At 43.9% G+C, this 143838-nt stretch overlaps 2 protein-coding genes and 2 long non-coding RNA genes across 11 annotated transcripts; all 4 read left to right on the plus strand.

Annotated features, from left to right (window-relative positions):
* The first annotated feature begins 8782 nt into the window (after nt 1-8782).
* Gm32962 lies at nt 8783-12089 on the plus strand. Its single transcript, XR_391460.2, has 2 exons — nt 8783-9050; nt 11579-12089. It is a non-coding gene; the product is annotated as a predicted gene, 32962 (long non-coding RNA).
* A 2883-nt stretch (nt 12090-14972) lies between these two features.
* Nucleotides 14973-29928, plus strand: Htatip2 (HIV-1 Tat interactive protein 2). Of its 7 annotated transcripts, none has more exons than XM_030242770.1 (7): nt 14973-15073; nt 15470-15721; nt 17988-18095; nt 26738-26875; nt 28504-28565; nt 29229-29367; nt 29684-29928. In XM_030242770.1, the coding sequence occupies exons 2-7, from the start codon at nt 15527-15529 to the stop codon at nt 29726-29728; spliced, it is 687 nt and encodes a 228-aa protein (XP_030098630.1). In that variant the 5' UTR covers nt 14973-15073; nt 15470-15526; the 3' UTR covers nt 29729-29928. The 7 variants fall into 7 exon arrangements, with proteins under 7 accessions (XP_030098630.1, XP_006541052.1, NP_001139521.1 ...); XM_006540989.1 differs by having other exon boundaries at nt 15028-15239; nt 15526-15721; NM_001146049.1 differs by having other exon boundaries at nt 15034-15239; nt 29229-29927.
* Nucleotides 19559-26090, plus strand: Gm45986. The gene is made up of 2 exons (XR_001778126.1): nt 19559-20771; nt 24871-26090. It is a non-coding gene; the product is annotated as a predicted gene, 45986 (long non-coding RNA).
* A 4318-nt stretch (nt 29929-34246) lies between the features above and the next one.
* Nucleotides 34247-117192, plus strand: Prmt3 (protein arginine N-methyltransferase 3). Of its 2 annotated transcripts, NM_133740.2 has the most exons (16): nt 34286-34429; nt 34509-34641; nt 36237-36319; nt 37049-37098; nt 37870-37972; nt 41995-42154; nt 43161-43302; nt 47901-47966; nt 54234-54355; nt 62455-62554; nt 73960-74038; nt 82636-82823; nt 84872-84958; nt 104423-104473; nt 104665-104752; nt 113295-114193. In NM_133740.2, exons 1-16 carry the CDS (start codon nt 34405-34407, stop codon nt 113402-113404), a joined length of 1587 nt encoding a protein of 528 aa, NP_598501.1. In that variant the 5' UTR covers nt 34286-34404; the 3' UTR covers nt 113405-114193. The 2 variants fall into 2 exon arrangements, 1 of the variants encoding a protein (NP_598501.1); XR_003946565.1 differs by lacking the exon at nt 73960-74038 and having other exon boundaries at nt 34247-34429; nt 113295-117192.
* Nucleotides 117193-143838: the final 26646 nt, after the last annotated feature.

Here is a 143838-nt window from a genome sequence, read left to right on the forward strand (position 1 = left end):
CAAAGGAAGTAGAGAATGCAGATCAGTATTTGGGAAAAAGAGTGTGGGTCAGTCTTCCCCACTACCACAATTATACGCAGAACCTAAAACTATCTTTTTTCTATAGTCTATAGTGTGGGGTAAAGGACTCAGCTTTCTCAATGCAGACAAGGTATGCCCATCCCAAATTACTGATCAAAACAGAAGGGGAATCATGACAATTTCCCTTTGGGGCTGTCGTTAGCCTGCTGAGTGTAGGAGACCTCAGTAGTGGCCACCACTGTACCTATGAGAGGAGAGATGGTGGCCCTTTGATGCCTAAGCTTGCCTGGTGATGGGTAGGTAGACTCTCAAGGGTCTTGTCCTTGAGTCACTCTCCAAGCCACCACTAATCCTGATGGGAAGGGAGAGCTGCTGTGTCCATGCTCACTGTCCTTTACAGTGAACCTGCTTGATGACTCCCTGCTCAGGTCATCTGGCTACAAAGGGCAGGCCTTCCATGTACTCACCTGGAACTCTACCTTCCAGGATGCCATAGAGCCAGAACATGCGCGTGGGCATGGGAAAGTGGAAAGCTACTGCTTGCTTGTCCCTCAAGCACAGGGTATCTCGCCCAGCCAACCTCCCAGAAGCCTCTGAGAGTTGCTTTGTGTATCTCTTCCAGGGATTTTATTCAGATTGTGGAGCCAGGATTTTTCCAATACTAATCAAATCATTTCAGGCCCCCAATGAACGTGTTATCTAAATGATTTTGTTGGATAAAGCCAAGCATAAATCCTAGGTCAAATTTTCCCATTCCCATAATATTCAGTGTGTGTGTGTGTGTGTGTGTGTGTGTGTGTGTGTGTGTGTGTGCAGGCCAGACATCAATGCTGAGTGTCTTCCTCTACTGTTCTCCACCTTAAATCATTGAGCTAGATTATTACTGAACCTGTTTTGGCTAAACTGGCCTGCCAAGGTCCTCAGAACCCACCTGTGTCTATCCTAAGGTCATAAGCAAGCCCTGCCACACTCAGCTTCTTACATGGGTGATGGGGACCCAAACTCAACTCCACATACGTGTGTGGCAGGTACTTTACCCTTGGACCTATCTCCCCAGTCCCTATAACTTCTGCTTCTTAAGTGCACCTCACTGCTTGTAACAGGTCTGCAGATATCTCTGGAAGTACATCCCAGTGGATGGTCAACCCACGACTCTCAGACTAGAAGCTCAAATCTGGGTTCTAATAATTCCTAACACCCAGTCTGTGCTCAGGAAATTATTTCGATATGAATATCACTTGGGCCTTTTAATACCTCAAGAACACACACACACACATGCACATAATACTGAGTTTTCAATGCAAACTAAGGCAGGTTAACATAGTACCTTCTCTTACCTTCAGAGACTGTGGTTGGAAGTTGGCAGCAGTTTAGAAATTCCCACTTCACACTTATCATCAAGACTGCTTGCACTAACCTAACCATGACATGTTTAAAATTCCAACTTCTGGGACTCAGCAGTTATGAGCATTTGCTGCTCTTACAGAGGACCCTTGTTTGACTCTTAGCACTCATGTTGGCCACCCCACAACTGCCTGTGTCTTAGTTAGGGTTTTACTGCTGTGAACAGACACCATGACCAAGGCAACTCTTATAAGGACACCATTTAATTGGGGCTGGCTTACAGGTTCAGAGGTTCAGTCCATTATCATCAAGGAAGGAGCATGGCAGTGTCCAGGCAGGCACAGTGCAGGAGGAGTTGAGAGTTCTACATCTTGTTCTAAATGCAAACAGAAGACTGGCTCCCATGTGGTTAGGAGAATGGTCTCATTGCCCACCCCAAAAGTGACACACTTCCTCCAAGAAGGCCACACCTGGGGGCTGGTGAGCTGGCTCAGTGGTTAAGAGCTCCGACTGCTCTTCCAAAGGTCCTGAGTTCAAATCCCAGCAACCACACAGTGGCTCACAACCATCCGTAATGGGATCCAATGCCCTCTTCTCTGTGTCTGAAGATACCTACAATGTACTCATATTTATTAAATAAATAAATAAATAAATATTTAAAAAGAAGAAGGCCACACTTATTCCAAGAAGGCCACACCTCCTAATAGTACCACTCCCTGGGCCAAGCATATTCAAACCACCACAGCCTGTAACCCCAGTTGCGAGGATCCAACACCCTCTTTGCTCCACACACCTCTTCTCTGCCCCCCGGTGAATTTATCATTAGGTTTAGTTCTTCATAGTGCCTGCTTGGCTGCCAGCTGTGGTTGTTCCTGCCCGGAAAGACATGTTAGAGATTCTGTGTGTGATGGATGGAGTAACCTCACTCTATAAACACCAGATAATCCTCTTGCTCATATGGCCCACTGACTTTGTGGGTCCTGACACTAAGATGGTGAAACCCTGGGGCATCCAGGTTCTTGGAAGGTGGATTTACCCTGAAAGGCTGCAGCTTGTCAGTGTCAGGAAGAATTTGACCAATGTAGACCTTTCAGGCAGTATAGCCACTGGCTCCCCCACAGCTGTTTTCCCAGCTCTTAGTAATGTAGCCCTGATCATCCTCATCACAGCTTCATTTGTGTCTTGTCACAGTTTACAAAATGCATAAGGCAGACTTAGAGCACTAGATGGAGGGTGAAGTCTGCTAGACTCCAGGCCCTGGGTTAATAGTTAGGTGCTACAGACTGAAAAGCAACCACTGCTGACTTCCCATAGACACACTGTTTACACAAACGCCATGGTTTTCTTCCCGAGGTAGGGAGCAAACCCGGGGCCTTGAGCATGCTAGCTGAGCACTCAGCCCCTGTGCTACTGCTCCAGCCCCCAAACTCTGGGTCTTCATTACTTTTCTCTACACTTTAATGCCTCAAGGCTTAAGACGAAACCTGCAACTCTAGAATTCTGGAATACCTTTGCTCATTTGAGCCTTGTGGCTCCTTCTGAGAGTTGGAAAAATCGCTAGTTGCGAGTTACAGAGAAGGAACTAGGCCTCATAAAGCATAAGGATGTATCCAAGAGAAACTGTGAAGCGGAGGCCCATGAGTTTGCTTCTAGGGACAAAGCCTTTCCAGCACAGCATAATTCATACATTCAGACACTGGTGGGGACTACTCAAAAGTGTCAGGCTCACATTTGGTTTCAGGAAAGAACTATGGATTCTGTAGTGGCCTATGGAATCAGCTAGCAAGACGGGAACAGCATTTCCATCTTTGGGAGCATTGCCTGGGTCGGAAGAGACACTTTAACTGTAGGCGATGCTACAATTAAAGCCTCATCTATCTCTTAAGTTTTAGGATTCGGGGACACATTATTCAAAGATGGGTAATAATTCAAGGCCTTTGATTCCACTGTCAAAGTGACTTGTTCATCTGAAAATACCTGTGTGAAGCTTAGCATGGGTTCTGAGCAGTCAGGTTCCCTTGGGAACAGTGACTACAGAAGAACTGATGCGCCCTAGCCATCCACCTTGCTCCAAGAAAGAGAGCTTGTGCTCATGTTGGTTGATCAGGTGTGATCTTTTGGAGATGTGCCATCCATCCTTGAACTTGGGAATTTGATCTGCACATGAAGGCATTTCTGTGGCAACTGACTACAGCTATAGAGATGATAATTTTTCTTTTCTTTGGATTAGACTAGTTTTGATTTTAACAAGTTTGTTAGGGGAAAAAAAAAGTGAAGCTGGGCTGGGGCAAAGAAACTGGCCATGCAAGCTGCTGACCAGGTCCTTATAGCAAGAAGGGAGTTGGAGACCGGAAATCACCCAAAAGCTCTTGGGCCAGCTAATTAACCTGGAGTATAAAGGACAGCAGTGAAAACAAAAGAGACCATCCTTGAACAAGGCTGAAAGAACTGACTGCTGAAAGGTTTGTCTGTCCTCTGCATGCATATCATGTTGCTCTATCATTTGTGCACACAAACACACATACATGCATATGTGTGCACACATGTGTGTGCACATGTGCAAAAGGGACAGGGAGAGAGAACTAGATCCTAATTAAGTATTTCCATACATAGTGCATTTTCTTCTCTTCTACAGTCATTTATATTCGGTCTTTGCCTTTCATATGTTTTCACCATATATTTCACTGTAAAAAAAACCACAAATCTGGGTTGGAGAGATGGCTCAGCGGTTAAGAGCACTGACTGCTCTTCCAAATGTCCTGAGTTCAATTCCCAACAACCACGCGGTGGCTCACAGCTATCTGTAATGGGGTCCGATGCCCTCTTCTGGTGTGCCTGAAGACAGCTACAGTATATTCATATTTTTAATATTATATATATATATATGATATTTAAAAAGCACAATCTGTTTAATAACCTAATATTGATATCTATTTTTTATGGTACATTAGAAAAGCAATTATTCTGCTGTGAGGAAAGCCAACTGAAGCAGATATTTTCTAAGTTACTCTGGGCAGTAGTAAATCCTTTCCAGGTAATATGGCCAACTGTGTGTTATTTTTGTATTAGTGTAGCAAAAAAAAAAAAAAAGTTACCAAATTACATCTGTTGTATTAGAAATACAGCTCGCAAGCTGGGCATGGTGGCACATGCCTTTAATCCCAGCACTCGGGAGGCAGAAGCAGGCAGATTTCTGAGTTTGAGGCCAGTCTTGTCTACAGAGTGAGTTACAGGACAGCCAGGGCTATACAGAGAAACCATGTCCCAAAAAACAAACAAAAAAAAAAAAACAAAAAAACCAAAAAACCAAAAAACCAAAAAACCAAAAAACCAAAAAACCAAAAAACCCAAAAAACCAAAAAAAACAAACAAAAAAAAAAAACAAAAAAAAAAAGAAAGAAAAGAAAAGAAAAGAAAAGAAAAGAAAAGAAAAGAAAAGAAAAAGAAATGCAGCTCGCTTCCAGACATCAGGCCAGTGCAGTTTCACATGAGAGTGGTTTATTGTGGGGGAAAGGGGCAAAGTGGGCAATGGAGATGAAGGGGGAAAGAGAGAGGTCAGGAGGGTCTGCCTTTTATTTAGGCGGTGACATAGCCACTAGCAGGTAGAGGTAGGAGGTGGACCAGGTGGACTCTGGGAAGGTATGATGGTTGCCATGGCAACAGATGCATGGGTCCTGTCGCCTATGGGTGACATCACCATCATCGCTGGATTTGGAGATGACTTGCGACTGTAAAGCCTGTTCCTGACTGTAAATCCAGTTCTTGATGCCAACAACATCACCCTCAGAAAAAGGTTTTTGGGTGCGTCTTTCCTTAAGTGTACATAATTGATGCAGCATGGTAATTCTGTGCTCACTTTAAAAATTTAGTCATTCTCTACCAAGAAGGACCTGAGGCAGAATTCTATAACTCAGTGAAAAAGTAAGACTTTTAACATATTCAGGCATAAGACAACATTGACGGCATATACCTGTAACCCCAGCAGCGAGAAGGTGTAAAGAAGAAGGATGTGGGTCAGAAGTTCAAAGATAGCCTGGGCTACATGCCACCCCACGCCAGCAAGAAATAAACTGATAAACACACCATTTCCAGCCCACAAAGCCATCTTAAGATCCAGCTGTTTTACCCTCTTCTTTCTATTCCTATATAACTTGAAAAGAGGCTTACGGTTTTTCTACTTTCAATTTCCAAATGAACTTCCATTTCCCACTGAATCAGTCCTGGCCACAGAAGGGAAAGAGTTCTTTGAGGCTTCAGGACATTTATTGCTCTGAAATACTGGAGTCTCACACCATGGTCCCTGGTCTACCAGGGAGCTTGCAGGCTTCCAGCCTTGGGGTCTGTCTTTATAAGTATTCACCAACCCATACTTCATTGCTTCGCTTAGTGAGTGCTACAGCCACCACCCTGGGACTTACTGTAATTGCCATTTGGTAGGCCTGTTGGATGTACAAGTGAATTCTGTTCACCAGCTAAGACTTGGCAATCTTCATGGCAAAGTAAGACAATCGCTGTGATTGCCCTTTTTGTTATTGGGTGGGGGAGCAAAGATGCAGCAAGAAAAATGACACTGTGAATTCTTGTCTGGCTGGGACTCAACTCGTGCACCTTTCTTCAGCACCTTAACACATAGTAGAACATCTTCATCTTCTGTGACTCTGCAAGAACTCTAATTTCTGTCTTTATTTTTGTTACATCTATTTGTTTACTTGTGTGTGTGCACACACACACACAGGTGCCACAATACCCAGAGGAAGTCAAATGGACAGCATTCAGGAGTCTGTTCTCTCCTTCCACTATGTGGGTCCCAGGAAGTGAACTCGGGATACCAGATGTGGCAGCAATCTCCTTTACCCAATGAGCCATCTCGTTGGCCCAAGAACTCTAATTTCTGTATTCAAGTCAGCCACACTGATACCCATAAGGATGGTAGTGTCTTTCAGCATGAGAAGAAATGCAGCGAGGCTGAGCTAAAACACTTTCTACTGGTTATGATGAAGCAAGGTGCCTCCTCATCTCATCAGACCATGTGTTCTCTTGCTCGGGAATGCTAAGTATTATGAAAATTAATTTGGGTGATAAATCTAGTTTTTGGTTATGATATCATTTTTCAGTCCCAAAAGATTGCTGTACACTGTCTCATTTTATTCTCCTAATAATTCTATGTCACAAGAACTTTACAAAGAATTAACTTGGGGTCTAAACGGACAGATACCTAGGCAGGGCTTAGCTGAATGGGACTTGAACACAGTTTTCTTAGCATGTAAAGCGTGTACCCTTTAGTTGGAGAACAACAAGGTGTAAAACCAAGAGTTACAGCCCAAATGCTCTAATAATTTATTCTGAAGTATTCCATTAACAGCACAACGTTAACAACTTGGGAAGTTGAAGCAGGAAGATTGCCACAAGTCTAAACAGCAAGTTCCAGGTCCATCAGACCACAAAGTGAGGCGTCGTCATCATCACCACCACCACCATCATCATCACCACCACTGCAATAGGAAGAAGAAGTAGAGGAGGAGGAGGAGGAGGAGGAGAAGAAGAAAGAAGAGGAAGGGGAGAGAGAGAGAAAGAGAAAGAGGAAAGAATAAAAGGAAAATAGGTGATTAATTTTAAAATTTATTTATTATTTATTTAAATGTATATGAGTACACTGTAACTATCTTCAGACACACCAGAAAAGGGCATCAGATTCCATTACAGATGGTTGCAAGCCATCATGTGGTTTCTGGGAATCGAATTCAGGACCTCTGGAAGAACAGTCAATGCTCTTAACCGTCTCTCTATCTCTCTAGCCTCACTGATTCATTCTTAGAAATATAAAAAGTTATGGGCTGGAGAGAGATGGCTCTGTTGTTATAACTTTACATGTTACATTGGGAGTCAGTCCAGCCTGGCTGCTGAAATATTAGCACTGTACTGCCCTCTAGTGTTAGGCAGAGTTTACAGCAGCACGCCTTCATTAAAATTAGACTTTCTCCCACCAAGTCTAACTCCTTCAGCTTCAATGGTCCAGCTAGCTGGCTAGTTTTAAATTTAAATGGAGAATTTAAAAGGCTATTGACAGATAAGAGCGCTTCTGTCCTTGCCAGAATCCTGGTCACTTCCTCCTTTGAGGGCTGAAATTTCTCTCCTCTTCATTGCCCTCTTCAATAGTAATCTGCATAAAAGTGATTTATGAAAAAACACTCCAAAGCAGCAGATTTCTAAGAGCTCAGATGTTTGAAGGGGAACAGTACTATTTATCAAGCTTAGAAACTGACTGTGTTTTGGTAATACACTTTTATAATTACTCAGTCAGTTAGAATTACTCAGTGTTAGCAGGATGTTGTGAGAAGAATGTCTGATCAAAAGCAGGGTCTTCAGCAATTCAAAGCAGAGGTACCCTTAAACAGCAATATCAAAACCAAAGAAAATAAATTTATTTATTTATTTATTTATTTATTTATTTATTTATTTATTATTTGTTTGATTTTGCAATTCTAGGCATGGAACACAGGGTTTCACATGTGCCAAGCTGGTAATTTACCACTGAGATACATATAGCCCCAGCCCTGATTCATTACAGTGAAAAGGGCAAAAAGATTAAAAAAAAAAAAAGATTCTTCTTCCAAAGTCAAACAAATAGATTTACATAAAACCAAAGAGCAAGAAACTTGAGCTTTCTTTACTAGACTTCTAGTTGGCCAACTGGTTCTAAACTCAATTTTCATTAATCAAATTACTTTTGTTTGTTTGCTTGTTTGTTTGTTTTCTGGAGACAAACTCTCAAACTTGCTATATTATATAATCAAGGATGACCTTGACTTCTGATCTTTCTGTCTCCAAAAGTGTTGTTTTGACTGCAAGGATGTGTGCGTTCTCTATGCTGTGAAGGATTCGTTGATACATTTACTAAGTGCCAGGCACCAGTGTGGTGGTGGCAACACAGTAGTGGCCTAAGCAGATCCGGTCCTATCTTCCTGGTGAGAGGCACACCCCAACCACAGAAGCTTCTGCTCACAGTGAGCTGTGGATGCCCATCCTCTAGCCCTCCGCCACCTTCTCTAGGAAAACGATCTTATCTCAGCGTTTACAAGGACTCTTAACCTCAAGGGCCATTGCACAGCCCTTCCTCTTGGCTGTCTACCTCACAACCCCCAGATAATCCTCAATGGAAAGGACAAGCCAACTCTAGGGGGGGATTTATAGGTGTTTCCATGTCTCTTGGAGATAAACTCTGAACCCTGCTCCCCCTCGAGTGCTGCTGGCATAGACTTGGCAGTTTATTATTGATTTCATTCGATGAGAAACGTGATCGTAAAACGTGGAACTAGCTTTTCTCCAGGCTATAGTTTGCTCCAGTGAAAGTTAGTTCGACTCTGAAATGTCCCTCACAGCCTCGTGCGTGCGCCGAGCACGCATTCCCGAGCACAGCCGCTGGAACCGTATTGGGAAGCTGTGGGACTTCCGGAAGGTGTGACCCATCTGGCTGGATGAGATCACTAGGGACTGGCCTTTGAAAGTTGTAGCCCAGCAGCACTCTGGTCTGCTGCTTTGCTGCCCACTCCAGTTATCATGATCCGAGCTGCACCTTTGAACCTTCCGGGGACTGAAACCCTCAGCCGCCAGGAGCAGGTTGCTTCTGTCAGGAATTATGGCGACCACAGTGCAAAAGCAACTAAGCCATACCACATCTTGGAGAGGTGAGCACGGGCATGTGTGCTGACTTCAGGGAGCTTCATGTACATTACCTCAGTTAATATTCGCTGCAGCATGGAGGATTCATTCCCTTTTATAGGCTTTGGAAGTTAAAAGAACTTCACTGCGCTAACTCAGCCAGCAGGTGGCAGAATTCCATCTTCTTGTCTGTAAATTGGGTCAGATAGGTATGACTCCCCTTCCCGCTCTGTAGTGAATCTTGGCAGCTGGATTCTAGGCCTAGGCAGTACTGAATACAGCCTGGGCTCTTAACTATGATATAATTTCAAGCACTCTCCGTGGATTATCCATTCAATCTTCACAACATCCGCGCGGGAAGAACTAGTCACAGATTGAGGAACCCAGGACATAAGGAGGGTGAAAGAAACTAGCACAAGTGAAACTGGTGCCCAGCTGTCCCCCTCCAAGGCCTCTGTGTTGACTGTCACCTGTGCTCAGAGTCCAGCCTGGGTGTTGTCATGTTCTTGGCTTTTTTTATCCACAACTGAAAAGAAGGGCTCACAGAGACTTGCAAAAGCAGGGAGATATTTTCATTTTGGGTAAAGATCAGAAAGGGATACAACTGTCGAAATTGATAGAGGGCCAAGTGTGAGAATATACTCAGGAGCCCCAACTGTTGCTTTGGCTTCACGGGGAGGAGGTGCTGGTCCCTAAGGCTCATGGTTTGGGTGGCTTCCTATTTTGATTGATAGGTTATATAATCATTTCCTCTACTGCGCATGTTCTTCCTAATAAGGCATCTGATTTTAATCGTAAGCACCCCCAATTACACATAGGCATAAGATGGTCAATAGAGATGGCTCAGAGGTTAAGAGCACTCTTCCGAAGGCCCTGAGTTCAAATCCCAGCAACCACATGATGGCTCACAACCACCTGTAATGAGATCTGACTCCCTCTTCTGGTATGTCTGAAGATAGCTACAGTGTACATATGAATCTTAGAGAAAAAAAAAAGGTGGTCAGTAGAGATTCTCTCTAAAAGGCAACTAAAGGACACAGTTGACTTATTGTGCATGCATCCAAAGCTAGTTTATGCTGGATTGAACCTTCCACTCTTTATAGGATGAACTGGGAATACATTTGAACAGAAACTGTTTCAATCTTGGTACTAGAGGTCAATAAATGTGTATGTTGTTCATAGGTGAGAACCCCCCCCCCCCCCCGCCACACACACACCTCCTATTTGTAGGTGAGGGCGTGAGGGAGTCCTGTGGTTGCTAGGTGACTTATTTGAATGGGATGTATACATAAAGCCTATGGGTCGGGGCATAACCTACCAGTGCACTATTACAAGAAGGGGGTGGGCTGCAAAACCCGAACCAAATAGAGTCCGAGCCTAAACCTCCTGTGCTTGCCTGACTCAACCATCACATACTTCTTCTAAAGAGTCCAATAGATGAGGGTGTAAGAATTCCAGATTTAAAAAAAAAAAATTAGCAAAGTAGCACTAAGTTTAAAATCTCTGTTACACATGGGTTCAACAGAAAATGTGATTCCGCCTGTCTTTCTGTCCTTGGCGTTTAACATACCACCAGGCACACGGAAAGCAGCTGAGTGACTGCACACATGCGTTAGAGGCCATCCCTTTGCTTTCTGAACCCTCCCACACTGCTTATTTACTTATGAAATACCCGGCTCACACTGAAAGTATATTAGACACTAAATTCACACGCATAATTGTCCCATACGTTAACAACCCAGAGAACCAACTCTAAGTTTTCTTATAAATAATTAGAAGGCATTTTGGACCACCTGGGTATCCGAATGAGCGAGCATTTCGGCCTTCTCTGGCGCCCTCTGGTGCTTGATATCTGCAATTACTTCAGAGCAGCTGAGGCTGGACTGTCTGAATGTGTTTCCTGGGTACAGACAGGTGCATGGGAGCTTACACACAGAGCATGCCCTGGAGAACTGGCGTTTCCTGTCTGAACGCCAGCTATTCAGTGTCATGTCAGAGCTGTGATGGCTCCTGTAGCCATTTTTCCCTGGTCTTTTCCTCATTTGTCTAAATTTCCTTCTGCTCCTTTCTTCCTGTACAACCTGTAAAACGAATTTTGTCTACTGTGTTTCTAAAAAGATCTCTCTCTGTCCCCTCTCTCTCTCCTTCTGTTTTCTTGATCCTCTTCAAAAGCTACAAGTGTTAAATCAGTAATATATAAAGTTCTAAACAGGACTGTGTATTGTTGCATGTTTTTTACTTTTTTTTTTTTAAGTGGAAGACTTGAATCCCAGTTTTCTTCCAGTTACCATGCGCTTCCTTAAGTAGAAGGCTGTTCCTTTCTGGCTACTATGAGGAAATAGATCCCAATGCATTCCCCTCTCATAGTGAAATCCTTCTTTAACTGAGTAGCAAACTCTTTTCAGCATCTTTAAAAGCAGCTGGTCCTGGGCTGGAGAGATGGCTCAGTGGTAAAGAATACAGGATAACCTCGAAGCAGAGCATACCAGACAGCTCACAACCGCCTGTAACTCCAGCTCTGTGAAATCTAATGCCCTCTTTTGTCTTCTTTCAGGCATCCAAGGACACATAGCCTACACAGAGAGACACACAAACATGTTGGAAACAGAAGACGCATAACAACAAACGCTTACTGATCTTGAGCTAGTCAGTCAAGGGCAAGCCCAGGCAGCTTTGTTTTTTAATGTTCATCTGTCATTATTTTCCTAAAGAGATGCCCTGGAGTAGCCAGAACAGAACCCCCACCCCCACCCCCACCCCACTCCCGCTGTGTGCTTCAGCATCCAAGTGTGACGAGATCATTGCTACTGGCCGTTCTCTGATTCTGATGAACACCAGAGTGGATGCTGTATGGACCGCTCTCATGATGATCCAGTTGATCCAGCTCTGCGGCTTAGGTCATTGTCCTCATTCATCCACGGATGGGAAAACCAACGTTAGAGAGGCTATGGATCATCGCCTGGGTGAGGTCTTAGTCACATGGTCAGCTTGAAAGTGATCCTGGGAAAGGCAGACTCAAAATGGGCCTCTGCATGTGCCACAATATAGAGCTCTGACTGAAAGGATAATGGGGAGTTGCTTGGCCTCTAAAGATGAATGATGATACCAAGTGGGTGACGTCTGAAATGGTGCACCCGCCCTGGGAGAGCGATGTGAACACATCCACAGCGAGACTGCTGTGAAATGTTCAAATCCTTGTTTATAACAGGAAAAATAACTGGAAGCAAACCTAACCTGTTTACAAGCAGGATGTGGGCTAACCTAGCCTCCTGGATCAGTGGGAAACAACCATGGTATTCATTTCTCCTTTCTATTTACTCCCAAGGGACATAAAAGACAGGCAGGTATGATTTTGCTAAAGTCCAACATGGCGAGACTAGTGAGTTTATTGGGGCAGGGGTTTAGGGCTAATTGCAGGAGTGTGGGTGATGCCCCTATCACGGGAGGTGACGTCATGAAGTTAAGTCATGGAGTCCCTCTTGAGACCAACCTTTTACTCTACATGTGCTCTAGAATCTTAAGGTCTTTTGTAGCTGTGTTCAGGGAAGGGAAGAGAGGTCCTATGGCTTTTAAGACATCTGTTGGGGAGCATTCATATCGTCATTAATCTTATCTTTACCCTCGACCTGGCTACCACTGTGTTGCTGTGTCCTGGTTGCCATGGCTACCAGGGAACAGTCCAGGATGGCAGGAGGAGAGAGCACCACCATAGAGCAGCTACTCAGAAAGAAACATTCAGGGCTGTCTGACCCACATGTCACAGGACGCAGCTCCAGGGCCACGAAAATGAACTCAAATTGGACAAACATGGGTCTAAGGCACACTTTTAAATATATGCGTGAGGAACCCTCTTGACAGCCCTACATGGTTTTTGTTGGAGACCAGTTTTCTTTATGGAAGTCTGGTTGTCTTGGAGCTTGCTCTGAAGACCAGCCTGGCCTTAAACTTACAGAGATCTCCTGCCTCTGTCTTCTGTGTGCTGGGACTAAAAGCCTGTGCCACCATACTGGAATATATATATTTTTTAAAGATTTATTTATTTATTTATTTATTTATTTATTTATTTATTTAATGTATTGCTGTTTTCATGCATACCAGGAGAGGTCATCATATCCCATTACAGATGGTTGTGAGCCACCATGTGGTTGCTCAGAATTGAACTCAGAAACCCTGGAAGAGCTAAGTAGAAGAACAAAGGCATGTTCTGGGGTAACATGAATTGGGCTGTGTACCTAGCCATGGTATACACTATGGTTCTAGAATCATGACCTGAACTCTTAGAACCTGAATATTTGATTTTAAGTATACTATATCGCAATTTTGAAAAACAAAGCATAGGCTTGCTACAGTCAGTAATCTCTTTAAGAGATTCAATACGCGGGTCCCCCATGTGAGCTGACAAGATCTGAGGGTGTCTTTTCATATGGCAGTCTCTGAGAAGGTGCACGGCAGCACCTATACATCCTGACAGCCTGGCATTGTGGCAGCCCAGTGGGGAAGGACAACAGTGTTCTCCATTGCCTCCATTTTAAACTGCAAACAGCAGAGTCCATCTGACTGCAGCAAGTCGGAAAAGGACTCTAGAGGCAGAATAAACAGGAAGCGCTCAACACAGCCCCTGCAAACAGGCAGCGGTTAAGGCAGGCAAGCCAGGGCAGGGGCTCACAGGATGCTACCCATCATCCTAATCTCCCTGTCCTTGCCCAGCAGGGCTCCACCCCTAGTCTTCATTGCATCTTTGTATTGCTCCCCAGAGTGGAAAAACCTGTGTGGAAGTATTTGAATGCCACGCCTAGGCCAGATTTTCATATAATGACATTCAACCAGCAAGGCGGGGGCGAAAGTACCTTTCATTTGGCTTCTAGATGGAGCGATGGAGCATCACACTCACAGCCCATCCTTCTTAGCTCAGGATCACATCCTGGACTTGACTCTGGGAGAGGGAGTCTGGGAGAGGCTGAGTTAGATCAAGGCAAACCCACATCATGGAAGGAGAGAACTGAATCCTGCAAGGGGCCCTCTGACCTTCATACACCGGTCATAACACCTCTACACACACACACACACACACACACACACACACACACACACACACAAAATAAATGCAGTTTAGAAAGTATCTCAGAGTCATAGTATTCTAATCTCTATGCATCCAAAATCCAGGGCATGCCCAGTGTGGATAGCTGTGTTCTAACCATTGATCCTGTTGTGAATTGGATCAGGTTTGGAAACTCTTCCTACCGCAACCATCCAGAAGGGGGCCAGCACCTGGGCAGGGAGATCAACCTGAAAACTGGTCAAAGGAGCCCCCCTAGCTTCTGGCTTGAGGGAATAGGATATGTGTCTTTAAAGAGGCAAGAAAGAGTTTTGTTTTTCATAGAGCTTAAGTGGAGCTAGGCTTTTTTTTCTTCTTCTTCTTTTTATGTCTTGCTTTACTAACAATTTCATGTTTATATATTTTGATCTTACTCACCTGGTACTAGCCTCTCCTACCTCTGTTTTGAGAGCTTCCTCCCAATAAGTCCTCCTTCGCTCTTGAGACAGAAGTTCATATATTTCAGGGTGTCCTAGAACTCAGAACATTCTGTTTCCAAGGAGAATCATCCTTGCTGGTATTGCCTGCTTGTGCCACCACATCCAACTTTATCCAGGGCTCTGCGTATGCCAGGCAAGCGCTTGATTAACTGAGCTACATGCTACGTCCCCAGCCTAAGAAGAGACTAGTTTTTAACGAGGAGAATGAGATGATTTGGGGACCAAGAGTCAAGTCCGGGATGCCTTTTATCTAAAATCTGAAGGCTCTGGCCCCAGGTGGTTAGGAAGAACGCGGTTGCAACTAGGGTTATGGGGGACGGAGGGAGGAGATCTGTGCTGGGGTGAAGCACAGCCCCACGCCCCCCCCACGCCCCGCCCCGCTGCAGCTCAGCCCCGGGGAGTGTGGTTCGAGCCCTGGGTGCAGCTCCCGCGCAGGGGCGGGTCCCGCGCTCAGCTCCAGCCCTCGGTGGGGCGGGGCCGCGAGCGCGCTGTCACCCGGAAGACGTCGCGGCCGGTAGGCTCCGGCTGGACCTCTTGGGGCTCCTTGCCGGGAGGGGAGACAGCGGGGCTGCAGGCGGCGAGATGCTCGGTCCCACGGTGCTGGGCACGGTCGTAGCCGCGCTGGTGGCTTCAATGCTACTGTTGCAGAGTGGGGACGAGGGGTCCGGGGCTGCTCCCAGGTAACCCCGGGTAGGGAATGGAGCCGGGCCCTGCAGCCCTGCCCAAGCAGGCTGGGTTACCGTGGGCTGCGAGGCTTGGTGGCATAGAGACAACCTGGGCTCATCCAGCCGGGCACCTGTGAGGTGCTCGGATTGGCCACTGTCTGAGCTGTGACTCAGCACTTCCCTAGGGTTGGGACTGTGTAGAGTGAGTCTCTTCTGCCCAACAGTTAACAACCCTTGTCCCCCAGGGTAAAGAGTGTCACCTAGCACTCTGAGACAGGACCCACGGGTGTTGTTTCCCCAGCATGGCGGACAAGGAAGCACTGCCGAAGCTTCGGGAAGACTTCAAGATGCAGAATAAATCCGTCTTTATTTTGGGCGCCAGCGGGGAAACTGGCAAAGTACTTTTAAAGGAAATCCTGGGACAGAACCTGTTTTCCAAAGTAACGCTCATTGGTCGGAGGAAGCTCACCTTCGAGGAGGAAGCTTATAAAAATGTGGTGGGTATTTGAGCTGGGGCTAAAAGGGAATGTAGCTGCAACCATTTTGCTGAGGGGAAGGTGTCCATTATCCAAAGGCCAGGTGGTGGTGGAGACATAGAAATCATCAAAATTGGGCACGATGGATTTAGAAGAGCCCTTCCATTAATCCCTGGGTTGTGACTGGCTTGTAGGCCTGCCTTTTACACTCTAGCGTCCTGCAATGCAGTCCTGTGTTCAGAACTTAGATTGGAATGGGGTATGGTAGTCAGAGAAAGGCGCTGTTTATAGTTCCTAGAGCGCACTGCTTGCACATTTTGCTTACCAGTGTGTTTCACAATATCAGAATGGAAAAGTGTGACAAGGACTTTTCTCCCAAGCAGGAATCCACCCCACAGCCCCTGACTCCCCAGACTTGTGTGTTTGTAAACACATACTGGCTTCCTGAAGTTACAGCAAATGGTAATGCCAGACTTCCATCTGGAAATGATGCCCAAGTATCTTAAATTGGAGAGTCGTGGACATTCTGTTCTCCAGTAAACAAGAGTTACCTATCAACTGCAGCAAATTAAACAGCGTAGTGTGCTGCTGGGACCTCAAAGCAGTCTCCCATGGGCCCCACTTTTGCCTAGTGTGCACACTTGCAAATGCAGGTCCTTGATTTCCGTGATTTCCTGGTCGTTTTGTTTTACCAATGCCTGGTGCATCAGAACTTGCTGATTAAAATAGACATCTCTGCTTGGGCTCAGGTGGGTGCTGGGTGAACCCCACAGTCTGGTTTCCTGAACCCTCCCTGTGCAGATTCCTGGACAGTGGAGCCTAAGATTGCAATTTTCTTTGAGAGCAGAGACTTGGTGGCACTCCTCTTAACCAGGCCGTGTTTAATTTAATTTTTCTTTAGTATATAGTATGTATCATGCCAGGAAAATCCTTCAGAGGGAACTAAAGGTAGTGACAACCCAAGATAGCATCTGAACTCCTGTGTGACGGTAATGGAACACTGCACGTTTGATGGCATTCTTCTGCTCTTAGATAGAGTGGCTTAGGTTTAAGACAGTGTTTCTCTAAGGAGGATAGGCTAGCCTCAAAATTGCTTCTGTTTCTGCCAGTGGCGCCTCTCTTAGCTTGCCAATCTCAGTGGAGGCTAGAAATACCATAGAGGAGAACACAGGAGGCTGGGGATGCAGCTCAGTTGATGGAGTGCTCACTTGGCACAGTGAAGGTCCCTGGTTCAGTCTCTTGCACACTATGATTGGATGTGGTGGAGCATACCTGTAATTTTAGCACTTGGGAGGTAGAGGCAGGAGGATGAAGCTCAAGGTCAGCCTCAGTTATGTGGGTGTTGGAGGCCAGACTGGCCATGGGAGAGAGAGAGAGAGAGAAGGAGGGAGGAAGGGGGAGGGAGGGCGAGATAGAGGAATACTGAGGAGGGAGCTGTACAGCTGCAGAGGCTGACTCACAGGTAGTGGCAAGAGTCCTGAGAAAATGCCTTTGTCTCAGGTTCCTTCTGGCTCATTCTAATGAAGGTAGTTCATGAGTTGAATTGAAGATTAGCACCTAGACTTTACAGCTGAACAAAACTCAGACAGACATAGGGTCAGCAATTACCACAGGTTGGGCTAGATTTCCACCACCTACAGAGTGGCTCACAACCATCTGTTAATTTCAGTTCCAGGGAATCTAATGCCCTCTTCTAGGCCCCTCTGACAGTAGTACATGTGGTACACAGACATGGACGCAGACCAAGTGCCCGTACACGTAAAATAAATTTTAAAAAGAATGTAAACAATAAAAGCTTTGCCACAATTTCATATCTGTAAGATTCAAAGCTGGATCTTCTTTGAGATTCTAATTACCATTTTGTCTTCACATCCTACCCAAATGGTTTCCTTCCTGGTCAAGTATAGGATGGTATTTTTCTTTTCCCAAAGGTAAGGTACACATGACCTTGATATTTGAAATCTGACCCACTCTACTTACTGAAGTTAAATGTTCTGTGGACATATCTGTGAATCATTGACTATCAGTTCTCACGCAATGTTTTTCATTGCTTGGTATTCGGGGCTTCACATGTATCTTGGAAGCACTTGGCCACTGAGTGGCCATCTACACTCAACTCCAAATTAATTTTTTTTGGGGGGGGGTAGGAAAAGGGAATTTGACAAATTTAATGTTATGAACTTAAAGATTCCGATAATCATTTGTCACCTATTCTTTTCATCTCACAGTGCCTTGCCTCTTTTTTAAGTGTATGACGCTGTGTGCCATTGTGCCCTTCCTTGTCTAGAATCAAGAAGTGGTGGACTTTGAGAAGCTGGATGTCTATGCTTCTGCCTTTCAAGGTCATGATGTTGGATTCTGTTGCCTGGGCACCACCAGAAGCAAGGCTGGAGCGGTGAGCAAGAAATAAACCATTTTCTCTTACTGGCCAGGATTCAAGGATCTCTCCCTTCCTTTCTTTCCAAGATTGACTTTATTCTCTTATGAGAGTATGTGTAGGGGAGAGGGCTTGTGTCCACATGAGAATGCAGGCGCCCACAGAGTTCAGAAGAGTGCCAGGTGTTGCTGAGCTCCTCCACAGGGAGACCGGGAACCGCCTTTTGTCCTCTGCAGAAGCACTTTGAGATCCCAAGTGCTGCGCCATCTCTACCGCCTCAAGGATTCCTTTCTTGCTTACCCCTTTTCCTGGGGCATACTGCAGTGCTTAAATGTAAAAGTGAGCTTAAGAGTCCATCTGCTATCCCATCTGTATTATACCACGGGGTGTTTCAGATAGGGTCATCATCTCCACGTAATAGCTTCTGAGTTAAGGCTGAATGCCAGATACATCACAAGTATTTACGTGGTCGAGCCTCCGGCAGACGTTATAATCATCACAGCATCCTCTGACTAAGGGAAGCGGCCAGCAGTCTCTGGGCAAAAGCATTTGGCTCATGCTGTGGGCGGCAAGCTCTATATTTCTCTCCATAATAAATGTTTTCGGCTTGAAGCATTGTCTCGCTCTTACTTGCTCCAATCTGCTTTCAAGCCATCCTTTAGACTTGGGAGCTGGCTCATCAGAACCCAGAGGCACGATTCGGTCAGCCCCCGTGATGCCTTAGCCACCAGCAGTGACTCAGCACAGGCGTGACTCAGCCCTCACTGACGCAAGACTGCCTTAATACCCATTTTATTTTCTCCTTAATGGTGTGCTAAACTGAGTCAGCCCCTTATCCAGAAGCTAGAGTTTACTGCATAGTTAAAAGTCATGGTTTATAATATAGATCCTGGGCAAACATTTACACATCTTTTTCGGTTTAGATCTTGAATTATGGTTTGTTCCTCTGGCAGGATTTGCTTGCTATATCTATTAAATATGTAGGACATTGATTCTGCTGTAATGATTGTATTAGCTCGTTTTTGGTGGGTTTTTTTTGTTTGTTTGTTTTTGTTTTTTGTTTTGTTTTTTTCATCACCGTGACAAAGTACCTGGCAAAATCAACTTAAGGAAGGTAAGGTTTATTGTGGCTCACAATCTGAGGGCCCAGTCCAGGAAGACCTGGTGGCGACAGCGTGAGGCAGCAGCTCATTATAGCTTTAGTTTGGAAACAGAAAGATGATGACAGGGCCAAGTTCACTTTCTTCTTGTTGATCAGTGTAGGATCCCAGCTCATGGAATAGTGCCACCCACGTTTAGGGTGGGATTTCCACCTCTAATTAACCCAATCTAGAAATGCCCTACAGAGAAGTTTGCTTCCAGGTCAGGTCAAATCGACAGCATTAACCTTTCCAGTGACTTCCACTGTTTTTCTGTTGTTGTTGTTTTTAAGATTTTATTTTTCTCTTTCAAAGTGTATGTGTGTGTGTGTATGTGCGTGCGCGCACACACACACACACACACACACACACACACACACACGCATGTTTTACAGGTGCTCATGGAAGCCAGAGGTATGGAGCTATCTGAAATGGGAGTTGTGAGCCTCCTGGTATGGGTGTTGGGAATTGAACTCAGGCCCTCTGAAAACACAGATTAATGGCCTGTCTTAATCTCTCCTGCCCCACTTACAGTAGTTGTTATAAACCAGTAGATTGCTATGGTTGTGAACTGTGGGTTTCTACCAGCAGAATAGTAGCTCAGTTTTGTCTCTCCGGGCTTCTGGGTGATACAGAAAGCAATTCTACAAATGTTTCTAGGAGAGGTGGGCATTTGTGTCCTGTGCAGTTTTACACTTCCAATTCGGAAGCTCGGGGTGGGAGCTAGATTCCAGAGAAGTGTGCTTTCTGAAGAACGGCATTTCTTCCTCTCCGAGGGGTCATGTTCCCGCTCAGCCAGTGCAGTCCTTTCTCTCCTGGGTCCATCATAATAATAAACATGACCTCCAAAAGCACACTGCCGCTTTCAGCTTCAGGCTCAAGCCTGGCTTTGGCGATGACTCAGCAAAGTGAACTACTGCATTGAGCATAGGGTGAGGCAAGCCTCATACGGTATCTGGGGAAATGTTAAATGACGCACTGAAAATGTAGTTCTAATCAGAAGAAAATAGTTTTTTAATCAAGGTGGTTCCCACCCACCTCTTAGGCCACTCAGTGCCTTTAGTTTGTCTTTAAAATCAGCTTGGAAAGATAAAGGTAATTAATAAATACAAAAGGGCAAAGAACAGCCAGGAGAAGAGTCTCAGAAATGAGTTAGTAGTTAAAGGGTCAAGAGGATATTGGCCGGGAAGTAAGCTGTTGCTGCTTCTAGAAAGATAGGTGTGGGTGTGTGGGTGTGTGGGTGTGGATGCGTGTGCATGTGCATTCAGATTTATATGTTGGGGTGCACATGTGGGGGTCAAAGGACAGCTTTTAGGAATCTCTCCTCCCTTGTTTACCATGCTTCAGACTAGCTGGCCTCCAAGCTCCCAGGACATTCTCTCGTTCTGTCTCCTATCTTGCCTTAGTAATACACTGTATACCACCACTTAATCTGGTGTTTTTTTCTGTAGGTTCTAGATGTCAGACTCAGATTACCTGGTGTTTTAAGGCCTGGTGAGGTGGTATGTACCTGTATTCCCAGAGCTTGAAGGACCGAGGAGTCCAAGGCTACATAGTAAGTGTGAGACCAGTCAGGAGTTTGTGAGACCCTGTCTCCAAAGCAAAGAACAGAGACCTTAAAAAAAAAAAAAGCGAATTTAAGTTCAAGGTTATAATGCTGTTCAGAGGTTGCAGTAACTTAAATGGCTAGAGGGGCTTGTGGCTTTTTGAGCATATCCCTGCTTGGATTCTGGGTCACTAGTCCTCTTTGGAAAAGGACTTGCCAAGCAGTTAGTCAGCAGAACACTGCAAAGCTGCTGGCAGGCTTTATCTCTTTCAGTAGCTATTTGTTACAGAAATACTTTTTGCCTCAATAGTTAGAGTCTTTAGTAGAGAAACCTAGAGAAGTGTTGGTTTCTGTTTCAGTATTCAGATGTTCTGAGTAGCTGGCTAGTCCCCCTGCGAGCCTTTTTGAAATGGTCTCCTAAGATGGCCCTAACGAAGTAGCATTGGGTAAACAGCAGCATGTGTGTCCTCTCAGCTTTGCAGATTAGAAGTTTAAGGTCAGGGTGTTATTGGGTGGTTCAACTGATGGAAGTGTTCTCTTCTGGGCTCTCCCCCTGCCTTCTGATGGTTGTCTTTACATAAGACCTTTTCCCTGTGTGCATGCGTCTGGGTCCACATTGTCTTGTGTTATGAGGACACGAGTTGTTGATATTGCGATAGGAGCCAGTTTGCTCAGTACAGCCTCATCATTACGAACTAACTCTGCAGTGATTCTTTGTCCAAGTGAGATTATATGTGAAGACCCAGGGCTAGTACCTAGACTATTCTTTTGCCCATGGATTTCCACTAGAACTGATGCTAGGCAGAAGGCTTAGCTTTCTTCAGCTGTTTGGAAACCGGTTTCTTTCATCAGTGGCTGCTTAGATGCTACCTTCCTTCCGCACTCACAGGCCACAGCTGTGTAGCTGGTTCAGTGGCTTTCTGACTTGGCCCTAATCCAGGCGCTCTGGATGGGCATCTCTAAGGTTAGAAGCATGGAATCTGTTTTGCGGGTTCCTTGGGAGATCTGACAGAGCTAGCTGGTCTTGCTTCCCTGTTGGACTTGCCATTGGAAGGCCTGCAGCTATATTCATCCTCTGCTTTTCCAAGCGCTGTAGTTCTAACAGTCTCGCTTGGTCAGGTGAAGGCCGGGATACCCTTGGAAAGCAAACGTACCTTGAAGAGCAAAAGTCAAAGACTGCTGGGGATGATGCAGCATTATCCTTTTGTGCAGTATGAGAAGGATTTGGGTATCAGGTTTGGGCGGTTTCTCCCCCTCATGTGTCTCCCCTATTAGCAGTGGACTCTAGTAGAGTCCAGATTTGTGGGTACTGTCAAATTCTTGATCCTGTTAAAGTGATTAACATTAATGCAGCCATCACAGCATTTATTAGGCATCTGTAGAATGTCATGTCTTCTGATTCCACTAATACACTCTGATAATCCAGCCTGGGTGTTGAATGCCACGCACCATCAATTGTCGTACAGCCTGTGAGCAACAGATGTCTTTAAGTGACTGAAAATGTTATGCCACGTGAAAACACAGTAAGTTCTAATTTTAGTTCCCACAGATAAAGTCTGTTTAGAACACAGCCAAGTTCACTGACCCTCATGTCAGCCACAGCCACTTCTGCGAGGTAATGGCGGATCTGTGCAGGTGTCAGCAAGGCCCTGGTAGCCAGCGTATTTGTTCCCGTTCCTTTCTTTCCAGGATAAGATGCCCAGACCTGTTTGGAACAGCATTATTTTATTTGATGTTCAGGAGGAGGCCTGTGAAATGGTGAAGTCCTCAGATCTCAGGTCCTATGCGACAACAGGTAGCTAGGGTGTAGCCTTGAGTATGTGGGTTAGTGTCTGCTGAGCACCCCTCCTGGTCTAGCACGCAGCTCCCTTTCACCTGAAGAGTGACTGAAATGAGCGCAGTGATGGCCTCAGGAATCCTCAGCGGCTGTGTGGCTTGAGTGTCTATACCCTTTTCTCTAAGAAAGAGCGGTCTCTCATTTCTGTCCATCAGATAGGGAGATGCCATCCAGGACACAGCACAAGGCTTTGGGTAATACAGTTCTCCATCTATCAGCATCTGCTTTTCACTCTGATTTAGGGGTGAACTGAAAAGAGGTGAAGGAGCAAGAATCCTAAGCAGAATCACAGCTGAGACCACATACACAGTGATAGGCCTTCCTCCTCTGGAAGGGGCTGGAGCCTGTTGTTCCAGAATGTTCTCTGATACTATCAGTTCTTAGATATCTTGTATTAGTTACCTTTCTATTGTTGTGGCAAAACACTGTGGCTAAGACAATTTATAGAGGGGATTATTTGGGCTTATGGTTTTTAAGGGTTAGAGTCCCTGATGGCAGAGCAGAGGCAGCAAGGTGGAGCACTAAGCTGAGGGCTCAGGTTCTAAACCACAAGCAGAAAACAGAGAGCCCACTGGAGATTGTGAAAGACTTTGAAACCTCAAAGCCTGCTTCTGGTGACATGCTTTTCCCAAAAAGGTCACATCCCAAACAGTGCCACCAATTTGAGGCCAAGTATTCAAATGCTTGAGACTGTGGGAGACATTTCTCACTCAAATCATCACACTTCTTGACATGAGTTGTTCTTGGCCTGTAATCCTCACACTTGGGAGGTAGAGGCAGGAAGAGCAGGACTTCAACATCATTGTTGGCTACATAAGTGAATTTGGGGCCAGCCTGAGCTACGTGAGATCCTATCTCAAAGCAAGAAGAGAATGGCAAAGATGAGTTGTTCGAGAGCCACAGAATTGTACTGTTGTTAATTAGTTTTCAAAAAGACTAGAAGATTCATGTTTGTTTGTTTGTTTGTCCTTGTTTTTCCAAGACAAGACAGGGTTTCTCTGTGTAGCCCTGGCTGTCCTGGAACTCTCTGTAGACCAGGCTGGCCTCAAACTCACAGAGATTCACCTGTCTCTGCCTCCCAAGTGCCAGGATTAAAGGAATGCACCACCACAGCTGGTAAAGGTGCATTTTCGTATTTTGTATTTTAATAAGACTCAAGAGTATCTGGGGAATTTGTCTTTGCTCATGGTGTGGTCCTAGGTGTACGTTTTTTTTTTTTTTTGAATAGATCTTGGGAAAGAAATTTACAGTGGAAACTTAACTCCTTATTCTAGAAAGTTTCTCCATCTTTGAGTAGAACACATTGGCTGTGGGATTTGAAGACTCAACTAGCACAATGGAATTTATACTCTCTGAGGAGAGGCCTGGATTTTCTCTCTGTGTGTGGCTAAACAGTGAGGTAGTTTTTCAGAAAAACTGTCTCGAGGGTACCTAATAGCTTCTGAAGTTTGCTTTTCTACTGCTTTTAACTTGAGCAGTAGAGAGTAAGGACTAGAGTAATATTAAATAAGCGTGTATAATATGAAAGCCACATATAACCCTTCTGCGTATAACTAGAGTCTTCCTTATGCCACCCTTCCCCAAACCTAACACACGTTGGTGCCTCCAGACATTCCGAGAGACTTCACTTCAGCTTGTTTTCTGAGTCCTTGGAAGCCATTGACCCTTTTGCTTTAGCATCTCATTCAGCAGCTAAAAGGCCACGCCGCCAGTGTGAAGGAAGTGAAATTTAAAATTTAGCGTGCTTGGCAAAGTACGTATTTATAATGAGCTTGAGGGCTCAGAGGATTTGTGAAGTCGGTTGGGATTAACAGCCATTGATTGCTAATAAAACAATATTTAGCTTTGTCCGGAGAACAGCCCTGGAGAAAGGTGTAGGCACCTTGTCACCAGAGCCCATTGAGTCGGGATGATGGGCTGGGGGTGGGGGTCTGCACGTTGGCGTGGGTGCTGGTCCTTCAAGGAGCTGTTGTCAGTTGCTAGCTGGGCTGGTGAAAGGAAGGACGCCAGAGGCTGATGGCTGGGGTGGTATTGATATGCCTTCGCTGACTAATCAGCTTGAAAGAGTCCATGGTATTTATGTCACTTTAATTCCCATCAAACAATTGGGGGCGACAGCACTCTATTAAGGGGAGGTTGATCCAGAACTAAAGCCAAATAAATTAGGGTCTCAGTTTAATCAAATTATCCCTCTCCTGGCCCTGGATTAAGCGAGAGAGATAGCGTCAGTCTGGAGGCTTGTGATTGGTTGTGCCTCTCTTATTTTTAAAGGAACTGCTGGAGAAAGAAAAAGCATTGGGACACAGACAGCTATAATAATCCAAGCATTGTGCTAAGGCAAGACAAAAATGTATGTTACTAGCCAACTATGCATTGTGAGTAATAAAGCAGTTATTAAAGTTGCTTTTAATTAGAGTAAGGGGAAAGAAAGAAATATGAGAGAGACCTGGGGAGACTCTCGGTTTGTCGTTTTTCCTGTCTACTCTCTGCATAGCTAAAATGTCCATTTTGAGAGATCAAGAAATCAACTTTCTCACTCTATCTTTCCCTAAGTGTTAAAATTTGGTTTGCTTCACTTTTTTTTTTTTTTTTTTTTTGTTTATTGTGTTTGGAGACATGGTCTTGCTATTAGCCCTGGCTGGTCTGGAACCTGCTGTGAAAACCAAGCTGGCCTCAAACTTGCCGTGGTCTTCTTGCCTCTGCTTTCCAAGTGCTGTGACTGCAGGCATGCACACCTCACCTGCCTCTTTAGCTCTAACCGTAAGAAGCAGTAACACGAATCTGAGTCAGTGTATAGTTCAAGCTGGCAGGTGAGTTAACTGAGCGTCGAAGTACAAAACACCAGTGATGACGGTGACAGTTCCTTCATGAAAAGATGAGTTCCGGGGCTGGAGAGATGGCTCAGTGGTGACCTGCTTTTGCAGAGGACCTGGGTTCAGTTCACTCTGGGATATGAAAACATCCTTCAGTGAGGCTCTGGGGCAACCCTCTCCCTTTTCCCCATTACCCCGGGGTTCCATTTTTTTGTTTTCCTGTTTCAATCCTAACTGGAATTACCTTTTTATTCAGCTATTTTTGGATGACTATATTTTACATTCTGAGTTCATACCACTGACCTCCCTGGACTGAACCTAGGGCAGTGTGGAAGAGGAAGTCTCCAACCTTGTTGGTTTTTGTAACTTGGGCTGTCTTTAGACTCACAGCTCTCTCTCAATATTTAAAAGTGTGTGTGTGTGCGTGTGCGTGTGTGTGCATGTGCACGTGCGCGTGTGCGTGTGCATGTGTGTGTGTGTCGTAGTGAGCAAGCCGAGCACACTTCCTGGAGGCCTGAGGACAGTTCTGCAGAGTTGGTTCTCTCCTCCCACCTTTACACAGGGTTGAAGAGTGAGCACAGGTTCATGGTGGCAAGCATCTCTACCCACTAAGTCATTTCGGGAGGTCCCTTTCTAACAGTTTTTGATTATACACTTGCCATTTTTTTAAAAAAAAAATTGAAAATGCATTGCCATATAAAATCCAAAGTATTTTGTAAAGGCGCCACATAAACTAGATAGCAGATTTCCCATTCTCATGGTGCCTGGGCGTTCCTATGTGGTACTTTGGAGAACCCAGCACGGTGGAGCTGATGAAAAGAAAATCAGCAAAGTTGTAAAATTGTTAAGAGGTATTGCCTGTGGTTGTGGCTCCACAGCAAAGGGTTTGCTTGTGGTGGATGAGGCTGTGCGTTCAGTGATGAGCAGCACAGCCAACCAGTCAATCAATCAATAGATAATTAGTAAATAAATAATAACAGAAGAAGAGGAGCCTGTGTGAGCGAGAGCAGGCTTGCCTGCCATTGAGGCCATGCTGTTTCCTCCGCTCACAGTGGGGTTGCTTGCTGTCTGGGTTTCATTGCCATCCATCCGTGTGCTGTAGTGCCATTCGTCTCCACTGCTGAAGCTGTTGTGTCCATCTGGAGAATCACCGCCAAGCCTTTCCCAGAGTATAAGCCTGGCTTTCGACTATGGCTTAAATGCATTTCACTTAGAACCCCGTTTCCCCTAGGCCTCCCAGCCCGCCACCCATCCCTGGGAAGGGGAATCGTCTTTTAACATGAGCGTGCAACCTTTGGAAATAACTCATGTCCTTTTGCCCCCAGGAAGGGTTTGTTCGTGTTGACCGAGATTATGTGCTCAAGTCTGCAGAGCTGGCGAAAGCAGGAGGGTGCAAACATTTCAACTTGCTGTCCTCCAGGGGGGCCGATAAGTCCAGCAGTTTCTTATACCTACAAGTAAAGGTTTGTGAGTGTTCTGTTTTCCATAGTCACAGGGAAATTGACAATACTAAGTAACTAGTGTAATTTTTTTAAAGAATATTAAACACGTTATGTTGTATGTTTTTCAAAGCTATGAGGACTGTTTTGGGAGAAACATACTTAGAAGGCAGGTATGCTTTAAAAGATCACTTCTGACGTGTTCTCCATGGATTATTTAGTAAAGTGGGCGGAACAGAGGGAACCCCGGCCTTGGATGCGCGGCCTCTCAGCTATGGAGACTTCCCCTCCATTTTTCTTGTGGCCAAGAGGACAGAAAAGTTATGCCTTTTGCCAGTACAATACCTGATTATTTCTGATTTTAACTAGAAGGTTCCATTTCCTAACGTTGAAGTAGAGTTGCTGCTGCAGGAGGGCAGAGCTGGTTTTGTGCTACGTGTTTCTGGATGTGGTCATCTGCCTTCAAGGCCAGAGCAGTGCTTAGAGGTCATCAAGCCACAGAAGTGGCTTTATCCTTTCACAGAAGCACACTCGCTTTATGCTAACTACCTCCAGCAGAAGGGGCTTTCATCTGGTCACTCAGGTTGAAGGCACTTGTTTAAAAGTCCTCCCCTGGACATCAGAGTGGATGCTTTATAAACGCCCCTCATCAGTTCCACACTGTTGTTCTAGGTATCACTCAGAGATCCTCATTGCCTTAGGTACATTTTTTTTTCCCCAGGCGTGACACCCTGAATTCTCTGCTCCATATTTTATTAGCTCCTATGTCTACTGCCTCAGTCTCTTTACTGAGTGGACCTTGAAGAACAAGTCCCATTATAGCTCCCCTGGCCTCTCTGATTACGGCCCTGGTGTGAAAAGTCGTGGCTTTCTAATTGAAAACATCTTCTGTTTATAATTTCACTTGTTTCTGAGATCTGGGTGGAGGTTGCAAATGCTCAGAAGTGATTGACACGGAGGGTCATCTATGATCCACTGGGTGGAGGCTCATCTCCTGGCCGCCATGTTTTTTCTGACCCATTACAACTGCCTGTACACTAAAAAGGTGACCATAGGCCTGGAGCTCTGAGGAGGAACTGAAAGGGGTTGGACTGATGTTTCATTTACCCTCTCTGGATCAGTTTTGACATCGATAAGTGAGGGGAAGTGCCCCTGGAGCACGGCCAACTTACCAGGGGCCATACCCTGAAAGAAAATTCATTGTCACCTTCCTAGAAGGGACAATGATGTTCTAGAAGTCATCAGCTGTCCACAGCCACCTCCACACTGGGATGTTGCCTGGCTTGATCTTGTACAGGCAATTAGAGCTGCTGAGTGCTGTGTGTCCAAAAGACACTGTCGCTCAGGCCCACCCTGACCTCTGTCTCCCACAGTCTTGCTGCCTCTCTTCCCTGCCATGATCACTGAGCCTGGGGGGTTTGAGGGTGATGTCGATGTCCTGTCTGTGGTTGAGCGTTCCACTGGCAGTTATTCTCTGCACTTTGACCAATAGCAGATCACTGTCATTGTGCCAGGATTAAATGGCCTCTGCTGTGGAAGCAGATTATCCTCAAGCCCCAGCGACTCCCTGTCATGCTTTATCTGAGTGCATTGTGATTTTATTTTATTTTATTTTATTTTATTTTATTTTATTTTATTTTGAATCTTAACAGGGAGAAGTGGAAGCCAAGGTTGAAGAATTAAAGTTTGATCGACTCTCAGTGTTTCGGCCAGGGTAAGTTTTATGCTTCCAGGAGTAAGCAGAGAGGCTGACAGCTAAGAACATCTTGTTCATCCGTTTGTGAACAAGGTTAGCTTGTGGTGAATTGCTTCTTTGAAGGACCCAGCCTTCAGCTTTGAAAAAAAAAAGAGTAGCTTGGGGCTGCTTCATAATCATATGGAACTTCCTGGAAGTAGTTGCGACATGCATTTCTTTTTTTTTTTTTTTTTATTATTTACGTGATAAATTTTATTCGCTTAATGTTTTCTTGCCTTTTAAACCCCCTTTATGCACCAAATCAAACTTTACAACCACCACATGAGCCAAGTGATTTTCTTGAAGTCTGGAGGTTGGAATTCTGAGATAGAGGTATCACTGGGTTGATATCTGCTGAGGTGCCCCTCCTCCTTGGGGGCACCGCCACTTTCTTGACGTGGCCTCGCATGACCTTGCATGAACAGGAAGATATCTGGTCTCTTTTCTTCTTGGAAGGACATCAGCTCTATCACATCCTCAATATCCCTTGACTGTAATTACCCCCATGAGGGCCATTTCCGAATACAGGTACCCCTGGGGTTGGGCTTCAGTTGACAGGTTTTGGGAACAGGACTCAATCTGAAGTATCCCACAAGGTCCAAATGCACATGCCATCTCTTCCTCTACCTTTCTGTCTTCTAGAGTCCTACTGTGTGACAGGCAAGAGTCTCGTCCAGGCGAATGGCTGGCTAGGAAATTCTTCGGCTCTCTGCCAGACTCTTGGGCCAGTGGGTACGCTGTGCCTGTGGTGACGGTGGTTAGAGCGATGCTGAACAACCTGGTGAGTCCCAGCAGCGGACAAATGGAACTTCTGGAAAATAAGGCCATCCTCCACCTGGGGAAAGACAGGGATGTGCCCAAACTGTGACCATGCTGGAGGACATTCGTGAAAACCTCAGTGCCTGTCACCAAATCAGTCATTTGGGGGCTCTATAAAAAGTCTCTTTGTGGTCCTTTGTGGTGTGCTTCTCCTTAGCCAAGCGGCTCCATCAGAAAATGGCACTACTCCACGTCAGTTGTTGAGAGCCCCGTTGCTCATGTAATCATCCAGGCAGCTTTTGGAGAACAGGTTTATATCATAGACTTATACTTTGTAGGTTGCAAACAGGGATCTCTGGAGGTCCCGGTGCCTTTGGGTGTAAGGCCAGCTTTGAAGCACTCCTCCAGGGCCACCTGAGCAGAGGGGCCCTAGCACTACAGGCAGTCTCGTCTCCTGGCGGCACGGTGCTGTTGGGCTGCATGTAGCTGAGTGAACACTGTGCCTTGATTCTCTGTCAGCACAGAAGCTGTAAGACAAGCTTCTGTATTTCACCGAGGAATAAAAATAAATGGAGAAACCCTGTGTGTTGTTCTAGTTGCTAAAAATTGTGGAGGTATTAGTGGGATGGTACAGTGAAGGGCCCTGGGGATGGCATCACAGCTCCTAACACTGCAGAGGTCTATAATTTTAGGTTGTATGTTCTTGGCACTCCGATAATTCCCCAGCAATCCTATAAAGCCATACTGTTACCCTCATGTCTTTAGTTTTTCATTTAAATTTCTATTCTTTTTTTTTTTTTTTTTTGGAATAGCCCTGGCTGTCCTGGAACTCACTTTGTAGACCAGGCTGGCCTAGAACTCAGAAATCTGCCTGCCTCTGCCTTCCAAGTGCTGGGATTAAAGGTGTGTGCCACCACTGCCCAGTTAAATTTGTATTCTTATCCTTATATTGCAGATGGGGAGTCTGAGGCACACTATTGAGCCTTGCTCAGGGCTCTAGAGCTGAAAAGCTAGCGCTAGGAAGTGGCAGGGTCAGGATAAACCCCACTCAGCCTGATCCCATTGTTAGTATTTTGGGGTGTGTGTGTGTGTGTGTGTGTGTGTGTGTGTGTGTTCCCTCAGAGACCAGAAGAGGGCACTGGATCCCCTGGACCTGAGTTACAGATCTACCTATGTGTGTGCTAGGAACACGTTATTCAGGTCTTCTGTAAGGGCAGCAAATATTCTTAACCATTGAGCCATCTACCCAGCTCCCTGCAGGTGGTTTCTTTAACCACTCTGTTAAAGTACCCCTGTTTCCAGGTTTCCAGTTAACTTAGTATATTCAATTAAAACTTAAATTCTTGTGTTTCTCTCTTGATCCAGGCTCCTTTCAATTGCAAATGCTGGTTAATCTAAAATTCCTGGACACTAGACTGTGAAAGACTCAGTGTGGTGCGCTTTTCTAGTCTTTTGTTTTGGGAAAGGGTCTTAGGTAGCCCAGGCTGGCCTCAAATTCAATAAGCAATCCAAGATGACCTTGAACTTGCGATTCTTCTTCCTCTACCTCCCAAGTGTTGGGATTATAAATTTGCCCCATCATGCCTGGTTTCTGTAGTGCTGGGATTGAACCCAAGGCTTTATGCATGCTAGGTAAGAAGTCTACCAATGGAGCTATGTTTCCAGCCTTCTTTCGATGATACACATTAAACAGGCAGGAAAGGAAAACAGAGGGAAGGGGCAGTGCCCAGAGGAGCACATTGTGCCAGTTACATCATGGGACAGGTGCAGCTTCTGTGCTGGGGGATCTAAGTCACTTGACTTCAATGACTGTCTATTGTCCTGATTACATTTCAACTTTTGGTGGACACTGCTGAGTGAATACCGTTCCCTGTAGTATGGGTTTGTATTCCTGGAAGACAGCAGACATTGTCAATGTCAACTCTTCTAGAGCAGTCTGGGATCTTGGCAAGTGAGCTTCAAGGAGACAGAGCTGGATGCCTGCCTGTAATCCTAGCACCAGGGAGGCTGAGGCGCAAGGATCAAGGTCTTCCAGGACTACATAGTAAAACCCCATCTCAAAAGTAGAAGTTTTCTTCCTGCTGGTGGGTTCCCTCATGGCTGGGCTTGGAGGAGCTGGATGTGTTCCCATCATAACAGTCTTGGGCTTTGAGAAGAGAAGGGAAGCAGCCTTTGGGGATACCCATAAGAATACACTGAGCCTTGTGGGCTCTGGAGACGGCTAGACTCAGTGGCCAGTTTTAAGTTACTCTCTACTGTTTCTGCGCATCAAACATTCAGGAGCGAGTAAGTCTACAGTCAGATCTCAATAACAGAGTAGAGTGATGTTGGAAGGATCTATCTTCATGAGTAGGAGAGAAAATAGCCCATACCCAAGCCCTGTACTGTAGCGAGATGTCAGCCTCACAGAAGGTTCTGGGCCTCTAGACTGGCATTAATTACTGTCACCATCAACATTTGGGCACCACTATGGTTCAGCAGGTTCCTTCAACAGAGAAAAATGTGGCTTGCTGGAGAGAGAAGTTTATGCAGAGAGAGAGTCGGATGGGCCCAGATAAAGAAAGGCTGTACATTCATTCATTTGTTCAGCAGGTGCTCCTATCAAGGTGGTGATAAGTCATTGAGCAGTCTGCTAGCCAAGAGGGCCAGCAGATATCTGGCAATGTCCTAGGATGTCAGAGAGCTTCAGAAGGTGATGTGATGGACCCTGTCCTCTTCTGTGAGCCAGACCATGGAATGGGGTATTTGGGAAAGAGAAAAAGAGAGGAAGAGGAGGGAGAGGAGGTGGAGAAGATAATAGACAGTAATAGACAATAAGGAAGACCTGGGCTGTTCCCAGAGTAACACAACCTGTTTTTAGAAATGGTTGATGTGACTGGGAAGGGGGGCATCTTAGTTAGGGTTTTATTGTTGTGAAGAGACCACTATGACCAAGACAACTTTTATAATGGAAAACATGTAATTGGGGCTGGCTTATAGTTTCAGAGGTTTAGTCTATGATCATGGTGGGAAACATGGCATTGTGCAGGCAGACATGGTCCTGGAGGAGCTGAGAGTTCTACATTTTGATCCAAAGGCAGTAGAAGGGGACTGAGTTCCACATTGTGTGGAGTTTGAGCATAGGAGACCTCAAAGCCTGCTTCCACAATGACACACTTCCTCTAACAAGGCCACACATACTCCAACAAGGCCGTACCTCCTAATAGTGCCACTCTCCATGGGCCAAGCGTTCAAACATATGATTCTGTGGGGAGGACCATACTTATTCAAACCTTCACAAGGGGTAGGCAGGCTGTAAGAGGTTGGGAGGACTGGAGGGAAACCGTCTTCTGCACATACCAGGACCACTCGTAAAGCTAGCAGCTGGGGTTGCCTGCACGAGAGAAGCCAGTCAGCATTCTAACATGGCGTGGCTGGGGATTCTTGAGTACCCACTCCTGAGGAGCTATGACAGTGGATGTTTCTCAGAGAGGGAGTTTTCTTTAAGGCTGTGACCTCTGGTAGGTTGACCACACTCCTGTGGTTGTCCCCCAACCCAGAGTATATGGACCCCAGAAACTGGAATCCATGTTATTGTTTTTTAAAAGGATATAAAGGTGAGGGGTAGGGCCATGGGAGTGGATGGATCTGAGAGGAATTAAGAGGAGGAGTGGGAGGCATATGATCAAGAGACACTGTGTGATATTCTCAAAAATATTTTAAAAAATTATGATGTGAGCAAAATCCTGTTGGGGGAGGGTGTTAGCACCCCCCCCCCTGTTACCTGGCTAGGTATGCCTGAGTCACTACAAAAGGGGCTGCTTGTCCCCTCTGAGTCCTCTTGCCTTCTGGCTCCTGCCCCCCTCTCTCCCCATTCCCTCCCCCCTCTCTCTCCACGTGCTCATGGCTGGCCTCTACTCCTCTAATCCGCTACTCTCTCTCTCTCTCTCTCTCTCTGCCTTTTTCTGTCTCTATTACCTTCTTAACTCCCCTCCCCATGCCCTGAATAAACTCTATTCTATACTATTACTATACCATGCCCTCAGGGGGAAGAGGTGCCTCAGCATGGGCCCGCAGAGGCACCACTCCCCCCCCCCCCCCACCTGACTACACCTCCACCAAAACATATCCCTTCTCCCTTTATCTTTTTATAAAACACAACAGAGGGGAAGAGGAACTGCCCACCAAAGAGCTTCAGTGATCAGCAGTACACTGGCTCGAGGGTGTGCATGGTGGGAAGTTGAACTGAGCTGTCTGACACTATACTATGCAGGCCTAGCTGGCCATGTCCTCAAACATGCCCCATGCAGAGTCCAGCCTCATCTGCAGCCTGGAGGCTTTACCTACCCAGAATTACTGCTTCCCACCTGCCTAAGGGAACTCCACTGTTAGATACTAGGAATATTAGAAAGGAGGCAGCCTGAGACTCGGGAACCCTGGTATCCTCCCTAACCCCACAGGCAGGGCAGAGAGCATTTGTTGGCACATATCACACAGTCCACCTGTTTCCATTGTATAGGCTCAAGTTAATGCCTAAACTTTTCACACACGTGTAAGTCTTACCATAACCATCAGGTTACTGCAGTCATGAGAGTGCTTTACCAGTCAGGAAACTGAGGCCAAGAGAAGGCAGGTTACCTGCTCATGCTTAGAATTCAAGCATTCAGAAATAGAGTTCAAACTTAGGGTGTTTGTAAAGCCCATGGTTCTCACTTTATCACTTTAACCCCTAGTAGGGGTGTGGGGCTTGAGTGCACACCCACATACATCAGCATACAGGTTAATTTAAGGGGCTTTCTTGTCTTCCCCAGAGCCTCCGAGCCTGGCCTGCATTGGCCATCTCTGCCGCCAGAGGGCGCTGCGATAAGTCGGTGCTCAACCTTGTAAGCGCCGGCGCCTCGGTTGCGCAAGCGTCCAAGCCGGAGAGCGGTGCCCCGCCCCCTACGCCCACGTGACCCGGAAGCGCTCTCCGGACGGTTCACGCTCCGCGTGTGGATCGCTTTGGGGGCTCCCGCGCACCCGCGCCGCTCGTTCCCGGCTCCGGTGCCGCGCTGTGCGGCCGCGCGCTTGGTCGGCGGCCATGTGTTCGCTAGCGGCGGGGAACGGTGGGTGCCCCCTCGCGTAGGGCGGCGGGGCGCGGGTGGGCGGGCGCGGGTCTCGGTGCTGACCGTGTGTGCTCTGCAGGCCGTGGCGCCGAGCTGGGGCCGGAGCCCCTGGAACTGTCGGACAGCGGAGACGACGCGGGCTGGGAGGACGAGGACGCGGACACTGAGCCCGCGCACGGCCGGCAGCACACACCCTGCCTGTTCTGTGACAGGTTCGTGCCGGTGTGGAAGGCGCGCCGCAGCGCCAGCGAGCACGTGGCGGGCCCGAGGCTCCGGCCCGCGCGGGACGGTTGATTGACAAGGGGCTGCTCACGTGGTCCGGGGGGGGCGGAGCCGGGGACCGCGCTCTGGGTTTGCCTCTGCAGCCCAGTCAACCCCACCCCTCACTCTAATTCCCCCCCCCCACCCCCCATACTAAGTCAGGCCTGGCATACCATCACTCTGGAGGCTGAGGCAGGAGAATGGTCAGGAATCCCAGGCCAGCCTTGAGTCACCAAGCTAGACCCTCTCGAAAACACACCCAGAAAAAATCTGAACTTCACACCTTAGTCCTAAATTAGGGATTCCATGAAGGCTGGGTGTTTTTCATTCTGTTCCTTGGATACCAGACTTTGAAAGCGCATAGACTGGAAGCGCGCTTCCATTTCTACCATCCTATAATAGGACGTTCTCTTCTCATGTAACATTCAACTGAGCCATTTAGACAGAACTAGCTCACTTCCATGATTGAGGGAGGAACTGATGCTCTTTGTACTTAGGGGAAAATGAGGCTGCAGAGCCACCAACTTGTTCAAGGTCACGAAGCTGCTGTTTATATTCCTAGGACACACCTTCTTTTCACTTAAAATCCTGCATCTTAGATGGAAGTGACTTGGCTGAAAAAGGGGTGATTGATGTTGACTAGCGCTGCTGGGTCCCGCCCCCTGTGTCGGTTCCTGGTGCTGACTGGTGGCATATTAGTGGTCCTAGGTGGCGCCTCATTGGAGAGGAGAATGACTGCACACTCGTATTTATTGTATTTATTGAGCATCTGTGGTGCAGTGCCCTGTGATAGGCTGCGAGGATGATCCAGATGACCTGTCTTGGCAGACATTGAGAGTTGCCTGTGTGCTAGGCATACAGAAGTGAAGTGCGGAGTCTCTGCTGTATATTCGTTCGTGTCCTTCAGTGTTGGAGGTTACATACAAAAGAAGTGTTATTCTTCACGCTGTAGTGCAGGTGCTGTAGGACTACCAAGGTCACTTGAAATCTGGCACTTTGGGAATGTGCCAGCTGTATAATTGTGTGCTTTGTGTCTAAAAACACTATGCTGGGTTCAGAGGGAGGGGAAAGAGGCTCAACTAGGGAACTTTTGTGACTTGAGAGAAACCAAATATATCAGAGAGAGCTTTATTACCCAGAAGCCTCTGGGTAAATTTGGGGTATTCAGTGTTGTCTAAAACGGTTGTGGTGTAACGCCAGAGGGAGGGAGCTCCTCTTGGGACTTGCTGAGGAGTCCCCCTGAGGAATCTGCCAAAGGACAGGTTTAGGGACCCTGGGGAAGGGGGTAGAGGCAGAGGGAGGGGGACAGAGAAGGACAGAAAGAGAGAGGAAGAGGAGGAAAGGCCAGCCAGGGTCACAAGGGAAGAGAGAGAGGGAGAGAGTAAATGGAGAAAGAGAGAGGGAAGGTGAGGAGAGGAATGGAGGGGAAGGGAGGGGGTAGGCTGTTGCTAGGTAACTGTTGGGTGGAGCCTGGAGGAAGTGCTAACATTCAGTATTTTGACCTCCTCTGAGACTGTTCCAGGAGACTCTATGCTTGTCTCTTCAGGTTGTTCGCCTCTGCTGAGGAAACGTTTTCACACTGTAAGTTGGAGCATCAATTTAATATTGATAGTATGGTCCATAAACATGGTGAGTATCTCTTAGCATAAAGGCAGGTTTGCTTGTGAAGTTTAGATTGACCCTTTTTCCAGACCCTTTCTTTCCTTTGTGTGTAGTTCCCCCCAGCTGATGTTAGCTGTCTTCCTCAGTTGTGCTCTACTGTGTGCATTGAGGCAGGACCTCTCACTTGAACCTGGAGCTCGCTGACCCAGCTGCTCTAGCTAGCAGCTTTCTTGAATGATCCCTGGCTTCTGCCTCTCAAGCATTAACAGTACAAAAGGCTGCCACCTCTGCCTGGTGTTTTATGTGGTGCTGAGAATCGCAATCATGGCCTTATGCCTTCTGTGTAAGTGCTCTCACCCATTTTGCCACAGTTCTGACAATCTGAGTTTGTATCCCAGAACTCACACAGAGGTGGAAGAAGACAGCCAGTATTCTTTGACCTCCACTTGTGCAGGGTAGCACACTTACATATACACATCACACTCTCCCTCCCCCATATAGCGTACCCCCCACATGCATGATAATAAATAAATTCTTTAATGAAATGCAAAACACTTCAAAACCTGTTACCTGTGGCTAATTCTCAGCTTAAATATTTAAAAGTAACAAAATTGCAGCTCCTAATTCTTAATGCAAAATTCCAAATAATAAGTGATACTTTAGAGGTCGGAAATATATCATTGGAGGAAAATTTACAGATGAGTTAAAACAAATACATTGTATTAAAATCAATGAATTGTCTTTTCTCCTATTTAGGACTTGAATTTTATGGATACATTAAACTAATAAATTTTATTAGACTTAAGGTAAGTTGGAAACCTAATAATTTTATTTAGAAATTTTTGGAGTTCATAGAGACTGTCGCTGTCCTGATTATTTAGTAAATTTTGAGCTGTTGTTTCAAATTTGGCATTTTTCATCTTGTGGGAATTGTGGGCCTGAGAAAAGAGTGCTGTGTGACGCTCCAGGTGGACATGTCCCCTCTGCTTAGTCCTGTCATGTTTAACTAAACTGATCAGTACTATGCAGAAAGCAATATTAGATAAAAGGAAAACTATCAGTAAAATCAAATCATTTCTAGTCTGATTCAGGAACTTTGAGCTTTTAAAAATGTCCACAGTTTATTCTCTTTTAAATCTCTATCTTATTTTATGTATATGAATGTTTTGCCTGAATGCCTGGTGCCTGCAGAAGCCAAAAGAGGCCGTCAGGATCCTCTGGACCTTGGGTTAAAGATGGTTGGTTGTGAGCCCCCATGTGGGTGCTAGGAATTGAACCCAGCTGTTCTGTAAGGATAGCCAATGCTCTTAGGCCCTCAGCCATTTCTCCATCCTACATTGTTTATTTTTTTCAAATGTTTTGTTCTTTGTCCTTTTGAAATGAATGTTTGAGCTGGTGTCACTCTCCTGGCATCAGAGAGTATAAGAATGCCCTGTAGCCATTTAGAATGCCGGGTAAACACAGGTGCAACCATTTTGTGCAGATTTGAGTTCTGTTTTGCTTAAGTTCCTCACTCCTTTTTTGGGAGCTTTGTCATTGCAAACAATGAATACAGTGTGCTTTATCTTCATGCCCAGAATCCTACGGTTGAATATATGAATTCCATATATAACCCTGTGCCTTGGGAAAAAGATGAGTACCTGAAGCCAGTGTTGGAAGATGACCTTTTGCTTCAGTTTGGTGAGACGAACCTTCTCTATCTGCTTTAGCTAGCCTCAGGCCATTTGTTACACCAAATGAAGCAAAGAAAATGGACCTTCGTCACTCAAGCAGTGATTTGCTTTCCGTTTTCATGTGGTTGATAAAAGAGTAGATGATTCTGAAAGTAAGCAGTTTGCAAGCTTTAAGTTGGCCGTGTTCTGGAGGAGCGAGGAAGCGTTGCGCCAGTCGTCCCTTCTGGCTGTGCTTCCTGGCTTTTCCAGTGTGTCTGCACTGTGTGCTCACCCTTTTGTTGCAGTTACAGGATTGACTATTGCAGCCCCACAGTGCCCACGCTCAAGGAGAGCAGTCTCCTTGAGCATCTCCTTCGTATACATCTTCCTCTAGCATCTTGTTAATATTTGTTGTTAACTGATAGTCTTTTTCTGTATTCGGTTTATTGATGACATTTTATGATGGATATTGATTAAACTTTATGATGGAAAACATGGTTCATAGTGGGTTCAGTTTTAGGCATCCACTGTAGATCTGTCCTCTGTGGATAAGGGCTTCATCTCTAAAGACCTCAGCAGGCTGTCAGTTTTCACAGAGATGAATCACAGGTCTGGGTATGTAGCTGAGCTGATGAGAGCTTGCCTGCCACGAACTAATTCTAGGTTTGACCCTGAAGTACTCCCAGCCTCAGCAAAACTGCATTCTTGATGTCCATCATCAGGTTATAGATTGACCCTCTGATTCCAAACAGTATACAGAGAGTAATTTATGATACCATTGTAGCTTATTGCGAAATATGGAAAGAAGCTAAATACCCTCTCAGAAGAGAGTGGTTGAGTAAATTGTGGGCATCCACACTTGGGATATGGATGTATGCTCTTCTAAAGAGAACAGGCATCCCTGTGAACTCTGTGGAATGATTGTTAGAATCCAGTGCTTTGTGCAGTAAGACCACACGTTCCAGGGGCTGCTTACTGCTTCTCTTTCCCTTGCAGTTTATAAGATTAACATCACTGAATGGTGATGCATAATAATGTTAAATTATGACTGATTTTTATTTTAGCAGAAGTAAAACCAAGCTTGCCAAATAGCTTGAATTTGAAAACAAAGTACAAAGTAAGGACTTGCATTAGTTTTGTGGTTGCTGTGGGTGGATCCCCACAGTGAAGAGAGGAAAGACTTACTCTGGCTGACCATTTGAGAGGATCACTCCATACTGGCAGGGAAGGCATTGCATAAGCAGCTGGTTACATTGGGTCTACATCAGAAAGTGTAGAGAGGGTAGGAGGTGGCACAGGTTAAGAACACACACTGCCAGTTCTGTTCCCAGCATCCAGATTGTAACTCCGGTTCCAAGGGCTGTGATGGCTCTTCCGGCCTCTGTGTGTGTATGTGGTGGACATACAGACTAGCTGACACAGACGTAAATACAAATAAGTAAAACTTAAAAGCTTATTTTCATCTCCCACTTCCTGGAGTGGGTTCTGCTTACTAAAGGTTCTACAACTTTCTGAACAGTGCACCAGCTGGGGACTGAGTGTTGAAACACATGAGATGACTGTTCTCTGGGTGTGAGTGGAGGTCAGTAACTTTGCAGTGTGTGTATTGGCTTCAGCTTGGGCTCTAGTCTCCCAGAGGAACAGTGTATATGGGGTAGCTTAGCTGTTGTGTCCCAGCCCTGGAGGGTCTCCATACATATCACTACAGAACCTGAGTGGGGTGGGTACCGTCCCCAGTGCTGCACAGAGGAGGAAGCAGGGTCAGCAGTGTTTGTTGCTTTAGGTTATCTTAAAGTTAGTGAAATCTCCTGATTCTGGGATATCTTAAGACTCACTGGTTCCAGAGTAATTTATGATACCATTGTAGCTTACTGTAAAATACCCTCTCAGAAGAGAGTGGTTGAGTAAATTGTGGGCAGCCACACTTGGAACACTATACTCCTCTAAACAGATCAGGCATCCCTGTGTTCGGTTTGCAGTTATTTCTGCGCTACAATTTAATGAGGAAAATTTAAAAATCGAGATTATTTTTTTATCCTAAGATTTTGGCTGTATCATAGGACAAGTAATAAAATATTAGTGTATTGCCTAGGATGGGAAGGCATTGGATATATAGAAATCCTTATCTGTACCCTCTCCTTTAGGAATGGCTTGTCTTCCTTATTTGATGAAGGTGTGATTGAATGTGACCTTCTGGTGTGCAGGGTTGTGATCCTGTGAACAAAGACATTTCGAAATGGCTGTTGCAGTCAAGCAAATTAGCATCCAGCAATTTACCCACCATTTTTATGTGTGATGAGAACACATCACTGCTGTGTTGGCACATTTCACATAAACACCAAGGCATTACCTGTAGTCATGTGGTTGGTGAAATGTTCTGAATGTACTGGTCTGAAGTGAAAGCTTACAGCCCTAGCCTATGGCAGCACAATTCTCTCTGTCTCTGTCAGGCCTGTGTTTTTGCTGTTGTTTGCTTGGTTTTTTGCCCCATCCCCACCCCCAAAGCATTTTTATTGATTCTCTGGGAGTTTCACATCATGTATCAGATCCCTTCCCCATCCTTCCATGTTGGTCCCACACTTGTGATCTCCCCCTCCCCAAAAAAGAAGTAAAAAAATAAAAATAAGGAACAACAACCAAACCCAAGTCCACTTTGTGTTAGCTGTATACTCATGGTCAAACTCTCTGTACCCTGATCCTTAAATTGAACTGAGTTGTTCCCCTCCCACCTCCCCAGAAGCCTTCCGTTGTGGAGAGCATCTCCATCATCCTTTTTAAGAGTTTTCTTCGGTGGCTTACTTTTTTTTTTTGCTTGTTACTTTATTTTAAATGGCTAGCTTGGAGTCAGTGGGGATGCAGGGGCGGGTAGGGGTTGTCATACAAGCCTTCCAGGTCCCTCCCTCTCAACTGGTGTTTGTAGTCATAAATATCATAGCAAAAGTAGACAGAGTAGCCTCCTGCTCTTCACAGTCAGTGGGAGAATGGATCATGGGCCTCTACATGGTTACTGGCAATAGCACAGACCATGAACACACTCTACCCCTCCCCCTCAGTAGGACCATGGTCCCAGACAAGGCCCTTGGAGGCTTCCTGAGCCCTGGACATCACCATGGAATCAGGCTCAGGCCACTGAGATCAGTGTGGCCCCAGTGGCAGCAAGGCCTGCTGACGACATCAGCATGGCTCAGGCTGCCCAACAGACTCAGACACCTGCATGGCCTCTGGAGCTAACTTGGACCGTGGACATCAGCGTAGTTCCCAGCTGCAGTAGGGCTTCAGACCCAGACATGGCCCTTTTTGGCAGCAAGGAACTGGATGTCACCATGGCCTTGGGTGGCAGCACAGCCTGCTCACATCAGTATGCCCGCAGTGGCGTCATGGCCTACGGATCTTCAGGCTGCAGCACAGACAGTAGACATCTGTGTGACCCTTAGTGGTAATATGTACCACACATATCATCATGGTGTCCTAGCAGGGCACGGCTGTGGGGTCTTAAGCCTGGCTGGTTTGCCCTGCTGCTGGATCTTCTGCCACAGGCCCACACCCTGTAAGATGTTTTATATGCACATCACATCTAAGTAAGATTTTTTTTTTACTTTTACCCTTTCACATACTGCCCTCCATGCTCATTCTTGATGCACCCAGCAGGATAACCTGTGAGTGTCACTATATGACTTTGAATTGGTCATTTAGCTTTTTTGAAATTTACTTTCCCTGTGTCTGAAATAGGAATAACTAATTGCACCTCAGGTTGTTTTGAGCATGAGATATGATGTACTGTGTGCACACTTGAAAGCTAATGTAAACTCTAGACTTCCTTCTGGTGTGGTTCAGTGTATGCATGCATACATATGTTCAATTTAGCCAGCTAAGCAAAAGCATACTCCATGAGATCAAATCAATGGACCTGGATAGCAAGCATGCAAAAAGTGCTTTTAACAAGTTCCTCACTTGACCATGGTAGGCACTTAGGCCTGTTTCTTTCCAACCTGTTTGGCCCCGCTGTGTTGCTGTGACGAGGCCTGATAATGATGTCTGTTCACCCTTTAGATGTAGAAGATCTTTATGAGCCTGTGTCTACTCCATTCTCATACCCCAATGGACTCAGTGAAAGCGCATCTGTTGTTGAGAAGTTGAAGCACATGGAAGCGCGGGCGCTGTCTGCTGAGGCTGCCTTGGCTCGGGCGCGTGAGGATCTGCAGAAGATGAAGTGAGTCCTTTTTCCAACCAATCCCTGTTGTATGTAGGTGGCTCAGGATAGATAATAGTTCCTGGTAAGGACACCGGGATGTTAGACACTCAGTGTGGATTCCTCCTCTAGGAGTATTAAAGACATGCAACATTCATGCTGTACCGTAGAATGTTTATGTACGTGTAGAAGCTTCATTATTGCTTTGCACATGTGGCTGTTCTCATGTCCTTCTAAAGGTATTTCCTGCCTTTCACTTTCCTTATTTCTAGTTGGTTTCTCCACTTTCATTGTCCTAGTTTTTCAGAAATGGAAGGGTTATTATTTTTTTAGGTTTTAGAAAAATACAACATTGAAATGTTTTTTAAAAAACCAAAATGTGACAGTAGTGTAGAATTTAACAAAGAACCAGATAGCCGGGGACAGTTTTTTTCCCCACTCACAGGTATTCTCTTGGAGTCCCTCATTTCCTGGGGGACTTGTTAGGTTAGATGTTAGTGTGCAGGTGGCCGCAGACCTACACATGTGTAGTCATAGCATGTGTTCCTCCCAGTGTCTGCCTGCTGGATGTGTAAGCTGCTTCACAGGACCCGAGTTCCTGTGTGGTGGCTGGCCGGGATGTCTGCGGCCAGGGAGAGCAGAGTCCCTCCAAGTTCCTAGTTCTTAGCTAGGCTTCCTTCCTCTTGTGTACCTTGTATCACTAGTATTCCACCACCCGGGTGTGAGCACTTGAGTGGATAGGGACTTCTTTCTCCCCATATAACCCATTTCAAGAACATTCAAAGTTGAAATGGGCTCCATTGATTTAGATGCTAAAAAGGATGTTTAGAACAGTAGGAAAAATAATTTGAATAAGTAGTGTATTGCTTCAGATCCAGCAGGGGGCGCTGTGGGGCGCTTCAGCTAGAGAGGATTTAAGAGGCTGGGCACACTGCCCTTCTCCCCCTCCCCTTCCTCCCCCTCCAGCCTTGCCTTTTCTCATGGCCCAATAAATCTGTCTCAAGAGTGTATTTCAAATTGATTACAGACAATTTGCTCAGGACTTTGTGATGAACGTAGATGTCAGAACCTGCTCCTCCACGACGACCATTGCAGACCTGCAGGAGGATGAGGATGGCGTCTACTTCAGCTCCTATGGGCATTATGGGATACATGAAGAAATGCTAAAGGTTGGACAGAGCACTTGCACATCAAATCTGCCAAAGGGAGAACCCTACAGAACAGGCTTTTTCTTAATAGTCTAGAGGGGTGTGTGTGTGTGTGTGTGTGTGTGCGCACGCACACACACATATGCTCCCACGCTCCCAAGATGAGAAGATTACAGAGGTGTCAAGGCCCTGTAAATCCTATTTACATCAGTATTAATCTGTCTTATCAAGCCACTTTTTCCTTGAAATTGAGCACTGGAAAAAACAACTGCTTGATGGCTCTGGTCTTCCCTGGAACATCTACCATGTTAAGTAGTGATTAAATGACAGGCCTAGTTTCTTTAATGGAAAAGAAACTATTTTAGTTTTTAAAATAGCAATGCTGACTTGGTTTGCACAAAGTTTACAATTACAAAATTACAAAGTTTAATTTAAAACAGTTTTCACAGGATTTGTGTCATGACTTAAAACCCACAAAATCATTGATAATATAGAAATGTTTCCAAATGTGGTCAGACCTGATACTTGAATCTGTTCAGTTTTAATAGTCATAGTGGTCATGTCCATATGAGAAGGAATTCCTAACTTTACCTACTGACTGTACATTTTATCAGATATTACAGATCACAATAGTAAGCGTTGTAAATCAGCAAAACTGACTATAACTGACTAGCGTAAGATGAAATAAATGTTGGATTATAAAATTTATTAAAATTCTTAAATGTTTATCTCTAGGATGTTAGATGCTACCTTCTCTTTCCTTAAAATTGATCAATAAAAATCCTTTCCTGACTCCTCCCTCCAAAGATTATTCTATGTAAAGGAAGTCCAAGGACTTGAAAGCAGTGTCATGCCATTATTAATGCCCTATCACAGCTGCCGTCACCTGGGTGGTGATGGCATAGCATTACAGACAATAAAGAGGGAATTTGTGTAGCAAATGGGCACACTTCCTATTTGTGGTAAAGGAGAGTTCATTTAAGCCAAGTTGGTGGTTTAAATCTCTGTCAACTTAGTGCTGCATGCTCTTTTGTGTCTTTGGTGTACATCTTGTGTAGTCTTTTACAGACAGGTCATGGGCACTGAAAGTTGCTGTGGGTAGTAATGTGATCAGGGAAGACTAGTGTGCATAACATGACTCGTTCGAATGTCAGCAACTAGAGACTGTATGTGTGTGACCAGTGTGAGAGTTTTGGATGTACATGGAGACTCCAGCTAAAGGGTTGCAGGGTCATCTTTCCCTTTAGAAAAATCACTTAGATACTGCCATTAATTATCTCTGCCTCCATTTCCCTTCCTATGGTATAGGATTGCTCTTGGAGACATTGATAGGTTTGATATTGGCTAAGTTGGGAAGTAGGCATGCCTTGGAGCAGGCTGGTTCTTGTTTTTCACCAGAGCAGCTCTTAGCACAAATAAACTGTTCAGTGGTATCTTACTACAGAAAGCCTACTTGATTCTGACAAATAATTTAAGGCTAGGAAATCCTGAGTGTAAGGCTTTTTATAGCCTGGTTGGCAGTTTTTCTTGTTTAGTTGCAAACAATTAGATAATTGTAATCTTATTTCTAGGGTTTGGATGAACGTAATTATTTAAAATTCAAAGACACAGTTGATAAGGGGTGTGGGTTCCATGGACTTTAGCTAGCCCTTGCTACTTTGGGCCTCTGAAGCAGGGTGGTTGTTGGCTGTAATGCACATCCCAGCTGTGCTCCAGCTGCCTGGGTACTGTGGCAGTCGCTGTCCCTGGAGTGCAGTAATGCTGGTCATCGTGCTGTTGGATACATGAAGTGTGGGTGTGGGTGTTGTCTCCTTGTACCTGCAACTGACTTGGCTTTTGTTCCCTTTCTTAGGCGGATGCACCTTGAGGTGTTATGTTTGGACATAAAATTGTAGTGTGTAGCTATTCTGCCCAAGACTTGTCCACAATGCTTCTGTTTTGAGGGATAGAGCAGAGAGTCTCCTCTCGGGTCCACATGCACTCCTGTGTATCAGAACTCTGATTTGTTACTTTGTGTCTGATTGATATATAAGATGTATTCCAAGGTTTATTCTGTATTTTCTTTCTTTTCTCTCTCTTTTTTTTTCTTTTTCTTGAGACAGGGTTTCTCTGTGTAGCCCTGGCTGTTCTGGAACTCACTCTGTAGACCAGGTTGGCCTCAAACTCAGAAATCCCCCTGCTTCTGCTTCCCAAGTGCTGGGATTAAAGGCGTGTGCCACCGCTGCCTGGCTTTATTCTGTATATTCATGTTAGCTTTTTGTTAGAGTAAATCTTTGAAACTTTGTTGTTTTGAGGATTTCCTTTGTTGTTTTGTTTATTTTGAGACAGGTTCTCCTGTAGCATAGGCTGACCTCACACTCTCTATGTAGCCAGGGATGACCTTGAACTCATGTCCTTTCAGCCTCCACTGCAGTGGATCATAGGATCTCAGGCATGCGCTGCCACCCTGGCTTGGAAGTGGTTTTTAAGGCAATTTCTTTAGTAGCTTTCCTGTTCATGATTTCTTGCACGCGCCCAACTGGCCAGGAAGAACGACGCTGCAACAGGATCCTTCTGCACACGTTTATTCAGTCCTGTTTCTTCTTGTTTATATCTCCCTTGTTTATATCTCCCCCGAACCCTGGGCCTCTCACTCTTATATACTCTCAGTTCCCATCCACGCACAGCAGGCCACGCCACCTCACCAGGCACGCAGCTTCAGCTAATCAGGGCAGCAGGGGCATATCTCCATCAAAATGGATTCACCGGTATCCTGGTACACCTGCGCAGCTCTCAAGATGTTTGTGGCTTATATGAGGAAGTCAGGTGCAAATCATACGACTTAGCTGCAGTCCCTGGCACCTTTGGGACTGCCTCCATACCCGCTCCTCACAATGATTGTGGGTTTTTTTCTAGCAAAGCGTCAGTTGTTCAGCCCAGTGTCTGCTAGATACAGATGTATGTGATGAGAGACCACCAGGAAGAGAGTAGCTCAGCCAGGTAGCGTTGCGTGCTCTTAGGACTGCAGTTGGAATGTGGTTGATTGAGTTGGAGGGTGGGCAGGTGGATGGTGAGAGCATCCTCAGCTGCTGCACCTATGACTCACGCCCACTCTGAGTTCTCTTGTTGCAGCAGAAAATGTACAAAATGGTGTTCACTTAAAGGGGCATTGGATGTACAATCTTTGTTTATTCCTGAGAATTTTGTATATGTATACAATGTAAACATAATCCTACCCACCACCTTTCCCCCTAATTTGCCCCATTCCCAGTGCTAATTGGAGATTGGACTTAGTGACCACCGCCATCCCCATCCCCATCCCTGGCCAAACAAAACAAAACAAAACAAAACAAAAAACAGATGAAGTGAATTTTGAAAGAGGAGACCTTAGAGGGATCTTGGAGGAATTGTTTTTGTTGGCTTAAGTTTCTTGTTTATTTTATAGGGAAATGAGAAGACAGGTCACTGTGGCATACATTATTCAGGGAAAGGTAACACGGTCACACAGGCTCAGGACAGATGCAGTTATTTGTCTGAGGTACTCTCCAGCCTCATTTGGCTGGATCCATAAAAGTGAGGCCCACAGGTAACAGGAGGACAACTATTGTATCTTTTATGTGAAACCAAAGCTAGAATGTCTCACTTGGTGGCACATGTTTTTACCATATACAGTTTTCCTTACTGGCTGCAGAGCAAGCCCTCCCCCAACCTCATCTGCAGGCTGTGCATGTCTGACTTAAGGGTGCATCTTGGTCACCAGCCAGCAGGAATGTGAGGATGCTGCGGGCCTGCATGCTCACAGTTCACGAGAGACTCCAGAGCATGGAATCTGGTAATGTGTGCTGAGGGGCTCACAGGATTTCCTTCTAGACCTGCACGCTGAGAGGCATTGTTTCCAAGTGCAGACATTTCTAGAAACAAACAATACCGTAAACGGTGTGACTTTCTTAGAAGAGCTTCCTTGGTGCGGACTCATGATCCCTCTGCGCTTCACCTTTTCTTTTATCTGTTTTATTTTTTTTCTGTTCCTTATTTTCTTGTAGCTTCAGTGCAGGGAGCCAGGCTCTGCTTAAAGGGCACCTTTACTTTGCATTTATCATCTCTTGAGTCTATTGGTGACCAGTGTGGAAAGAAAAGACACACACATTTCAGACTAATGGCTGGATCTGATTCACAGATTTTTTTTTTCTCTATAGCAATATTTTTTTCTTGGATATTTTCTTTATTTACATTTCAAATGTTTTCCCCTTTCCAGGTCTCCCTTCGGAAGCCCCCATTTCACCCCCTCCCCCTGCCTCTATGAGGGTGCTCCCCACCCACCTCCCTACTCACTCTCATCTTCCTGACCTGGCATTCCCCTACACTGGGGCATGGAACACCCTCAGGCCTGAGGGCCGCTCCTCCCACTGATGTCCAACAGGGCCATCTTTCACAGATACTTTTAAATAAAAAGTTTTTTGTGTTGTTGCTATTTATGTTCTTTATTGTTTTCTATTTGAAGGAAAAGAGTAAGTAGCTCAGATTTCCAGGCAGAGTATAGCTGTGGAAGCTAGCAGTGTGTAATGCAGTGGGATAAGTTCATAGAAGTCGTTTGCTCAAACTGTCCCTGTAAACACGGTGTTTTGATTTCTCTACCCTAGGACAAAGTACGCACAGAAAGTTACAGAGATTTCATATACCAAAATCCACACATCTTCAAAGATAAGGTGAGTGAATGGTCATTGAGTTGTCCCTGGACAATTGACTCAGGTTTTGATTTCCGGGAGCCTTAGATGAACTGCTGTGTGGTGCTTCATTCTGATAACCTAGATGCTAATGGGGTCTTTTATAAGGGGCGTCTTTTATAAAGCTGAAAGTCATTCATTACAGGAACGGAGCTGTTGCCTATCCAATTAGTCTAAACTATAGTGTTTGACTTACTATGATTATGTGTTACGAATGTATCAGACAAACACCATGGCAAAGCATACTTTTAATTATTATTCTGTGTTGAATAGTTAAAATGCATAATGTTGGCTAGAGTAAAATATAAAAGCTAGATTTTTTTTCTGTACTGTTTAGTCCCTTGTGGATGTGTCTCTTTATGGGACATCTTGTTTTCTGTTTTAATACTGTCTAATTTATTTAAAATTATATTACATTTTTACTTATTTATTCTTTTTTTCTTTTCCTTTAAATTTGTTTATTGTGTATGGTAGGGTGGGCATATGCATACCACAGAGTATCTGTGTTGGTCTAAGGATAGTTCTGTATCATATGGATTCCAGGTTGTCAGACTTGGCAGCAAGTGCCTTTGTCTACTGAGCCATGTCACCAGTCCTGTTTGTGTGTGGGTGAACACACATGTGCGTGACATGGAGCATGGGTGGAGTGCAGGGACAACTTGCGACAGTCTGTTCTCCTTCCATTGCATGGTTCCCAGGGATCAGGCCCAAGCTTGGTGGTAGGCGCCTTTGCCTACTGAACCATCTTGACAGGCATAGTCTTTATTTAGAAGATGCTCATATGCTTTGTGTGTTTGTGTGGATCTGTCTTGCTTTCTCTGTATGCTCACATGAGCTTGTGCACATCTGATTGTGTATGTTTCTTTGTGTGAGTACTTGTGCTGTGTGTTTGTGGACTAGTCCGTCCTCACTTCTCACATTTTCTTCTCCCCCTCTGTCCTTTCCCTCCCTTTCTATATTGCTGTGCTTGCTCAAAGTGTGATGTTTTTCTTTTTCTTTATTAGATATTAACCCACTAATTTAGTTATGAGTTTTGCCATCTGAATTCTTTGCCTAGAATTGTTCTTCCTTCACGACTGTGCACTGAGAGCATGTAGATGTTTCTAGTTCACTACAGCTTAATCTCTAAGATATTTCCGGGGCATTCTGTCTTGGAGGAGCAGAGAATGGAGACCTTCACTGTGAGAGACCCTTTTGTGGCTCACCTGTAGACTGAGTGTTTGGATCCTTTCTGAATGACATTGCTGATGTCTGAGCACCCATGTCTTTGAGGCATCGTCTCATTTCTTTGTTGAATGCCATAGAGACTGAAGAGGGGAGCTAGCAGTTTTTCTCTCAGTGCACTCTGGTCTACACTGTTTCTTATAGTAAGTAAGAAAATCCCAGAAAGGTTCAAATACGAGTTACCAAAGTATTTGTAACTAGGAAGGGTTCTTACTAAGTTGATGGACCTGTTTACAGCAACTTTTGCTTCTAGTTTTTTTTGTTGCAGGGCTGTGTTCTGTGTATGTGCATGGGATGGGAGATGGCTCAATGATAAAGCACTTACCACAAAAAGATGGGGGCGACTGGGGTTTACATTCCCAGGATCCACATGGCAGCCCACCTGTGATCTAGGTATATCCAGGCACAGGTGGGTTCGACAAGCTGAATCATGGGGCTCTGTGCTCAGTGGTGGAGAGTGAGAGTAAGACAACCAGCTCAATCTCTGGCCTGTGTGTACAAATGTACATAAACATAAATGCACATCTGAACACACACACACACACACACACACAAGTTCATATGCACATGAGTGCTCACCTACATACACAATCAAACATATTGTGTTTGCATTATCAACAAACCATGGCAAGCTGTGTGAAGTCAGTTTATGGCATTCTACAGCTGTCACTGAGAGAGCCTACCTAGGTAAGGGTGGCAGGCTACTGTGAGTGCTAGTGTGAGCACCTCCTTGCTGCTTACCTGAGGTGGTAGCCATTAACTTTACCAATGTGATGGGTTTTGCTTGACATTGGTGGTTTCTCAAAAGTCACTGTAATTAAAATATTCAGTGTTGTAAAACATACTCAAGGGCATACTTTTTTGTAACTGAGAATATTAGTCTGCAGGTTCTGTCTCCTTGAACTGTGGCTGTGGCTGTAGAAGATGCAGAGCCATGCACTTAAGTGCACTTGATAATGCATAGGTCATTGTGTAACACATGGAACTAGGGGCTCTCTGTCTGCTCTACCTGTGATTTGTTTTACGTTTACTTTAAACAGGGAGACTAATTGATGTCTTCAAAACACAGAACTGAAAAACGCCAGGCTTTGTGTTCTAGTCTAGTGCTTGCAAGTCTTGTTGGCCATACTGAGCAACAGTGTGGAGAGGTAGTTAGGGTGGGACTTGTTACCCATAGACATACATATGTGGTTGTTGCTCTGTGTAAATATTTATGGGTCATTGTTTTCAAAGTCCATGAGATTGTGCAATTTTTTCTGTGTTTTATGACTATTTCCTCTTTTATGTGCTAAGTAGACTACATGCTACAACACTAGTTTCTGTGCCATACTTTACAGTGCATAGTAGAGATGTGTTTTTCACAGTATTGTTATGGAATCAGGGAGTGGCCTAGTGGTTATACATGCAAGTGTGAGTGAGTTTGGATCTCCAGAACCCACATGAAGCAAGATACAGTTGCAGGTCTATAACCCAAGCCCCTCTGGCAAAAGGGAGGCAGAGCCAAGAGACTCTGAGAAGCTCACCTGAGGCACACAGTAGTGGCTAGCAAAGAGATGTTGTTCCAAATAAGGTCCACATGCATGCTGTGGCACACACACCTGCACAAACAGACAAGTAAAGTTTTTATGTTTTTTTTTTTAAAGGTGGCTGTAATTAAAAATGGTCTTTTTCCTCCTGCCCCCTCCCTATCTTGTTTCCTTTCTTAATATTGTTTCAGTTATCAAAATTCCTGTGGAGGCCATATGGTAGCTCAATTAATTTAACTTTGGGTGACACTTAATCATCCTCTCTCATGCTCATAATTAATTTGTTTGGAGTCCATTGAAGAAATTCCCAGTCAGGTGCCGCCTTTATGCTGCTGGCTTCTATCTACAGTTAAGGTTTGCTTGTTCGTTAGAAATGAGGAAATCAACTTATCTTATCATTTTATAGAATAGCATCAATTTATTTTGTTATTCTCACCATTTCTTCTGAGTCTGTCAAGTTTTGCCTGCCTGACCACTCAGTTATCAGCTAGATGTAATTAACTACTAAAGTTCAATGGAGAGTATAATGAGGCTCTGGAAGCACATTGACCTGTGTTAGAAGCCATTTGTATGATTCACCAGCTGTAGGGTCCTGGACATGTTTCTTCCACTCTTTGGAGTTTGCTGTCCTCATTTGAAAAATGAGAATTAAATAAAGAGTGTGTGTGTGTGTGTGTGTGTGAGAGAGAGAGAGAGAGAGAGAGAGAGCGAGAGAGAGAGAGAGGAGAGAGAGATCTGTGCCCTATGTCCCTGTCTGCCCAGGACTCAAGGCCAGAAGAGGGCATCAAGTATCTTCCTGTAACTTCACTCCCCAACCCCCCATTCCCCTGAGGCAGAGTCTTTCTCTGAACCTGGATCTTACATTTTATTGGCTAGGATGGAAGCCAGCAAGTGCCAGCAACCCTCCTGTCTCCTCTCGGAGCTGTGGTTGCAGGCATGCCTGCACACTGGGCTTGCTAGGATCTGAACTCCAGTCCTCATGATTCGTTGCACAGCAAGTACTCTTAAGCACTGAACTGTTTCTCTCCAGCCTGCAAACAAAATATATATTTATTTCATGAATATGGGTATATTGTTGCTGTCTTCCGACACACCAGAAGAGGGCATCAGATCTCATTACAGATGGTTGTGAGCCACCATGTGGTTGCTGGGAATTGAACTCAGGACCTCTGGAAAAGCAATCAGTGCTCTTAACCACTGAGCCATCTCTCTAGCCCCTGCAAACAGATTTTTAGTTGAACTATGGTATGTCTATCTTAATACTTTTTTGCATTTATTTTTATAGAAATTATTCCTTATTAACATTTCTCCCATTTTCCAGTGTCATTAAATAACAAATGATAAAATTTGCAGTCTTAATCATTTTAAATGTACAGTTGAGTGGTAGTCAGTACCATCACACCATTTATCTTCAGAGTTGTGTTCATTTTACAAAGCTAAAACTCTATCCCTTTGGTGACTTCCCACTTGCCCTCCCTTCAGCCTCTAAAGGTCACTCCTCTTCCTCACTGCTGTGACTGTTGTATAAATTGAATCATAAGCTGTCTCTTCACATAGCACAGTAGCTCCTTGGAACATGTCTTAGAATTCCTTCCTTTTTAAGACTGGATAAACTGATTACATTTGTATATGCCCTGTTATCCATTCATCAGTCTGTCTCCAGGCTTTTATTTTCATTTCTAATTGTGTAAATCGAATTGCGTTTTGGGAGATGCAATGGTTTAGTTGCGGCCATAAAAATGGGAGCTTTTGCCACACTTATGCTATGTGTAGCCACACTGTATATTTGTACTTTTTGTGTTTTACTGCTTTCTTTCTGTTTTGGTTTATTTTATTTGGAACTTGACAAAATTACTTTGTTTATAGTGATATTATAGATTATATATTAAAAGAAAATTCTTGGAGACTGCTGATTTTGCCTTATAGGAGGAAGGAGTGGGGAGGGTCATTGGACCCTCACTGTGATTTTAGCCACCCCTTCCTGTATCTGCCTGACATATGATGGTTATTCTGCTCTAATCACACTGACCTCGTGGTCTGGGGAGGTGCTAGAATACATAGAGTGAAGAAGCTAATTAACTGAAGGGGAAGCGGGGAGGGGGGTGTCTCCGTCTGTACAGCCATGGGGAACTTGCCATGCTCTGTAAGTAGCCCCATAACCTCACTGGCTCCCCAAGCCAGACTTTTGAACTATGGTTTGTTGCTGGTGTCCTCAAGGGGGGATTAGATATAATTTTTGTCCTTCAGGGAAAATGTTCCCACAACAGCTGAGTCATGTTGTAAATAATCTCTAACTTCTACATAATTTCTTTTGTTTCTGTTATGAGAAATTGCAGCCAGGGCAATGTACTGAACTACATCTCTGGACCCCAGAACTCTGATCTAATGTGGTGACATAGGAAAGAAGAGAGAATGGAAGCAGAAAGAATGGGAAACAATACTGTTATATAGTTCACATTTAAGTAAACACAGGGATGCTATTGGCACACATCCTAAGTGTGTGTTCCATAGTCTTACCTCAGAGGAAACTGCTAGTTAGTGTTGAGTCGTGGTGAGTGGAGTTCAGCTTGGTTCAGGTCTTTGGTTAGCACAATCCTGCTCTACAGCCTCAGTTCTCTATGCATGTGAGTCAGAGGTATTCTCCAACCTGTTTACAGTTTAAAAGGAGTGTATCCCTTCCCCTGCTCTAACATTCCTCCCATTTTTTTGCTGCACCATTGCCTGGCATGATTTTTATATTCTTTTATTCATTTATTGCTCATTTCTTCAAAAAGTGTGTGTTAACTATTAAGACAAAGACTAGGAGAGCTAGGCGTGGTTATATGTACCTATAATCCCAGTATTTATAAAACCAGGTGTTTAATATACATGGGCTCTGGAATGGTGCATATTTGGGATAAATTTGTAGTATTTGCCGGGGTGTCACTGTCAATGAAAGAGTTAGAGCACACAGGTTTTACCTGCCGGTATTTCTTAGGTTAGCATGGAAGGCATTGTTAGCTGTCACTATGATATTCTTAATCGAAGTGTGTTTGGTAGATTCCTCTTCCAACTGATGTCCCACCCCTTCCCTCTGGTCACCTCCTCTCATGTGACATATTCCCTTTTGCCTTTGTAACTGTTTTTAAATTGCATTGGGTCTACTTTAATTCCTTTTGCTTAAACTCAAAAGGCGTGTTTCTGCCCAAATTCAGATTTGCTGAGCCTCAGACTCTAGCAATTAGCAGAGGAGAGCACTTCTGTGCTGGCCGTGGAATTACTTGGTTTGTGCAGAGTGTCTCTTAATTTAGCATTGGTGGCCTAATTGCAGAATACTGTGGCCAACTATAAGGTTATTGATTTAAAATAATCCATAATATGTTGTTTTTTTCACATAGAAATTACCATATTTAATCAACAAAGTTAAACTTTTATCAGAAGGTGGTCCTAACTCAAATATCCCCATGTGAGTGCAGTTTCACATAGATGGTTTTTCAATAGCAGCTACTTTATCTTCCAGGTTGTTCTGGATGTTGGGTGTGGAACTGGAATTCTCTCCATGTTTGCTGCCAAAGTTGGGGCAAAGAAAGTGATTGCAGTCGACCAGTCTGAAATCCTCTACCAGGCTATGGATATCATAAGGTAGATGGACATTTAAGGCTCCATTTATAATTAATTTTGAAGTTGAAAATTTTATATTTCCTAACTTTCGCAACTATCTAGTAAAGGATAGTCAAGAAATATGTCTTTTTGTAAAACTCTACCAGCATAGTAAAGCCTAACGCTGTGTTGAGCTGGCTGTGCTGGAGTTTCGTGCCCAGTCATCCTGACAGTTGTCCGGGAATTGTTCCTATGCTGTTGTGACACAGAGCATGCTGATTATAGCATAAGATCAGGAGCCATTATAGAATGGTATTAACACAAGTTTACACAGAGCAGATCTGTCAGGAGTGCCTGCTTTGGCAAATAGCAGTTACATTAAATACTAAAGCCTATGTTTTTATTTTCTGATATCAGCCTTCTTCCTTTATGCTAATTCTGGAATGGTTAGAAGCAAGCTGAAGTTGGGCCATTCTGCAGGCCGTAAAGGTTTTTATTTTCCATTTGTATGGTGCACAGTTAAACCTCATTGCCATTCTAGGGTTCCTTAGCAGGCATCTCAATCACTGTGTAAACAAACAAGAGAAACATCCTAACGAAAAACTGTTCTAAAAAATTAACAAAAACTCATTGTTGGTAGTAAGACTATGGAAAGGCACTTTTGCCTGGCGTTCCCTGGCAAAACAACCAGTGTGAAAGTCCCTGCTCCTTGAAGAAGAGACCTTGCCCCCTTCTCTTCTGATCCACACCATCAAATGAGTTTTCCTCTATACCCTTCTACCATAGTATTCTGCCTCAGCTCTGCACAGTAACACAAACCAAGGTGACCCTGAATGGTGAACTGAATTATGCTCTCCTGCAGAGCGGAGCTCATCACAGACCTGAAACCTGAGCATATACACAAAAATTAGAGCAGCAGTGATGCTCAGCAGGTGAGCTAGCCATGAGCATGCGTCTATAGAACCAGACGACCTGTGCTTTCAAGTGAATTTTGTATTTTATTGAAACAAAGGAAAAGTTTGTTCCAGTTTCCAAGGGTTTAAGAAGCATGCTTGCCCATGATCAAGTTCACACCCATTGTATCTGAACTTTACAACTCAAGGGTTTAGTGTTAAAGCTTAGAAAAATGTTCTATTTTTTTTTTTTTTACTTTAAAACTTAGGTGTATAATAGTTTGCGTGTGCGTGCGTGCGTGCGTGCGTGCGTGCGTGTGTGCGTGCGTGCGTGTGTGTGTGTGTGTGCCAGAATAAGACTTTGAATCTTCTGGAACTGTAGTTATGGACAGTTGCAAGCTACCATGTGGATGTTAGGAACTGAACCTCTGTGCTCTGGAAGACCAGCCAGTTCTCTTACCTGCTGAGCATTGCTCCTACCCTAAGTTTTGTGTATATGTTCAGGTTGCAGTTCTGTGATAAGCTCTGTTCTGCAGGAGAGTTTAATTCAGCTAGAATTTTTGGAGGTTGTGGCTCAGGGTCCGCTGGATTTGTTACTGTGCTGGAGTTGAGTCAGAATACTGTGGAGGAAAACTCACCTGATGGTATGGGTCAGGGGAGACCAGGGGGCAAGGTCTCTTCTTCAAAGTGTGACCTATTTTTTTCCAGTTTATCCATGCATTCCATGTTTTTGTGACATTGTGACGTGGATTTCCCCATTGATGAAGGCTGTGCCTTCTTTACCCAAGCACTTTCCCAAAGCTCCACCAGCTGGCAACACAGCCTCAGCACCACAGCAGGAGGTCAGTGATGCATGGTGGCAGTTATTTTTTAGTCTCTTTTCCTTTATGATCATCTCAACATTTGGCTTGTCATTCATGTAGAGTGGCAGGGGTGTCTCAAGGACCAGGCAGTGGAGTTGAGAGTGAGGTGACCCTGGGCATGCTGCTCTTCTCTATGAGAAGAGAGGTAGGTGGACATCCAGGACAAGGGAGTAATTTCCTGCCACAGTTCTTAGTGCTGTGGCAGGCCACTGCCTCTGGTTGCTTGTTGAATGAAACCCTTGACACGGTGTAGGTTTTTCTCAGATGGAAACTGTCAGAGGCAATGGTTGTATCCCAGTATTGGTGTTTCTGAAGTCTTGTCTCACTGTGCTAGGTGGCCTAGCTTAAGTTACACAGTGGACATTGTTATGCTAGTTCTTATTAGTGCCACAGGGAGGAAAAACAGGCATGGTTTGCAAAAACTTGCCTTTTTTGTTTTCTTGAAACTATCATCTGTGTAACCTAATCCTGTTTCAGCCAAACATGACATGTGGATCACCACACCCAGCTGCAGGAGTTCTGTCTATGTTCTTGTCTGTCACAGCCCTGGTGTGTTATTTGTTCATTTGTTTTTGTGGGAGAATTTTAACAAAGTCTAAGACACAGATTTTGTAAATGGGTTATCAATCATGTGTTTGAATGTTCAAATTACTTAATAACAGCTTACTAACAATGCTCAAACTGTAGGTTTTCCCACTTTACAATAAATTACTAACATTTCTTTAGTCTTTCTGTTGCGTTTAGAATGAAAAATATTTTATTTATTTAATTTAAATTATGTTAATTAAATGTAAATACATTGTTATTTATTCAATTTAATTTAATAGCCCAGCTATTCTGAGGCTACTGATATGAAAAGGACTTCAGGGGTATTGGTGATGGCAAGAAAAACAAAAAAGGCAAGAGAAAGTTCTCTTTCCTGCTATTATGTTTTTAACTATGCAGAGAGTAATCGTTTCAGAAACATAAACTTTGCTGAGGATAGACAGCTCTTCAGCTGCCAGACAGTGATATACAGTGTTTACTCTCAGATCTCTGCTGGATGTATTTTGCCATTTCTCTGCTGTCTGCCCAGCTCAGCCACGGAAGTCTCATCATTCAGATTTTGACAAAGCTGGAGAGTTTTCATGAGAAAGATGATCTATTTCACATTCACAGAACTGCTTCTGTCTAGCATATTAAGAAGATATGAAAAACCTAGTGAGGCAGGATAGCCCAGCACTCAAGCACCTGCCTCGCATATGTGAGGTCTGGCTTTGACCCCAGCACCACAAACAGAAGAAAAACAAAAACCAAGGGCTATTTTGACCTGCTGTCATCTTTATATAAGTGTCCTCTAGATTAGGACCAGAGCTCTCTCATCTTTTCATCTCTAACACCTGCAAAGCAGATTGATGATGGACAGTTAGCAAAGGCTTTGAATAGAACTGATAAAAGCTTCCTGAAATGCCAGCTCCTTTTGGTTTGGCAGGGCCATGAGGGGCTTCTGTGAACACCTGCCTGGTGAGTGAGTAGATTAATGAATTCTCAACACCTAGGACATCACGTGTTCAAAGTTGTCCTCCTAGTGGGCCTGGAGACCCTTATCTGCTTTTCACCACTGTTTTTACTGTAGTGGAAGTTACTTATGATTCCACAGCTACATGGAGGTGAATACACTGGGAGTGGGGGGCTCATGCAGTAGCCTTCTTCTGAGCTTCCCCTCTTCTTTATCTACCATAGAGTATTTGGTTTTAATTGATTATGTGTCTATGGTAAGGAAACTGGTGGTCTGGGGGGTCTGGGGTCTGGGGTGAAGAAGGAGTCCTGGTTAGTACATCATTCATGTAGTCCTGTTTCAGCCCCTCTGGCACTCCCACCCTGTGCACCTCTGTGCTCCCCTCTGAGGTTTGTGTTGTGAAGAATGGCTTTATTCAGTGTGCTGTGCACTTGGGTGCTGGGTCCTGCATAACCGATTTGCTGATCTGATTCGCTCTTTATTCTCTCGTACCAAATTACCAGAATCTCTGGTCTGATACCTCATAATATTTCTGCTTTTATATTACAGTTTTAATTTATTATCATTTCAATATGTTTGGACAACAAAGATGAAGAAATATGTGGTTTGGACACTGAATTGAAAGCCCAAGAGTTCTGTACGGATTTGAGTATTCTTACATTGTCACTTTGAGCTTTTGCTGACATACCTGTGTTCTTTTCTGTGATTTCTAGGACACTTGTCACCACTTTCAAATGTCACTCACTTGATTGTGAATTCCTATTATGTTCTGTGTTCTCTACCTGTATATTTTCCCATGTTTCTAAAAATGCTAACTGTGTCTATATACCTAAATCACTGGGCAAAACTGGATTGCCAATTTAATTGTGTACTACTTATTTTAAAGAGACACAAATAATTTTTTGTTGTCATTAGGAAATCTTACTCCATTAACCTCACCTTTCAACTCCCTGTATGAGCTCCTTAATATAGTACTCTACCAACTCTTTTCTCCCCAACACACTGGAAGTTGAATGAATATGGGGGCTTCTTCCAGAGCCAGTTCCTCCATGGAGATCCCGTGGCACCCTGTGCTGGTCACTGTCCTCTCTCCCTCTGATTGTCTTCCTGTGGGCACTGGTGTACGCAGCTCTCTTGCCACCCCTGCTCTGGTATCTTAATAAAATAGATGAGACTTCTGCTTTGAAGACAGGAAATAAGCAGAGAGGGTTTTGCTGTATCATGGTTTCCATGCTGAAACAAACTGGTAATTTCGATGCTCATTGGGTTAGTTGGGAGAGCTGCTTAAAGGGCTTATTACAGGGAAATATTTCCACAGATTGAAGCTTTGGTAGCTGCCAGCAGATTTTGCTAAAGAGATTGATTCTTTTAGAATGCTTTTAGGCTAAAGAAAGACTGGGGTACACTTGGGTGTCTAAGTTCAGTCTAGGGTTTCCCTGAATAGGAAGTCAGCTGGTGCTGAAGATGTGTGGAACAATCTAAACCCATGTTCCTGGGAACGATGGGCCTTGTCTCTACTGTGTATCCTTGAATCATGTTTTCCCCTCTATGTCCATAACCGAGCAGGCGATTGCTGATGTTGGCAGCAAAATCATAAATGGGCAGAGCAGAGAGCTGCTCTCAGAGCAGGCTTTGTCTCTATACAGCCTTTCCAAGATGTGTCTGCGTGGTAGGTGGGGTGCTGCTCCTTTAAGAAGCATGATGTATTTATAGCTGCTAAAGTGTTAGTATTTTAGAAAATAGCAAACAACTCTAGTAATTAATTTCTAAGTATTCCTTTGAAAAACTCAAAACTAAGCAAATTTTCCTTTTTCTTTTTTGTATGAAATACTGCATAGATATAAACAAATACAGAAGCATAAGTGAACAATAAAATGTGTAAGTATTCATAATCATGGAGGAAAATACCGTGTAGTAGTAACCATCACCAGGGAGGGAGCCTGACCTTCACCTGCTAGTCAGAAGCCACCTCATGCTCGGCCCTCCCCCAGTCAGTCAGGCTGCCATGACTGCTCAGCCACAGACATACATCTATGGGATATAAACCTACGAGCAGAATGAGAGTCATCAGGATAGAGCTACCTGCTGACTTCTAAGCGCTTGCTTGGCCCGTCTTCAGAGTTGTTATGCTGGTCTGCTTTGGCTCAGTCGAACATAACACTTCTCATTTGAAGTATCTGCAGGGCTTATTAGAAAGCTTTGCAGGGGCCCATGTAATCCCCCTTGCTCCCCTTTTTTCCCCAAAACCATCTAAACAGCCCCTCTTGGTGAGCTAGTTATTGTTTTGTGTGCCCTTTCTTTCCTCCCATAGATTTAATTCTTTAAAGAGAGCCATGACATTATAGTCTGAATTTCACTGTAGGTGAGCCTCTAGAGAACCTAACTTATAGATAGGAAGCCCTCTTATCCCCCACCTACCTATGTAGGCCTGCTTTTTGAAAGAAGCCAGGCAGGAAAGCATGTGTTTCATATGATTCCCTTAGTATGAATCTGTGGACTAAAAATCTCATAAGGGTGAGAAAAAAAGAGTACCAGAAGTTCAAGGTCCTGTCTCAAGAGATGGGAAGGGAGGGACAGAGGGAGGAAGGGAGGGAGGGAGGGAGAAAAAAAGGGAGAGAGAGAGGGAGAGGAAGAGGGAGAGAGAGAGAGAAAGAGAGAGAGAGAGAGAGAGATTGAGAGATTGATTGATTGATTGATTTCTGAGAATGAGCAATCAGTCTTTCATGTATTGTTGATCATGGTCACCCAAGTATAAGTGTTTCAACAAAATGTACTTTAAAATGAATGCTTTCGTGTAACAATAATGCCTTGATGATGTTAGGGCATCTCTTCTTTATGCAGGAAAAACTCCCATGTCATTAAAATGTATGTTCTCTAATTGAGAACTTGATTTAATTAGATAGCAACTTAATCTTCAGCCTGCTTCCCAAGATGCTCATTTTAATTCTGTCATCTTAAGTTGCAGAAAAGGGGGGTTGAAAAATACATGTTAGTCATCAAGCAAGGTTAAACAAAGTTTTCTTTTTCTTCTGGTAGCTCTGTTTTCTGTTTTGGTTGGTTGATTTTGTTTATTTGGTGTTTGTAATCCAATCCCCTCTTGACCTTGTAGCAATCCTCCTGTCTCAGCCTCTTGAGTGCTACGATAGCAAACATGTATCACAATGTCGGGTCTAAAAATAGTTTATGATTGAGATAACTCCTCAGCCTCTCTGCACCATAATGACTTTGCTGTTCTGTGCCATGTTTGAGATGTGTCCATGGTGTTCACAATGTGTGATTCCCCCAGCAGCCCGTGTAGTGAGCAGGCCAGGTGCTAGTGTTGTCTCTTACCACGATTACACTAGCCTGGGGAGGTTCTCGAGTTTGGTGAGTGTATGCAGCCACCAAAGAAGGTGTTGGTGCTGTGGCTCTGGCTTCCAGCTCCCTAATTGCTGTCACTATGAATTCTGGGGAATTCTGCCTCTGTCATTGCTGCTCTATTTCCACTCTTTCTCTTTGTTTTTAAAGATATGATAACTACATAAAGGCCTGTATTCTTCATAAATGCAGAATCCTTTTCAGGCTGAAGTCTTTGTTGTTAATTCACTGTTATTGCCTTGTTAATCAGATATGTTTTGGGGCACTCATCAACCAACCAACACAACAGGAAACGGGACTTTAAACAGGCACTTTATTCAACAAAGAGCATGAATATTCTGGAAAAAAATATGTCATTTAACCAGCTTTCAGAGTCAGTTTTAAAAAATAGCACATAGGGTTGGCAAGAACTTTCTGAATAGAATTTCAGTGGCATGGAGCTAGTCCCTGATGTCAACAGATGGGACTATGTGAGATTAAAGAACTTTGCATAGCAAACTGTCAGCTGAGCACACAGAATGGAAGACCAAGGTTGCTAGCTATGTGTCGCAGAGTGGCTTAATGCCTAAAATTTACAAAGAAATGCAGAAACTAAACACCAAAACAATAAAACTGTCAGCCAACAAATGGGCTAATGAAATATACAGTTCCCACGAAGAAACAGAACTGGCCAATGATTAACTTAAAAAGTGTTCAATATCTCCCCTGGCATCAGAGAAATGCAAGTTAAAAGTAGTTTTCTCTACTACCTCAGCCTAGTCAAGCTAGCTGCCCTCAAGAAATCTGACAACAAATATTGGAAAGGATGTGGGGAAAGATAAGCCCTTACTCATTGCTGCTGGTGGGTGCAGATTAGTACAGACATTAAGAGAGTCAGTTTGGAGGGGCTCAAAAACCTAAAGGTAGAATTACTGTCTAACCAGCCGTTCAACCCCAGGCACTTAACTACTGCAGAGATGTTTGCACTCCCGAGTTCATTAGTGCTCTGGACATATGTTTGCAACAAAATGGAACCAACCCAGATGCCCATCAGCAGATGAATGGAGAATGAGATGTGGTATATGTGCAAAGTAGAATATTACTCAGCTATAAAGAAAAAGGAAATTTACAGGAAAATAGATGGAAAGTGTAATATTAAATGAGGTGATACAAACTCAGGAAAAATCCTCTTGTTTTCTCATTGCATACTCTAGCCTATAATGTATAGTGCTTATAAGTAAATATGTAGAAGTGTGGGTATATTACCACTTAGAAAGGAGACCAAGAGAGCCTTATGTTAAGTGGTGAGGAAAGATAGGCGAGAGGATGTGAGCTGTGGAAAAGGACATTAAGCTAACCCCCACCCCAGTATCAACTCCATCATAGTTGTTTCTGCTCACTGTGCAGAAGTTCCCCAAGATGCATAGAGCTTACAAGTGGGCAGAGTTGGAGTGGCTACACTAATGTAGCAGGGTCTCATTTTACTGTGACATTTCTTGATACAGTTTGCAAAACATTTAACAGGCTAATATAATTCATTATAACTTTCAGACTAAATAAACTTGAAGATACCATTGTACTAATTAAAGGAAAGATTGAAGAAGTGAGTCTTCCTGTGGAAAAGGTGGATGTTATTATATCAGAGTGGATGGTAAGTAAAGCAAATTCTTTTTTAAACAAACATGGTAGCAGTTTTTACTCCTTATGTTTGATGAATGACTGTGTCAGCAGCTTTGGTGGCTGGTTTCATCTAGTGCTGACTTTGTGGCCTCTGCCGTTGTAGCAGACCTCCAGGGCTAATGCTGAGGACTAACTAGGATGTGCTGGGCTGGGTTAGCCAAGTGTCTCCATCCTGCTCACTGTTCTCTCCTGTGTTTCGTAGCTTTATAGATTATATTAAAGCCTTGAGTCAAGGCAGGATATTTACGGATATGATTAAATGATGGTAATTACCAATGGATAGGGATTATTGATATAAATGGATGAAATCTGAAAAGTGACAGATTTTCTGTGTGGAAAATTGAAGGTTTTTTTAAAACTATCATGTGATAAATTTATCAAAACAATTTCAAAATGGTTTAAGTTATAAATTTTCTATAATTTTTTTTATGAGCATAGTGACAATCCAGCAAAATAGTAACTTTAGTAGCTTTTGAAGTGTTAGGACTTAACAGACAGTGTCCAGTTTCGAGCAAGTGTCCCCTGGGTGTGGACATATGCTTGTATCCTGGTGTGCCCTTCCAGGAGGCAGGCCCTGAGCCCTTGGTCACACTCAGGCTGTTGGATGTTGGGCTTTATCTTCAGCTGGCCTGCTAGTGCCGCCCCTGCAGCTGGCACTCTGAGGACGGGCGCTCTTTCCTGTTCTCCTCTGCTTCAAGGGATAGAAACTCATGTATGCATTGTCATTGTGACATTTTAAGTAGTAAAAAATTATATTGTTACACACACTCATTTATTCGCACACACTTTGTTTACCATGGCATTTCCTGAAGTAATCTCACGTGGCTTAGCTGGTGGCTCAAGATGAGGACAGATAAGACAGGCCTATTGCCTGCTGCTGCTTTTCGTTAGATTTCTTACTTCTCTGTGGCTTCACTTGTGGAAGTGCTTTACCTTGGCTGTTGCCTCGACTTTGCTGTCGGTCCTTAAAGTTACATGCTGTCTGTTCCTGCACTCCCTTTTCTCCATTTGATTTTATTCTGCTTTTAGACAGTTTAACATTTTATTGCAATCATATAATTACATCATTTTCCCTTTCTTTTACCTCTCCAACCCATCCCAATGTGTGCCTCTGTGTGTGTATGTGTGTGTGTATGTGTGTGTGGTTGTATGTGTGAGTGTGTGCTAGATACATGCATGTGCTCAGTCCACATAATGTTATTCATGTGTATGTTTTCAGGGCTGAAACATGGTCAGGTTTTGCACTTTAGTTGAACCTTCTGTCACAGCCATCACAGCTTCTGTTGTTAGACAATGTTGCTATTAAACCTCTTTTCTCCAGAGGCTGAGCCACAACTCACACAGTACTGACAGACTCCATCACGTGTCTCAGTGTAAATCAATGACGATGGGCTCTCTCACAGGGGAGCTTATCCTGACGGAAATTCACTGGCCCCGACACAGTCAGATTTGGGATTTTCCTGTGTAAGTGCGAAGGCAGTTAGCGAGTGGCAGGTTGAGGGCGGCGCTGGGAGTCGGCCTGCCTGAGCACTTAGCCTCTTTCATTACCACTGGGGCACGTGATGGAGCTTTTCAGTGCCTTGGTTTCCTGCTCTGTAAAATGAACCAGCAGTACTCAGTTTGTGGGCTTCATCGAGGATCAGATGAGCTGCTGCTTGCACATGTCTCAAGATGGCTCTGGAAACAGCTGTTACGTTTCTGACAGTAACACGGTGAGCGAATGAGTCCCTAGACTGGGTTGTGAAGCATGGGATGGCTGAGTAACTGCCCAGATGGCTCTACTGGACAGCAGGCCCTGCAGACACTGCGCCAGGATTCATCCTGTTCCCCTTCCTTTCAGACATGGTGTTCGAGTCATTCCGGGTTTGTCTGTTATTACCAACCCTTTTCAGTTCTGAAGAGCAGCTGTGACCATGATGCTCTGGATGATGAGGACAGTGGCACCTGCCCAGTGCTCTCCTCTACACGGCTGATTTGTCATCTTGTAGATGTTATGGTGGGATTTTAGTGTTTGTTTCACTGTTGTAGCAAATCTCTATTTCAGAATGTCGGTGCCAACTGGCCTCTCCAGGCTTCACTTGTCAGTCCTCTCTTAAACATGAACACACTCACAAGTTCTCTTTCATGTGCCCTTGAGTCCTGTATCCCTGATTTGATGGCTGTGAATATCTGCTTCTTTTCTTAGCTGCTGGGCAGTTTCTTGGGTCATACTGTTTCCCACAGAACCTTTTCAGTGTCTTGGAAAGAACTGGTTACAGTCCGAATTCTTTCCTCTGCAGATTGTTTTCATGTAAGTAGCTCATAGATATGTATTTGAATCTGTCTAATCTCCCTGGAGGCCATGTTCTTTTGAGCAGCAGTTGTCTGATCATCTTAGGCCATGTCTTTGATTCATCTGCCCTGTCATAGCCTCTGCTTCAGGCCCCCACATGATGAGTGTCTGGTCTCCTGGTAAGATTTTTTTTTTTTTTAGTCTTTAGTCCTTGCTCTGGGTTACATTTTCCTCCAAGTCCTTCCGAATAGTTGCTGCCTTTGTCTTATATGGTGATTGCTAAATCTTCATTTGATTCACTTCCCTGGTTTTCAGGCCTTTTCAGCATCTCATCTTGCTCATCTCTTCTGTCTTTGCATTCCATTCCTGTTTTCATGATGAGTAATGTTCATGTGTTCTGTAAGTCACACTCCTTACCAGGCTGGAATCTATCTTTTTGCACCTTATCCTCTCATGTTTATTGGGTAGAATGATGGGAAGGAGCTGCCGCGGAGTGTTGTGTAGCTGCTGTACCTTGCTTTGTTTTGTTGTTTCTGTTTATCGACTTCTGTATAGGTGTGGGCTCCGCCGACTGCTCTGACTGACGAGGGGGTCTTTTCCTTCCTGAATCATCTCTCCAAGAGACTGTGAGGGTGGTGTCTTTCTAAGTCAGGGGCACTCGAGGCTCATCTTCCTTTCCTTTCCCAAATGTCTTTTAAGTTTTGATGTCATCCAAGAGTGTGAAAGGTTTACCTAAGATTAACAACTCACAGAATGTTGGGTCACGTAGAGCTAGGTAACAAATGGCTGAAGGGCCTGACACCGCCAAAGCTAATTTGACTCTGGACCTGCAGCATTCCAACTTCCCACATCCTTTGAGTTCAGTCAGTCTGCCTCTGTAGGTGCAGTTTCTTGGGAACTTTCACTCTCACAGTGGAACAAAGCCCCTTGTCAACTTGAAACAGAGGAAGTACACAAGGAATTTACCTTATTGACTTTGGCAGGATTATAGATTACTGCTTTGCCTCAGTTCTTTGAGCCACATCAAGCATTAAATTGGGGCTTTGCATTTCCCTGAGGCTGATTTGTGCTTGAAAGTCCTTCAGAGTGGGTAGAGTGGGGAGGAAGTGTTTGACCACATGGTACCAAGCTGTCTGGGCGGGCTACTAAATTCACCGCGTGTCTGTTATATGGGCAGTTTCTGGGAGTCCTCACTGAGCTGCACCCCAGGCTTCTTTACTAGGTTCAGCAAATGCCAGGATAGATGCTTATTGCTGCATCTAACAAAATGGCCTTTTCTTATTGTATATTTGTTGTATTTGGAAAATTTAGGTCTCGTTCTTTTAACTCTTTAATCATATTGCTAGTTGACACTTTCTATAGCCTTAAAATCGTGTGTGTGTGTGTGTGTGTGTGTGTGTGTGTGTGTGTCTATTATGGGAATCTAGTGTGTTTATGGTACTATAGCAAAAGTACTTGAGGCTAAGTAATTTATACTTAGAGACAATAAGATTTCTAAAAATTCAGTTTTCCAAGCAGGAAGACCAAGGTCAAGGATATGGTAGATTCTGTGTCTGGCCAGAGTCTGGTGTCTGCTGCCAAGAATAGTACCTTGTTGCTGTGTGTGCTCCAGAGGAGTGGATATTGTCTTCACATAAACAAGAATAGAAGCGGGGGGGGGGGGGGCCCGGGCAAGCCCATCACCTCAAATGTGGCAGGCTTCCTCCTCATGGCTCAAATTACTTTGAAAAACTCCCCAGTTCTATGTTTTTGAGAAAAGGTCTTCCAGATTGACCTCACACTGGCAATGTAACCCTGGCTGGCCCTGAACTCATGAACTCACTGTACACCTGCTTTAGCTCCTGACTGCTGGGATTGTAAGCATGCTCCATATGTTTAGCTTTCTTTCCATCCCCTGTATAGTCAATTAACTTTTAGTTAGCATACAAAATAAAGGGCTTTCTTACAACATTTTCACATATGTGTGTCATTGTATGTTGCTGGTCCTTCCTGCTGGTCCTTTTCCTTTATGTGGCTCCCATCTACCTTCATGTTATTCATATAACATGTAAGTGTGTGTGTGTGTGTGAATCAGTTTGACTTCATGTGAGAGAAAGCATGATATCTGTCCTTCCTGTTACCCTTATTTTCCCTTCTGTAGGCTCCTCTCTCTATAGTCACATCGATTTTCTTGTCCTATATATGATTTTCTTAAATACAAAGTTTGCATATGAGAGAAAAATATATTTACCTTACTTATTTTACTTCATACCAGTACATTGTTGGTTTATCTTTAATATATGAATTTGGGGGAGACAAATTGGGATCCTAGCACAATCTGCTAAGTCTCTAATATGTGTCTCTCTAATATGATTGTCTTTATTAAAGGTGCTGGCTTATACTTTGGTTGTTCTCATAAGTGTGGGCTACTTAGTTATAATTAATCGTTCCCCTGAATTTGATGTGGGGCCTCTTGCTTAAGATTTACATTACATCCTTAAGCCTGAGAGCTGAGTCTGGGCTAAGGGTGCATGTGTTCTGAGATCTTGAGATGCTGCTGTTTCTTTTTATAGTTTCCTAAAACTACAGTGTAAAGGGAAGGGTACCGTACTGATCGGGTCAGAGTGCCATCTAGTGGGAGGAAGGGTTTTAAACTTTAGAGTTTTCCACACTGAGAAGATCCAAGTAGAGGAGGGGCACCTTGCTCTCCAGAAGCACTAGAGAGTAAGCACTCTCCTGCTGACCCGTAGTCAGTGGCCAGCACATGCTAGGTTCCTAGTAGGAGCAGCATTCTCCCTTACACAGAAGGTAGTAACCACATAAAAGAATAGGAAAGAGTAGCTCTTCTGACAAATGTTTATTTTACATGTGTACAATTTCACCATCTTTTGAGTACATGCTAATATAAAAAGATTAAAAACATCTTTTCCCAGTTACTCAGGACCCATCCCATCTTCCACCAGAATCTTTGATGCCCAGATGAAGCGTGTGCATCTCAAGCCCATGCCATGCTCCTTCTTTTAACATCTGCTCTGAGGCAGAATAGAGTGCAGGGCACTGTGCACTTCAGACCTGTACTTGTGTTCAGTACAGCACAGGTGTGCTCTGCACACTGTTCTATTCCTGTTTTTTGTATACATCTCCTTTAAACCCACTACTGACTGCTGTAGCTACGGTCTTTAAATGTATTCCCTTCAAGCTGTTCCTCTGTGGCTTCTGCTGTGATTGATCATGGCTTCTGCTGTGATTGATCATGGTTTCTGCTGTGATTGTGGCTTCTGCAGAAGTGTTGAATTCAAGTGTCAGGAATGGCTATGAACCCTATGGGCACCTGCTGTTGATTCTCATTCCCTTTGTGATAAGTGAACAGATTCTACTGTCTTTCCTTCAGACTTGTTCACACCTATTTCATGATCGTGAATCTGCCTTGTGGACTGTCCTTCTGTGGTTCAGGGTACATGTGTTCCCTTGTCCTTAAATGGAGTGTGAAGTACTTGAATAACCTTGATTGTGGTTAACATCCAGTCTTACGCTTGTGTTCAAGTCAACTGTGGTGGATTCTTATTTCCTTTTGTCTGTAGGTTTTGTTCCTGGTGTTGTGCAGTTATCAGATGCTCATTCATCACGGTGGCTTTCTGCTCTGATAAAGGTCGGCTTCTTCCCATGATGAAGTGCTCTTTGTTCATGGTCATAGTTTTGGTTCTTTACTCTTCCTGGACTTTATCAATGTTTATATTAGGATGCCATTTGTATTTCTGCCATTTCCCATTTATTTTTGTTCTTGTGATACTGACAGTTGACCCCAGGGTCTTGTTCACACTAGGCAAGTCCTTGACCTCTGAACCACATCCCCAGTCCTTCCCTTTAAACTGTGTTTAAGTGGGGTTCTTATGTAGCAAATACAGATGGTTCCTAACATAAGATATACCCCATCTTATAACTTGTCAACTTATGTTTAAATCCTTTTGGTGTTTGCCCAGCAGTGGCATAGCTATATCATACCGTAGATATGATTTAGGTTTTTTAAAAATATCTATTTTATTCTATCCTAATGAGTATTTTGCCACATGTATGTATATGTAACATGTACATGTCTAGTGCCCATGGAAGCCAGAAAAAAAAATATCAGATCCCATGAAACTGAAGTTTCAGGAGGCTATGAGCCTTCATGTGGGTTCCGGGAATTTAACTCAGGTTCTCTACACAAGCAACCACTGATCCATCTCTTCAGTCTTTGTATATTAGTTTTTTTGAGGCCTTTCTCATTTCCACAGTGGCTACACTAGATCCCACTCCCACCACTTGAGTAAGTATACCCCATGTCTCCTGTGCCTTTTTATGAGGTCTCAGTTTTGAGGTCAAATTCCTTTCCCCCTACACTTGGTCTTGAATCCACTCTTGGGCTTTCTGCCAGGCACTTTGATGATACCAACTGTATAATTGGATGCGCTCTGAACTCAGTAGACATGTTAGATGCCATGGGTTAGATCCTGAAGGCTTGTTACTTGCTGAAAGCAATCTTTTATTTTTTTTCTCTAAATTAACTTCAGATGACTGTCAGCAGTCTTTCTCCAGAGTAACTGCTTATTTTTAACTCTCTCATATCTTGGTTTTGCGTAAGGTTATTTTAGTCATTTGGTTATTTGAAATAAGGAAAGAGACTTATTCTGAAAGTATCTGCCTTTATTTAATCACCTATGAACTTGTACCAGGATGACATCATGAACATGTTAGGAGTCAGGTTTCTCATGAATGCGCGTCTGCAACCATGGTTTAATTTCGTGTGTTCTTTTGTGGCTCTTAAGTTTTGAAGGGCAAGTGCAGTATTTAATTTTATAAAGTAAATGTCAGTTTTGAAGGAAGACTGCCCCATGAGCATCATAGGAGGCAATATCAGGTATAATCCTTCCAGATGGTGCCCTACAGGTGAGGCAGCAGCCTGTGAAATTGTACTCTGAATTGCACTGCAGATGAGTGGGGCGTTGGGAGCCAAGCTTTCTTCTATCAGTAATAAACGACTTGGTTCAGAACCAAGGACAATTCCCAGGAAGTTTAAAGGCTGTTTAGTCACCAGGGAAGTCTACAGTAGAATGAAGTTCAGCAAACTGGAAAGTTAAGAGAAAGGACAGTCACTGTTAACAGTTCATACACCATCTTCACCCACTCACTTTTAACGAGCTGTGTTAATTTCTCGGTGCTATCTATGTATTAGTTCTGCATATAATCTGCATGTCACATAATCCTCCACACCAATGTCTCAGAGCTTACCAAGGTGCCACTCAAATATTCTGAGTCACATACTTTAAAATTCTGATCCCATTTAACGTGTTCTCTGGGAAGTTTTTTATTTCAGAATACTTGCATCCTGCAGTACCTATGCCATCTTAATATAAATATGTAATCATCTAGTCAGGCAAATCAAATACAGATTTAGACCTTGACTTCTGTCATCAGACCAGATTCACATTCTGCTTCAGTTCATTCGCTGTTGGTGTGACTGGGGGGTGTGTGTGTGTGTCTTAAGCTGTACCATTTCTAAGCCTTGGTTTCTTCTTTAGTCACATGATGGCAGTGGCAAGTGTATTCTGTGAGATAGTTAAGTGAGCATTATAAAACACAGGCAGCAACATTATTAGCAGTTTTGGTTTTTAAAAAGAAACTGTGATTTTATATAACTAATTTTATTTTGTACCAGAACAGTTTAAAAGCAAGCTTCCTTTATTTTATCAGTGTGGATACAAGGAATACATGCTGTTGCTCATTCAGAACTTGTTGCTTCAGACAGTGTGGACCATGTGCTTATACTTCTTGGAGCTAACATTGCAGGGCTGTTTATGATTGGCTGAGAAGAAATAGTCAAGGGAATAGATGCAGATTAAGGACAAAGAAGAGTACATACATACATAGTGGCATCAGAGAAATCTATTTTAATGGATTAACAATTTAGTTATTACACGAGTACCAGGAAACCCAGTAACCAGTGAAATTGTCAAGCTCTAAGTCTTCAGTAGTATGACAAAGCTTCCAGCTATATCTGTTGTTTAAGAGAATGTTTTCCCATTGGCTGACTGGCCCCCCACTTTTTTATTTGTTAGTTATGTTTTGGGGGTGTGTGTGTGTGTGTGTGTGCTTGTGATGGTGATGTCTCCTTATGTTGTCCTGGAGTTCACTATGTCCACCAGGGTGACCGTGAACTCACAGAGTTCCTCCTGAGTGCTGGGATTAAAGGAACATACTATCACACCCAGTCAACTCCCCTGTTCTTTAATATAGGCTGTACCAATCATATCGACATGATAGAAACTTAGATGGGAGCAGACTCTTGTATTAGAATGGAAATAAAATCAGTTATTAATAGTCTTCCAACTGCCCCCCCCCAAAAAAAAAAACCCAGGACCAGATGGGTTTAGTGGAGAATTCTGTTTAGACCTTCAAAGAAGACCTAATACCAATACTCTTCAAACTATTCCACAAAATAGAAACAGAAGGAACTCTACCCAATTCATTCTATGAAGCCACAGTTACACTGTATTTTCCCTTGGAGATGGGACGGTTTCTGTCTAATCAGGAACTTGTCACAATTTCCTTTCATAGAGGACTTCATAAGAGATCTTTTTCTGCTTCTGTCATGTTTAATGTTCCAAATGGATTTTTAAAACTGGTTGAGGCATTTAATTATTATAAATTATTTTGATCACTTTAAAATGTTACTACTGAGTTGTATATTTTAAAATAAATTAGTTTAATAAAATTGTATTTCTTAGCTATAAATTATAAAGATGTTTTGAGAGATTTTATATTTCTGTCTAGCTTGATTGAATAATTCAAGAAAAATATATTATGAGGGTATTAGCTAGTTTGTCAACTTGACAGTAGTTGGAGTCCTTTTTAAAGAAAGGCACCTAAATTGAGAAAATGATCTCAGAAGTAGCCTGTGGGCAAGCCTGTGAGGCATTTTCTTTTCTTTATTTTTTAAGATTTATTTTTATTTTATGCATATTGGTGTTTTGACTGTCTGTCTGTCTAAGGGTGTCAGAGTCCTTGGAACTGGAGTTATAGACAGGTCAGAGCTGCCACGTGGGTGCTGGGAATTGAATCTAGGTACTCTGGAAGAGCCATCTATCTCTCCAGCCCCAGTGAGGCTTTTTTAAATTGATGACTGATTTGTGAGGACTCAGCCCCTTGAGAGCAGTGTACCTGTAGGCAGGTGTTCTGGAGTTGTGTAAGAAAGCAGGCTTTGTGTATGGGTGATTTGTCTGTACGTATGTCTATGCACCACATGTGTTACTGGTGCCAGAAGAAGTTGTTGGGTTAGCTGAAACTGGAGTCACCAATGGTGATGTGCCATCATGTCAGTCCTCTGGAGTAGCAGCCAGTGCTCGTAGCCACTGAGTCATCTCTCTGGACGTCAGTTCATTCTCTGTCTGTCTGTCTGTCTGTCTCTCTCTCTCTCTCTCCCTCCCCCTCTCTCTCCCTCTCCCCTCTCACCTACCTACCTCCCCCCCTCTCTCTTTCTTTCTATTTTTTTATTTTATTTAATTTTGAAATTTGGTATTTCAAGACATGGGTTCTCTGTGTAGCCCTGGCTGTCCTGGAACTCTCTGTGTAGACCAAGTTGCCTTTAAATTTAGATCCGCCTTCCTCTGCTTTCCAAGTGTTGCGATTAAAGATGTGCACTACCCATGCCCAATTTTAGGCAATCTTTCTACATCTTGGGTAAACAGTTGTCTCACTTTTAAGAATTCCTTGGTGTAAATAATGATTCACTTTGCCAATGCAAAAATGTTCATTTATAGTCATTCCTGTGCATAGATCTGTATAAATATGTAAATATTCATTGGTGGAATTTCATACATCCCATGGTCCCTGAATATACAGAGCATATTAGCAGGTGCTAGTGTTTAGGATTTAGCATATGACTTATACACTTGTTCAGAAGTTCCCATCTGAGCCTTTGTTTCTGTGGTGTGAGCACATCTGCAGCTCAGCATGGCTGCCTGGAGATTTTCTTATCCATGAGTTAGTTTGTGTGGAGGAAATTGACCCAAGGCAGAGGCAGTCAACAGACCTGTTTCTGAGTTACTCACCTGTGGGGATGGTTTTGGGTCTGCTGACTTCTTTGTTCTGTTTGTTTATGTAGTTAAAGAATAGAGTGTTTATTCCACCAGAAAATTATGTATTCATAGAACCAGGGAGCAGATGAGAAACAGCCTCCGTTAGAGGGCTGATGTGAGGTGAACTGTCCTTCCCCTGATGCTGAGGGATGTGGCCCTGGAGGAGGAAGAGTAGCTGCAGCCTGTGACTGTGTACCAATAGGATATGGGGTGTTAGGACCCCAAGAGTGTCTCCTGTCCCAGTGTACTCCATTATCCTTTCCCTGGGAAGGGCTCACGGTGTTTCTTGAAATCTGGTTGCACTGGGATCCTGCTCCTTGAAATGAATTTCATACAGCACCATTTCTTGAAGATGCTGGTGTGTGACAAGTAGAAGGAAGACAAACTGCAGTGGGGACGTGTAACACTTACTCAGAATGTGGGCAGCCACCCTGTTGTAACTCAGAACTCTTAGTGTGTCCTGTGAACCTCTCTGCTGAATGAATGCTCATGCTACTCCCTGATTTAAACTACCCACTGAATTCAGGTAGTGCTGTCTGTGTGCACAACAATGAAAGCTCTCTAGATAGTGCATGCTTTGGGAAGTGGACTTTGAGGTGGTCTATCAGGTGCATACCAGGCTGTGTGGCAACATCTTGTGGCTCTGCCTAGTGGATGCCAGTAGTGTTTTCCACCCTGACCTCCACTGTGTGACTGAGAGAGACAAAGTCTATCAAGGCTGCTACTCCCAATTAGCTGTGCAACATTCCAGGGAACTGCAGGACTGATGAAGTTTCTCTTTCATTAGGGAAGAAAGAGTATACTAAAAAGTAGGGTGTAGGTGCAGATTCTGTACTTGCTACCATGAGAACCATTTGGGTCCTCTTCATCCCCAAGTTTCCAGGGTTTACTTTATATATACAATGACAGAGCTACACAACAGCAGAAGGTACTTGCTGAAAGAGCTGCCAGCTACTCTGATTGGTCTCTTGTGGTCCCATTCCTGACATTCATCTTTTCTTTTCTGTACAGGGCTATTTTCTTCTTTTTGAGTCGATGTTGGATTCTGTCCTTTATGCTAAGAGTAAATACTTGGCAAAAGGGGGATCGGGTAAGTGCAACATTTCAATTTTAATCTGACCTCAAGATGGTACAACCAAATGAGCCTTTGAATATCGAGCACACTGTGTATGGCTGAGTCTTAGTAGAGAACAAAGATGTTCCCATTAGAAGGAGCCTTGGTCACTTAAGATACGGGGAGTCCAAGGTCATAGTTTCTTAGGACATCTTCTATTAAAAGTAAGTTTGTTTAATAAAAAACATAAGGACTATGTTTTTAATAGTAGTGGGAAGTTTTTAGTATTCAAATTAAAATGTATCAGAAGCATCATTTCAGTTTTTAACCTTTTGTCATTTACTCTGTTTTCCTTGCTTAATTTTAGCCAAAGGCCAATAGCCTGTGTTATGCTGAGTTGGAGACTATTTGCTTTAATGGCAAATTTTCCTTACCTCACTAACTTATGAGCGTCTCTACTCTGTGATTTAGTGTTTAGAAAGGTTTTAAATACCTCCCACCTGTAAGTTTACTATAAGATCCCTATCAACTTGGAGCCTTTTTTCTGTGTCTGTGTTTTTTCCCATATCTCGTTCTGGTTTCATCCTGGTGGAGGGGTGCACTCCTGGGCCTCGTGCTGAGAAGACTTGTCCTTATGAACAGGGGTTGTGTTTATTTTGAAGAAATCCATGGCTTCTTGAACACAGAGTGGAGAAACTGCTTGTGTATGGAATCCTAGTGCCTCCTTTCCACCTTCTTTTCCTGTTCCTCCTTGCTTTCCCTGACCTTCTTTGCTCCCAGGAGCTCCAGTGAGCAGAGCTGACAAATGCTGCCCCAGGTTGACTGCAGGGATCTGTCAGACTGGACTACTGGCCCTGGCTCCACCCTTCTTCCCATAGTATCCTGAAGCCGTATAGCAGTTACTGTACGGTTAAAAGCCCTCAGGGCAAACTAGGAGAGTTAGGGCAGGTCCTTCAGACAGTGGAACACTCTAGTAGTGCTCTCTGTTCCCTCTTTCTCAAGGTGCATTGTTATATATTCCCTGTATCCACTTTATTTAAACTGGTTCTTGACCTCTGCTGTGAGTCTGGCTAGAATTTGAGAGGATTTACCCTGAAACAGTTCCACATCTGTGATTATGGTGCTCTTTTCATGACTGAAGGAAATGCTATCACTTGATGATTCTCTAGTGGCCATTACCATCACCCTTGCTCATGTTCTAATCCTCACCACAGCCCTTTAAGATTTGGAGATCAGTCTCAAAAGGTGTCCAGGAAGACGATGCCATGAAGCAGCCAAGCCTGCATTGCTTTTGTCTTTTCTGGTTTTTAGCTCATATCTGCCTGCCTTAATCAATATTCATGTTCTTTTCACTAAACCTTGTTTCCCTTATTAAAATGCGTTTAAAACATCTGACTCTTGCTGTGGGGTTCTTGGGATCACCCCCCTCCACACCTCCCCAGTGGTGTCCATTGATCTCACTGAAGAACTGACAGCAGCTAATGCATTTAAATCGAGTGCTCAGTGAGATTCATTAGGCCCCCACAGCCACGGGACCATGGCAGCTGGAGGGATAAAAGGGAGGTTAATGATTCTAGCTCAGTCCGTATTTTTATATAACTGATTAGCATTAGGATCATCTGAGGGTGTAGTCAGAAGAATTGGCATTTAGCTGCCTGAGTAGTGCTATGGAATGCTATTTGCTAATATAATTAGGAGAAAAAGAAATAAAGTATGAGCAATGTGAAATGACCCATTATTGCCACCAGATGTTCATGTGGGTTGTAAAGTTTTACTCTATGGTTTTCAGAAGGAATCCTTACCAAGCAATTGATAATTTAAAAATTTTAGAAAGAATGATTGTACATGGGTACTACAGGCCTTCGTGAGCATAATGGGTCCATGATGTAAATCTAAGTTCATCTTTCTCCTCTCAAAATCAATATAAAGAAATACTAAGGTCTTGGATAGAAAGAATTAATGCCAGAAGTTGTCGGCTCACCCAAATTTACTGTAAAATATGGTGAATTAAAAGTAGATGAGAGTTTGTGTGTTTTCCCTTTTTTTATGTTAAAAATTTTACAGAATTATAAGTACTGATGTCTGCACCAACAGGTTTGTCTTCAATTTTAGCCAATTATGAAATTTATGTAGAAAAGTAAACAAGAAATGGCAAGAAACCATCAAAATAGCAAGGCCCTGGGGTGGCAGAGACAGGAGGAAGAGCCCTGCCATGTATTAAGTGTATCCTGAAATCTGGGTAATAAAACCAGACGTTGCTGGTTCTATGTGGGAGACTAGTTGAAGAAAATAGAAAATCTGGTACAGCCACAGATGTAACTAGAACATTTTACAATACAGGAAACTATTTTAATAGCAAATTTAAAAATCATTATTTAAAAACAAAACAAAGCCAAGTATGGTGGCTTATACTTGCAACCCCAGCATTTGGGAGTTGAAAGCAGGAAGATCAGGAGTTCAAGGCCAGCCTCAGCTACCCTCTGAGTTCGAGCCCTGGCAATATAAGGCCTTTCATTAAAGGAAGAAAGAAAAGGATAAAATGAATTAAGGTCCAGCTAGGCTCAGTGGTACATTCTTGTAGTCCCAGCCCTTAGAAGACTGAGGCAAGAAGAATACTTAGGCCTTGAAGTTCAAGGCTAGCCTAGGCAACATACTAAAACCTTTGAACAAACCTTCCCCAAATAGCTTACTCTGGACAAGAAATTGAACATTGTACTTAACTAGTGAATCAGATAGATTACAAACACATTAGGCTTGAGGGAAGAGGAATTTTCTAAGAACTTAAATTTGGAAGCCCTGAAAGAATGATTTACACAGTTGAGAGCATGTAACAGACTATACTCAGCAAAGTCAATAAAGCAGGGACTCCAGCCAGCTCCTACCATCAGCTTAATTTCTAACTTATCAGTGGATGAATGACAGCTCTCAGGAAAGGATGAGGGCAAGGAAAGGTGATGCCACTGTCATGTTTCCACATGCTTAAGTGTGTGCGGGGGGGGGGGGGGGCACAGGATCTTCCCACTTACACTGAGGTTTAAGACTCTCTTCAAGATCATAGCACCTTTATAGCACTCAGAAAAAGGCAGGGCGAGAGGGAGAGGACTGAGAGAGTGAGAACACAAAGGTTAGATCTGGATGTGCCTTCCATAAGTTCTCTCCACCTTACTTTTTGAGTCAGGGTCTCTCACTGAACCTTTGGCCTCCACATTACTTTAAAAAGACTTAGATCTGATGAATAGAACAGATAGAAAATAATGAGCCTCTCTGTGTTGAGCCCCCTAGTCTGTGAGCCCCGTAGTGTGTTTACAACTCTGTCTTTGCAGGTGCAAAGTGCTGTGTTGTTTTTCAGCTACCTGTTAGTGGGAGAGAACATCTAACTCCTTTATTATTTTTTTAATTAAGCTTATGTTCTATAGATTTGCTGAGCCTGGTGGTTATTTCTAAAAGGATTTCCTGTGTAAACAATCAGTCATCTGCAAAGAGTTTTAATACTACCCTTCCGTACCTGTTTCCTTCCTGTAACCCTTTGATAAAAACAAGAAATGGACCATCCTTTCAAATACAAATGATTAAATGAGTGATTAGAACTTGACTAAGAATGAGATGTAGGTAAAATAGCTGCTAATTACAACAGGGCAAAGGGAGTCAGTTTAGGTAAGGAAGCCCAGCCACCCACTGTGGGAAATCAAAACTGACATGCCCGGGAGCAGCAGAGATTGAAATTGTATTCTGTTAATAGCATGTAGAAGTAATTCTTATGGAATTTGCTCAAAATCAGCAGCAGACTCTAAATCACTTGGAGCAGAGGAGAGCTGAGAAGCGGTTGATGGCAGCATCTTTCTCATTACCAGAAAGGCCTTGCTTTTTGACTTGTCATTCACGGTCCAGGACAGGGAAAGCAGGCCCTCCTTGGAAGACTCCCACTGCATTTTGGGCTCTTTTGGGCTTTTATCCAGTTCTGAGTAGGATGGATTACCAGCTCCCTGCTTCTGATTTGCTTTACAGGGACCAACAGTCATGAGGGACTTTTAAAATATGGATGTTCAGCCTTCAATGAAGAGGCCTTTGAACACAGTCCAGAGGCAGTCTTGCTTCTAAGAATTTATTTTTAGTGCTTCCCTTTATAGCGTTGAGGTGAGAGAACTTGATGCAAGAAACTGAAATCACCCCAGTCAATGGAAAAAGACGTTAAAAGGGCAGAAGCACTACAGACTGTGAAAAGTGTCTGATGGAGCCAGAAAGAGGGTTCTGCAGGACCCATGAGCTGCAGAGTAGAGGCTACTACCTGTAGCTGACACATTACACTGAGCATGGCACCTTCATCCAGCACCTGAAGATGACACTGTCACCTTTACCAGAGCTTGCCAGCCTGGCCTGCAGTGGACTAAAGAAAGCTAGCTTCTGTCACATGCCTCCCTAGGGGCAGTAGATCAGCGTGCAGGAGCACAGCCCTGCCTCTGCCCTATACACATCAGAGGGTATCTCATGAGCATCCTCCCCTCCGTGCTTCCAGTTATCCCAGCCCCTGGGCAGTTCCCTTTTCACCTGCTGATTCTGTTATGTCATCTGTCACTTAGCAAGGTGAGCAGGCCCACATTTCTGCTTTGCTCACTTAGTTTTGTTAATAGTGCCCTTTCTCCTTTCCCTTCTAACAAGCACTCATTTGCTTTATAAGAGTGGAGCTCTCATGTTTGAAGAGCAATGCAATGGGAAGGCCGTGGTGTCTGTAGGCAGACCTCAACACTTGCTTAGCTGTCTGGCTGTCTTCTTAGCTAATGAGGACTGCTCCTCTTGACATTACTTTACCTCTCTACCTTCAGTCTTCTTCTTTGTACAATGGAGATTATAATTATAGCCAAGCTGTAGAAGATCATCTCAAAGTCTTGATGAGGTTCTTGGTATGATGTGGTTTTTCAATATGGATTAAGTCTCCTCCTGTGTTCTTGCTGGAAACAAGATCAGCATGGGCCTGTGGCTTAAACAGTGGTGAACTGGGTTTGAGCATGGCACTTCATCCCACACATTGAGTGTCACACTTACACAAGAAGCCATGGAGGCTGGTCTGGGGCTTAGCGTTTCCTGGACTGTAGAGATACACTTGTCTATCTACTTGGTCTTCACAACTTTTCACCACATTTGTTATTTTGGTGGGTTTCTTTTCTTTTTCCCCTAGAAATATCCTGATAATGTCATTTACTTTTTTCTACACACAGTTTTGCAAAGTATATTCCAAGTATATATTAAGTCTACCTAAACTAATGGAGTTGATCACTATTTATAAGGTAATATAGAGGAATAAATCCAGCTCCCAAGTGTGTATTCTCAGTTATTCTTGCTCTGTAAATCAGCAAGTGTTCACAATGAACTGACTCCTGTGTGCTTGCATTTTGTGGGAACTGTATTCCTGCATACCTCCTTTAGGCCCAGAAGTTTGTAAGGCCGTCCCTAGGGATAAAGGAGTCCCCATCTTACTCTGCTCACCCCGTGAGCCGTTCCAATGACAGATGAGTTCTGGGCAGTGAATCGAGAAGGACACAGATGTCAAAGCCATGGATTTATAAATGGTCTGGTAACTGACTGCTTTTGTCCAATCAGCACTTGGCTGCTTTCACCTATAGGCAGGCATAATTATTCAATTATAGCTTCTATTTTACAAAAAGAAACCCAAGTGACAAGTATGTGAGAATGTGAAGGTAGAAGGTCGTGGGGCTCTGGCACCGGCCCAGGGTTTAGGCAGCTGTGCTGAGGTAGGTGCTGAACCCCACTGCCCTCTAGCACCGATCACAAGTCTTTATAAATATTCATGTCTTTCTGAGAGATGAGAAAATCATTTTAAGTTCAAAAATAAAAAAAATTTAAAAACCAGGATTTTTATACCTTTGAAATATAATTAGCTTGAAAATTGTGCTTCAGCACTTGAAACAACATTCTGCTCTTGACTTTTTCTCTAATGGTAGCTTGGAGTCCATTACAGTTTTCCTCATGAAGGTGCCATCTTTGCTCTCCACAGTGTCTCTAGCACACCACGCAGCTTGAGAGGGTGGCAGATCGGCAGCTTTTGTTAACCGTCCAGGTTGTATTTTCAGTGTGACAGGCCACATCCCTCCCCTTTCTCTAGAGCTGGCACTGTAGCACACTACAGCTGTAGATGATGGGTAAGCACACTAGAGCAGTGGTCTTACAGTGAGTTAACAAACCCAGGAAGCAGGCTGGGTTGATAAAAAAGCTGTGGTTTGCCAAACTCCAATGATGGCATTAAAAAAACAAAAACACAACGCAGTCAGGGTTTATGATCATGGTCTAAGACAGAGCCTCATGAACTATACTAAATCGCGTGACTATCCACTTCATGTACAATGAATGCTGCAATATGTTTGGTCTCCTTGATCTATAGAGTAGTGGTATTCTAATAGTGACAGTCAACAGCCTTGAAGTCGCACCTCTTCTCTGGCAGGATCTCTGGGTCTGACCCACTGCCTGTGTTGGGGACAAGGCTTTATTAAATACAGATAGCCATTCTGCTTTCATAATAACCACAGAAAGTAGTCATTTCAACAAAACAAACAAATGGCTCCCAAAAATCTAAAGTGGTAGCTTTACCAAAGATGTTTGCTGACCTCTGTTCCTTGAGTCATAGTGCAGAAAGCTGCAGCTGTGCCACAAAGGCCTGTAAAGGGTATGAGAAGCTAGCCAGATACCCAACACTGCCTCAAGATCCATTTGTGTCTTCCCTGTTTCACAACATGTGAAGGATGTGGCTCAGAACTAACTGTAGTGCCCATGGTGGGTCTGTCGTTAGTCAGATCGTAGCAACATTTTTTTTTTTTTTTTTTGAGGAATTTAGAATGGAACTAGCTAGAGAGCTTGCCATGCTAAAGGAGGAGGAGGGCAGAGCCCTGTGTAGCCAGCACAATCTTGTGCATAGCCCCTGGAAAGTAACTGCAGAAACCAAACTGAGAGGCAGCATGTGTCCTGCTTTGATACAGATCTTATTCTGGCCTTTATTTTAAAGATAACTTAGAGCTATTGTCTTTGGATAATATAGTTTCTATGGGTGAGGTAGAAGGTTGTCTCTAAGTCTGAAGATTAGCTGATGATATGAAAACATGTAACTGACTTTTTTTTTTTTTTGGATTCATGAATTCCCTAAAAGTTGGTGCTTGAACTATTCACAAGAAAAGTTAATTTCCATGCAAGTCACAAGAAACACTGTCCTGTTTGTCATGTGTATAAACTACATGTTTTCACTATCTCACAGAATTTTTTCTAGTTCTGAATTATTCCCTAGTGCCCCTTTAGTGCTATCTTAGCTGTCTTCCTTCTCTGCTCAGTCCCCTTTGCCATTTCTCTTGTGCCATAAATTCTGGCACTGGTGACACATTTGGTGCTGGGTCTCATAGGCTTCTGCTGTGTTTGTATTTGCATGCTTGTGTCTTGAGTTTTGTGTCTCAGGCCCAGATAATTCCACCTCTTACGTTTCATCTTTTCATTGGCATTTTCATTGGTGCCTAAAGCAATACACTTGTTCTCCCTGGGTCTGCCCATATTGATGCCCTGTAAAAGCTGACAGTCTGCTCAGCTGCTAAAGTCAGCACTGTTCCTGACCCCTTCTCATCTCAGCTGCTCATGCCTGAATGCCACATCCCAGCTGCTTCTCAGTTCCATTCCCTTTTCATGCCATAGTCTGACTTGATTTTCACCACCCAGATCTTAACTTTTCTAACTTGTCTGTTTGCTTCCCAATCATTCTTCACGTAGCACTTCAGATGGTTGTTCTAAAATCGGAATCTGATCACAGTGCTACCTTAGATAAAAATTTCCCTGAGTTATCATTCTTAAAATAAAGTCCAGTTCATGACAGTGGTTTGGAGAGCCCTTTCAAGCCTTGTGTCTCTGTTGTCTAGTTAGACCGCGAGTGCCAACTCTTAATAGTGACTGATGCACTCTCTCACGCTGTTAGATGGCTCTTCCCATCCTCACTCTTGGGCTGGTCCCCTTCTTACATGGTAGCCAGCTTTTCCTGCCAAAGCTTGTCTGAATTTGTTGGTTTTGCTGGGTGATCTACAATGCCTTATAATTTCTCCTTTGAGGCCAGTCTAGACGACATAAGATCCTGTCTCAAATAGATACGTACAAATTTCTTGAGAGTAGGAATTTATATCCACAATATTTAATTTAGATTGGAACTTACTTAATGATCATTTTATATTAAATGAAAGTATAGTATGAGCTCCTCCTCTACCTGCCTATAAAACTCCAGGGTGATTTTTTTTCCCCCCTCTGTGGCACTATGTACTTTTCTGGGTAGTTTTTCCTTTTTTTATGTACTTTAGGGGGATATGTGAAATAGTAATTTAGAGGGATGTTTTTAGGTTGTCATATTTTAATCTTTAATATTAGTATGTTTGCTTCAAGATTGCTTTGGTAATTTTAATAGGAGCCTATTGCTGGGATGCTGACTTTACTTTACCATCATGATTATAGGCACTGGGGTAACTCTATCTCCTGTCTTCATTGATCTCTCCCTGCTAAGTAGTCCATGCAGATAGGTTTGATATTTACATTTACTCATTTAAAACCACCCTCTCATTGAAAAGAAGTTGTTACATATATGTACATTTTCTTTATTCTAGTCTACCCTGACATTTGCACCATCAGCCTTGTAGCTGTGAGTGATGTGAGCAAGCACGCCGATAGAATTGCCTTCTGGGATGACGTCTATGGCTTCAACATGTCCTGCATGAAGAAAGCAGTTATACCGGAAGCTGTTGTGGAAGTTGTGGATCACAAGACTCTTATTTCAGACCCTTGTGATATCAAGGTAGGTGTGTGAGCATTGCCTGTGTCTGTGGGGCTTGATGCTTGGACTCCCTGCATAAGCCACCGTCCATAGGTATGCAGAAAACCCTTATGCAGAAGGAGGAAGTGTCTGCATATGGCCTGTGTGCATCCTGCCACACATTTTACATTATCACTTGCTTTTACTACAAAGTGAGTGCTGTTCAGGTAGTATACTGTATTGTTTATGGCGTTTGAGAAGCTAGATGCTTGGTTCAGGTAAAAAAAAAAATACAATACTTTTAGTTCAAAGGTTTTTTGACCCAAGGACACAGGGTCACAGTAGAGGATATCTTCTTACTGATTTTCCATGTGGGTCTCTGATTCTAATTTACTCTAAAACAGGCTCAAACTTGCTTCTAGGCCATCATTGCTTAGAATCACTTCTCCTTACTCCATTTATCAGCTTTCAGAGCCAAGTTGAGGAGCTGGTTGAATTACTTATATGTAGTCTAGCCTCGTGGAGCTAGACTTTAAAAGTCCCACAGTCTTTACATATTCTTAAAATTTCAATCTCTTTAAAATATGCATCTCTTTTAAAATCCAAAGTCTTTTTACAATTAAAACTCTCTTAACTGTGGGCTCCACTAAAACAGTTTCTTCCTTCAAGAGGGAAAATATCAGGGCACAGTCAATCAAAGCAAAAATCAATCTCCAACCGTCCAATGTCTGGGATCCAACTCACGATCTTCAGAGGCCAACTCACGATCCTCCTCACTCTCAGATCATTCTTCCCATCTTATATCCCACTGTCTTAAGTTCTTACTCAGACTTCTTCCAGCCTCATTAGAGTAATTAGCATGAACTTAGCTGGGACTACAGGCAGCTATGTTGAAATATCCTCATTAAGTCCTTCTGTTTTATTTTTGTGCTGTTAACCTATGGATTTACCAGGACTGTTGCTTTCACATGGGCTCACCATAGCTTGGCAGAAGGAGTCACACATAATGAAGTGTGAGAAGGTTTAGCTGTGGGTTTAGGGCAGTGTCTCCTTCCTTTGTAATACATAGCTATTCTCTGCACAAAGCAGACTCCTCAACAAGCAGACCTGATTAACTGTGAAGCTGCTGGGTGCCCTGGTGTACTGATGGCCACTATGGGCCTGCTTCATGCTCTGGTACCCTGGTAGGAGGAGGTGTGTGGAGCTGTTTGAATCAGAGCAGAGGGGAACAGTTACTGCCACCTTGGCTCTACTGCAGCGCAGGAGGAAGTAGGGGGAGGGAGTGCTGACTTTGCTTGATCCTTTAAACTACTGTGGTTTAAGACTGAAACTCCACCTTGTTTAGTGGATGCTCTGTGATATCAAACTTGCCTGTTCAGTGTTGTTCCCATTCTTCCTAAACCTAAAAGCCCCCTACACTATAACTTTCTTTAAAACATTTTTCAACTATTATAAAGAGAGTAATGTCCCAGGCTATGGCTATAAATTCTGTCACTTGCCACCCCTTCCTAAAGTGACCTGGAGAACTTGAGCCAGGACAGAACACAAAGAAATGGGCTGTTTTTTTCGAAGATAAATCTTCAGTTCTACTGTTTGGTTTGAATTATTGTGGCTTTTCCTGCTATTCAAGAAACACCTTTAAATACATTGAGAGGTGAATTTTTCCTGACAGTCTTCCCCTTCACCAGCATGTGTTTTCAAGTTACCATTTCCTCTAAGAAGATTAATGTCATAACTGGAAACACAGCAGATGTGGGTAGTGTGTAGTGATAGGATGCAAGATGATCTTGGATCAAGCACAGAACACTAGGTTTTAAATTTGGAAGTCTTTAGTATGTCAGCAAAATGGCAGATAGATCAAAGCATGGTTTCAAAGATATTATTGCTTACAGGAAATCAAAGTAGGAGATACCAACTTGACTTAGAGAACCGTTAACTAACTGTTAATACTCCTTTAGCTTGGAAAGAACCCTCAGAATGGTGTGTGGTTAGGAGTTAGGAAACACTGGTTTGCAGCTGTCTTAGCTCAGCCAGGCTGTGCTGCTCCTGTTTACTGATCTTTTTCTTTCTCTTTTCCGATGGATGGGAAGCACATAGACTGCCACACCACGTCTATCTCAGACTTGGAGTTTTCTTCAGATTTTACCCTGAGAACCACAAAGACGGCCATGTGCACGGTAAGCTGACCCTTCCCGCTTCCATAGATCTCATTGGCAGTGTAGTTGATTGGCAGAGTAATGAATTAATTACCAGGCTTGTGATAAATGAAAACAGCTATTGCCATTGACAGACTGTCTTTGCCTTTGCTATCACTGGACAGATCTGCTTAATAGATGAGTAGAATTCAGAAAAGTCACTGCAGCTGGGTATGGTGATGAGTGCCTGATGTCTCAGCCCGCAGGAGGTGAAGGATGGCTGCACTAGACAGGCATGTTTCCTACAGTTAGTTTAGTTAGTAGACAGACGTGGGTAATCTTGGTTTTTTATTTTTCTTTCCTTTTTTGGATATTATCTATCATACTTAATGGAGAACTTTCCATTTTATCTTTAAAAACAAAAGTTCTTGCTGTATGCCTCGCAGTAGGTCCCCACACCTAATTTAGACGTAAAATGATAGGTGGACCCAAATACTCATTTGACCCAGAATGTAGGTCTGTTTGCTTATCGAGACAGAGTCTCACTGTGTAGCCTAGTTCTATCTCTGTAGGGACAGCATACTTGTGTGGAGGAATCCAGGCCATGTAAGCCCAAGCTGTCAGGGAATTGTGAGAAGTTTCAACCGAGAGGCAGGTATTCCTATGTAGAATGTTAATGCCTCTGAGAATGTCTCATCACAGAATTTCTGATACTCTTCCTATGATGACAGGAGGTGGCAGTCCTTGAACACGTGTGCATGGAACATTCTGACTCTCAGTTGTTGTGATCATTTAGGTTGGCTTGGTCTAGGGTGCTGCATTGTACTGATGAAGAGTGGAAACTGCTCTCAGGTTTTACATGCACAAAATGTTCTACCTTTTCCCTGCCCCCTAAAAAACCTTGTTCCTTGGTGGGATTGTCCGATTCACCAAAAGATGAGGAAGCCTTAACACATAAGACAGTGCAGGCCCGCTGGAAGCCATACGACAAATGCATCTGAATCAGGTGGAATGCATTGCACTCTAGACATGGCAAACCAGTATTCCAGCAGCTGTTGAACGGAGAATCCTTGTGCAGTCAAACCAAGACAGAGCTAGATTTAGTTAGGAAGTAGGCATGCATGTCTCCTTTGCAGCAAATACAAAGGAAATCCTGGGCTGGAGTCATGGCTTCACTGGTAAAGGGCTCAATTCTCAGGACTCATAAAAGTGAAAGGTGAGATTGGTTTCTCAAGTTGCCCCTGATCTGCACTCATATAATGATAAGAAAGTCCTTTTAAGAAAAAAATAGATCTTAGAGTTTTTAAATCCCATCTCCTGGAGAGGCCTGAGATGTTTGGTTAATCATCTGCATTTCCAACAAACCCATTCCTTCATAACACACTCACATGATCAGGAGCCTGACATGAGTAGGATATTTCTACCTAATGCTGCTAGTGAGCATTGTAATTTACAGCCTGGCTCACCTCTGTGTCTGTATGACCCCTCTGTACTCTGGAGCTATTGTATAAACATAGTTTCTGAGGCAGCCCCTGTGTTCATGAAGAATAATCCAGTGCAGACATATTTCAGAGTATGGGTATCTGATTTGAATTGTTCCGCTTCTATTTGAGCAGTACTGGTGATAGGCAGAGCCAGTGAGCTGGTGACAGACAGCCCTGGTGACCAGTGTTGGTGGAGGTAGAGGGCTGGGAGTGAGAGCAGGAGCTTGTTTCTTGCTTTTAAGTAAAAGAAATAAACTCTATGGATTTCTCATTCTGAAACAGACTACATAGTGACAAGGTAGACAGTTTCTAAGAAGTTGTTTAAATATATGCACAACCATTTGTCTTCTAATGAGATTCCAAATTTGTGGTCTAATTAAAAAACTAGAGAAAATTGGATTTTTCAAAATAACAAGAATACCCCTAGGATTTGATTTCCACAGCATGTATGGTGTGGGCTGATAGGGCTTAGGGTGGTTAGAGCCTTCCATGAGCAGATACCTTTTCTTTGCACAACCCCCTCTGTAGCCCACAGACAAACACAGAATGAACATTTCTAAGCAATTTTAATTACTAAAGTTTGTTGAGTATAAAACTAAAACAAGTAGCTTCATCTTGTAAATTCTAGTTTTTTGCTGTTTATTTTTATTTATATATATATATATAATGTGTGTGTGTGTGTGTGTGTGTGTGTGTGTGTGTGTGCGCGTGTGCATGTGTGCATGTGTACATGTGCATGCCCCAGAGAAGGACATTGGGTGCCTTCCTCACTTGCCTTCAGGTTACCTTGTAACAAAGTCTCTCATTAAAGCCAAAACTCAACTTCTAAGCTATGGTGAGGCCAAGGTAGATCCACCTGTCTCTCCCTCCCAGTGCTACTATAAGACGTACACAGCCATGCTCAGGTTTCTTCATGAAAAAGCTGAGCTAGGGCCTCAGCTCAGGTCTCTGCTTACACATCAAGTGCTGATTCCTGGAGAGCATCTTCCCAGGCTCGTCTGTGTCCTCCAAGTTTGCCTTTAATATCATTGCATACCTATAGGCTTTCTTGCTGTGACAGGGGAGTTTACAGTACAGTTTCTGCAGACCCTTCAGCAGTATAGAAGACTATCTCAGTTGGGCATGGTGCATGTGCCTCTAATCTCAGCACTTAGGAGACTGAGGCAGGAGTATTACTGCAAGATTGAGCCTTGCCTAGCCTGATATGAGATCTGCCTCAAACAAAACCAATTCTTTTTAAAGCACCAGTTTAATGTTTTTTTCTCTTTAATCAAGATATGTATGAATGAATGCTCTGCCTTTGTGCACACCAGAAGAGGACATCAGGTCCCATTAAAGATGGTTGTAAGCCTCCATATGTTTGTTGAGACTTGAACTCAGGACCTCTGGAATAGCAGTCAAGTGCTCTTCACTAGTGATGCTGCTCCTAACATCTCTTCAGTCCCTCTTTCACCATGATTACAGTCATTTTTAAGTTCTATATTTGCTGCCTCTTGAAGCCAGCCCTCACTATGTTTCTCTTGCTTTCCTTCTGATTGTGAGTTTCCCAGTTCTATTTCATGCTTAACACAATTATTAATGAACTAGGAAAGGAGCTCGGTGGCTAAGAGTCTTACTACTCTTGCAGAGGACCTGAGTTCTGTTCCCAGCACTTCCATGACAGCTCACAACTCTCTGTAACTCCAGCTCCAAGAGATCCAACACCTTCTTCTGGCATCTTTGGGCACCCATTCACACCTGACATTCTCACATACGTGCAAATACCATACACAGACACACACATTAATACAAACAAATTTTAAGTGAAAAAAGTTATGATAGTTACTATATAGTAGAATAAAGCCAGGTTGACAGTTTGCTGCCCTGACGGTCTGACCAGCACCTGTGGAAGGGATACAGAGGCAGAATGTGCAGGGCGTGTCACCAGGATGAGGTTTCATCCAGAGAAAAGTCCCCATCAGGATTGGACTGTTGAAGAGTTGGTAGGCAGGACAAATGGTGAGCTTCAAAGTGCTCCCTGAAGGCTGAGTGCTACTTGACTTCCCTGTTTCTCCGTCTTGCTCTCTCACTCTTTCTTGAGCCAGGGTCTTACTGAGAGCCCAGGCTGGCTTTGAGCTTGCAGTAGTCCTGTGTTTCCTCTCAAGTACTAGGATACAGGAAGCGTGTGACCACACCCAGCAGCCTCTGTTCAGGGAAAAGTTTTGACTGAACTAGTTAATATGCTATTACTTATAAGTAGGCTAAAAGACCTAAACAAAGGTCTATTACTAACATCTGTCTTGGAAGAGCTTGTGAGACATGGAGAACGGAATGGTGAGGTCTTTCCTTGTGGCAGTGAATTGTGGTGATCCATGTTTGAGCCCTGGGGTCTGAGTATTGCTAGGAATCACACAATTATATCCTGTGCCTGACAGTGACAGACTTGTTTACAGAGAATACAGGTTCTGCCTTTGGGCTTTTCCAGATTTCCCAAGAGACCCAGGTCTGGGTCCCCAGAATTTGTCCTCAGCTCAGAAGCCAATGCTGGACTGTTTCTTTGTGATCTAGAAACATACCTCTCTGAAAATAGTTTAGACTTAGCATCCAGGGTTCCTTTCTGGTTTTTCATTAGTTATTTATTAGGTTTTTTCCATCAGTTATCTCAGACATATCTAATATGCCATTCATATGTAAGTTCATTTTCTGAAGAGGTTGCCCTTTTAAAGCATGCTTAGAGCTTATGAAATGTTCAAACAAAGACATTCTTGTTCCTTACTCAGTTGGTTTCTTACTCCGAGATCCAGAGTTAAATTCAAGGTCACTGTTACTGGCATCATCCTCTGCTTCCCATAAATGACTTGTGCTTTTCCTTCTCTTAGCTGTGCTGAGGGGTTCCCAGTGTTGTAGCCTCAGAAGTTGGGGCCCAGCAGGTAGGGAAGGCTGCCTGGAGGAAGTGTAGCCTGAATTCTCCTCAGCTGTGATCTTAATGAAAGCTGATTGGTCAGTGTGGCTAGGCAGAATTGAAGGTCTCCTGAGGCCTAATCAGAAAGTATCTGCCAGAAATCCACCTCCATGTCTGGAGTTTTAATTTAAAGGTTAAAAAAAAAAATCAGAGTACATGAAGCAGGATAAGCAGGAGCTAAAACTCATGCTACTGCCTGGTGTAGTTCTCCATGATGTGCCTACTAAGTAGCTGGGAGCTATTTTAAGAGTACAAGTTTTGACCTTGGTACTAAGTCAAGACAAGCCTTCAAGCTAGCTGTTCAGCCTCTCAAAGCAAATAACACCGCTATGAGAATAAACTTTAAAATGTCTACAGTCAAACCTCAGTGATTCCATAGAGTTGTTTGTTTTGTTTTGTTTTATCTTTTAATCAAGCTTTACATTTTTCTAATGGCTTACAGAAGGATCCCGTTTCTTTGCAATTGTTCTTCAAATCTTTTTTTCAGGGCTTTTGACAAATCTGATGGTGGTAACCAGCTAATTCCAAACTCATTCCCTGGTAGTAAATCAGCACTTGGCACTCCATGGTATAGGCTGACCTAATTTTGACCTTGCAAAGCTAATCAGCAAAACAAACTAATTATTAAAACACATCTGTGCTGCTTAGAAATGGTCAGATTTGTCTTAAACTTGCGTCACAGATTTCAGGGAGACAGCTGGCAGATGTTGTTATAGGCTGCCTTAACGATTGTTTATGTTTTGGGGGAGAGTGGCTCTCGTGGACTCCTCTGCTGCAGTTAGGTGTCTTTGTCAGGATGACCATGGCATCCACTTAGACTTGAGCCTGATTCTGGTCTCTGCTCCTCCTGTGTTCCCGTATCTGTTCCTAAGCACCGTTCTGAGGTACTGACCTGTGCTAAGAGCTGGAGGCGTCGGGTTTGTAGTGAGCTGAACAGGTAGTTCTGTGTTCACAGCCGACACCAAAGAATCCCTGAGCATTTGGTCGAATGTGGTAAGGACACTGTCATTACCTAGTATGTCCTGTTTAGGGAGGCATGTTGTGAGGCACTTGCTTCAAAATAGTTAAGCACAAAAATGGAAAAGGGTGTGTATAGAAGTAACTTGCCGAATACTAGTTGATGTTGGGTGCTAGTTGCCAGAAGGTTCTCTAATGGTATTTGTATTTGAACATTCATATAACAGAGTGTCCTCAAATGTCTCATTGTGCTGAGCCAGGCAGCATTCTGAAAAGCATGGGTGACAAAACAAAGCAGGGAGAATGCTATTTGCATTTTCACTTGTTTTGTGATGTTTATCTACTTTAACAAGACCTCAGAGAACAACTGTAAAAGTTGACTCTCTCCTTCACCATGAGCTTTCTGGACATTGGACTCGGGTTATCAGGCTTGACCAAAAACCTTTACCTGCTGAGGTGTCTCTTCATGTAGAAATAGAAAGGCCTATTTCTCATCAGCCTCTACAGCTGTAAAAGTTGCATAGGTCACAGCAGTGCATTCCTATGCATGTGTAAGAATATGTATTGCAGCCTTCTTGTTGCCTCATACTGCAGTTTTTTTTTAAATCCAAGCACTTAATAGAACTTAGGGTAAATAAATGTAATGAAAATTCATGATGTCTTTGGTTTTAGTAGCTGAATAGGATTCCATTGTATAGATGTATTAAATTTTCTTTATCCATTCTGTTGAGGAACATTTGGTTGTTTATAGTTTTTGCTTATTAGGAATGAAGCTGCTATGTATGTAGGTGAACAAGTGTTCCTGTGGTACAGTGGGCATCTTTTAGGTATATGCCCAGGAGTGGTATAGCTGGGTCTTGATGTAGAACTACTTCCAGTTTTCTGAGAAACCACCAAATTGATTTCCAAAGTGGTTGTAAAAGTTTGTATTCCCACTAGCAATGGAAGAGTGTTCCTCTTGCTCTACGTCCTCGACAGCATGTGCTGTCACTTGACTTTTTGATCTTAGCCGTGGCAGGACACTGATGGATATCCTTGGACTGTATGGTTTCAGATCAGCAGGTTTGATGAAGGTGGGCTAAGAGGTGGCAGGAGAATGGGGGTCCATTGTGATAGCAGGCTGCTCAGGGAAGCTGGGGGTGCCCCAGAGTACTCAGTGGACAGGGAAGATGGGCGTGGATGCCACTCTAGCCTGTATGTGTCCTGCTCAGCAGCTCTGATGAAGATGATGAGAAGTGGAGAGGTGGCGGGATAATGGAGGTCTGCAGAGGATAGCAGGTCACTCAGTGCAGCTAGGCATGCCCCAGAGAACTCAGCAGGCAAGGAAATATGTGTTAATTTTTAGGAAAGAATTCTAGCTTGGCTTGACCCTGTAGACCATTGTGTTTACAGAGGTGGCGAACCTTCTAGATTGTCTGCTGCATTGTGCTTTCCTCTTACTGAAATGAGAAGTGATTAAGATGCTCTGTCAGCCAAGGGATAGATGGTCAAGAGCTCTTGGAAAAGAACTTTACCGGAATGTGGAGCTGAAGGGACCAGAGTAGAAGCAGACAGCTGGTGGGTAGACTGGCCCACTAGCATAGCCAAGAGATGACCATGATTGACATGGGCAGTTTAAAAGGAGGTAGTGGGAAGCTGAACATAAGCAGAAAGTAACTTGAGATAAAACCAAGAGGATGACATCAGTAATTCTTACGCGCGCTCAACTGGCCAGGAAGAACGACGCTGCTACAGGATCCTTCTGCACACATTTATTCAGTCCTGTTTCTTCTTTCTCCATATATCTCCCTTGTTTATATCTCCCTTGTTTATATCTCCCTTGTTTATATCTCCCTTGTTTTTATATCTCCCTTGTTTATATCTCCCTTGTTTTTATATCTCGCCCTTGTTTTTATATCTCCCTTGTTTTTATATCTCCCCCCTTGTTTTTATATCTCCCTTGTTTATTTATTTATTTATATATATATTTATATATATTTATTTATATCTCCCTTGTTTATTTATTTATTTATTTATTTATTTGTAATGGGGATGAAGGAAAGGCAGAATAAAGCCACAGAGCCAGAAGGCAGAAAATCACAGATGGCTTCCTTGGGTGAAGCTTAAAGGACCGCACTGAGACAGAAACAGGAGAACAGACGGAGAGGCGAGGATCCGAAGCTTGGCTGCTGATATGTGCCTTTTGACCTGTGTAAGGGGAGTGCTGTAGTGTGCCCTACCAACCAGGGCTTGTTCCGATCCCAACGCCTGAGTTACATTGTAACCATTTTGTGGAAAGCTATTTTGAAACTGTTTCTCTAATGATGTTGACACTGTTTGACAAAGCTTATAAATATTGCCATTGACAGGTGTGTTTTTCACCTATGCTGCTTGCTAAGGTTTTTGGAAAGTTTCTTATTGGCAAGTCTATTTAGGCAGTATCGTGTGCAGATGGAATGCAACAACTGAACATTCAAGTGGAATCCCTAGGAACAGGAACTACCAAAGTGCAGATGATTTCTCTGCCCCAGCAAGCCTGGCCAATGGCCATTTTCCATTTCTTATCCCTCACATGCTTCTGCATCATAGCATCTCGCTAAACTGTACTTACTTGTGGTCTTCATAAGGAGCCAGGAGAGTGGTGCTTGACTCTGACACCCCAGCACACAGCACGGGACATTGTTAAAGTCCCTCGCTTCATCTGCAGTTCAACTGTTCAAGCCACTCAGTTCATTTTCTCCTGGAAACTCTGTGATGAACAAATCTTAATTTTTAAAAGGTCAGATATCTTTCCTACATCGTGTCAGCTCTGCCACGTGTTATATTTGACTAGAATGATGGGAGTAGCCCAGAGCGTTCAACTTGCTGTTTACACATCATCAGAGAGAATTAAAAGTTCACAAGTAGGTAGCTCTGGAGCTGAGAGTGACTTGTCTGTGGAATCAGGATAGAGTTCTTCTGAAGGTAGCATCTACATTTGCAGACTGAAGAACTGTACCTCGAGAGACATCACACCATCATTTGCTCTGAAACAGCCTAGCCTGTGTGTTGAAAGCTGCTACTTTGACTGTAGGTGGGACGAGGTCATACTGGGACTCAGCAGTGTCAGAGTATTCACACAGGCTCAAACACAGTGTAAGGGTGGAGTATCTATTAGTCAATAGTAGCAGGTTCCCTTTTAATATGTCAAAAGGCCGCTGCCCTGCCCCATCCATCTGTGGGCAGTGCTCGATTGTGATGGTGAGTGAGTTTGATCAGGTGTTTTCCTCTTTGATAGAGGCTCCTATCCCTGGAGTGATGACAGAAACCATTGTGAATATTGGCCCTCCAATCTGTCAGTGCCTGGTGTTGTCAGACGTCTCACATGAGTGTGGGTATTGACAGGAGCATCAGTCTTCATGGAAATATGAGTCAAGAACTGGAAACTAAGTTTCTGTTGCAGAAAAAGCAGATAACTCAAAGTTATCTGCCTATAGTGCTTATAGTAGTTTATAGTGTTTACAGTGAGTCAGTCCATCTTTCTGTTCTCATAGAGGAGTTAGAGTGGCACTGTGGTTCTGAGCAGACCTTAAGCTTTTACCCATATTGGGTCCATTTTCTCTGAGCTTTTCACTTCATAAATGGAAGTGATACCACTAAGCTCCTCTAGCACGTGCACACATGTTCTGCTGTGCCTGGCACACAGACAGTGCTTCATTCATGATCCTGTTGTTCCCTTACACTTTCCTGCTGGGCATTCTTTGCTGGTCTTTAGACAGGCTCTCACTGTTGCCCACACGAGCCTGCCACAGTTCACTAAGAGGACTAGTTTCCTACTCAGGATTCTCATGCTCAACCTCTGAGTGCTGAGATTATGATTCTGTGCCGTGTTTTCAGAGAAAGAATGTTTGATGTTTATTTCATTTTTAACACATTGATTTGCTTATAGGGATTTAGGCCTTTGTGGTCTAGATGGCACTTACTCCATCTGGTTTAAATAGTCATAAGTAATTTGCCCTTGAGTACAACAAGAGACTAGTCTTCATAGGCAGAGGCATGTAAAGAAAATCTTAAACCCAGAATGGTGAGGAGACAGAGGCCAGTGGCTCTCTGTGGGTTCAAGGACAGCCTGGTCTACATAGTAAGACCTCTCTAAAAGAAGATGGGGTGGGGAGGAAGGGGAAAGAAAGTAACTCCTGTGCCTGTCAACCGTCTGAATATCATTGGAACTTGACCATCTGCCCCAAGGAGTATTAGTGGATTCTGTTTGAAGACCTGCAGCAGTCCATAGCCACTTCCTTTCTGTGATGCTTTGGGTGTTGGCTATGATGGTGGCACTCATCTGGAGCTGGCTGTGTAGTCCAGGCAGGCCTGCAGACTGCCCTCCTGCAATCCCTTTGCCTCAGCCTCCTGGACGGGAAAGGGCCGTGGTACTTGGCTTGCTTTGGGTCTAAGCTCAACCTTCTGCTTGGTAAGTTATGTTGTTAGAAACAAAATATTCCTACCACTGATCATATTTTCTTCCATTTGAGAAGCTAGACATGGAATGTGGACTCTCGCATGAATAATGTGTGGACAGCATTGAAGAGCAACATGAAAAATGTAACCATCATGAGAAACTGATGGTGTAGAAGGAGCAGGAGCTAGAGGCCTAAAGAAGCAGTGAACTGCAAGACTAAATGCAAGCCCAAGCAGAACATTCTTTCAGGGCAGTTTTCATTCAACCGAGTGTGCTGAATACTGACACTCTATATTGGGTCTTGTGCTACAAGGGAAAAGGTGGCCTCTGTACCCAAGATGTTCCTTCAGGAGATGCCACAAGCATTGTATTCTATAATGCAAATTGAGAATGGGCTCATAAAAAATGTGCCACTCGTGGCTGACACCTCCATGCTAATTGTCCTTATGTAAGACCTTGGTAATTCTGCATTCTTTGGTGACTATGCACTATGATTCTTTGGTCTAGACATCAGAGATTATTTCTATGAACTAGTTTGCATTCGCATTGGTTTTAAGTTTAAAGGTATAAACTTACATGAAACACGAAGCAAGGAGGACCTGCACGTGCCTCTGTTTATCAGTGACAGTTAGACTACAGTTAATGAACCAAAAGGAAACTGCTATGGCCCCTGTGAGCAAGTACATCATAACATCTTAACTGCATGCTATTGTTCAGCATTTCCCAGTGCTAGAGTTTAGGCAGCTCAGGGTACAGCTGAGCACAGAAGGAGGGGGTCTCTATTGTCCCTACAACTGAACAAACAGCACGCTGAGATGGTGAGTGCTCGTGCAGGGAACGGGGGACAGTCAGTGTGAATGGAAGTACAAGTAGAAGCCTTAAGTGGGGAAAAGCAATGCAACGAAGGATCTGTCTCTTGTGCAGGGACTGTAAACAGAGGCCCTCTTTCTGGGGACAGCACGAAAGGGGGAGTCTGAAATGCTGTACGTTGGAGAATTTTATATATGTATTAGAGTTTCACTAGACTGTCCAAGACTTATAACAAAAAAGCCCAAAGAGGGACTAGGGATGTGGCTCAGTTAGTAGAGTACCTTCTTAGCACACGAGGAGACCAGGCTCCCTCCCCACTGCATAAACCAGGCTGTAATTCTGGCAATGGGGAGGTAGAGACAGAAGAATCGGAAGTGCAGAGTCATCTTCCACTACCTAGTGAGTCTGAGGATGACCAACAGTAGGTGGGACCCTGTCACATAGAGAGTTGGAAGAAAACAAAGGTGATGTGGAGAGGGAAGGAAGACCCAAAGAAGTCAGACTTGGCTGCTTCTGCCCCGCAGGTATTGCCACTTTGAAGCAGCCAAGCAGCTTCATGTTGCCCCTCTGGTAGCCTCTACCCTAGCAAATAGAAGGTGTACTTGTCTTCCTAAGACTTTGTAATGGGAATCCTGAAAGACTGACATCAGAACAGGACAGAGCAGACACCAGAGAGCTGTCACGACTGCAGCCAGCTTCGTAGCCCCTGAATGATCCAAGGGCTCTGGATCCCCAGTAGTGCTCTACAACAATGTTGAGTTGCTAGTTCCCCGGGGCATATCTGAAATAAATTTAAAAACCTTTCTAGAAGATTATTCTTATACGCCTAGAATGATTTCTACTGGCAATTTAAAAATAGCTCAGTGTATAGAACATAATCTAAAGCAGTCAGTGATTTAAAAATACAGAAGACAACATGGATCAAGAATCAGGTGAAACGGGAGGGGATAATGTCAGCTCTAGCTGCCACAGGTACTATTTTGTCCAAATAGACTTTAAATCAGCTAGACTTGGCATGTTCAGGAGAAAAGGGCTTAAAACATGTTTAAAAAATAAGGTACCCAATATGAAAAAGAACCAGACATTCTAAAGCTCAATACAGTACACGTTAGCAGCAGATCTGCATACAGCAGTGTTAAAAGGATTTGTGAGCTGGGCTTTATGCCAAAAGAAAATAACTCAAGAGATGCAAGGACAAGACATGTCCTTGCTGCCATTCCTATTGCTATGATGAAATAACCCTGGAAACACCCAAGGAAAGAAGGTGTTACTGTATCGCACAGTTGATGATACTGTTAACAATGCAGTGAGCTCTCCAGCCAACTACAGTTGTAAAATTCATTTTCAAATTAAGAAACAGAAAACAGGTAGGTGTGGTGGTGCATGCCTTTAATCCTAGCACCTGGGAGACAGAGACAGGTGGATCTCTAAGTTAGAGGCCAGGCTGTTCCACGTAGTGAGTTCCAGGTCAGTCACAGCTACAAATGATCATGAAAATGCAGGAAGAATGAGTAACAAGCTGAGGTGGATCCAGGAAATGATGGAGAGAGCCTGGGATAGTGCATGCCTATAACCTCAAAGGATCAGGAGTTCATGGTTATTCTTGGCTGCATAGTTCAAGGCTATCCTGAGCTATGGGGGATTCTGTATCAAAGAATGAAGAAATGGTACAATGCAGATTAAACCTACAGACAGTGATGAGGATGAAGGAAGCAGCAGGAATGCTCACTCAGAGTGTACCCAGCAGCCTCTAGTGTTAGCATAAAAAACCTGCTGCATTACTGAGAAACCTCACAGCTTTCAGAGGGTCTGCTGGTACAGGCTGAGGAAATTCCTTATACCAGTTCTCCATCTGAAGTCTTTCTGCCTAAATTTTCAGTCAACATAGGAGCAACAGAGAGAATGAGTACAGTACAGAAGCCGTTCGGAGAAGCCATGTTCACATACGTTTTATAATAGCAGCACAGACAAGCTCAGGGAAAAGTAGACAGACACAAAAGACCAAATGATTTATGGTCCTATTTCTGTTCATGTGTGTGCTGGAGAAGCTAGCCTGAACCCTTGGAAAGTAGTGCAGTGGTTTCTTTTGGCACAGGGATGCCTAAGTCTGGCTTCATGTGCAAGAACATCTAGGATGACATTTTTGGTTTATTTTTTTTTTAGACAGTCTCATTTGTTGCTCTAGCCGGCCTGACACCCACTATATGGAGCAGGCAGCCCTGTAACTTACAGAGACTCACCTGCTTCTGCTTCCAAGGTACTGGGATCAAAGGCATGCACCATCACACCTGGCTGTTTTCTGTTTCTTAATTGAATATGAATTTCACAGTTGTAGTCGACTTTAAAGCTCACTGCATTGTACACTCCAGTTATTCTTCTTCATGCACATAATACATTAAGAGACTTTAAACTAGGCATGGGTGACATAATTCCAGAACTTATAGGATAGAGGTAGCAAGATCAGTCTGTGTTGTCTGAGATCCTATTTCCAAAGAACCAAATAGTAATAGTATTTTTAAAGGTAAATAATAATTTTAAAGGTAAAATAATAATATATAAAACAAAAGCTTTTATTTAGAGGCCAGAAGAATGTGCAATTAGGTGTGTTTAGGTAACAGATGATAGGTATTTGTGTTTTTGTGAGCTAGTTGTACATGCCTTAGACCTCCTACTCAGGAGACTGAAGCAAGAATACCAGAGCCCACATAATCAGATTTTTTTTTCCAAAAAGCAACTCTAGACTCTGAAGAGATGATTCAATTTGTTCCTAAAATCATGTTAATAAGTAATTTTAAATCAGAAGGATATGATCTAAACTTGAAAAGGTCTTCCAGCCATTATCTGGGGATAAGTCAGTATTGTAGTGAGTTTTTGCAGAAAGAGGTCTTGTTAGGCATTTTGTGTGTTGTGCTGTGTTCCATGTTGTTCAGTCCATTTCTAAACACCACTCGGTCTGGCATTGCCCCTTGGGAGTTGCAGAGCACTTAGCATGCATTGTCCCCTAGAGGGACCACAACAGCAACAGAGATGCAAATCCACTCTTGGGATAAAATAGAAATTAATTGAAGAAGAAAGAGTCTATAATTTAAGGCATAGTTAGCTTGGGGAGGAGGCTGTAGCTCTCACATTTGCTGGTTTCTGTGCTGTGCAGTCATCACAGCTCCAGTGTCTGCTCAGCCGCCGTGTCACCGAGTCTGTGGTTTTGCATGGTTATGTTTACAGTATAAGCTCTAACACCCCCCCTGCATTATCTGCTGCTTGCTTCAGACCCTTCATCTGTTGGCGTTTAAATTCAGTGTTGAGATTGTGAAAGAAATACTCCACAGCAGATGAATTATGCTTTTGCTGCAGAGATCCTGCCGCATGGATTACAAGCTCTGTTTCTCTATGCTTGAATAAACTCCATCAAAAGCACATTATCCCCCACGTCTGTGGCCAGCTGCCTAATTGTATCTGCTGTAACCACACGCTGGTGGAACATGATACCAGAGAGGAACAGAAATGATGAATTACCCCCTGCAGGTGATAGCGATCATGATGATTTTTAATTTCCTTCTTCCTCATACAGTCTAGACTGACTTCATTTCATTGGCTGCTGTCTTCTTCCTTGTGCACATGGGTGTCCCTTTGTAAAAAGACCCGCCGCACTGACACACATGAAAAAGTCATTTGTTTAATTCTAAGCCATTATTCCTCAAGTGTATGAGTGTAAAATGAACTGTTTACTTTTATGCATACAAAGTAAACAAGCAAAAAAATGTGGCTTAAAAACTTTTCTTTTTTTAAATGATTCTGTTTATAACTGCTTTGCTCTGTGACCCCCACACGAGGCTTGAGCCAGCTCCCGTGAAACCGTGTTCTGGTGCTCGGGGATGTTCTGTCCTATAAGGCCACACACTGACTTTCACTTCCTCGTGTGCCTCAAATGGCAGACTCGGGATTCTGGTAATGTTAAGAGTGGTCACCTGTCCTAGAAATCACTGTTGGCCAGTCTTTCCTCTCCTGCTGTCATCATTTCAGTCTCACTTTTCACTCTGGTGACTATTGGTGGCTGCCCATTCTCCCTCTCAGCCTCAGAGACTTGTAGCTACAAGTTTTTCTGACTGATACAGCACAGTGGTGGGGGCATGATATAATTATGACCCTGACTTTGTAGATTAGTCAGCTGCTTTTGATTTTTATGACTCCTCCTCCCAAGCAGTCCCCAGTGCTGCTGCTGACAAGATATGTGTTCTGTGCCTGTCTTCTGAGCCACCTGATATCCCCATGTGCTTGGGGAGCTCAGCTCCAGTCATTTACTGCTATTAGCTAAAAGTCATAGCTCCAGTTCTTTGTGGTGATTGTTGATTTTTGTGTTTGAGTGACTTCCAAGTGGGGAATGTAGTTCATTGGAGTTAGCACCTGGAGCCAGGTGTACTGATGCACGCCTTTAATCCCAGCACTTCGGAGGCAGAGGCTGGAGGATTGATCTCTGAATTTGAGGCCAGCCTGGTCTACAGAGAGTTCCAGAACAGCCAGGGCTACACAGAGAAACCCCATCTGGGGATTGGTAGGGGAAATTAGCACTCAAGTACCTAAGACATCCTGCCATGGTGGCAGCAACAGGATGGTGGAAGTGTAATTGAAAGGCAGTTTCTAGACAGAACAGTTTTGTTCATAAAGCAGCTGACATTTGATTGAAAACAGCACTCTGCCCAAATGGCCCTGCAGAAATACAAGGTCCAGCCATAGTTCAGCTGGCTTCCACAACTGCAGGTTGAGTCTTTTCTTTGTGTCTCTAGAACTACATCTCTAGTAATGCCCTCAGTGCCTGAAACTCCAGACAGTACCCAAACCAATGTATCCCATGTACTGTCAGCACGTACATGCACGGCTCCAGTAAAGTGACATACATCCAAAGCAAAATGAAGGGGCGGCAGCAATGACTGGGACACTGGGAATACCATAGGAAGCTACTTTCAGTTTGCTTATTTCTGGAATGTTTTATTACTATTTTTAGACTACAGTTGATCTTGAGTAACTGAAATTAAAATAAATAGATAATAAATAAAACACGATATGGACAGATTACTAAATAGCTAATAAGAAAGGAGACATGAAGAACATGTTCAGGACTAGCCTGAGCTACATGAGACCCTGTCTCAAATGGGAGCCCAGAAAATCCCCCTTTGGCTTTCGACAGCCAGTGTGTTCTGTATTTTCCGGTCCTGGGAAAGCTCACTAAAGAGCAGGCTGTCTGCAGATACTGTTCATCTTTTCCTAAGTCCTCTCATGTCTCTGAGGTCTCAGTCCCCAGCTGCTACTGAGAAGACAAGCCTGAGGAAGCAGAGGTAGGTGCAGTTCCCAGAAAGCGGAGCAGGTCAAGAGGCTTCCAAATGCTGGCCACCGAAGCAACAGAAATGCTTCTTCCTTCCTCACTTTTGTTACCCAAGCTCATCAGTAGCTCCTTCCCTGTTTATGGTAGGGTAGGCAGATTAGCTTCATGTTTGAGTTTTTGCTAAAAACCGTAGGCAGCTGTCTTGGGTTACGGACAGTTCCAAGGTATCTTTGTACTTTTAGATCCCTCTTTAGACAAGCATTCTGACATCATTGCAACTGTCCTGCCAGGTGATTGGCAGTCTGCTTTTATAAAAAGCAGAGTTAGAGAAATAGTTTTCTTTGTGATTTCTTTTTTTTTTTTCTTTTTTCTTTTTCATATATCTCAGACTTAAGAAAAGTCCTCATCAGCTCTTTCTCTTCCCTCTTTCTGCTCCCTCTTCATTGAAAAATGTTATTGTGGGGGTGTTAACTGAGGGAGAGGCGACTTTTCCAGGTCAGTCCATTTTTTTTTTCTACAAAGGAGACTGTAATTGATTGGCCCAGCCTTTGGGGATAGCTGAGACATAAGGGTGGTGGCTGAAGTATAGGTCTGTGTAATGTTACAGGTAGAAGGAATAGTATTCACATTTACCTGTTTCCTATAGCTGATGTTTCTTTTAGAAATGTCAATATAGACAAATACAGCAGACAAATAATCCAAAGTTGTCACCTGCCATCCCTGGTGAGCATCTTCACAAGTGCATTGTGGTCACACATTGGGCGTGCCTGCCACCCAGTAGTGTGTTCTGATTGTTTCTCCAATCAGTAGTCACCTAAGGAAACATTTCTCTGCCCCCTTACTGAGTTTTCCACCAATCCTCTCATTTAGATGTCCCGTGATTTAATTTCTGGCTTAGTGCAGATTCCACATGTGAAGGTCTCAGCCTGAATAGCCCCACATTTCAGAGCTCATTCACCAGTGGTAGATCCCCACATCACCTGTGCCTGTGTACCCTGACTGCAGAGCTCTACCTTCCTCAGCAGTCTGCGGTTTCCAGAGTCTTGTGTTAGCTACAAAGAAAGAGTGGATGGAAAGGCCCCATCCCCAGAGCTGCCTACGTCACACAGGCTGTGTGAACCATTCTCCTGCTACATGGTCTCCGTCTCCTTCTTAAGGGTTTTTATTGAAGTTTCTTTTATTATTAATCTTTAGCTATCAGTACCTGACTCCGTCCTTAGTCCTCTCTCCCTACCCAGGGGAAGATTATGCCTAGTCATTGTCCTTTTCTAAATAAGCCAGCCTTAAAAACAACAACAATAAAACATGGCAATAAATCATTTGGTTTTTATCAGTTTTTTAAATCTCTATTCATTTCTTTTGGCGAATCATTAATGTTCAAAGGACAATGATTTAGTTAGTTATCCTAACTACTTCAGGCTAGCTGTGTATAAGAGACAGGGGACTAAAAATGTTTGAGAGCTCTATAAAATGAGTGAGAATTCTAAAAAACCTAGCTATGCCTCAGCCATCCTCGTAAAAAGACTGCAGCCTGATAGGGCACAGTGTGATCAGCATGGTGAGTGGTGGACTCAAGGTGTATCTGCTCAAAACCACCCAGCAAATCTGTATTGCATTCTGTAGACCAGGCACCAGGAATATACTAGTGAACAAGGCAAGTGTCCAGGAATACACTTATGAAAGCAGCTAGCTACATTTGTGAAGGTACCATAGGTATTTGAGACACAGAGATTTGTTATAGAAGCTCATTTTAGCCTCATGGCTCTCTAGGGTAGTCTGTGTCTGAAAACCTCCGCTCTGTGATTCTGTTTGGCAGAAGTATCAGCAGCATTTCCATCCTCTCTTAGTGTCTAAGATGTAATGAACTTAAAGGGTAAGTATTGGATTTGCTTTGGACTCAGTGTGAATTAGCCCTCAAAGATCAATAAAACTCCACATTCTTTGCAAAAGCAACAGAGCACACAATTGGCCTAATGGTGATTTATTTCAATAATCAATGTCTTGTTTTTAGGACTTTGTAAGTTTAATTTAATGCCAGTTTTGAAAACAGATTAAGTCTACTTAATCCATTATCAAGGAGAACGGAACAGTAGCATTTAAGTTTTAAAGAAACAGAGGTGGAATTGGGCTGCAGAGATGTCTTGGTGGTTAATAGCATGTGCTGGTCTTGCCAAGGATCTAGGTTTGGTTCCCAGCAGTCACATACAGCAGCTCATTCCCCACTGTAACTCCAGCTGAGGGGATCTGTGCCCTTTTCTGGTTTGCACAGGCATCAGGCACATGTGCTGAAATGACTGAGGTAAGGCCATCCTAGTCTGACTCCATTTTGTGTTTGCTTAGACAGTTCTCAGCCCTCTACCTCCTGCCCCCTACAGTCATGTCTGTCATGGCAGCACATTTAAGGTCTCCATGGCCTTGAGTATTGTTCAGATGTTTTAACCAAAATAATTGGCAAGGTATGTCTAAAACAACTACTATCCTGTGCAGAACTCAATGTTTCAGTTACTCTTACTCTCATTGAACTTTGATATGTCTGGGTGGTTTTTGCCTTTATGAAGGCTATATTCCTACATTTAAGCACCAAGAGACTTTTCAAAGACTCAAGCCCACCTTAGTCTGACCATCAATAAAAAATACTGAAAACTTTCAATTGGTTTAATCAACATGGTTGTCAATAATTATCTCGTGTAAATCATTACCATATGGGCCCCATTCATACATGCAATCATATATACATATAAAATAAACATAAATCTTTTTTCAAAGGTGAAATATATATTTATCCAAATGTGTTAGTTTTTTCTAGAGACTTTTTTGTGTTGCCCCAGTAAGTCTTAGAGTTAATTTTAATGTTTTTCTTCATATATATATATATATATATATATATATATATATATACACAAACACACACACATGAATATATATACATACATATATATGTATATTTTCATAACATGGTTTTATTTGAGTACTGTTATTTATGCTCATTATAGTTTTAAAAAATAGTTAACATTTAAAAATTATACCTAGTAATCCCATCACAAAACTATTATAATTTGCTTTAAAGTTGGGTGAATTAGATGAGAAAAAATTAAATGAGTGGCATAAAAGAGCACTTCTACTGTAAACCAAACCAGAGTGTAGCCATGTTCTCAGGTTTCTGTGAGTCACAGTGTGGTCCGGACTCTGACGGGTGCTTCTGGCCTTGCCCAGCTTGCCCTCCCTACAGCTGTCTGAAGTCTGACAAAAGCTGGAGGGAGCAAGCTGCTGTCTACCAGCATTTCAGCCTGGTCAGGCCTCTCTTCCTGGCCTCTCACCTTGAGCAGTCTGGCATGAGCATTTCTCTGATAAACCATTTATTGATTGTTTGATTAGCCTTATTACATTAATTATTACACTGTTCTATGGGGAAAAGCCAATTATCTTCATTTTACTTACTTAGTGACGAGTAAATTTGTGTGGTGTCTGCTCTGAGATAGTTTCTAGTTTGTAAAGTCTTAGAAGACTGAGTAGTTAATGACTACGTCAGGTAATTAATGATCAATTGCGTTGCTGTTTTTTTTTTTTTTTTACATCACAGGCAGTTGCTGGGTACTTTGATATATATTTTGAGAAGAATTGCCACAACAGGGTAAGTATCATGAGTTATTCATAAGGATTAATTATGCAGAGTACTGTGTTAGATTTGTGCCCCAAGGTGTTTGGTCAGAAGCATTTTGCTGTTGTAAGCAATTGCAGCTTGTATTTGATGTAGTAGATTAATGTGCCATGACATTAAAAATCCTATACCTCATCAGATACTTTTGAACTTCACCAATGCAGGTCGTGTTCTCTACTGGCCCCCAGAGCACCAAAACACACTGGAAACAGACAGTATTTCTGCTGGAAAAACCTTTTCCGGTTAAAGCAGGTGAGAAAGCAAGCACAGGCAAAGCATTGCCTTCCTTCTGGGGAAACAGTGGTCACTCACGTGTCAGTTTACTTAGAAGAACATAGCAGATGCTGAGGTTAGAGGTCTCGGAGCTACCCACCTGCATGTGTGTGTTTCAAGTATCTTAGTATTTGATTCCAAACATATTTTAGGTGCTAGAAGATAGCTCAGCTGTCAATAGTACTTGCTGCTCTTTAAGTAGACCCAATTATTCTAACATCCATATCTGGTGGCTCACAACCACCTATTACTCCAACACCATTCTCTTCTGACCTTGCAGACACACACATATACATAGTAGACAGACAGACAGACAGACAGATACACACACATAAAATAACTTGAAAATCCATGCTTAGAAAAGTTTCCAGTTTTAAGTTGTATGAGGTTTATTTTTGCTTTTGTTTTGCTCTGGTTTTCGGTGCTAGGGATTAAACCTTTGGTTTCACACATGCTAGGTAAGCATTCAACCACTGAGTAGCATGGTCAACCAGTAAGTCTAATTTTTACCTTCTAAAATAAAGAAAGAATATTTATCTACCTCAAAACTGTCATAAATAATTCATAAAAAATAAGATTTATTACTTTATGTGTATGTGATATTTTGTTTGGATATATGTATGTGTGCTATATACATACATATGCTGGTAGAGATAGGAAGATGCCCATGGAGTCCCTGGAAATGGAGTTACAGACATGGGTGCTAGGAACAGGTCCTCTTGCAAGAACATCAAGTGGGCTTAGCTGCTGAGCTATCTTTTCAGCCTCCAGAAAATGTTTTTTTAATCAATAACTAGGAAATGATAACATGCAGATATAACTAAGAGAAAATGTCTTATTTCCTTAGTGACTATGCCACTATCAGCAATTAATGTAAGGAGGGGAGGGGTGGGGAGGGGAGGGGAGGGGAGGAAGCTTCTATGCAGAAGCTGGGTGGGGGCTGTCACTCTGTGCTGTGGCTTCTTCAGCTTTTCTACATATTTGTGTGTAACTGCTCACACGTTTAAGCTTCACGTTGAGGTAGGTCCATTTTCTATGAGAAGACACCTCCCTGTGGAAGTAGAGACAGAGATGTCTTAGTGGAAGGCTATGGGATTGGGAATGAAAGTCCTCTAAAGGTGAACTGGGTGTGCGCAAATGCCTGCGGGAGAAGTGTGGGCGTTAGGGTCATCCTTTGCTTCATAGTAAATTCAAAGCCAGCCTCAGCTACATGAGACCCTGCCTTGAAAAAGTCTCTCTCAGATAGATAAAAAGATGGGTGATAGATAGATGATAGCTGATAGATGCTTGATTGGTAGAGATGATAGACTGATAGTTGTAGATGAATGGTAAATGTCACAACAAGGGGAAGTTTTAACAAACATTGAGTTTCTCACTGTGTAGGGAAATTCCAAGTGCCCTTTCCTCAGGGTAAGAGCAGGAGTCCCTGAAAGAAGCACTGAGAAGTGGGGTAGAAAATAATTAGGACAGAAGGCTATTAAAACTCAAGATAAACACAAACATAAAGCAAATAGCATGAACTGCTGATCATCAGATTTATAAAAACAAAACAAAAAACAAAAAAACCTTCACAAGCCAGATTCCAAGCATAGAGAGGACAAAGAAAAAAAGCCTCAGGTTCACATCAGAAAACTGACAAGGTGGCTCAGTGGGGACAGGCGCCTGCTGCCAAGCTTGACAGTCTAAAATCAATCCCTGAGACCCACATGGTAGAAGGAAAGAATCAACTCACAGTTCTTGATATGCACATGTGCACAAACACACATTTGAGCATATTCACATAGTGATAAACATGTGTGCCTACATACACACATTAGATAGGTAGACAGACAGACAGACAGACAGACAGATAATAGATGTAGTTTTAAAAAGAAAAAAATGTGTGAGGCCTGTACCTTTATAACTACAGAACATTATTGAGAGAAATTAAATCCTAAGTGATGGAGAGGTGCGCTGTGTGATTGGTGCATTCTCCGCACTATACACAAAGACTAACACACTCAGTGAACTGTAGATGCCATCTGTTTTTTAGCACAAACTTGTTACATTTTATTTATTTGTGTATATTGATGCACACACTGCACAGTGCTCATGGCGCAGTCAGACGATTTCAGGAGTTGGTTCTCTGAGTCCACAGCGGGGGTCCCAGGGTTGAATTGAAGTCCTCGGCTTGGTGGCAATGCTGTTACCTGCTGAGTCCTAGGCAGTCCTAGAGATGTAAATGTAAAAGTCTTAAACGGTAAAACCCGTGGTCAGTACATCCGTCTTTTGAGACTTGTGGAGGCAGGCTTATGAAAGGGAGTGGTAGCAAGATTGAACTATGTGTGCCATCAACATTTTAAACTCCTCATTGCTCTGGTTCACCCACATAAAATCCAGACTTCTCCTCAAAGCCATTTATATAGAAAGCTTACCCTTCCTCTCCAGCACTGCTCTTTCAGGGCCTCCAGAGTCCCTCGTGCTCCAGCTACCTTTTCTGCTCCTGGGGCCCTGTGGTACTTGAGGAACAACCCAGAGCTTCACAGATCCTTGGCAAATGCTCTACCACTGAGTTAAATCTCTGCAGCTCTTAGAGTAGTCATTTCTTCAACAGTTCACTTTTTTTTTTGGTCTTTCGAGACAGGGTTTCTCTGTGTAGCCCTGGCTATCCTGGAACTCACTTTGTAGACCAGGCTGGCCTTGAACTCAGAAATCTGCCTGCCTCTGCCTCCCAAGTCTGGGATTAAGGGCGTGCACCATCACCCCTGGCAGAGTAGTCATTTCTTAGTGCACTGCCTATTAAGAACTTTTTGGGGGCTGGAGAGATGGCTCAGCGGTTAAGAGCACTGACTACTTGCTCTTCCAAAGTTCCTGAGTTTAAATCCCAGCAACCACATAGTGACTCACAACCATCTGTAATGAGATCTGACACCCTCTTCTGGAGCGTCTGAGACAGTTAAGTGTACTTACATATAATAAATAAATAAATATATATTTTTTTAAAGACCCTTCTCGGATTTATTTAGGATAGTCTTCTACCTATGCAGCTCTCCTGGCTTCTCTGTGTGAGTTCCACTTCAGCTCTGCTCACTTTGGAGTCTTACTGGTTGTCCTCAATTAATGGCTCCCCACTCTGTTCTCCAGGTCAACTTGTACATAGATCTTCTGCCACATCCCCTTACACTGTGTTGAGTTCTAATGGCATGTTTGTGTCCCTTTATGTTGTACTGAGTTCTAATGGCATGAGTCCTTAGCCTCTTGTTTTTAATCTGTGTTTGTCATATCAGCATTGCTGTGCTGAGGGAGTACAATAAGAGAAGAATCACTCGCTTAATCCAGTTTTTCAGTCACTTAGGAAGGAGGGTGCTTGACTCAGTGCTGTGTGGCCATCTTGCCAGCTCCAGTGTGCGTGGGGTTCTTACTGTGTTGCTGGACTTGAGCAGGTTGCTTGGATTTTTTTCTTGTGTGGCTGAAAAGAACTTCCTGTGTGTGATTTTATGTTCAATGTGTGGCATAGTTTTTAGGTGAAGTTAGAATCCAGAGTCTAGGAAATTTTAAAATATATGAATTTTGGTATCCATGATATAACATGCAAAGTGTTTGTTTGTTTGTTTGTTTGTTTGTTTGTTTGCAGCAGGGACTCAAGTGGCCCAATCTGGCCTTGAACTCAGAGTCTATTTGAGAATGACTTTGAATTTCTGATCTTTTGTCTCCTTCTGAGTGCTGAGATTATAGGTGTACATGCATCATCGCATCATAACATGCTGTGAGCATAGCCATGAAATTAGTCTACCTAGACTGTGTGTGCATATGTCCGTGTGTCTGTGCTTATATCTTCAACAGTGGCCAGTGATGTTTTGTTCTATGTGAGGGTAGGCTGAATAGTTAGAAACAGTAGACAGGTGGCTGGACCTGGTGGTTTACACTAGGGAGACAGGGGCAGGTGGATCTCTGAGTTCACAGCTAGCCTGTTCTACATAGAGAAGTCCAGGCCAGTCAGCCTATACAGAGAGACCCTGCATTCAGTTTTAAAAGAAAAAAGAAAGAAAGGAAAAAATAAATGTGAATAAGGTATTTCTCCAACTAAGAATGTATAAAATAAGATTTCATCCAGAATCCATTTGACTAAGAACAAAATCCACTAGGTTTTTGTTTTATTTACAAACTAGTTCTAAAAATAACTGCAAATAGCTTGGTGGGAGACTGGCCTCCCAGATAGAGGGTTTAGTTACAGAAAACTTCCTTTCAATGTGTGGTGTTTCTTTACCTCTGAAAATAGTGTACAGTTTTGTTAACACAACTTACACAACAATTTTGTGTTAAAAATCCTGATCTGCTTCATGTTTAAATTTGAAAATATGCTTGTGATCAGGCTTTTTATACATACAGTGAGCTCGCTCAAGCTCTGACATAAACAGTAAGCTTTCTCGGGCTCTTACACACACAGTGAACTTCCTCAGGCTCTTACACACACAGTAAGCTTCCTCAGGCTCTTGCACACACAGTGAACTTGCTCAGGCTCTTACACACACAGTGAGCTTCCTCAGGCTCTTGCACACACAGTGAGCTTCCTCAGGCTCTTGCACACACAGTGAACTTGCTCAGGCTCTTGCACACACAGTGAGCTTCCTCAGGCTGTTTCTCTCTATCCCCCAAGAGCTTGCTGCACAGTCCTAGCAGCATCAGTTATTTATATCTGCCTGACACTGACTAATTACTCTTATCTAGCCCACTGTGCCAGCCACTGCTTTGGCACTTTAGATAGGCATGGACAATTGAAGGGGGCTCAGCAGTATGAATTATGTGTTTACCACTGTGACCCTTCACACTATTTAATTAACTTCAGTATGTGCATATAGCACCCTAATCTTTGAAATTACTGCTATGGAAGAGAGGTCTTTTGTTTTATCTTCAAACATGAGAACAGCAGCCATGTCTGCTTCTTATCTAAGGCACTTCACGTTTAATGTGTCTACCAGTGTTGTGAGTACTGGTTATTATTTGAAACTGTAAATAAAGTCAGTTATTTTAACAATTCTATCAGGTACTTTTTACTGGCTTTATGTTTTTGAGACAGTCTCAATCTCTGTGGTCCAGCATCTCCTGCCTAAGCCTTCTGAGTGCTGGGATTATGGCTAGGTCACCACCCAGCTTTGTGCTTGTGTTTGTAATTTGCATTTGTCTGATACTAACGGCATTTTTATCTCTTACTGGCATGTGAATCTTAGGTGAGAATTTAGGTTTTTGAGATAGTCTTAACTATGTATCCCTGGCTGGCTGGCCCAGGCTGGCTTTGAACTCGCCATCCTCCTGCCCCTGCTTTTGCCCTTACGTTCTTGGTAGATGCTACCACACCGTGCCCCTTTGCTTGGTTTTTAGGTGAGCTATTTGTTGTAAGAATTGTTTGTGTAAATGGAAACAAATTCTTTATCAAATTGCTAATATCTTCATTCCCGTTCCTGCCTTGTCTTTCCAAATAATAGAAAAATTTAATAAGTTTTAGCATATCCATCATTGATAGCATGTGCTTTGTGTACCAGTCTTAAAACGCGAGCTGATTCTGACAGGGATGTTGTGTTTCTTCTGGAACATTCACTCTTGCTCTCCACACTTAGGTCTGTAATCTATCTCGAGTTCATTTAAGAGTTAGTAATCCATCTTTTCAGTTGTTCCATCTTCATTTCTTGACAGAACTGTCCATTTCCCATTTAATTACCTTGGCTCCTTTGTCAAAAATTAATGGGCCATATGCATACAGGCGTCTTTCCGAGCACACACTTTGTTCTTTTGATCTATGTGTCTGTCCTTAAGCCAGGAGGACACCATCTTTATAAAATGTGGAGTTCTCTTACTTGTTCAGCTTCTCTTTACATATACATTTTAGGGGCATCAGAGTTTCTGCTCTTAAACTCCAGTGGGTAATGGCAGGGTATGCTGAGTCTGTAGATCAGTGGGGCGAATGTGGTCCACACAGTGCTGAGTCCATCCCCTGAGCATGTCTCCTCAGTCATTGAGATCTATAGCAGTGCCTCATTGTTTTACATAAATACATAGCATAAGTTCCATTTTCTCTCTGTTTAATTTACCATGAAGTGGTGTCACCTACCCAGTTTCTGAATCAATAAATGATATATTTAGACCAGTTTTATTAGTATAAAAGTTTAAAACTATAAAAGTAGTCATTTAGTTGGTAGAGTGTCTGCCCTGCAAGCTTGAGGACCAGAGTTCAAATCCCCAGTACCTATGTAAAAAGGCAAGTGTGATGGCACATATAATTCTGGTGCTGAAAAGGCAGAGACAGCTTGATCCTTGCTACTCACTGGCCAACCAATGTGGCCCAGTTGGAGAGCTCCAGGTATAATGTGGAACTCCCTAACTCAAAGAAATGAGGAAGCTACACCAGAAGTAATGGTGCATTCATTCTTTTATTCCCAACACAGGTTGGGCTGGGGCAGAAGTAGGTAGATCTCTATGGCTTCCTGGCCACCTAAAGCTACATAGTGAGATCCTGTCACAGAAAACAAAAGTAAAATTAAACGGGCCTGGCAACTGATGGCTTCTGGGAGAGGAACAGACAGTTTTCTTTGTAGCCCCTAAAAGTAGGCCATACTCCATGTAAGGCCCCACACACATCTAAAGATATATAAGCCGCACAAATTGGCCTTGATGGTGTTTTGTTTTGAAGAAAAGAAAAAGAAAAAAAGAAAAGCTGGGCATTGTATGTAGAGCAATGCCATACACTGAGTACTTCTGAGTCCCAGCACTCAGCAGGCAAAACAAGTGCATATCTCTGAGTTCAAGGCCAACCCAGTTTACATAGAGTTCCAGGAGCCTGTCTCAAAAATATTAATAACAACACCAAAAGGTCACACCGTTGGGTGGGAAAGGAAGGAAAAATGGATCTGGGAGGAGTTGGGGGAATAGGAATGAATATGATCAAAACATATTGTATGAACGTCCTAAAGAACTAATAAAAATTTAAATCAAAAAAATTAAATGGGGGACAGTCGAGGAAGGCACCCAACATTGACCTCTGGTCTCTACACACAAGTACATTTTCCACAGCATTATTATATATTTTAAATTGCAAATTCTCTTAGATTTAGTGAGGATTGTAATGCCTTTGTTTCTTCTTTAGGTTAATGTCATAACAAATAAGTATATTATAATTTGTTATAATTATACAATTGTGTGATTTAGATACTAATGCCATTATAGAAAGATGTGACTGGGTAGTGAAACTGAGGGCATTTCGTGTCCACATTAGTATATTTAGCCATAGCAACTCTTTCCAGATAGATGTAAGGCATTGCTATACAGCAGAGGAGCACAGACTTGAGAAGCCAATTACCTCATTTATTAATCCTGGTTCTTGGGTCTAGGTAGGAGCTCAGTGGGAAAGCACCAGGAAAAAAATAACAACAAAACAAAAACCTATTGTCCCACTGACTGACCTCTCTGAATGTCATCTGAAAAGGAGGGACAGTATGCTTCACAGCTGTTTTGTAGCCACTAAGGGAAGGAGAACCTGTGAACACCTTCTGATTGCCTAGTGCAAAGCACCAGCGAAATGGCTGTTCCTATCAGTTATATACCACTGATTAACCTGTGCTTGGTGGAGTGTCTGCAACCATCTGAATAGGAACTAGGAATCATGGTTACTCCTCTTGTTCTTGAGCATGCCAACTTGAGGTAGTTCTATGTAATTTTCTTAATGATACAGAGAAAAGGCTGGGTATGTTGGCTCACACCTGCAAGGCCAGCCTTGGCGAGTTCCAGGTCAGCCCTAGGCTATAGAGTGAGACCTTGTCTCGAATAATAACAATCACAGCATAGAGGAATATATTAGGTATCAGAGCCACAGGCTCACATTAACTTACACATCAGCATATGTCTCTTTTAGGTTTTGCCAAATGGTTTGAGCCCTGGCTACACTGTTTCTTCCACTGGTCTATGAGTCTTGCCTAACTGCAAAGACACACGGAGTATATGAGTAATGAAACCATCATATCCCAAGAAGTGCTCTGTTTATTTTAATCTTGTATTGGAGTGGAGGAGTAGATTAGTACAGGACTTTCGTTTTTAATGTGGTATATATTCAGTGTTCAGACAGTCATACACACACACACATATACACACAAACACACACACACACAGAGTAATTTTTTCTTATATCCTGTGTCAGTCCATGTTGTGAAGCTGTGCCTGAGGCTGTGGTGTGATCTTATTAAAGCAGGGAAGCTGAGGCTATTACTGTCAGCCTTGTTGCTTTGGTAACTCTGCAGAGAGATTTCACACTAGATAGGCATGTAGACATTCTGTTGAGTCTTCAGGAAAGCCTGGCTTTGTCCTGCTGCAGGTGTCGGTGGGCAGAACTGTTGTGTATTCCCAGTTGCACCTCCGTAGGTTCTTCCTGTTTACAGTGGCAGGACACTGAAGGCCAGCAGCCATGTCTGTGCCTCTGTGGTCACAGGAAAAGAGAACCACTGGGTGTTGTGTTCCACTACCCTGTTTTCATCAAATGCTTTGCCTTTCTTTGTAGGTGAAGCTCTGAAAGGAAAGATCACAGTTCACAAGAATAAGAAGGATCCTCGTTCCCTCATTGTGACCCTGACTTTGAACAGTTCAACCCAGACTTACAGTCTCCAGTGACAGTCATGGCCTCCAGCTGCCACAAAGTCTGAAGCACATCCAGCTGTCTGTCTTTAAAGCGGAATAGGGCAGTGACCGGGATGGGCAGGCTCCATGGGACTGTAGCACAGCTGATCCTGGCCCTGCAACTACTGGGTAGTAAGCCTAGATAAAGCAGAGCTCAGCGGAGGATCCCGCCCTCCTCCCTCCTCCTGCTTCTGCTCCTAGAGATCCTAGTCACAGAAGCCTGCCTGGCCAGGTTAGCTGAGGAGACTTCCTCTCCTGCTAGACTGAGAGTCATTTGAATTGGCTTACTTTTGGAACAGTAATAATCCTGTTTTTTTTTAATATAGATATACGTTTCTTACTATAAATTTTGTTTTTAATAATGAGCAGCACAAAGCAGTGTTTTACTGTAGATTTCCTTTCTAGAGGAACAATTTTTAGTTACACTTTTTGCTGAAATATCAGGATATCTCAAGACTAGAGAGCCAGTGGACAAACATCCTGTTTGCAGAGGCTGTGCTGCGGTCCCCTCTACCCACCTGCAGCTCTCTCTCAGCTGGGCCTCTTCAGTGTTCTTCAGCCATGGCCTAGCATTGTGGGGAAGTCTAACTTCAGGATGTAGCCTATGTGTGACAGACTGCTCTCCAGGATGGGGTAGATGTTGCCTCTCTAAAATGCTGCCTTTTCAGATCAGGTTTGCACCAAGGTCATGTATCCGTCTGCTAATTCTAGAAAATCATGTTATTCGGGTCGAAAGAATGAAAAATATCCAATAAATATGCAACTATTGAAAGCTTCTGCATCACACTGAATGTTTTCATGAAGTTGTAGCATTTAACAAGTCAAGGAACGAGTTGATTTCAAGAAAATTGTGGCTTCAGCAGGCCAGCCAGGCATGTTTTTTGCCCAAACTAGACATCAGTAGGAGATCAGGCTAGCTCTGCAGTAGGTCAGTTCCCATTCAGCTGCAGATCTCAGTGTGGGCGTGGCCTCTTCCCTAGCCCCTTCATGGAGTTGCTGGTTTATGTTACTACAGTTCAGGTGTTCAGGTCACTGCCTCGGTAAGTGGATGGAGCTGACAGTATTGGCTCCCACCTAACACAAGAGGGGAGTGAAGATTACAACATGAAGGAACTGTACTTTCATTGAAGGGGAGCTAACCTACCAGATTATGTATTTTGTTTTGCAGTATTGGAATTTAACTCTGGGCTAACTGAGCTATGCCCCAGCCTTCCTTTCTTTTTTTTTTTTTTTTTTTTTTTCAAAATTCTCTACTATTTAAAAAAATATTTCTCAAAAATGATCCCTCTTGCCAAGCATAGTGGTGCACACCTTTAACCCAGCACTCAGGAAGTAGAGGCAGGTGGACCTCAGTGATTTGAGGCCAGCCTGGTTGTTATATAATGAGACATTGGGTTCAGGCTGGGGTTTTCATGGCAGATGATAGGAAAGGGGAGAGGAGTTTTTTTAGGGGCAGAATTGAGGAGTTTAGTGTTTCCCTTGGACAAGTTTGTTTTAAAATTAGGGTTTATTGACTCTCATTTTGTAGCCACTGGGTGTCTGGGATTGGCTACCACTTTTCTCCAGTTTCTAAATATCTGGCTTCTTGGAGCTTTGAGCTCAGTTTAGGCCCCTGGCTTTGGGGTGGGTGGGTGGTAGGGTATTTTTTTGGTGGCGGTGGAGGTTTGGGGTTTTGTTTGTTTGTTTGTTTTTGAGCCATGCCCTGTAGCCAAGGATGACATTAAACCTCTGATCCTCTTTCATTCACCATCCAAGTAGCCCTGTATCTTATCCCTTTCTCGGAACTAACCCATGCGCCCCACTTGTTCCTGCCCCTTAAGGTGGAAGGACCGGGGTCTCAAGTGCAATTGTGTGTATAAGGTCAGTCTCAGGGCTCTGTCGCCCCTCTTTCTGATGGAAGAAGTGTAACAGAACCTCTAAGAGCTTTTAACCAGAGAAATGTCGAGACATGTCAGTCATCCAGCACTGTCATGGAGCCCAGCCTAAGTCATTTGCAAAGACTGAAACTAGCTCTTAGATCTCATCAGTGCTTGCTGTCTTCTTGTAAGGAGACCAGTTTGTGGTGAGAAGCATGGTCAGTGGTTGCCTGGTGCATACTCAGTGCACCCTGTTTTGGTTCACTGCCCTTTGGGCTGCTAAATTCTTCATTTGAATTGCCTATAGTTGCTCTTGCATCCCCATGTCTGAGTTTGGTAATTGCTCACGGAGCTAATGCTACCTCCCAGCCCCCATCTACAGAAGGCTCCCAGCTCCTTGTCTGCTTTGGATTTTGTGTGGGCTCCCAGGTTTATGAGAATAACAGGTTAACTCGATAGTATTCAGGGACCCTGTTTTCTCAGTTGAGACAGGTAAAACCTGAGTGAAGTAAATTGAGGTAAGGTTTATAATCTGTGTAGAAAAGCTACTTGGGAAAGGAATAAATGTATTTTTAGTGGCAGCCATGAGAGAACAGCTCCCTCCTAGGACTCATGACTGGTCACGGCAGAGAAGGCAGGCACAGCAAGACAGAGGTTACAAGGACTTTGCTTTTTAAAATCGAAAACATGGAGCGAATGAAGCAACTGGAGGTCCATCTGTGCAGGAGGAGGGTTGACTAAAAGGTAATTTTTAAATTTGTCTACTTTAACCATGGCTAAACATTTACTGCCCTGCTTAAAGGGATTTAGGAAACTGCTACTTTGTAGCTGATTATCTTAGTTTAGAAAGTTCCAAGAGAATCAGCAGACACCCTGGTAGACAAGAGTCAAGCATAGTAACACACTCCTGTGATCCTACTGATCAAAACTAAGGCAGGAAGATTGCAAGTTTAAGGCCAGCCTGGGCCATAGAATGGTACAGTTTGACACAGCCCCAAGGCTGGTGTTGATCTTTGGTACCAGCTGGTAGTGCTATTTTGCAAAACTGTAGAGACTTCAGGTGGGACTGGATCTGGAAGTAGGCCTCTGAAGCCAAGACTTTGCAGATCTTGTCCAGGGCCCCTTTCTTGGGAGCAGGCCCTTGCAGAGGCTCCCTGCAAGCACATGGGACCTAAAGACTATTTATGGACCCTTTGAAAACGTGAACCAAAAAAACAATTCTCAGGCCACGCTTGGTGGTACATGCTTTTAATTGCAGCAAGCAGATCTCTATGAATTGCAAGCCAGCCTATTCGCCATAGCAAGTTCAAGGCCAGTCACGGCAACAGAGAGAGACCCTGTGCTGAGAGAGAAAAACAACAGCAAACATAGTTCTTCCCTCATTTTGATCAGAACAATGAGAAAAGCAATCACAGGTAGCAAAACCATCTCAACAAACCTAATAAATGTGTCAACAGAAGTATTACAGCTGAGGGTGTCACAGCTCTACCATGAGCTACAAAGTGGCTCAGCCAATGAATGACTTCCGAGCCTTAAGGAATTTTTGGAGTCTTGTTGACCTCCAGAGCTCAGGGAACTTATTGCAGGTCAGCAGTGTTGCCATTTGGGGGCTCTACCCAACTCCTGCGGTTTACTGATGCCTCAGACATTGAGGCAGGATATTTAGTGTGTCCTTGCCCACCCGTCAGCTCGACATTGTTGGCTTGAAAGCTTGTCTGGTTTTTAACCTTGTCATGATTTGAGTGTCTCCTTGCTTAAAGTGAAACTCTCCAAGTAGAATGGTAAATAAGTGGTTTCAAAATATCTTTACAATTCATTTGACCTTCCTAATACATTTTTCATATATTGTCTGCGCTTCTTGGCTGATAGGAAGCAATTCATATTCCTTGTAGCTGAATAATAAAAAAAAAATGTTTTGTCGCTGAATTCATGTGATTATTGAAATTTAACAGGAAAGAAGGCAAAAAAGCAACTAAGTTACAGTGTATTCTCCGCATGGAATATGCAATTCAGTAAAAATGGCAACATGGGAACCCTGCCATAGGAATGTTAAACCACAAGGTTAACTTGGGATGAGCCCAACTTTCTTATTCATTGAAGATTTTTATTTACCCACTGTATGTGTATGGATGTTTTTCCTGAATGTCTGTCTGTGTACCTCCTGCATGCCTGGTACCTAAGGGACCAGGAAGAGAGCATCAGATTCAGTATTTGAGTCATGTGGCATTCTTTATTAGCCTCACTTTCTGTGGGATGATATAAATTTGATCCATTTTTTAAATTTTTTTTTTTTTCAAAATAAGCTGAGAAGCTATTGTATGAACCTTTCCTGAGGCAGAAGAAAAACATTTAGTCACTCCAGCTCGGGCTCCAACAGCAGAGCAAAAGGAAAGTCCACCAGGTCAAGATTGGTGAAACATTGAGTTTAATTACCTATAGGAGCTTACCTATAGGCAGCTTAAAATTGGCTACTCCACCTAACAAAATCTCCCCCAGCAACCAATAACCACCTGAATATCCTTGGGGGATGGGAGGCCCCATGATGGTCTGGGCTGTGCGAGTAATCACCAAAGCCAGGAGCGTTCATGAGGGCAGAATTCCAAAATAGTAGCTCTTGAAGGAGTATTGCATACTATTGATAGTAGAAGTGAACACTCACACACCAGTCACCTATCAGCTGCAATGTGGAGACCCAAAAACTCACCTGGAGAGAGAAATTGTTTCTCCAAGTATAGTAGACACATTCCTGATGATGCCCCCAAACCATGCAGAAAAACAAAACTATTGCTGACAGGATTATCTGCCTTTTACGCTATTTGAAGCTGCTTTGATGGTACAGAGCAACCGCAGGGAAGTCACGGTTTTACTACATTTTGTCATCTCTTTAATTACATTTAAGTATTGGCATCTTTTTCATTACATGTATTTTGCTTTGTGTGGTTGGGGAGTGGAAGACACGTGTCACAGCACACATCTAGAGATCAGAGGACAATTGCTACATGGTCTTAATATACATTCTGAGCTGGGCATGGTGCCACATGCTTGTAATTCTAAGACTTGGGAAGATCTTGGTGAGTTCCAGGCCAATCAGCACTACCCATTTGAGACCTTGTCTCAAAAGCCAACACATACGCATTCTGCATGATATTAGCACAGCGCCCTTGCCACTTGCTATAGTACAGTATTCATCTCCAGGGAAAGCACCTGTGCTGTAGTAGATTGTCAATCCATCCATCTTTTTGTAATGCATCACCATTTTTACTTGAAAGAATGACTCACAAACCATGGCAAGTAAAGCAGGAGGAAGGGTTTCTACTAAAGAATGGTAAGACTCAAGAAGCTGAAATGAGAATCCTGGAAAATAAGCTGACACCTGTGAGCTCCAGGCTTGCCAGATTTCTCCTGTACAGGAAACCATAGCTGCAGGGAGTGCCACAGTGCAGTGCCCAGATGACACTGGTAGCACTCAGGTTTCCCTGGTGGCCAGTTGAAGGCCACTCACATTTCCAGGCCCAGCCTCTAGCCTTCCCATGGCTCTATTAGCTGTCTCATACTATCTTACCGATCTTTTATTTTCTTTCTCCAATAGGACAAGAGCCTCCGGAAGGTAAGGGATTGTCCATTTTGAGATTAGTGAGAATACTGAGATGGTTTTAATACTGGATAATAAAATATACCAGCTCTGGGAGATCTACATAGCTCAGTGAATTACTAACACACACACACACACACACACACACACACACACACACACACACGTTACACCTGCCCATTCAAAGGGCACAATAACCCCTAGAGGTTTCATGTTGTAAGCCACACATTGGTTGGTGTAGGTTAAGATTCCACATTGCAACTGACCTATAAGAAATTATTGTGTGTTAGATTTTGATGAGGCCATTTTTCATAGACTTCAACCAGAAAGGCTTGCCGTAACTGGCTGAATGCAGATGCCACTAGGAGCCCTGAGCAGTGTTCTGAGACTTGTAACAAAGAGAGACACTGCTGCTCTTACTAGATGTGAGGTTTGACAAATAAAGCTTTTTATAACTGCTATTTCTCTTACCATGTATGTGCTTATTGTTTTAATTAGTAAGCACAAAATTTCCTACAAAGAAAACACCTGCATACCACAAGGGCCCAAGCTTGTACATTAAGCTGGAGGGTCCTATAGTCTCCATATGCCTATATAATATGGAACTGGCTGGTTCCTTAAAAATGTAGGTAATGTAGATTTTAGAACTGGCAACAGCAGATGTCATATTAAACTAGTTGCCCAGATACAAAGCTTCCCTTAAAAGATTTGATTTTTTTCTAATTAAAATATAGAAGAAGCTGAACACGGTGCCTAGTGTTTCTAATCCAAGCACTCGGGAGGCCAAAGAGGACTGATGGAGACTTTGAAGCAGGCCTGTGCTCTATATAGCAAGACCCTGTCTCCAGTTTGTTCACTTATGCATTAGGAGGTAAATACAATGGTGAAATCGTGAATGACTCAGCTAAATCTCACACTGTATAGATGACTCAGCTAAATCTCACACTGTATTGATGACTCAGCTAAATCTCATACTGTATAGACCATTCTAATAATTAGAAGTACTTTAAGGTCTGAGCAGGGAATAGGAAGGGTATGAAGGGCTTATCTTCCCCATCTATGTTCCGGTTTCAAAAGAACAAAGGCTCCTGTGGGCTGGGGAGTGTGTTAAACTTGGGCCCTGAGGTCTTCATTAGCATGCATCTCCATGTAGCCCTGCTGGGGTCCCTAATAGAATTCTTCCCACGAATCTTTGCTTGTTGGGCTTCTCTGCAGTTCTATAGGCTGTGGCTTAATGATCCTGCCTTTTCCTTAAATAGACAAAGGTATGGCTGAGGCAATTTAAAATGCTGCTGTGTGTCCTGCCATTTTGTTAGATTTTGATGGCATCTGCAGTATGCTGAGCCAGGAGGATCACAGGGGCCATCTAGCCTGCGAAATGTAAGCAGGGCTGGTCTCTTCTCAACACCTGGAAGTCCGTCTAGCTTAGTAAAGCTGAAGGGTGAGAATATTCTGGAAGAAAGTAGGAAACTCAAACTGCTTCTTATGAAGTGAGTGAGAATTTAAGACAATCGAATGCTTAGAAACAAAAGAATTGATTTAATTTTGTGTGTATTTGCTTTTTTTTTTTTTTCATTTTATTGATTGAAGCAGGGACTTGCTAGGTAGCCCAGCCTGGCCTCAACTCAAATCAGGCCTCTGACTTGATCTAACCTCCTGATTGCTTTGCTTTGTTTTGCTCGATCTCTCCCTCTCCCTCTCCCTCTCTCTCTCGATTTATTTTATGTGTGTGAGTACACTACCATTGTTTTCAGACACAGAAAAGAGCATCAGTTCCCATTACAGATGGCTGTGACCCACCATGTGGTTGCTGGGAATTGAACTCAGGACCTCTGGAAGAGCACTCAGAGTTCTTAACCACTGAGCCATCTCTCCAGACCTTTTTTGGTAGTTTATTTTGAGACAGGGTCTCAGTCTGTAGCCCAGGCTAGACTCGCAGTGATCCTCCTGCCTCAGTCTCACAAGTGCTAGGATTATAAGGCACCATTCTTGATATATAAAATGTTTTAGCCAACAGTTAAGGCATAGCAAGTGCAAGGCTCTCGGTTTGACACCCCCATCCCCCTACCCCCAATACTGTAAAGTAATCAGTTATGGGAATAAGAATAGTAATGGGAACTAGGAAGCACAGGGTAGAATATGTAAATTCAATTTTCTTCTATCATGACAAATAATCATGGGTCACATTTAAAATGGAGAGACAGACAGACTGACTGACTGAGTGACTAGAAGTGTAAGAAATAAGCACAAAAGATTAAGTTGTTTGACAAGCATGCTTGCTTCTCATTGAGAAGTGGGGTTGAAGAGGATTGAGACACAGGCATCTCTGACTATGAGATAAGTCTCCAGTCTATAAGCCAGGTTATAGACTGGAACTCACTGTGTAGCCCAGGCTAGTATCAAACTCACAGCAATTGTGCTGCCTCTGCCTCTAGAGTACAGGATTACAGATGTGAGCCACTGTACCCCACTAAGCATATTTATGCATGATAATCAGGGTGTGTGTGTGTGTGTGTATGTGTGTGTGTGTGTGTGTGTGTGTGTTTGCAGATTAGATCCAGCCTGTGTACAGTGTAGGTAATAAAAGCAGAGCCTTTCAAACTATGCCATAGCTAGTTTGACCTGACCTACCTGCTGGTGGCGCTGTGCTGCATGGTCGAGTGGAGCTGACTCTGGTCTGGTAGGGTCCCAGCTTTGGCTGTTGGCCTTGTTGACACAGAATGATGGCAGAAGCATAGCCTCCAGCTGTCCTGGTGTGTGGTGTTTCTTTGAAGATTTGTACACCAGACAAGAACTCCTGGCAGACAGCATTATAAAGTGGGGCTTTGTAGCTGAGATTTCTTTGTCCTCTGGGTGGCCTGGGAAATGTCCCTGTTCTGGCTGAGTTACCTGTAGAGGATTATAGTCACAAAATAGCTCTGGGCCTGGGGGGCTTGTCTCTGCTGCAGCCCTGTGTTTCTGAGCACTGCTTGGCTGCCTGTAACAGTACATCATCCTGGGTGATGAATTCTGTTTGCTTTTTTCAGAAAGGATCTCACTTGGTAGCCAGGGGCTGGTCTGGAACTCATTTCACTGACCATGCCGGCCTTGAACTTGTGGCAATCCTGCCTCATTCTCCTGTGTGCCAAGAATACTGGTGTGTGTGTGCCATCCATGCCTAAGATTTTATGGGTCCACTAACAACTGAAGGGGGGGGGGCTGTCTCTGACTCTGTTGCCTGCCATTGGATCCCCTTCCCCTAACCAGACTGCCTGGTTGGGTCTCAGTGGGAGGGAATGTGCTTAGCCCGCTGGGACTGGATGTCCCAGGGTGGGGTGGTGCCCAAGAGGGACTTTGCCTTTTCTGAGAAGGGAGAGGGGTTTTGTAAGGGTGTGGCTGGAAGGAGAGGATGGAGGGGGGCTGTGATCAAGATGTAATGTGAATAAAAATAATAATAATAAAAAAAGATTTTACGTGTGAGTTTTGTTTTGTTCTGAAATTACAAGTGTGCTAATACAACCAGCTTCTAAGTCATTTCTTTAAAACCCTGAGTCTAGACCCTTCCTAAGAAGTGCTGAGTAAAGCGATAGGTTCCTCTTATCTCTTGTTCCCGTTGTCATGTAATAGCATTCAGCATCATGCAGCTTCAATATTCCTTAGGATCCGGTCAGGGAAGCACTGCATTTGGAGATTGATGAAATAATTAAAAAACACCTTCTCCGGGGCTAAGCCAGCTTAGTCTCACCCTGGACACACATTTTCCCACTTGTGGCTCCTTCCTGCCGCAGTTTTCTCTGAGCCAGATATAGGAAGAGTCTGCCTGTGCAAGGTGAACTCTGTGTGTGTGTGTGTGTGTGTGTGTGTGTGAGAGAGAGAGAGAGAGAGAGAGAGAGAGAGAGAGAGAGAGAGAGAGAGAGGTGCAGGGCAGGGCAGGGCATCAGGGAAGTGCTGTGAACACAGGGACCATTAATGCCTCCCCACCGTCAGTCTCCAGCATGGCCACTCTAGTCTCTCCAACTCCATCTCCTATCAGACTGCACCAGGAAGGTGACAGGAGGCAAAGAGCTCCTGATGTCCCCCCTGAGCTAAAGCATTCTCCCCACACACAAGAAAGGTTGAGAATTTGCCATTTTCTTTCCAGAACCTGCCAGCAGGGGAACTGGTTTCTGACGTGTGTGTGCATTTAAAGTTCCTTAAATAGAACCCATTTAGCTGTCCCATGGCTATAGCGGACTTCCTTGTAGCATCAGGAATAACAGAGCTTTTGAGGCCAGCCTCTTACCTCTGCGTCAGCATCGTCAAGAGCAGGATCTGTCACCCTTCACAGAAGACTGGCCTGGGTTCCAACCTGCCCCAACCACCTCTTAGCCCTGGCTCTCCCTAGTCCAGTGAAGGGCATGAAACCCTCAATGCTTTGCTTCTTGCTGACCTAGCCGCCTTGTAGCAGAGGTGAGGCTGTGACATGTAGAACTCCAGAGGAGTGGGGGACAAGAAACCAGATACATCCTACCTCTGGGAAAGTTGGATTTTATTAGGGGAAACAAGAGTGAGTCAGAAGGTAAAAATGAAAAGAATGAGAAGTACAAAAGGAAGCGTATGGCTGGATTACAAAAATTTTTGGATGGTCTCAAAAATTTCACTAGACATTCTAGACATTTAACAAACATCAAAGCCTGTTTAACCTGTCCAGATGCGGAAAGATGGCCTTAAGTCATAAAATCTAATGTTGGGGGCTGGAGATATGGCTTACCGGTTAAGAGCACTGACTGCTCTTCCAGTGGTCCTGAGTTCAATTCCCAGCAACCACATGGTGGCTCACAACCATCTGTAAAGGGATCCAGTGCCCCCTTCTGGTGTATCAGACATACCAGCAACAGTGTACTCATATAAATAAAATAAATAAATACATCTGTTTTTTAAAAAAATCTAGTGTTGGCAGAAGCGTGCGGCATCAATTCAGCATGGTCTTGCATACTTATTATGCTTCTGCCATCTTCCTGGAGCAGTTAGACGGGATGTGTCACTGTTTGAAATGCATGTGTTGTTTGATGTGGATGGTTGACTTGGGAAATAACCTGAGAAAGTGATCAGTCAAGTTATCCAAATTGTGTGCCCAAAGAGCTTCAGATTGGCTGATAATAATGAAATTTTAGAACAGAACCCAGTAGTGGAGTCAAAAATAATCCCAATAATAAAATTCTTTTTTTTTTTAATTTTTATTAGATATTTTCTTCATTTACATTTCAAATGCTATCCCAAAAGTCTCCTATACCCTCCCCCCACCCTAATAAAATTCTTAAAACAAAATCTCAACAAATTATCCATGCGGTGGAATGTGGAGTGAGCTGACGGTCTTATTATTTGAGATGGAGTTTTACTATGTTGCTAAGGCTTGTCTCAAGCTCCTCAGCTGCAAGATCCTTCATGTCACCCTCTGAAGTAGTTAGAGCCCCAGGAGTACCTACCTCATGGCTTGGTCTCAGTACCTCATCCCAGTCTATTAACATGTGTCTCTTATAAGCAAAGTCGGCTTCTGCATCCCTTGACCTTGGACTTGACATGTGATGTCCTTTGGCCTGTTGTTATGGAAGTCTGGCCAGTAGATAACTAACATCCTCATCTGAGACTCCAGCCACCCCCTTCCACCTGCCTCCCTGCCACATCTGCGTGTGGCCGTGGCAGTGCTAGATAGGGTATTTAGGTGATGGGAAGTTCTATTGGTGCAGCCTTCAAGCGCCATCACCAGGACTGGAGTAGTAAGCCCTGTACCAGTACTACAGTAGTAAGCAGTGGCCCCATTGGTTCATTGACTGGACTTGGTTATTTTGCTCTGCCTTTAGTACCACCCTCTATCTGTAGTGAAGGTGTGTCTGTTCACGTTGTCCCAGGAAATGTCACATGATACAAATAGTGTTAGGCAGTCATGACACAAACTATCAGAAGCCTAAACTGCTTCTGCAGTCCTCCCTTATTTTCTGTAAGAAAGGCATATATCTGTGCTTTCTTGGTCCTGGGAAAGATGAGCCACCCAGGCAAGACTCAAGCTTGCCACACTGCAAACTGAGCACAGATAGGGCTACCCCAGCTCAACTGAACCCCAGCCAACTTACAGGCCTGATGCAGATAGTATACGTACAGTCTGAGTTTGCTCAGATGTTTGCACAATTAACTAACTGAGCTTTGGAACAATTGGTTGGTTATGCGGCAGTAGTTAATGATACAATCTACCAGTTGGAAATACCTTATACCTAATACTAAGCTACTGTTTAAGTGGTCAAAATGGCTTCCGAACACAAGCTGTCTAGGTAGAATTACACATAGCAGCATGGGCATTCAGTCATATGGCGGGGTAAACTGCTGTGGGTGCTTATGCAAAATGAGAGCCAGGGAAACTTTTGTGCTGTAGTCTTAGGTCTTGTTTTGTTTCGGTTTTCAAAGAGCATGTATCTCATTCACAGGGACTAAAAAAGCAGAGTAGCCTGTCTGGAATAAAGAGCTGTTCAGCTAGAGACTAGAGGAGCCCAGAGGACAGGCAGCCAGAGTGTGGGACCAGTGTGGAAAGAGGTTGGCAGCGATGGGGGCAGGGATGAGTGCTTGCTGAGGGAGCTGTGCACTAGCTCTGGGTCCTCCTGGCAAACATATGATATCATTATTTTAACTGGCCTCATTTTGAAGGGAAGGAAATCCTTGAGATTCAGAGGGCACGATTTACTGTGACATGGCCGACTTCAAAAGGCATCTTCTTGCCAGTGTGCACATCTGTTCCCATTGCATAGCTTTGAGCGGAGACATGTGGGGCTGACAGGAAGCACCAAATTTTGGGGTGATAGCATCTGAACTCATACAGGAGGGACGGTGGATGAAGGTCAAGCGGAGAGCATCATAGCACAAGAGATAGACTGCAGAGTCAGCCAGACACAGAGGTCACGTGCTGGATCAGCTCTGGTAGCTGAGTCACAGTGTTCCAGCTGCTAGATATTTCTAACCCGGCTTTGTCCTGCCACAAAATCAAATAGAGACCTGCTTCACTGCCTTGAGAGTCCCTTCAGTACCTGGTGTCATCAGTCAGTGACTGCTGGCATTTAGTGCACATGAGATCACTTTAAAAATCAAATGCATTAAGAACTGAAACCTGTGTTTTGGATGGGGAAGTTGAGGGGAGACTGTAATCTTAAATCAGCCCTCCCTTGAGAGCATTAAGGGGTCAGCAGGACAGATACACTCAAGGAACACTCGATAGGACAATGGCAGGTTGGTGCCTAGAGAATAGTAAATGTGAAACGTTCAGAAGGTGACCAATGTTTCAAATCAGGAAAAATGCCGAGGAGGGTGATAAAGACCACATCATCGGGAATTCATCAGAAATGTGTTGACAAATCAGAGGTGCAAAAAAATCTGCTTCTCGCTGGTGTTTTCTAGGCTGCTCACAGAAATCTCCCAGGCTTTGTGTGTAATGCTTTATTCCAGGTTCAGTGTTAATGGCACGTGTGTGCAACCTTCCTATCTGTGCTCAAGAAATAAAAAATGAAAGACAGAAGCTCTCACTGCAGTCTGGGCCTGGCGCTGCAGTTAGCTCTGTGCATGCTGATGTCAGAGCAGTGGCAGCAATGAGAATGGAGTCAGGCTGAGCATCCTAGACTCTAGGGCACAGAGCCTGTCAAAACACAAGACTTGGATGCTCCTCTATTTTCTGGCATAGGAGTTTTGTTCCTTGTGGGTTGGGAAAAGTGAAAGCTGCCAGATATCACTTGCTAGTATATTTCATACATTTTAAAATAAACCTTTCAGGTGCTAGAGAGATGGCACAGCAGTTAAGAGCATTCGACTGCTTTTGCAGAGGAACTGGTTGGTTACCCAGCACCCACATGGTGGTTCATAAGCATCTGTAACTCCAGATCCAGGGGATCTGATGCCCTCTTCTAAGCTCTGAGGGCGCCAAGCATCTGCAAGGTATACATGCATATATGTAAGCAAAACACACAGAATTAAAATGAACCAATACATTTTTATTAAAAATTTATTTTCATTTACTTGGCTTTAAATTTTAGTTTATCATTGTACGTATGTACGTATACACTCATAGTGTATGGGGCTCATATGCTGTGGCACACATGTGTGGAGATGAGAGCACAGTTTCACAGAACCCATTCTCTTCTCCCACCATTTCATGGGTGCTGGGGATTGAACTCAGGTCTCCAGGTTTGTACAGCACCTTTACCCACTCAACCATCTTGCTAGTCCTATTTACTCAGGGGTTTTTTTGGGGTTTTTTGACATGCTCAAAATATAGTTCTGGCCAGTGTAGAACTGTCTACATAAACCAGACTGGACTTGCCATGACCTTCCTACTTCTACCTCTACCAAAAATATTATATGTACATATATATACATATATATAAATTTATATACATACACACATATATGCATATATATACATATATATGTATATATCTAATGTTTTGTAGGATGGCATTAATCATTCTGAAAGACTCTGAGATGAGCCCCTCGCTCAGGCCTCAGGACAATAGCGGACACCCAAGAACTCACGATAGACTGAGCTTGTTGCAAACCACATGAGGCTTTATTCGGGGAAAGCCAGAGCTCTGGGGATGACTCATATCACACGCAGGGGTAGAGGAGTCCACCTTGAGGGGAAAGAGGTCCCAGTTTTTATAGGCCCTCAGGGGGGAAAGGAGAAGGGGGAGAGTAGGGGATTTCCAGATCTAAACAATGTCTATTCTCAAGAAATGGGTATGGGAGGGGTACAAGGAAAGAGTCTAATGAAGGTGCAGCAATGGGCACACACCTGGTCAGAACATTGGCAGACACACAGGTTCAAGGAGTGGCCAGAGCATTGTGCACCTCTGTTTTTCTAAATCAGTGAAGCTAGTTCTGCTAACACTGACGTCTATCTTGCCAATTTCAGGGCTTCTGTGTCCTTTTACATTCTGCCAGGATCTTTCAATTCCACCATTTTTCATTTTCCACTCCCAGATGTACCTAACAGAATTTTCTGTCAGTTCATAGTTCTACCATGTTCTTTTAAATTCTTTTGCCTATTATTGTCTAATGGACTAAAGGTTTGTTTATAGGAAGAGGTTCTCTTCTCCTTTTGGGAGCCAGAGAACCATGGTACCAAGGGGAGTCTGCCCAGAGCAAGAGAGGGGTCGAGGCATGCCCGTACCCCAGAAAGCTCATCCTGAGATCTGCACGAGTAGAATCTAGCTGGATAACCAGGTTAAACTACTTCTCCCCTTATACAGGCATGTCCAACAGCAAATGGAATTTCTCCTTATGCAAATGAGGCATGCCTAGTACCCTAGCCCCAGCTAATGATGTACTCTCACCTCCCAAAGATTTAAATAGTCTTGGTTACCCCTGTTCAAATGAGCTATCTCACTGCAGCTGCCTCCTGAAAGTCGGCTCTTACCAAGTTCACTGCTGCCTGAGGCCTCATCCACTTCTGGCCATTCCTGCCTTGCTTTCCCTTTAGGGATCCACCAGTTGTAACTGCTGCCCATCACACCACTATGGGGTGGGGAAGCAGAGCCTGAGTGACACTCTTTCTCAGTTTACTTTGAGTGATGATGAATACAGGCTTATAGGTACTTCCTTTGAGTGCCTCTTGTCTTCATGCCCCATCCAAGTGCCCCTAGCCCCCCCCCCCCACATAAATCAACACACTTAGTAACAGCTAGCTTTTGAGTGTAGGTACCCTCACACCTTCCATTTCCTGTCCCAGATCATCTTGAACTCCTAAGAACTTACTGGAGGTATAGGGCAGTTGACACCCTAGGGACCATAGTTGACAGATGGGAAACTTGGCTGTTGGCTTCCCCAGTATTTCTTGGACTCCTCGGGTCAGCTCACCAGCCACATCAGCCTTAATGCTTGATGCCGTCTGTGTACTTTGCTCTGTCACATTCCTGGTTGCCACTGTCTGAAAAGCCATTCCAGATCCTTCCAGAGACCACAATTCTCCCTCCCCTACCCAACTCTCCCAGTCAGTGTTCTGTGAATCCTAGAGTACCCAGAAGAGCCACACTAGGACATTGCCCCAGCTCATGCCCTCTTTAGTTTCCTTGAAGCAGGCTGTTCATGCCCCAAGGACTCACACAGCCCCCCACCCCCATGAAACCACTCCACCAACGCCCAAAGGCTATGGAACCAAGGCTGGGGACAGACAGAGTGGAGCAGACATCTCTGTGACAGCCAAATGACACTTTTCATTAATATGATGGCCAACCCAATTCAAATGCCACACACATCTGAATCCGTCCTAGACACCAGTAGCTGAGTCCCCTGATAGTATGGATGATAAAAGGTTCCATGACTGTTGTAGAAACCCGTGTCTTTTCAAAAAAGAATCACTTCCAGTGGCCTGAGCTGGCAGTTTTCATTCATTCTTCAGAACTGAACCCTTCAACTCTTGAGGACCCCCAGGCAGGTTGCTATTCTGAAGATGCCTGTGTAGGACAATAGCACCTCCCGTCCTATGCCGGAACTGTTCGCAGCACTGGCACTCCCATGAGACCAGTTGAACAGTGAGAACAAGCTGCTTGTCTTGTCTTTAAATTCCCAACTCATAGCCTGGCCTGTCTAGGCAGTCAGAAGATGTCTCTCCAGGGAATAAATGAAGGAATTCGACATTGTGATTGTCCCTGAAGTGGAACCGGCAGTGCTACATGGACTCAGATCCAACTGGCTCAGGCTGTAAATGACACCCTCAGACACCGGCTGATCTCACTCAGAGGAGGATCTGAGCCAGGTATGGAAGTGAAGAGAGAGGGGGACTACCAGAGACTAGGGAGGTGTGGGCAATTGGGGAGTATCCTGGTTTACTTTTCTGTCACTATGATAAAACATTCTGATCAAAAGCATTTCAGGGTGGAAAAGGGTTGTATGGCTTACAGGCGTCTTTCACTGAGGACAGAGACTCAAGCAGAAAACCAAAGCAAAGACTATAGAGGAAGGCTGCCTTCTAGCTTGCTTCCCATGGCTTGCTCAACCTGCTTTCTTTTACCACCCAGGCCCACCTACCTAGGGACAGTACCACCCACAGTGAACTGAGCCCTGCCCACTCAATCACTAACTAAGAAAATGCCCCACAGGCTTGCCTACAAACCAGTCAGTCTAAAGGAGGCGTTTTTTTGTTTTTGTTTTTGTTTTTTTTCAATCTGGGCTCTCTCTTCCAATGTGACTTTAGTTTGTGTCTAGTTAACAAAAATCTAACCAGCACAGAGAGGAACCCAGAATGTGTCCCAAGTGACAAGAGTAAAGAGGTCTGGATATTTTGCACACAGTAGGACTATGCACACAGAATAATGAAGTACTCAAAATAGCTAGAAGAGAGAACCGTACATGTCTATCACAAACAGTTAAATTTATAAGTCAGCTGAAGTGGCCTGCTAATTGCTCATAGCAGAACATCCCAGCACACCCCATAAGTTCCTGTCAGTATGAAAATGTAAGTAAGTTCCAGTCGGACATTATCCTTCTCACTTGAACAGACACTTCATACAATCTGGTTCACCTCTGTGTCCTGCTCTAGAGCAGCGGTTCTCAGCGTTTCCAGTGCGGTGCTCTTTAACACAGTTCTCCTCTTGTGGTGACCCCCAACTATAAAATCATTTTGTTGCGACTTCATAACTTCAATTCTGCTACGGTTATGAGCCATAATATAAATATCTGTGTTCTTCAATAGTCATTTGTCCCCCCAAAAGGTCATAACCCACAGGTTGAGAAGCACAGCTCTCCAGCATCGGGTGGGCAGTAGCGTCTCATCAATGCCCAGTGAATAAGTGAATGAGACACATGTGTATTCCATGCATCTCCTCCCCGGAGACACTGACCGGCTTAATGCTTTTCCCCAGGGCATGATGCTGATCTCCGACTTTCCTCCCAACAGAGGACAGGGGGACTGTATTGTTGCAGAATCAGGTTTATATCTCTATGGAAGCACCCCAGAGTGACAGGAAGCTGAGATGTGACTCCTGACTGGAGACTGCCAGGCAGAATGTAGAGGGATTTTTTCTTTTGATCCATTGCATTTGTAAAAGGTGGTCCATGATCCCCGAGAAGGATGAAAGGCAAAATCCACTGCAAATCCTGTAGCCTTGAACTGCTGCTGCTTGCAGGCATGTCTGTGCGAACACAAATGCGTGCTTGAGTTAGGTGACATTCAGCCGCAGGTGATGGTAGCTGTGATGGTTTGTATATCCTTGGACCAGGGAGTGGCACCATCTGAAGGTGTGGCCTTGTTGGAATAGGTGTGACCTGGTTGGAATGGGTGTGTCACTGTGGATGTGGGTATAAGATCCTCACTCTAGTTGCCTGGAAGTCAGTCTTCCACTAGCAGCCTTTGGATGAAGACATAGAACTCTCAGCTCCTCCTGTGCCATGCCTGCCTTGATACTGCCATGCTCTCACCTTGATGATAATGGACTGAACCTCTGAACCTGTAAGCCAGCCCCAATTAAATGTTGTTTTTTATAAGACTTGCCTTGGTCATGATGTCTGTTCACAGCAGTAAAACCCTAACTAAGACAGTAGCCATGACGAAGCTTGTTTCTCTCTGTAAGAGCCAGGTGGTAAGCTCACTGTGTTAGTCACCCATGCTCACTCTATCTGTCCCACTGTTAACTGTGATCTCACCTTGTGGTCCCCAGGACAGCATCTACTGTTCTTGGAAACAGGGAGAGAGCAAAATGGAAGTGAGGGGAAGGCATGGTGTTTTCACTGATGCTTTGTTGGCCTAAACTAAGTGACCTGCTCATGTCCAGCTGCAAGAGACTTGGGAAATGTCCTTGTTCTGGCAGCTATGTGTCCAGTTAAAGCCCCTGTTGTCTTGAAAGAAGGGACGAATGGCTAGCTGGGATAGCAGAAGCCTCTGTCACATTGTTAACGTAATAATATTGCGTAATGGGAGCACAGATAACATGTGGTAAAAAGATGGAGACAGGAGCTCTGGCAGTGTCTGTGGGAGGAGTCTGCCTACCACTTGCTCATTGATTGCCTTCTCTATAAGCCAAGCTCAGAACAGAGCACGCTGCCTCAAAGGACTCCTGCAGGGACCCAGTGAGCTGACATATATGAAGGGGTCGGATGATGCCTAATGGCAGGTGTTAAGATCTCAGGAGAGTGAGCTGGGACATTTGTGGCTCTCCTCTGTTTTGTATGATATGTGTATGTGCATGTATGTATGTATGTATGTATGCACACATATATCATATATGCATATGTATAATATATAATACATACACATGCATATGCTATGCATTTATAATCTTAAGGAAGAATTCAGGAGACAGAATTTCAGAATTTGAATACCAGTTAAAAAATAAAATTAAAAATAAATAAAATTTCAGCCTTTTAGAAAAAGTACATTTATTTATTATGCGGTCATTTATATATGCCATGACACACATGTAGAGGGCAGAGACAACTTTCACTATGTGGGTGCCAAGGATCAAGTTTGGGTCACCAGGCTTGGCCACAAGCCCCTTTACTTGCTGAGCCATATCAGAGGCCCCAAATTTCAGCCTCCTTTTCCTTTCATACATTCATCAGCTTGGTATGTTCTGGGTTCCATGTTACCATCTGTAGCCTTGCAGATCTTTTTGGGTGTGCCCATGTGATGCTGGGGATTAAACATGGGGCCTTGTGAAATTTAGCAAGTACTCTGCCACTGAGCTACAACCCCAGCCCTCTTTAAGTTTCATTTCGAGATAGTCCCTTACCCAGTTCACCATGCTAGCCTTGAACTCATACCTAATTTAAACAAGGTCAGTGTGCTGACTTCCCAAAAAGCTGGGCTTATAAGACTTGTGCACAGAGCTGGGATACAGGTACTGTGCACAGAGCTGGGATACAGGTACCATGCACCGTGCCGAGATGCATGTACCGGTGGATTTTTCTATTAAGTGGCAGTTCAAAGTTTACTGTCCTCAGTAGCCATATTACATTGCTCCCACTGTTTGCCATTGTCAAAATATGTTTTGCTCCTCAGGCCTGGTGCCTTAGGTCAATACCTAGAAGTGAGAGTGCTGAGCCAAACTTACATGAACCTCAAATACAATAACACATCGCAAAACCAACAGCTTTCCATGAGAAAGCATTCCATTTAACCAGTAGGTTCTGAGCAACTGCTGCAGTCCAAGCCTTATGCTGGATGCTGAGGAGGGTCCAAAGACAAAGGAATATGGCATGACCTGTGGCAAGGAAGAAAGTGACCACCAGGATGGGTGATAAGCTTTGGGATGCTGGGTCAAGCTCAGTCAATGACAGGCTAGGGTGGGCATCAGGAAGGCCACTGTAAGAAGGTGCCTATTCACCTGAATTGATGGTCCAGAGTAGGTGGGCATCGAGGACGGGCGGGGTTGGGGGGGAGTTTGTCCAGGGAGTGGGAGTGTAAGAGAGAATGAGGGTATGTGATCAAGAGCACACAGCCAAGTGGGACCAATGCAGTTAGGTCCAAGCCTAGGCTCTTGTCATGGTTTGAATATGCTTGGCCCAGGGAGTGGCACTATTAGGAGGTGTGGTCTTGTCGAAGTGGGCGTGGCCTTGTTGGAGGAAGTGTGTCACTGTGGAGGTGGGCTTTAAGCACTGTGTCTGCCTGCCCGGTGCCATGCTTTTTTGGCATGCTGATAATGGACTGAACCTCTGAACCTGTAAGTCAACCCCGATTAAATGTTGTCCTTTATGAGAGTTGTCTTGGTCGTGGTGTCTCTTCAGAGCAATGAAATGGAAACTATTGCAGCCATTCTACTTCTATGCCTGAGAAAGGCCTCTCTGGGGCTTGGTTTCCTCACCTTGAGGATTCCGCCAAGCTCACCACAGGTAGACTATTCACTGCAGCTCTTTCATCCTCTGAGCGGGAGGTTACTGCACCCTTATCTCTTCTCTGTGTGCCTCCCTCTCCACACCTAATGTTTCCGAAGACTCCAAGAAGACCTGGCTGAGCTAGAACCCAAGCTCAGGCTTCAGAGAGCTCACGACTATTGGTGGAAATATTTTCAATTCAGATCCTACAGATAGAGACACTGCGTTAGCTACAAGTCAAATGGTGCACTGTGGAGAAACAGGGTGACTTGTGAGGTCACAGATAGAGATGAGGCCCAGGCAACAGCAGTCACTGGACACCAACTGCTCTCAGCTCTCATTGCTGTGAGGAAAGACCTGATCAATGGAACTTGGGGAGGGGTTGTTTTGGCTCTTGGTTTGAGAATCCATCACAGGATGTCCTTGTCCACAGTTAGGAAGCAGAGAGAAGTGACACCTTGCACCTCTGCTTGCTTTCTCTCTTTAATTCATTCCAGGACTTCCCTCATGGAATGGTGCTACACATAACTACAGTGGGTCTTCCCACTTCAACCCAGCCTCGAAATTCCCTCACAAACATGCCCATATCTCAGGTGATTCCACTTCCTATCGGCTCGGCAATTGGTATTCTCACCTTATCTCCTACTGTCCAACACTCTGGTGTGCTGAACATTCTAGATAATGCTATGACAGAGATTCCAGGAACTCACCTACCATATGGTCAGGCCTCTGAGCACAAAGGCCTGCTCTATTACTCTGTGTTGCTCGGGCCACTGGAAAGGTCTGAAGCTTGTGCCTGAGTCCTTGAGGCTCTCAGGAAGGTGCTCTCCTGTGCAGGAACTCCTTTTCAAGGAGCAGAGGGATGAAAATTGTAGAAGCATCGCTTCAGCCAAGTGTGGAGATCGTTAAGCTGCAGGGGGCTCTTAATATCTTCAGTATTTCACAGCAGCCCTCAGTTTCCCAATAAAGAGAGCACCAGCGCCCACCCTTTAGAAGGTAAATGAAATCACTCGCTCACCACTGAGCCTAAGCATCTTCCCATTCGCCTTCAATTACCCCCATCTCCAGTTACATCACTGCTAGTGAGATGATTAACAAAACAGCAGACATGTCAGTGGCAGTGAATTAAATTCGAATAAAGGGAGCTCAGTTTGTGTTCAATTTCCCACTTGGGGACGACGCCTAACCGCGTTCTTTAGCTTCCTACTGGGATTCCCACATGGAAGTAAATGTGCCTGGCCAAAACCTGGACATGTATGTGGCAAGCACTGCAGTCCAAGGATGGGGTCACTTCCCCATCCCAGGCTGAGTTACCAAGGCTGGTGTCATTGAAAGACGGATGTCCCTCATCAGGCGTTCTGAGGAATCATGTAAATAGAGGCAGACACCTTCCAGGACTGACTTCTGCCACATTGATGACGTCCTCTCTCGTAGCCAAACCAAGTGGAAAATTGGATTTGGAGAATGGGGCTTCCATCACTACCCAGATGCTTTGTGGTGTCTCAATACCAACTACAACAGATCCGCCCAGGCCCCCACGGGATATCACCAATCCATGTGACAAGCCGTGGGCAGGGCAGCCAGGATCCAGTTCACGCCACGAGCTGGTTCTTATTATGCCGAGAATCCTTTAATAGGATTTCTGCGGCAATCCTTACTTTTTCTGAAAGGACACCCACCGTACAAGGAGAACGAGAGAGCCCTAGTTTTAAAATCCAGCATCGCCTCTGATTATCGGGCATTTCAGGCATGTTACTTAAAAAGCTTACCAAGGACCAGTCTCCTCCCTTTTGAAATAACGGTGATAATAGCAGTGTTCCTAAGGTGACTGGGAGCAGGGAAGGGAATCCTCATGAAAGCTGCCAGGTTGATCACTCGGGAGATGGAAACTGTGCTTATTACTGGATACAAATTAAAGTTGATTCTATTTCAGGGTAATTATAAATTACATGCTCTAATTCTAATAGGGTGCTTAGACTCCAAATGTATGTGTGTGTGTGTGTGTGTGTGTGTGCATGCACCCATGAAGAGCTCCTGCACTAAAGAGATGAGCTTGAATCCTAGAAAAAAAAAAGGAAAGAGAGACTAGTGCTTTGTGCTGCACACCTGCGCTGTGCTTCGGGGGCCTCTGCATTGGATCAGAAAGCTGCAGCTCATTGTTTTCTTTTTTCTAATCATTATTATTATTATTATCATTATTTGCTTTAGACAATCATACCACCATCCACTTTCACCTCTACTTCCCCTCTGCCTTTGTCTACCTTCCTATCTCCCCACAAATCTCTCATGTCTATTTTTCTATCTCGACCCACCATTAATGGGGTGGGAAGCTCAGCAGAAGGTGCACAACTGAAGAGACTGATACCCCCTCTCTCAGGAGCTACCAATAGCCAGTATTTCAGAAGTAAATGGAAGGGTCTGTGAGCCCTCCCCCTTCCTAGACTGACAGTTGAAGGAACCAGTCTTGTGTGGGCTCAGTAACTGCTAACACTTGAGTTAATGATTCCTGTAATTGTATGCGTCTAGAGAATGGTGTTTCCCAGACCTCCGGCTTACCTTCTCTCGAACACTTCCCACCCTCTCCTCCCAGTGTTCCCTGAGCCTACAGCAAGTGATAACACCTTATTTTATTTTTAGAGACAGGGACTTCTGCTAGACCTGAAGCAGGAGTTGTTGCCACGCTAGCTAGCTAGCAAGTGACCCACCTGTCTTAGATCCTTCAGTGCTGGAGTTCTGGGCGTGCATGCGATGGTTTGTATAGGCTCAGCCCAGGGAGTGGCAGGATTAGAAGGTGTGGCCCTGTTGGAGTAGGTGTGTCACTGTGGGTGTGGGTTATAAATCTCTCATTCTAGCTGCTTAGAAGTCAGTACTCTGCTCGCAGCCTTCAGGTGAAGGTGCAGAACTCTCAGCTCCTCCTGCACCATGTATGCCTGCCTGGATGCTGCCATGCTCCTGCCTTGATGATAATGGACTGAACCTCTGAACCTGTAAGCCAGCCCCAATTAAATGTTGTCCTTTATAAGTCTTGCCTTGGTCATGGTATCTATTCACAGAAGTAAACCCTAACTAAGATAATGTACAACCCTGCCTGGCTTTCTACAAGTCAGAATTCAAACTCATGTCCTCATTTGGACAACAAGAGCTCTTATCCACTGAACTGTCTCCTTAGCCCCTGGACTCCTTGTTTCATTTAAAAGCAAAAGATGTGACTTGAGACTTGCTTTTGGTTTTGAAATAAGATTGACTTTAGGTTTATGCAAAGTCAAGTTTTGTTTTTAGAAATTACTTACCAGCTATTCATTGGTGATATGGTGCAGTTCAGTTCCTGTCTTCACCAGGTTTTGGTTTTCTTGCTGTTTTATGGAAGAGTCTGAGCTACATATGACTCTACAACACTAGGATGAAATACAGAAGCAAACGTTTTTCTAGTCATTAATCGGGCAATGTGTTGACACATAAACAAATGTGCAAGGAGTAAAAGAGAAGGTGGACACATTGGACTTGACCTGAATTGAAAGCTGACCCTCTGAAGGACACCATCCGGAAAGGTCAAGGGGGCTGAAGTGGTGGCTCCGGAGTTAAGTACACCTGTGTTCTTGCAGAGGCCCTGTGTTTGATTCCTACTTTGATTCCATGGTGGTTTGCACCCATAACTCCGGTTCCAGGGGATCTGAGGCTCTCTTCTGACATCTGCATGGCACACGCATATACAGGCAAGACACACATAAAATAAGATGATCAATGCATCGAATAAATAAAGCTGTAAAATCAAGTTAAATGGCAATCAGGCATGGACGCACAAGCCTGGGATCCCAGCACTGAGGAGGCGGGGCCAGAAAAGTTGGACAAGTCCAACCTGGCCCATACAGTGGGAAGACACTCAGGACAGCCAGGACTATACAGAGAAACCCTGTCTCGAAAAAACAAAACAAAACAAACAAACAAAAAAGGAAGACACTCAAATAAATCAAAGATATGGCAATGTATTCCAATAACCCCAGTACTTGGGTGATAGAGACAGAAGGATTACAAATCCAAGGTTGCCCTTGACTACATAGCGAATGCAAAGCCAATCTAGGACATATGAGAACTTGCCTCAGAAAAACCATTTAAAGGACAACCCCCAGGATGATGTGAAATACTTTCAAATCCAGTCAGAATATAAGGCACTTGAACTTAGAATAAACAACACCGACACTTTAAAACAAAAAGACAAACCCAACTCTAAACAAGAACGAAAAGATGTGACAAGTTATTTCTCCTAAAAAGATTCAAGGACGATCGACGGCGCCATGAGCCAGCGCAGAGGCGGAACCACGACTGCATGCAACACGTGGAGGCGGAGGAGAAACTTGAGACCCTCACATGTTGCTGGGGCCTGTGTGAACCTGCCAGGATGAAATATATTTCTTTCTATTGTAAAATGAACTTTAAAAAAAAATCAATCAAGTAATAAAAGATAAAAGGGAGTCTGGATCGGTGTGGCGTCCCCTCCTGTTCCCCCCACCCCTTTAACCTTCAAGGAAACTGACTGCCACCACCCATCTGCTTCCTGCCCTGTGGCCATGCTAGACCTGCACACAGAGGCCACTGAGGAACTAAGCTTGTGGTAACTGATCTTTCTTCATCAGTAACAGCATCTCACCAGTCTATTATAAAGGCCACTTGACTCACAGAGCAGCTCCCGAGTACACAAACGGGGAGCTGAGTGCTCTGTAACCTCTAAGTCCTGATGGAGCCCTGCTGTAGGCACTTTTCCAGAATGCAAACCTCGTAGGTTTCCTGGGAGAAAGTGTGGCTCAGAGCATTGCAGAGGCAGGAGGTGGCAGGGCCTCTGTAGCTGTTGGCAGCCTGCCTAGAAGGCTTGTCCACACATACCTGGGTACAAGAAGGGCATGCTTGGTCAGCTGTGAGCGAATAACAGTAGGAGAAATAAACACATCATTTTTTTTTTCTTTTCTTTTTTTTTTAAGAGCCGGGGTGGGCGTGATCACTTCATTTTTTTCAAAGCCCCGAATTCAGCTTTTCCTGGCGCCCAGGCAGGCACTGCCATTTACTTGCAAGGCACATATTCCTGGCTTCCAGGGGCAAGACACGTTCCTCTTATCTAAAGGAGGCCGGCTGTGCTTTTCCTCCGTTTGTAACTGTCTGAAATGCAGCCTTCTCCTCCCAGCGGGCTGCTGGAGCACTGCGTGGTTCCACACCTGAGATGTTTGCTGCAAGAAGCCCATTAGCCAAATGCCTAAGGCTTGCTGCTTGTTTTCAGCTGCTTGCTTTGTTTTCCTTTCGGACATAATGCTTTGTTTGCAACACAGTAATTGTTCCACGGCCTGTGATTCCTCCATCATAAACAGGAATGTGAATCAGAATGTGCAGGCAGGGGGAGATGACAAATGTCCAGAGGCTGGTCCTCATGTCAGAGCCGCACTGCAACACCTCCTCTGCAGACGGTGCCCATCCTGCCCACACTGTCTCGCCAGCCCAGCTGCTGCTACTCCTAAGCCGAGGGGGCGGGAGGAGGTGCAAGCCTGAACCCAATGGTGGCTGATAATCCCTAACCTGTGCTTTTAATTTGGGGACCTCAGTCTAGCCATGAAATTTACAGTTAGCATTCTGTCTAAACTCCACCCCACAATTACCTGGTGACATCCAGGTGTGTTCCTCCCCACAGTTACCTGGCAACAGCCAGGTAGGCCTGACCCACTATAAAAGAGTGAGGAAGCTTGCCCCCCCCCCACTCGCTCTCTCTCTTTTTTATAATAAGGCATTTTTATTAGATATTTTCTTCATTTACATTTCAAATGCTATCCCCAAAGCCCCCTATACCCTCCCCCACCCTGCTCCCCAACCCACCCACTCCTGCTTCCTGGCCCTGGCATTCCCCTGTACTGGGGCATATGATCTTCGCAAGGGGCCCCTCTTCCCCTTGATTGGCAGACTAGGCCATCCTCTGCTACATATGCAATTAGAGACACAGCTCTGGGGGGTACTAGTTAGTTCATATAGATGTTCCTTCTATAGGGTTGCCAACCACTTTAGCTCCTTGGGTACTTTCTCTAGCTCTTTCATTAGGGGCCCTGTGTTCCATCCAATAGATGACTGTGAGCATCCACTTCTGTATTTGCCAGGCATTGGCATAGCCTCACAAGAGAGAGCTATGTCAGGGTCCTGTCAGCAAAATCTTGCTGGCATATGCGACAGTGTCTGCATTTGGTGGTTGTGTATGCGATGGATGTTCCAACTTGTAAGAAGGGCACATGCTCCACTATGTTCATAGCAGCCTTATTTATAATAGCCAGAAGCTGGAAAGAACCCAGATGTCCCTCAACAGAGGAATGGATACAGAAAATGTGGTACATTTACACAATGGAGTACTTACTACTCAGCAATTAAAAACAATGAATTCATGAAATTCATAGGCAAATGGATGGATCTGGAGGATACCATCCTGAGGTAACCCAATCACAAAAGGACACACATGATATGCACTCAATGATAAGCAGATATTAGCCCAGAAACTTAGAATATCCGAGATACAATTTGCAAAACACATGAAACTCAAGAAGGAAGACCAAAATACTTCACTCCTTCTTAGAATGGGGAACAAAATACCCATGGAAGGAGTTACAGAGACAAAGTTCGGTGCTGAGACGGCAGGAAAGACCATCCAGAGACTGCCGCACCCCGGGATCCCACCTCGTTCTCTTGTTCTCTTGATCTCTTGCTTCTCTCTTGCTTGTGCTCTATCTTTCCCTGTTCCCTTCTCCCCTCTCTCCACGTGCTCATGGCCATGGCCGGCCTCTACTTCTCTACTCTCTCCCTCTCTCTGCCTTTCTCCGTCTCTACAACCTTCTTAACTCCCCTTGCCGTGCCCTGAATAAACTCTATACTATACTATATTATATTATACTATACTATACTATACTATACTATACTATACTATACTATACTATTACCATACTATACCGTCATGTGGCTGGTCCCTCAGGGGGAAGGGATGCCTTAGCATGGGCCTGCTGGGACACCCCCTACCCCCATACCTCATCACGCCTCCATAGAACATGTTCTATTTTTCTCTCTTTATCTTTTTATAAACACACAACTTACCACGAGGGCACAGTAGGCCAATGCCCAGCTCTGAGCAAGGGCTGTCTAGTCTCGCAGGGAACTTGAGTCTCTGGATGAATGCTCAGCCTGCCACAGGAACCCTGTGTGCTCTGTGGTCACCTGCGCTCCAAGCAGGTAATCAGGCTTTGGTACAGACACATGGTTCCCTGTGTGTACAAAAGCCTCCCAGAGGATAGCCAAGCCTGAAGCCAGCCTGGATCTGCAGGAGTTTCCAGATAAGGCCTGGCAACACCTCAACCAACAAGAAGACAGTGACCCAATGTGGGCCCCATGATGGCCCACAGACAGCCCTAGCATTGAGAAGATGAGCCTTGAGCAAGCAAAGTCACTTTGGGGTAGGGGTATAGCTTAATAGGTTGAGTGCTTGCCCAGCACGTACAAAGGCCTTGGTTTGATCCCTAGCATCACCCAAACTGCAATCCAGCCCTTGGGAGGGTGGAGGCAGGAAGAACAGGGGCTCCTTTATTCAAGGTTACCCATGAGTTCTAGGTTAGTCTGAGCTCCCTGAAAATAACAAAAACAAAGAAGAAAAAAGGTGAACTTTCATCAGAAACATCCTAGGCCTCGTCTCTTGCTTCCTCAGTCCACCACGTTCTCCCTGCTTCTCAGCCTACTTCCCCTGCGCTGTTATTTCCCACAGTGAGTCACTTCCCTTCCCTGCCTCCCCTTTCTCTTCCCTTCCCTGTATGTCTCTCTTACTCTGTCATTCGGTCTTTGCCTTCCATCTTGTCTTTTTTTTTTCCTCCATGGGTTCACTCTCTCCTTCTCAGTCCCCCTCTCAGCTGAAGCACCTCTTGGCTACCATACCCTGGGCCCCTTTGAAGGACACTTGTTTTATAGATAGCTTCAGTTGCATGAATTTGGTCTGAGAGAAAAATTAAACGAAACAAAACCAGAGGGAAAGCAAGTTCAGAAGGCATAACGGTCTGATTACCATTCCTGTAGTGAACCTTCCTGTCAGCATTGACACCTCCCCACCCAGCACCAGTTCCCCATCTGGTTGGGGGTTCTGCAAAGATGTCAAGTATGGCCTCAGGGTTCACTGCTCATGTATAAATTCACAGGCCGTGGACAGAGGGTCTCAGGGTCATACTGCCACCTTCCTGCATGGCTGGACCTCCCAGAATTCCACATACTGCTCTGATGAGTGTGTTTCTCTTCCTCAGTGGACCAGGCAGCCTGACAGAAAGACATTTGTGTGAGCCAGGCAAGGGGCAACCAGCTGTCGCCAGTCCCTTCGGGGGAAGGTAAAGAACAAATGCACGAATCATAATGGGTGAGATGACTTCCTGTCCAGGGTTCCAGGAGGAGAAGCAACCACCCAAATTGGGTACAGGCAGTGAGGCCTGCCAATCCAGCATGCCTGCCTATCAGCAGGTAAGTGCTGCCTCTCACAAACCACAGAGAGCCATGGCTCTGGCAAGGCAGGTGAGAAGGGGATCTCTGCCCCTTTCTGTTCTCCGAAGACTGCAGGATACCTGAGTGAAGAGGCATCTAAAAGCCAGGCTGCCCCAGCCATGACTATATGGCTGCTTTGGTTTCCTGACACTTTTCTGCATGTGGAGATTGTGGGTCTGGACTTCACGAGTCTCTCAGGGCCCACTGTACTGGTCCCTCTGTGAGCCAGTCATGATCAGACTATACAATAGATTTGGAGACCCTTCTATGTTTTCACGATGGCTGTCTGGAGCTCGCTCACCCACTCCGACTCCTGTCTCTAGCTCTGGCCACAACCTGACAAGCAACTGTCATGAGATCATCATTTTGATGTGATGTGGCTTCACATCTGGATTACTGAGGGCTTTTAAATAATGGCTCTTGGAGCATAGCCTCAAAAATGCAGCTGTCAGGGCCTAAAGTCAAAGTCCTTTAAATGTGCATCAAGAGATTTTTTTCCTTCTTTTTTGTAAAGATTGATTTATTCTGGGTGTACGTGGGCATCACATACATGCAGGTTCCTGAGGAAGACAGTAGAGTTTTAGATCCCACGAGAATGAGAGTTACAAGCACTTGTGAGCCACCTGATGTAGGTGGTGTGAATGAAACCTTTGCAAGACCAGCAAGCACTCTTACTGCTAAGCCACTTACTTCTCCAGCTCTATCTTGAACCATCATGAAAGGAAATGTGTTATGAGAAGCCATCTTTGCACACAATTTTGCATAGCATCATAATGTCCTTGTTATGAGACATAAAAAGAATATCATTCATTTAAAGACATATTTCAATGGGAAGATGTTTGGAGACTTCTTACATATGTTCTCAGAATCACATAGGTTCTTAGGAATCATAATGTAGTATTCCTATACATGGAATAACACACACAGGGTTTTTTTCTGTGGCTGTGTGTGTGACAGCTCTGAGAGCATGGGGACACCAGGATGCCACTCTGGTATCTCAGGTACCAGGAGCTTTGCAGCTTCACCAAAGATGAATTCCAAGAGTAGCAATGATTAATTAGAAAGAAGAGGAAGAGAAAGAAGAGAAGGAAAAATGAGAAGGAGGAGGAGGACAAGACAAAGCAACCCTGCAATTCCACCCCTATATGTCCAAGAGAAACTGAAGCTCAGAAAGCCTAAACCAAGACTCTAAGTAGAGCAGCACTAGTCCCCCAACTAGAAAGTGTCCACACACTTAACAGGAAGACTAAATGCATCATCCCACTGTGGAAAACTATGAACCAATGGGAAGTAAGAAATGATAGCAGTTTGTGATGGGTTGGCCTAAAAATCAGTGTGTTAAGTGAAAGAAGGGATTTTTTTGTCATTCTGTTTAAGTAAAACTTCCAAAGCAAACAGATGTAGGGGTCAGAAAGATGGCTCAGCAGTTAAGAGCACTAGATGCCCACACATAGGGTCCGGGCTCCATTCTCAGCACTGTACATGGAAGCTCAGAACAATCTGTAACTCCAGTTCCAAAGAATCCAACATCCTCTTCTGGCCTCCATGAGAATAGCATACACATAGTGCACAGACATAGATGCTGGCAAAACATTCATAAACTTAATGTTTTTAAAAACATGACTCTAGAGGGAGGTTAAATTTGGGATAGGTCA

Source organism: Mus musculus, chromosome 7, assembly GCF_000001635.26.
Source record: "Mus musculus strain C57BL/6J chromosome 7, GRCm38.p6 C57BL/6J".
In the NCBI taxonomy this organism is placed as follows: domain Eukaryota; kingdom Metazoa; phylum Chordata; class Mammalia; order Rodentia; family Muridae; genus Mus; species Mus musculus.

Bases quoted from the DNA above. Each gene is read 5' to 3' on its own strand.
- Prmt3 (NM_133740.2), top strand. From the start codon at position 34,405: ATGTGTTCGCTAGCGGCGGGGAACG. The intron at 34,430-34,508 runs GTGGGTGCCCCC...TGTGCTCTGCAG, and splicing joins TTCGCTAGCGGCGGGGAACG to GCCGTGGCGCCGAGCTGGGG. The intron at 47,967-54,233 runs GTGAGTGAATGG...TTTATCTTCCAG, and splicing joins CACACATCTTCAAAGATAAG to GTTGTTCTGGATGTTGGGTG.
- Htatip2 (NM_016865.3), top strand. From the start codon at position 15,142: ATGCTCGGTCCCACGGTGCTGGGCACGGTCGTAGCCGCGCTGGTGGCT. The intron at 15,240-15,525 runs GTAACCCCGGGT...TTGTTTCCCCAG, and splicing joins GGGTCCGGGGCTGCTCCCAG to CATGGCGGACAAGGAAGCAC. The intron at 26,876-28,503 runs GTTTGTGAGTGT...GAATCTTAACAG, and splicing joins TCTTATACCTACAAGTAAAG to GGAGAAGTGGAAGCCAAGGT.